This window comes from Xenopus laevis, chromosome 4S (genome assembly GCF_017654675.1).
Source record: "Xenopus laevis strain J_2021 chromosome 4S, Xenopus_laevis_v10.1, whole genome shotgun sequence".
NCBI lineage: Eukaryota > Metazoa > Chordata > Amphibia > Anura > Pipidae > Xenopus > Xenopus laevis.
Genome location: NC_054378.1, coordinates 101884871 through 102007311, shown reverse-complemented (window position 1 = coordinate 102007311; position 122441 = coordinate 101884871). Strand labels below are relative to the sequence as shown.

Here is a 122441-nt window from a genome sequence, read left to right as displayed (position 1 = left end):
CAATTGATGGTAACTTGTGAGGCGACTTCGGAAAACGTAGTGCAGTGTGTGCATTGCCGCAGACGATTTTCATTTTAGCCTACGGAGGGCAGGGGGAATGCAGTTCGGTGAGATTGTCGCCCCGAAGAAGAGGCGATTTGTCGCAGGGTCAACTAATCTCCCCGAATCTGCTCGTGTGGATTGACCCTAAGAAGGCCTATGTTTACCTACTTTTCTTCATCACAGGGATCCAAGCACCTAGACAGCTCATTAATGGTAGTCCGAGGCTGTAGTAATGCTGAAGATAAGCATGAATGGAGTGAAGGTAAGCTTACAAGTTCCTGAGAATGTGCTTGCTCCAACACATTTTGGAAAGTCTTTACTAAGTAGGCTACATTCAGCTACTTCCTTAAACCTGACAGCTGACTAGTGCCATGAATTTGGATCCAGTTTTATTGCAACATCTGCCAAAGGTGGAATGTGAGAAGTTATGACCAGTAGTAAACTTGCCAATATGGCAGTTGCTCAAAAGGCAGCTAGCAGATAATTCTATATAATACTATATAAATCAGTCTGTAATCAACACCAAAAGTTTGAAGCTTTAATCAAGTGAGATTCTACAACTTGTTAATTAGTTGCACAGGGCAATAGTTACAAGAATCTGTTCTGCATGGATGAAATCATGGTCTGAATCAGGGATCCTCATCCTTTTTCTGCCGTGAGCAACATTCAGATGTAAAAAGAGTTGGGAAGCAACACAAGCATGAAAAATGTTCCTTGATGGAGCCAAATAAGGGCTGTGATTTGCTATTGGTAGCCCCTATGTGGACTAGCAGCCTACAGGAGTCTCTATTTGACAGTACACCTGGTTTTTATACAACCAAAACTTGTCTCCAAGCCTGGAATTCAAAAAATGAGCACCTGCTTTGAGGCAACTGAGAGCAATAGCTATGGGTTTGGGGAGCAACATGTTGCTCACGAGCTACTGGTTGGGGATCACTGGTCTAAATGCTCAAAATGGCATTGAGAATAAACTTTTTTTTTTTTATATACACCTGACTGCACATTTTTACATCAGGGTAGAAGGACTTTTGACTTTTATATTCAAGGACAGGGCAGATCTGAACCATTGTCCTAGACATACAGGAGAACACAGAAGGAAGAGTTACTATAATGATTTTCCTCTCCCAGCAGCTGATAAAAAAAAAACACAACCTCAACTGGAACAAAATGTAAATTCTACATAAGCTCTTTTATTTGTTAAAACTGGTCCTTTATGATAATTTATTGTACTTATCTCTTGTATCTGCATGCGCTAGTATGCCTTTAATTCAAATATCCAGCAATTTACCAAAGGAAAAATAAATTTCAGCCATTACATCGGCACACAAAAAAACACCTGCAACATTTTGGAAATTTCCAGTGACTCCTTAATTTCTGTATTCTCTACATGAAGTGCTTTTCTCCTAAAGTATAGTTAACCTAACTGTTCTATAAGCCATTTATTTTACAATTTCTATTCTTGAAGCACGCGTGGATTATAATATCACCCTAAACTTTGGTAAATCTTGTAGGTCAGGGTTTCACAACAAGGGAAGAGAAAATATTTGTATTAATTGATAAGGTGGGTGTTCATATGCTAGTTTGTATGATTTAATTGAATGATCATGAACTGATTACAATGATGAAATGGTCATATGTTGTAGGTTCAGATTAACCTGAGGGTCAGTCATTATGGTTGTTTCTGAATTGTCCTCTTCCCCCACCTCTTGGGACATTAGGACAAAACTGAAATACATGGGTTTTAGGGTTCTTTCATTTCTTAGGGAGGTTTTAGAAGTTATAAAAGCCATTTTCATTTTACTGTTATCATATAATTTGCCACAAATGTGGCCCACTGTCACAGAGTAAAACACTGCTTGTGCAAAGTGCAGACATGTCATTTCCTTCCTGTATGCTGAGGTTAGAGAGTTCCTCGTGGCTCTGTAACCGCAATGTTCTACTCTGCTCATTTTACTCTTTTTACTGAATGCACAATATTTATACATAAAGCTCAGTTATATCATCATGGAAATGAATCCTAGACTAGACTCTATTGCTTTGATTAGAATAAAGCATCATAGGTGCAAGCTCATCTGAACAGGATATAACATGAGTCTTAAAGGACAAGGGAACCCCAGTTCACTGCCAATTTCACTAGTAAATTCAGCCACATGGTGTTTTCCTGGGGAAAAATACAGTGGCACAAAGAAGAATCTGTTGCATTGCAATAGACTGTCATCATATCTAACTAGAGTAGACTTAGACTTACATATGCTTAGTAGAGTTACATTTTTGGATTTTACTCCAAACTCGCAGATTAAGTCTACCATAGCAATGCCTGGGAAAGCCTGGTAAAATGGCAGCACTGCAATAGAAATTCCCCAGGTTTTCGTGTCCTTTAAAAGCCTTGCAACACATTGATCCCTTTCCAGTTCTGCTTTTCCACAAAAATTATATTTTACATCTTTTTAAGAATGCTGGCTGAGTAAGCCCCAAATCCTGTGGTTTTTTTTCCACGAGTTGGGTGCATTTCACCTGTGAGACTTAACCCAAGGCATAGGTCTAGATAATAGGCCAAATTTAAAGTAGGACCCCTCTCTGTTGGCGACATACTTCCACCCCTCTCCTCTGGCGATGTCGCTGCATTAACAATCTACAGTTGTGTTCAGAATAATAGCAGTGTGTTTAAAGAGAACTCAATCCAAGAATTGAAAAAAAAGTCCATACCTAGTAAGCAAGATAGCCACCCCCCTCGCAGAGTTCAATAGGTCTGAAAATGTCCGTAAAATTTTTCCCACCTATCCGTGCAGAGTAAGCGCAACGGAGTATGTGGGCATCATCTTCCCGGATCGCTAGTCTTGATCTGTAAGAGCACCATACTGGCGCATGTGCAGTTGGAGCAGTCTTCCGGAGCGTACCGACTACGCCTGCGACAAAAGTGGTGGAAATTTCCGAAGAGGACCCGAAGAAATCTGCAGAGGAACCAAAAAAAATCCGAAGATTCGGAAGATGGCACCCACAAGCTTCACTGATCTTACTCTGCACTCTTAGGTTGGAAAAAAAAATTAATTTCAGACCTATTGAACTATAATTCTTGCTTTCTCTGTAATAATAAAACCATACCTTGTACTTGATATAATTAATCCTTATTGGAAGCAAAAAATCTTATTGGGTTTATTTAATGTTTACATGATTTTCTAGTAGACTTATTTGAAGGAAGGAAACAACTTCATTTTTAAAATACATTTTTAGTAAAAAAAATAGTAAAATGGTGAAAGAATAGCCATTTCAAAGTTCTCATTATCTGTTTGAGGACTGTTTGAAAGAGGAAAGTTGTCTTGATGGTGAAATGCTCTGCTGAACATTTTCCATATTTGTTCTGAGGTAAAACAAACACAATTCAATAGCATGTCACTGGAATGCTCCAAATAGCAGCCACGGGAAGAAAAGCAAGAAAAAAATAATATAATACAACACAAAAGTGTATATGTGGCACAATCCACCTTTTTTTTTTTTTTTTTTTTAATGATTTTTATTGTTTTTCCAAGTTAAACAAGCAGAAACTTTGACAAAAGATGAAGGCTGAACAGTGAAGCTCATTTAGTTATAAAACCGTAGATGGAGCCATCTTGATTGTTCAAGAGATTAAGACACATGGGTTACACCAATCCTACAACCAAACTACTAAACTACCTAACCTTAAAGTAACACTCAGCAAATTCTAAAATAGTACACTTGTAATAAAATGAATAAAAATAAAGAATACAAAGACATTTTCATTGAACCTTTATGGATTAGCTTAATTTTGTAGCAAGTCCAAAGTATGTGATTTTGAGCTAGGGTCAATTTGATCCCAGAATATTGACCACATTTCAGTAAATGATCGAAATGGCGATGCGTTTTCAATAGTCGCCTGAAGTTGCCTCACTGAGGCAATTTTGGGCGACTATTGAAAACGTATCGCCGCGTGTGCATTAGCGCAGGCGATTTTGCGATGTAGCCTATGGGGAAAACACGCTGAGGCAGTTCGGGGAGATAGTCGCGCAAAAGACGTGGCGATAAGTCGCCAGGCGACAAAATCTCCCCGAATCTCCTCGTCTGGCCTTACCCTTAAGGTGTGGTTGTGCTGATTTTATCCTTATTGCTTCTTGCCAACAATCCACCTTTTATCAGTGAAGACAACATGAATAATTACATACTTTTTTGTATTATTTAAGGAACAAGGGAATTCTTCAGACCACACTGAATGCTATGGATATGACATAAATAATATATTTACATCATTTAAACACCCGTAAGTATATGTATTGCTGCTGTTGGTTACAGTGGGCCACACATCCTACAATGCTTGTATGTCCTCACCATGTTAGTTACTAGTTTCATTTCTAGTTGATGCATGTGTGACATTTATAAACACTAATGAGCTATCACAAGTGGGCTCTGAAACATATATTTAATTCATGCTGCCTTCACTGATAGAAGGTTGAATGTAGCACATATACACTTCAGTGATTGTGTTGGTCAAAGAATGCTGCGCTAGTGGAAGAAAATGCGATTTGAGACTAAGGGGATTATTTATTAAATTCCGTTTTTTTCTGGTCTGACTTTTAAAGGAAAAAAACACAATTTTTTTTCCGAGATTTATGAAAACCTGATGGTGTTAAAAGTCAGAATAAAAAAAGTACTCTAATTCAGACCTGCAAGTTCACGTAGACGTCCATGGCAGATGTCCCGTTGACATTTGGAAGATATTCTGATCTGCTCTGGGTTTCGTATCATAATCTGAAGATTTTGTGGCTTTGGTTATCAAATCCGAAAAAGTTGCAGGTTTTCGGGTTTCAAATCTGAAAAAGTTTTTAGCACAAATGCAAAAATGTATTGATAAATGGCGAGGGGGAGTCAGTGCAGATTTGGTTGAAGTGGTTTTTAGAAAACAGTGAGAACATTTTGGATTTTGATAAATAACCCCCTAAATATTTATTTTTGCATTATTGTTCTATAGAGACACCCCAAGTTTTACACAAGATTTCTTATTTCATAATTTGATAAATCATGAAAATTCACAGCTAAAAAACTACAACTTATTGCATCCATTCAACTTATTGCATCCGTTTTCTCAAATCGCAAAATCAAACCTACATTTTAATAAAATAGCCCCATTGTGTTTTCACTCACAAAAAGTAGTCACCTTCCTGGATACGTCCACATTTGTTGTGTTACAGTCTGAAATTAAAATGGATTTGTACCATTTGATTAACAAACTTTGAACGGTTTCAAAGTTCACGGAGTTCAAAACGTGGTTTTATGTCACAATCCCCCCATTTTTTCATGGGAACCTGTCACCTTGAGAAATTATTCCAAATCCTATGTAATGAAGTTAGTCAAGCAAAATAAACTGCACTTACACTATGTAAAGTAATTCAATCTTAATTCTTATAGTCTTGGAATTTACAATCACATCACACAGGCAGGCGCCATTTTGTGGACACTGTTATTAAGGCAAACTTAGCATCATGGCAAAATCTTGTCTGATACCCATGTCCAAACACTGGCTGCACAATTAGATGGTAGGGAGGGCAGTGACATCTAGGAAGTACTGAATGGAAAGTGAAAGTAATTGCCTAAGGCATAGAGGTGGGGAAAGTATTATTTGATTGACAGCTGAGACTTTTAAACACGTTTATAACAGGCATGGATGTTTTAATAAAAAAAAATATTTGGGCTTCATGTTTAATTTGCAAAGGACTTTTGTTATACAGCTTTTTATGTCTGGGTGAGATGTCCATCTTTGGCAAATTACTACAGTAGATCCTTCTTCCAGACAATCAACCTGGATTAGCATCGTAACCTAATGAGCTTTGTAGGTAATATAGTTTGGCGTAGTAACTTATGTCTTGGGTTCTTTAGTTTGTACTACTTTAATTTCTTTGTAAAGTTGACCTGGATCTCCTCACTGCAGCATTCAACCTGAAAGAGCTTTGAATATAAGTCTCTGGATTGAAAATAATACCTGCTTCCGCTGTTATTCCAGGATGCCTGAATAGGAAATAAACGGTTAAAGAGGAACATTCAGCGTTAGTGGGCAAATTAGAAATTAGATCAATGAGAACAGTCGGTTCCCAAAATGTTTCCAATAAATGTCTAAGATAATATTGCAGTATGTTTCATCACACCCCCCCCCACCCACAAGGACATGCACTGCCCACACATTTACCTGCAAGCTTCCCCCGTAGTTATGCCACTGCACCCAGATCTGTCCAAGACCTACAATAAAGGCCTATTAACAGCCTCTTGCTACTGTAGTGTAGTTCCCTGTGCTTTTAACCCTTCTAGGCAGCTCCTGCTCAATCCAGTATAGGATGTACTTTCTACTGTATCTGATAAAGAGGATTTGCCAAGATCTTCTAAGGATAAGAGAACATAAACATGTTTTTCCTCTGCTGAGATTAGAAATAGTTAAAAGTATAAGTAGAAGAATATCTCTAAAACAAATAAAAATACATTATTATGAGGACCAAGCAATTTCTTCCGCTAGAGTATCGTCTAAGGGGCGACCACAAATAAATTCTGCTTATCTGAAACCTACTGTATGCAGCCAAAACATGAACTCTGTTTCATTTTCAAAACACAAACGGGAACTGTAGATCTCACGCAATAAGTAATCTGCACCTCAGATACCAGAACTGCAAAGGAGGCAACTGTCTCTTTGGACAAGCGAATTATAAAACTCCCAAGGATTTTAAAAAGTCTCTCAAAGTGTGAAAAAGTATCTGCTTAGACAATTTTATCACAACCAAAGACTCATGAGCTGTTGTCTTTTCCTCTTGGCTATCACTGTGATCTAAATGTCTACTGGCTACTCTTGAGTTTCAGGCACAAAACTAGAAAGGGCGACTTCGGGAAAACGTATTGCGCCGAGTGACATCCCGTCGGTGATTTAAATTTTAGCCTGCAGGGGAGGCAGTTCGGGGAGATTAGTACCCCCGAAGAAGAGGAGATTTGTCCCCGGCGACTAATCTCCCTGAATCTGCCGTGTGCCCTGACCCTTAGTGCTACTGGAAGTATCAGGTACCAGTCTGCAAAAACCTTTTAAGGAACCATTTAATTGACATGTAAACCCTATATGCTCTTATATATATATATATATATGTCAGGTGATCCCACTGGTGTCTAATAAAAGGGCAGCCAAGTTTGGGAGTTTTACTTTGAAAGCAGCTAGTAAGTTGCAGGTAAAACTTATTCGTCCCTTTTATGAAATGTATAATGAAACCATAGAATTCTTAATGAATCAGATGAAAATTGAGCATAGGACTGGCCAGATATGGGATGACTTTGACGTAGTTGGCCAGCTTAAATATATTGCAATATATGGACAAACAATCCCTGTTTTGTTTAAAGGGTAAGGCATTTTTCAGTAGCAGTATGCACAAAATGTCTCTGTCTTAAATATATTGATAATGGGTTGAGAGCAGAGGAATCTTGTATTTGTCTATATGTATTTTGTGGTCACACCCTCATTGCACCCCCGCCTAATGGTTTTAAAAACTAGTGGTGAGCACAACTTTCCCTTGTTTTATATATATATATATATATATATATATATATATATATATATATATATATATATATATATATATATATATATATATATATATATATATATATATATATATATAGTAGTGTAGAGGCCAGCACAACTCGTCAATGGGTCATCCTTGCCTGGGTGCAATAAGCTCAAAAGTTTAAGTAGAGTAAGGAAAAGCTCGCACTCACAGGACTTATCACAATCAAAAAAGGTGTTTATTTGGATCAAAAAACAACTAACGTTTCGGCTCACACTCAAGCCTTTCTTTCACTTTGAGAAAGGCTTGAGTGTGAGCCGAAACGTTAGTTGTTTTTTGATCCAAATAAACACCTTTTTTGATTGTGATAAGTCCTGTGAGTGCGAGCTTTTCCTTACTCTCTCTCTCTCTCTCTCTCTCTCTCTCTCTATATATATATATATATCTATATATATATATATATATCTATATATATATATATATATATATATATATATATATATATATATATCTATATCTATATATATATATATATATATCTATATCTATATATATATATATATCTATATCTATATCTATATATATATATATATATCTATATCTATATATATATATATATATCTATATCTATATATATATATATATATCTATATCTATATATATATATATATATATATCTATATATATATATATATATATATATATATATATATATATATATATATATATATATATATAAAATGCAGGGATTGACAGCACTCCAAGGAAATACATCAAGTCAATAATTCAAATGAAAGTGGAGATTTATTGGTGATCCAACGTTTCGGCTCTGCACAGAAGCCTTTGTCAGTTTTCCCTGATGAAGGCTTCTGTAATTTGAATTATTGACTTGATGTATTTCCTTGGAGTGCTTTCAAACCCTGCATTTTGTCTACATACTTCTCAGACTAGCACCCAGGTTTCTGCATACTAATGGTTGTGCATTCCATTCTGTTTGATATACATATATATATATATAGTAACATATTGTAACAAAAAAACCGCACTCACAGGACTTCAAAAGAAAGCCGCAAAGGCTGTGATTTATTGATCCGACGTTTCGGCTACAACTCTAGCCGTCCTCAGGAAGAAACAAAACCTTACAGAAGTGTGGTCATATTTATAGTGAAGGATTGGCGCCAAAAAAGGAGCCTGTGACATCATCAGCAAGCGTCCACCATTACCAAGTGTCATGTGAAGGAGTTTCAAATACATTTAGTGAACCCCATAGTGCCTTGACCAAAATGGGCCAGTATATACACGTGATGCTAGTGGGTGATCCCTCCGAACGTGATAAGAAAAGAAAACATAAAATTAAAACCGCGATCGCCTAATGACAGGCATCGCGCTCAAAATGACTTACCCCCAGCTCGCAGTCACAGCCCCACCGCGCCCTTCAATACCGTTCTATCCCTTCATGCAGCAACCTCCACTGTCATGGAAAGAAAGGGACATCCGCATCTGATCGCTCAGGAAGCGCACCCCAGCACCTGACACACTGTGATACACCAATCCTCCACGCGCTGCCGGAGCTCCTCTGTGGCTCCTCCCCTCTGTCTACCGATTGGAGGAGGCCACCACACCCACACACTCAGTTCCAATCGCGTTAAGAGGCACGGCCTCATTGCGTCCAACACAGCCAACCTATTAGGTGTCAGCTCCTAACTCAATGCCAGGGGTTGCACCTGTCAGAAGTGGCCGGGTTCATCTCTCACGGGCATTTAGGCCCAACTGTCGCTTGGGAACCATAACAAGTGTACAGGGGGTGTGGACTCGGTCAATTCAAACGCGTCTCTCTTACCCTTTTTGATCCAGAGTGCCGGTGCCAGGGTTGCCATTCTACCCTTCATGGGGTGATCCCTTAGACACGTGGGTATCCTGCTCAGGGTTGTCGGGGGCGGAGCTGTTCCTGCCGCTCGGGGGGTATCCTCCATCAAGCTGGAAGAAAAAAACAGAAAAACAAAATTATCTGGGTCACAAAATCAGCATATTCCTATTCCTGTATAATAAACAGTGACCGAGACTCCAAAAGCAAAACAAGGGGGCCACAATGTCCTGCCCCTGTTGACCATGAACCTAGGGAGGTCAGCCGAATCCTCCAGCCATCACCTCTGTTTGGATCTAATAAAATGGGGACATGGGCAAAGTCTCATTTAATCCTTTGGGTGCCAACGTGTCCAACTTGAAGATCCACATCGACTCTTTCTGCACAAGTAAAAGGTCACGATTGCCACCTCTCGGGGGAACCGGGATGTGGTCTATGATCATGTGTCTGAATTGGGGGAGTGAATGTCTACAATTTAGCCAGTGTTTGGCAACTGGTTGTTCCGCCTTCCCAGTAGACAGGGCCATTCTGATTGCGCTCCTATGATTATTCATCCTTTCTCTGTATGTAGTGGATGTCTTGCCAACATAGTGGCGCCCACACGGGCACCAGGCCATATAGACCACATGATCAGTGGTGCATGTCACCCTGTGTCTGATGGCAAACTTAGCCCCTGTCCTAGGATGTTTAAAATCCGTTCCCTGTTGCATGCTGCTGCACGTGAGGCATCCGGCACATTTAAAGCAGCCCTTCTTAAGGGGTCTGTCTAGCCAATTGTCCTTCCTGACTGTATCTGGCACCAGATTCTTGACCACCAAAAGGTCACCCAAATTGCGTCCCCTCCTGTAGGCCACCAATGGTTTTTTCTTACCAAAGAAAGGAGACCCGGGGTCTGATTTGATGATCTCCCACCTGTTTGTCAAAGTCGAAGGGCTCCTCGCTGTCCAGTTAGTGGTAAAGATCGCCTCTGGTTCTTCCCGAGAGGGCACCTCTTTTTGTTGTAGTAGTGTAGTTTGGGAGGTGTGTTTCGCTCTCTCCACTTGTTCCTGTATTAGGCTCTCAGAGTATCCTCTGGCTAAGAACTGTTTTGACAAAGTCAATAATTGAGATTCAGCACTCTCCCGATCCGAGTTGTTCTGAATCACCCTCAGGCACTGGGAATAAAGAACCCCTCGGGACATATGGGTAGGATGGTGTGAGTGGGCCTGTATCAGACTGTTTCTATCTGTGGGTTTTTTTATAGTGTACTACCCACTTTGTCTCCTTGTATCATAAGGGTCAGATCAAGGTAATGCACCTGTTCGCTGTCAAAGGTCAATGTCAGTCTAATCGGTGAGTCAAGCCCATTTAAAGTTAGGTGAAACTCCGTCAATTCTTGTGCTGTCCCTGTCCAAATTAATAACAGGTCATCGATATATCTCCTATAGAAAAAGATCTTAGTGCCACCCAATGGTAACAACCACTTTTCCTCATAATGTTCCATGAAAAGATTCGCAAACGAGGGGGCCACATTAGAACCCATTGCGGTCCCTGCCACCCTGCCACTCCATATATATATATATATATATATATATATATATATATATATAAATTGGATAAATCTCCCCCAGCCAAACCACATAATTTGTATTGTGTATTCCCTTTGTTCGCCAGCACCGTCCTAATACTAATAGTAACTTGCACCTGGTGGCCATTTTGCCCCTAACACATTATAAGGCGTGTTTAGTAGCCTGAGTTGAGAAGAACTGAGCATGCTCAGTATCCAACAGCCAAAGGGAGGTGGCCAAGTGGATTAGAGGAGGAGAAGGTATCCTAATTGATTAAGTGGATGCTGCAACCTTTATATTAAGTGTCCTGCCTTATAGGAAATACATCGTCGTTAGATGTAATGACTTTAACCAAAAAATACTGAGCACAAAAAAAGCTAGAATGGAAAGGATAAACCCTATACAATGTCCATGTTAAAATTCCTTTTGTTTCCATTAAGAAGCATCAGAGAAGAATGGGACTTGAGTAGAGCTGTATATGCCCTTGTACTGGCCAATTGTGCAGAGTCTTAAAGGAGAAATAAACCATATAAATGCATATGGCTAGAAATGTCAAATTTTTTATACTGAATTTATTGACTGCCTATAGGTTCAGCATCTCTATAGTAGTAATCCAAGACTTCATTGTTGTCATAGGAGTTTCCCATGTTGGACTTTGTTAGGTCAGTGACACTCACGTGCTCTGAGCAGCTGTTGACAAGCGAAGCTTAGGGGTTGTTGCAAATTATCAAGCAGATAAAATGGTTCACCTGCCATATAAGCTTGTAATTGTGCTGGTTTTTGAGCTGCCATGAACCAATAATCTGAATTATTTACTAATCAACCTTATACATTTATAAATATACCTTACATTTATATATACATTTACATTCTATGTATTCAGTATAGACGTGTGAGTTGGTCCCTAAGTTCAGTAAGTGACAACAGCACAGAGCATGTGCAGTGAATCAGCAGAAAAGAAGATGGGGAGCTACTGGGGCATCTTTGGAGACACAGATCTTCCCTGCTAAAGGGCTGTGGTTGCTTTGGGCTGGTACAACATTTCTGCCCTACTTCTTTAGTTAAGCTTTAGTTCTCCTTTAAGCAAATATTGAAGTTGTTAAGCAATATCCAATCTCCTTTCCAGGTAGGCTGGATCATCCTTGAAAAAGGTCCCAATAGGGACCAAAACGTTGGGTATTGACTTTGGAGTGTGGATACTCGTGTGGAAGTTATATATATATATATATATATATATATATATATATATATATATATATATATATATATATATATATATATATATATATATATATATATATATATACTATTGGAATGCCGGCACTCACAAAAAAAATGTAAAACGATTGCATGGGTGCAATCCTTGAACTTTTACGTGTATCATCCTCAAGAAGGAGCACTCACAGGTATGTATGTACAACTGATGTTTTGGTCCCCATCCCCATGTTTTAAAAAGGTCCCAACGGGGTCTGAAACGTCAGTTGTATATATATATATATATATATATATATATATATATATATATATAAACAAAAAGAGTCCGCACTCCTAGGTCTTGTGAAGAAAAAAGTGAATTTAATCCAATATATATATATATATATATATATATATATATATATATATATATATATATATATATATATATATATGCTTTGCGAGTTGTTGGAAGTAGAGATCCCTGTGATAGTATATCTATCTATATATATAGATATATATAGATATATAGATAGATAGATAGATAGATAGATAGATAGATATATTTATATATATATGTGTGTATAGATATAGATATAGATATATATGGTGGGGGTTTGCCATTCATAGCTGGATAACTATGTTCTGTGTTTTCCAATTACATGTAGTTGTCAGATCCTCTTTTAAGTAATCTGCAAGGCTCAACATTACAGGAACAGAAAGTGTAACCAAAATGACAATCTCCGTGACAGTGTCAATATAACTGGTGAGCGACCCTGTGCATAGACTGCTACCTATATTGAGCACCTGCAGGAAGTGCAAGAGACTGCCCTCAGGGAAACAGAGACTGCATAATACTAGAGATTATTCTGTATATAACAAGGAAAATATAAAAAGGGGGGGGGATCCACCTAGGTAAAAAGTAACAAAGAGACTGCACATTCCTGAACAGGAGACCGTTCTACCTATATCTTGGAAAAACAGACTGCTTGTTCCTGGACATTAGACAAAAGTACTGCAATAAACTGACGAAAAGTCTAAAGATATAAAAAGTCAATGAGACTGCTTTGCAGTGATGGCACAAAGCTAAGAGACTGCTCTAGACATACACGGTGACAACAAAGCCCGCAGCAGTTGAATGAGAGACTGTTCCAGAGTGCTGCAGAAAATCATTCAAAATATTTAAGTCTGTGAAAGGAAAAAGTAAACAACAGCAAAGTCCCTAAGAGAAATCTGCAGCAGAGACTTTATAAAGCACCTGGGGCAAGTAGAACCTGCACGGGCAGCTTAAGTGTGAGTAACCGCTAAACACAGAAACACCAAAATAAATGCATGTCTAATAAAAGACATTGAGAAAACAGATTTCAAAAGAGACAGAGGAAAAGCAGTCCTTCCGCTGACCTGAGAGGAGGAGGAGGAGACAGCCTCACCCACACGCAGAGAGTCTTCAGAGGAGAGGCAAAGAGCACAGGGAGACCAGCACCTGCAAAATGATTCAGAGACAGCTGCATAAAATGAGACAGCTGGCCAACCATGGCCCTGGCAGGTAAGAATGACACTATATGGGACAACAGTGATACTAAGCAGCAGCCATCTGTTACTTAGCCAACAAGTGGAATGTGACAGCTCTGCTGGACCACTGACTCTCTTGTGTTGAGTGACTGCTTTTAACCAACGTTACCAGCCCTGCTGACTTGTAGTGTCACCACCCAGATTATAAAGGCACAGATACTGTATTATCTCATATTTACTATAGCGTGATCTTTATTTGTTCATCTGTCTGTTGTGTACTAATGGTACTGCCCAACAGAACCCCATTAGAACTATGGGGTTTCTTAGTATATAATAATAATACGATCATACAGTTACTGTAGCAATATTATGCTGTCGTTTTAATATGACATATGTATAAAGTATAAAGTAAGTATATAACAGTCCTACCAATATCATACAGATCACAGCCACATAACATTATTACTAATAAATATTGTAAGCAGCAGCCCACAGCCCATAACTATGTGCCTATAGACAACAAAACGCATAGGGCCATTGGACATGTTTACTTTTTAACTTTTAATGTAAATTGAAATTCAAAGTTTTTTTTAATTTATACTTGTGGCCCAGTGGATCTTCCTGAGTGCCTGGGGCCCTGCTGTTAATAAGCAGAAGGCCCAGCTAGAGGCATAACTATAAGTTTATTTTACTGATGCCCATGCAATAAATACTTGGGTAACAGGATCCTAAAAAGATTTTGCTTTGCGGTTTGTGGTCCATGATTCAGTGGCTGCTGTTAATTGGGATCCCTAACCAAAAACTGATTTTTTTTTTGCATAATGAAAGAGGATATAATTATTAATTTCATTAAAATGTATTATTCATTTACTAAAATATGTAAAATGGCTTTAAAAATATATGTAAATGTCAGATTAAGGGTAAGGACACACCTGGCGATTCGGGGAGATTTAGTCGCCTGGCACCTGCAGCATGGCACACGCGGCGCTTCATATTCCAAAGTCGCCTCACGAGGAAACTTTGGGCAACTTCAGAATACGAAGTGCCACGTGTGTCATGCCGCAGGCAACTTTTCATTATAGCCGGTGCAAGACAGGGGGAAGCTGTTCGGGGAGATAAGTCGCCCCCAAAGCAGAGGTGATTAGGCGCCAGGCGACAAAATCTCCCCGAAATGTGCCCTTACCCTAAGCAGTCCTTTTTTTTGACTCATTAACTAATGTAGCAGAAGCCATATCTTCTCCAGGTCAGTTAATCACCTCTACATTGTTTCAGGAGTCACAAGTCCATCACTAGCAATGACGTGTGCAAATAACTTTAAAACCACCAAACATTTCTAACGAGTGCTTAGAATTCTTCTTTTTGGTCGGAGGGCCCCTTGAATGTGCTTATTTTTCAAGGGGGAAGAATAATACCACTGTATGTAAAATGTAGCTTTAGTTATTAGTTCATCATTTAGCTCAGTAGGGAACTGACTGATTGCACAGCACTGTTAGAAAGGAACGTTGTTGTGAGAATTGCTTGATGGTCAACAGTGGCAGGACCCCATATGATGTTTCTTCTGTGCTTGTCGGTTAGGAAAATAATCATTTTTGGGTGAGCTGTATGTATGTAGCAACTTCTCAGCTGAAGAAAAAGGAAGCACATTGATGTTTTTGGCTTGCAGTACTGATACCTAGAATCTATGCTTATTAATTGGGACATTTCCCAGCACCTATTGACATGCCAGTAGGCCATGAATACTGAAGTTTTGCATCCCAGCTAAAGAGACATCGGCACATACACACTCCTTTTTTTCATGCATGTTCAACAAACCATTTGTGAACAATTGTGCTGAAGGTCAAGGTACAAAGATATCCACATCTATTAGGCTAATGTGCATTCCTGACAAACACACACACGAACACCCTCTTGCTGACATGATTGCACTGACTCGTGCATATACTTTGTGACTTACAAACAGACAAAGGCATTTGTGTAAATGAATACAAACAAGCACGTGTACTTACTGACGCACACATACACTCATTTTGTTTCCATTTCAGTAAAGAAAACCTACAATTCCAGCTGCTGCAACACCTTCTTATAAAGCTGCCGGTGTATAGATTAGTAATACAGTATATTCACTCCTGGGATGATATTCTATCAATTACTTATCAGCATTCTTCATCAGACCATGAGAGATCTTAGATCGTACTAAGTTGTACATTGAGGCATTAGGCTTGGAAGACAATTATCTGCTCCTCATGACACTTTTGCAAGAACATGCAGCATTGCACAACAGGGAGAGACGTGTGCGCTTGCCAAGTATGCATGGGGTGTGTTATGAATGTAATTATGTTTGTTGGTATGGAAGTAAACTTTATTGGCACCTGGCTCTTCCTAGCAAGATTAGTTTCCAACCCAACCACCAAGGCATGCAATAAACATTTAAACAACATTATAAATATTTGAAAATGAAAGTCCTAAACTAATTATGTTACAGCTGCAACCTCTCACATTCGGGGAAATGATTATCTTCTGTTTTATTTGAACTTAATAATTGGGCTCTAACAGGCACATTTTCCTTCTCGACACTCTCTGTTCTTGGTTTATCACAATAAAGTCTATCCTGTAACCCATTTGTTTAAAGGTTACCCAACTATAGGGCTGCCCCCACATTAAGGGGTCTCCGTTCTATGGTGAGCTTTATTGTTGGGTCTCCATGCAACAGACATAGGAGACCAGCCTGAAGGGAGGAATTTAGAGCTGCCCTGTTCCTCCCAGAACTGTAGCGGGCTCATGTGCTTTATGTATATTTCTGTAACCTTGTTATGAGCAGGTGGGACTCATACACCAAATAGGGAACTGAACTCAAAAAATGTGAAAACTCCACTGTGGTTGTTATTGTTGAATTGAAACTAGCATGCGTTGACTGTTGTTAGTAGCAATATTGTTACAGTACTGAAAACTTACAACCAAATAGGTCACTGAAATGAAAAGAAGGTTAGTGGAGTAGGGGGCCCAGATTATAAAGCAACAATTAACGCAATAATGGTGTCTGTGTTTACTATACAATGGTTTATTTTCTTTTCCAAACTACATTAGGTAATATTAGCAAATGAGTCTTCAGGCCCAGTTTGAACGACTTTGAGGAAAGTCTGATAGGGTCAATGAAGAAATTTCATTCCACAGGCAGAGTTACATTTGAGAGCTGAAGGAAACACAGGATTGTTCCCATAATTCTCATTTACATGAAATATCTTAGAATAGATCCTAAAGTCAACCTACTGCTATTCAAAGTACAACCAGGGCAGTATGCTGGTCAGATTCCCAACTGCAGACCTATTTTCCCTTATTGGGGGCTCATAAGTATATGACTTTGTTAAGTTAAGTTAAACTTATACAGGTTAAGGCACTAGAACAGTTGCTTAAAGTTCTTAAGCCAATCAGTTTGGATAGTGATGTGGTTTAAAGAACAGTAGGGGACATAAAAGGGAAATCTCTGACTCTCCAGCAGAAAGGGGAAGTACTACTAGAAATAGATACCTAAAAATGAAAACAGGCAGTTGTAGAATGTGTATCAGGGAAGGATTGTGTTTCTGAAGACAGAGCAGATTAGTCTGAAGACAGAATGCAGAGGGGGTCAAGTAAGAAGTTGTTGGAAAGATGCTTAGCAAGGCATTTGTAGACAATACTCAAGCAGTTTATTGAAAAAGAAGAAAGAACAGAACATGGAAGCAGAAGAAGAATAAAATTAGACTGGGTGGGCTTGCACTAGTGACATGTGTGCATGATTTAACATTGGAAAAAAGTGTAAATTGTATAAAGGTACAGGTATGGGATCCAAAAGTCCGTTATCCAGAAAGCTTCGAAGTAAGAGCAGTTGTTATGCGAAGAATGAGTCTGAAAGGATGATGTAGCAAACAGTGCATTGCTTTCTGGTGTTAGAGCCAAGATCAGTTGATGTCTCTATCCATTTACCCATAGCCAACCAGTATAATAAGGGGAAAAGGCGGATGCCATTTGGATTGGTTGGGGTTTCTGTGTATGGGTAGTGGCAGGAGCAACAAGCTATAGAGGTTGGTTGTCAAATGACTAAAGGTAATGTGAGGGTGCAGTCCAGAGCATTTGGTGATTTTGTATAACCACCTTTTGTGGCAATATCAGCATTAGTCTTTGGAGTAAGCATGTCCCATATACTTACATGTATTTGTATTAATCATCTTGGCCACTGTAACGTTCCTGCAGCTTTTTGGATAGAGATTTGATTTCTAAACCTTTTCCTTGAACCTTCAGCTGCATTTGCCTGGGGGTCCTGCACTACTTGCCCCTCCCACTGGCTGCAGGAAGCTGACTCTGGTTGGCTACTGCCCACAATTAAGAATCCAGTCCATTCTAACAGGACTGTCTCTCTGTACCAATAGATTAACCTCCATAGGAGTCCCTCTCTTTGCCACTGGATTAAAACCTGCATAAGCCTATACATTTAACCCACCATAGCAGACACTCACACCCACATTTTATTGCAGTCACCTGGACTTATGTACAGTTTACGAAGGTAGGAATCTCGAGTTACACTAGTGATTTGTGGTGCTAATAATGCTTAATAATTCATTTATGACATTTACAGTATAATGCTGTGACAAATGTGAAAGCAGAGAAACAGAGAGAACAAAGATAAAGAAGAACAGAGGAAACAGTGAAGTAAAGTATCGATAAAACAGGGAGAATGGAGCAAAAGCGTAAAGTGAAGTAGGAGAAAAGGATGAGGAGAACGGGGGGGGGTGAATGTATCAATTAAGAACAGTTAAAGGAAAGAAAATGGCCACAGACATTGTTTGAATTGACAAGGGACCTACCTAGCAATCCCCAAGTGTCCTGGACAGAACACATGAGCCTTTCAGACATTGTTCTGAATAGAGTGCCATTGGATTAACTGTCATTTGTAATTCACTGGGTATTTGCTGCCATCATGCAGCATCTTCTAATACTTTCATTGTGAGACAAGCTTGGAGCTCTAGGTGGTTTCCTTTTCTCATTACCTGTCTCCTACTCTAAGACCTGCTCCCCCCTCCCCATTCTTTCCCCTAACTGACCTTGGCTCTTTCATTATTTATCACTTCTCCGTTTCCGCGTTGATCTTACTTTACTTTCTCCCCTTCCCAGTCGTTTGTTCACTTGCTGTGTTTTCACATTCTGTTCCTGCCTCTGGGTTTTGTCATATACCTCCTTTATTTCACTTTTTATTTATTCAACACATTCTCAGAAAATCTCTGCCTCATTCCCCACATTCTCTTTCTTGTATAATGTTCTGTTATTCATACAGGCACTGTTATTTATATCATATCATTCATACCTAACTCACCCATTTCCAGCTGTGGCTAAACTACATCTCCCCACATGGTTTGAGTGCTTGCTTAGCAATAGCTGGACTGATGTGGGTTGTAATTCTCAGAATCTCTCCTCTCTTATTGATAGTTTCACTCTTTATCTTTTTAAATTTTTTCCCGTATACCACTCATGCTCTGGATGCTTTTTAAAGTAGTACATAGTGTACCCCTGTTATCCAGAATGCTTGAGATCTTGTAATTTGAGTCTCCCTACATTAAGAGGCCCATTTATCAAAGTCCGAATTTATCTCAATATTTTTTGAAAAAAACTCCAACCAAATCTGCACAGGTTTTTTCACTGTATTTATTACAGTTTTCTGAAAATTTTGTTTACGGGAAAAAACCCGAAACAATCTTGAAAAATACGGATCGTACAAATATATATATATATATATATATACAGTATATATATATATATATATATATATATATATATATATATATATATATATATATATATATATATATATATATATATATATATATGCAACCTCGGCAGGTCTGAGATTCCAGATTTTTGGAATCTGACTTTTTCCATCCTTGGGGTATAATAAATTCCGAAAAATTTGTGGGGGTTTTTGACTAAAAATTCAGCTTTTATTCTAAAAAAGACAAATTTTTCGGAAATTCCGAGTTCAGTAAATAACCCACTAAGTCTAATAAAAATATATTAAAACATTAAACCCAAAAAGATTTCTTTGCCTACACTAAAGATTAATTTTATCTTAGTTTGGATTAAAGGAATTGTTCAGGGTAAAAATAAAAACTGGGTAAATAGGCTGGAGTGACTTAATGTCTAACATAATAGCCAGAACACTACTTCCTGCTCTGAAGCTCTCTTGGTTTCCACTGATTGGTTACCAGTCAGTAACCAATCAGTGACTTGAGGGGGGCCCACATGGGTCATAACTGATGCTTTTGAATCTGAGCTGAATGCTGAGGATCAATTGCAAATTTACTGAACTGTTATGTCCCATGTGGCCCCCCTTCAAGTCGCTGACTAACTCAGAGTTAGAGAGCTGAAAAGCAGGAAGTAGTGTTCTGGCTATTATGTTAGACATCCAATCTCTCCAGCCTTTATACATTACATTTTTGGCTAACTAACATTTTTTTTTTTGCACATACAACCTATTTACCCAGTTTTTATTTGTACACTGAACTGTTCCTTTAAGTACAAAGTACGTGTTTATTATTACAGAGAAAAATGAAATCATTTCTAAAATGTTTAATTATTTGATTAAAATGGAGGCAGTGGTAGATGACCTTCCCATAATCTGGAGATATCTGGATAATGGGTATCCAGATAACAGATCTCATACCTGTACTGTAAAACATAGAATAAAATTCCCACCATACGCTATGAGGTCTTTACTCCCCGGGTCAGCGGTTGCGGGTAAGCTCAATGGAAAAAAGTGAAAGAAATATGACAAAGCAAAATATAATGTTCTTACAAACATGGCTTAAATGAAAAGTAAGGGTCCCACATGTTTATCTTGTTCTTTATTGTATAACAAAATATAATGATGTGCTCACAATGGCTCGTTGAAGGTTATTTTATTTTTCCCTTTACATTACCTTAGAAGTTCTTCTTTTTCTCCCACACTCCAGATCTCAGGATGTTACAGACATACTAACAGAGGATTTGCTGCTGGTGAGATTTTTCTGTTTCTTAACTTTCATGGATCAGTAAGAGAAACGCCTGCTTTTGTATGTATTGCCACTGAAGGCATTGCACTGAAATGGATGCGTTTGTTAATCTCATACTTTTCTTTGCATCTGTACTAGTTTTGTGCAGGTCATAAAAAACTCAACCTGCACCCGACCCCAACCTGTGAACCTTTAACCTGCACCCTATGCTAACCTGTAAAGTGTTGCCACTGTAAGATTCCAGATTATGATGTTCCTTAAAAACCCAGTTCAGAACCTGCTGCATGGTTTTGGGTCATTGCTAAAGAAATAATATAATTTTCAATGTAGCAGAACCCATTTATTACAACCCAGTTTCCTAAAATGAGTGGAAACCAATACATCTGCTGGGATTTCTCACAATACAGTGGTTATTTGGAAAATGAGAAAATGTCAAGTTTTAGCCAGTGGATCAAGTGTTTAAAGTAATTTGTTCAAGCGCATTTCCATGTAATATTACTTTTAATAATCAAGAAAATGTACCAGCTCCATTGCATTGGTTAGCACTATGGCAGGTCATTCAGAATATTTGGTTAATATCTAACTATTATGGGCTCACTGAAAACTGCAGTCGTCTGGACTTGAATGACTTTCAAAATGTAATGGCACAGATTCTGTACTCAGATACAAAGCAATCTGGCACAATGTAATTATTCAGTTGTAAAATACAAGGAGGTTGGGACACTGCAGTCACTGCCAAGGTACAGTTAAATATTCTTTATGGCCTCTGATAAATCATAACATCATGGAAATGGAAGAATACTTTATTTTAAAGGAGAAGGAAAGGCTAAAACTAAGTAAGCTTTATCAGAAAGGTCTATATAAATACTAGGGATGCACCAAATCCAGGATTCGGTTCGGGATTCGGCCACGATTCGGCCGAAACCTTCTGTCTGGCCGAAACTAATCCAAATCCTAATTTGCATATGTAAATTAGGGGTGGGCAGGGAAATCACGTGAGTTTTTGTCACAAAACAAGGAAGTAAAAAATGTTTTCCGAACCCTAATTTGCATATGCACATTAGGGTTCGGTTCGGTATTTGGCCGAATTTTTCGCAAGGGATTCGGGGGTTCGGCCGAATCCAAAAAAGTGGATTCGGTGCATCCCTAATAAATACACCAGTAAATACTCAAAGTAATAGCTCTGAGTCCTCTGCCAAAAGAAACACAGCATTTCTTAACTTTTATTGTGTACACATGGGCTTCTGTATCAGACTTCCTGCTGTCAGCTTAAACCTCCAGGGCTAGGGCTTGAGCATGCTCAGTTTGCTCCTCTCTCCATCTCCAACTTCCTTTACCCCTCCCTCCCCTCCCTGCTGTGATCTGAGCCCAGAGCTATGAGTGAACAGGGAGAGACTCAGGCAGGAAGTGATGTCTCAGCAAGCTAATATGGCAGCTGCTATCCTAAACAAATAGAGAGAGCTTCTAGACAGTGTCGGACTGGCCCACCGGGATACAAGGAAAACTCCCGGGGGGCCCAGGTGTCAGTGGGCCTCATGCTGCTAAACTTTTGTCCTATTTCATGGTCATTTCCTATTTATATTAGAACAAAGAGCCCAAATAGATAGAATAATAGATTATAGTATGTAAAGAAAAGAGACTAGGAGAATAGAGGTTGAGTGAGGAGAGGACGAATAATAGTACTGAGAGTGGGCCCCTAGTCTAAGGTTTTTTGGTGGGCCCCTAATCTAAGGCTTTTGGATGGGCCCCCGGTTTCCCAGTCCAACACTGCTTCTAGAGCTGTTTATGGTAAAGCATTTTGCAGAATAAATATAGTGTTATAGCTTGCACTATTATGGCAAATCTATTGGCAATAAACTGCTTCGGTAGCTTTCCTTCTCCTTTAAGTCTGATGTGGATTTTTAAAACACGTCTTAGGCATGTGTAACCTTATTTTGTAAGGGACACCATCAAAAGGTATATTATTTAAAAATCCTTGATGTTATGTTATGTTTCTAGTTGATCCAGAGAGACGGACAGCATAACCATAGCTTATTACTAGTTGTGGAACTGCATTAAGCAAAAGATGTTAGTGCAGAATGGGCCCTTTATATAGAGCCTTGAATGTAAAAGCAAATGTAAAACAATATTTAATGCATTGTCATATAGTAGCACTGGGGTGGTGTAGATATAGCTAAATACATAGATACAGGTATGGAATCTGTTATCCGGAAACCCGTTATCCAGAATACTCTGAATTACAGAAAGGTTGTCTCCCATAGACTGCATTTTATTCAAAAAACCCAAATTTTTAATAATAATCCTTTTTCTCTGTAATAATAAAACAGTACCTTTTACTTGAACCCACTAAGATATAATTGATCCTTATTGGAAGCAAAACCAGCCTATTGGGTTTATTTAATGTTTATATGATTTTCTAGTAGACTTAAGACATGAAGATCCAAATTACAGAAAGATCCATTATCCGGAAAGCCTCATGTCCCAAGCATTCTGGATAACAGGTCCCATACCTGTACTAGTAGATACAGCATAACACTGGGGCAGTTGTACGTCCACGTCATTATTGTCCACATCATATACAATCAAGGATGTATATGGGAGAGTGCATTGCGTCTGTATGATGTCTGCTTTGTGCACCCTAATAACTTCGGAAAATCTGAAACATCCAATATCTGCATACAAATAAGTTATTTCCCTTTGTCTCCTTTAGGCAGATCAGCAGGTGGAACCAGTAAAGAAGTTGGCTCACCTAGTTGGAAAACGCCTGGTCAGTTGTTTGCAGGCCCCACCAGGCTCTGATAGGGAAAAGAAATTGGTGAGTCTGGAACTTAAACCATTCTTTATTAAACCTATTCCATTTTATTGTATTAGAGGACCTATAAATAAGGAGTCCTCCAGTTCCACTTTTATAGGTCTCACCCTAGTACCTATATATTAGGCGGGTTACTCTATCCTGCTCTACAGGACTGATATAGATATACATCTTTGCAGAAAAAGCTGGCTCTTTCATCTCTTTCATGGACTATGGCAGAATGTCTCAAGGAAATTGATACTGAATCAAGGATGAGGTGAGTATGTCAAAAACTGGAAAAGATAAATGAAAATGTTGTACCATTTAGGATGAAACAATGCATAATGCCAGGTAGGATAATAGTTTTCTACCCAAAACTAACTCCCCAGCCAAGTAACCCAGAACCTATGCCATTAGACCCTCCGTATGAATCTCATGGAACGTTCATGAAAATATTAGCAAGCATCCATTGAAAAGGATATTTCTCTAAAATGCTAAGCATTGCTGGTATAGAAATAGACACTCATTTACTTGCAGAAAGCATGTCTAGACCTGTGCATTCTCTGGTTTCTGAGTAGCATACTTTTCAGAAATCTCTGCTTTATACGTTGAAAGGATTCTAGGTGAAAATTGTCTTTGGTGAGTGTATGCTGATCATGGAAAAACCTAAACACTGTGCCGTTTCTTTGCCTTTCAGGAGGACCTTGGAGATGGGCTGCTGTGTAGAGGGAATTCTGTCTCAAGACCTGGCAGATTTTGAAATAAGCCTGGAGAAAGACGTGTTACAGCCACTCACCAAACTGAGTGAGGTAAGTCAGTTCTATTGTTCCATTCCCCATATGAACCATAACGCCATCCTATCTCAGTGCGATCATCTCTCCTTCATTAATATGGGTCTCACCCATCTTGTCTTCACTATTTCCATATTTTTCCTGCTATCATTCCTTTCCAAAATGTTAATGGTACCAGCAGTGTTGCTTTATTTAATGTGTTTCTTGGTCTTTACATTTTGCTATGACCACTGCTGGGTTTCCTGCTATGGCATCTTGTTCTTTGCACTGGATCTGCAGCATTGTTAGCTCATTCTTCAGACAAATTCCTCCGCAGTGTAAATTACTATATATATCCCCACAGGAAGATTTGCCAACAATCCTGAAGCACAGAAAACAGCTCCAGAAACTGATCACAGACTGGAACAGTGCCAAGAGCAGGTGAGATGGGCCTCTGTTGGATGTTTTTGTAATAGATTTGCCACACACTTAATCAATTTAACTTTCCCCCTTTCTACTCTTTCTATCTTAAAATGGTTCTTTCTCTCTAAAATATTATAACCATGTAGCCTGCTGGTAAAAAAATGAGTTTTTTAATGAAAATCTTATATTACTTACTGTTCTCACAGTGAAGATCCCTTATGTTAATGAGTGTGAATGTCACTTTACTAAGGGTACCCTCTTGTTCTTGTACATTGGCTGGAATAAATGAAAGTAATGAGTGTACAAGGAAGTGCAATTATAAGCAAACACAGGGTCAAACTTGGCCGGCGGGAGACCGGGCCCCCTGCTGACCCAGGTCCATTTCTTCAACTGGAAACTACAGCCTACGGACGACAAAAGCAGTGCTCCCCCTGAGGGCATGATCACATTGAGTATAGTGTAAAGCAGGGGTCAGAAAAGACAATTTACTCATGTACAGAGTGCTGACCAAATCATGTCAAGGGATGCCTTGTGTAATATCAGTGCGGCTTTATTTCAGCATACAGTGCGTTACATGCAGTGGGTGTGTAGACAAATCCTACGCGTTTTGTGCCTCTATACCAGGCACTGTAAGGCAGGAGTCCCCAACCTTTTTCACCCGTGAGCAACATTCAGATGTAAAAAGAGTTAGGGAGCAACACAAGCATGAAAAATGTTCCTCGGTGGTACCAAATAAGGACTGTGATTGGCTATTGGGGGCCCCTATATGGACTGGCAGCCTACATGAGACTCTGGTTTTTATGCAACCAAATCTTGCCTCTGAAAAATAAGCACCTGCTTTGAGGCCACTGAGAGCAACATCCAAGGGGTTGGAGAGCAACAAGTTTCTTACGAGCTACTGGTTGGGGGTCACTGGTGTAAGGTATATGTGTGTGTGTGCATGGGGGGGTGTTGTTTTAACTTCATTTAGGAGGGGGTTGGTGGCACTCGTGATTGTGGTGGGGGGCCCCAAGGTGGCAGCCCAAGTGGGCTCTGGACACCCCAGTCCGACAATGAGCAAACATATTGCAGCCAGGGGTGTTTCAGACTCCTTGCCCCCCTGAGGCAGCCTTTCTGATGCCAAACCCACCCCACCCTGCGCATACCATTTCCAGCACCAGAGCGGGGCAAATCGTTCGGAGAGTGCAATTGCATTCTCTGCACTAGCAGACCCGAAATTCTGATTTAAAAATCAGAATTTCAGCTCCTAAAGTTACCAGGAGCAGCTATTTTGCTGTCCCTGCTAACTTGCAGGCTGCTGTCACCCGAGGCAAGTTTCTCTACTCGCCTCATGGCAGCGGCTCCCCCGATTGCAACCTTGACTTGTGTAATAGAGACAAAGCAGAAAATTCAACACTGTGTCATGGAGCAGGAAAACAAAGACCCTAGGTGGATTAGTGAATAGTTACAAGACGTTGCATGGACAGACAGGTGTATCATCCTTATGCTTCCTGCTACTGGCTAGTAGATCTTCTCTGTCTGTGATCCAGATAATAAAAAAAAACTGTGATCCAGATAACGTGTAATACTGTTTATTTTGGCTAATAAACCTAGAAGTCATATACTCGTGCATTCCTTATTAGGACATGACATTATAGAACACAGGACGCCATAAAAAAAAAGCCTTAATGAGTTTCAGAGAGCTAAATGGTCCTGCTTCCTCACTTACCTGGTTCACAGTACCACAAATCATTTGGATGATATGCCTTTTAGTCTTCTGCACGGCCTCTTCATCCACATAGGGTGTTTGTTTTCCTGCTCCTTGACACAGTGTTGATTTTTCTATCACGTTGCTGTCGTCTCTGTAGGTATCCTATTCTGCAAGCACAGGCTGTTTCATTATTGTTGCACTTCCTTAAAGACTTGATAGCCTTGGCACTGGATTGGATCACCAAGGATGTTTGTAGGAATTGCAGCAACCAGGTTATGTGATTGTACCAGCCATGATGGTTCTTTCATTGGTGGGGATAAATATGTCCTCAGATATGCAAAATGGGCCACAATGTCCCCAATAAAATGTTTCACATAGTTATCAGTGACACCATTTTAGTTGTTCCAATCAAATCCAGCCAGCATGTTGTTGTCCATTAACCTTTTCAACTTCAGCAACAGAAAATGCCCTGGAATCTCTCCATGAGCCAAACAGTGTATGTACACCGCTATAGAACACTGGGTACACCCATGAGAACACTGTCTGACAGATGTACCAGAGCATACCTGCAGGCTGTAGAGTAGTGTGTTGCTGGTGTATACTGGTTTAATGGTTCAAAACATATTCTCAATACACTTCCTACCTTGTGTGTTTGGGTGTAAACATGCACATTACTGAACTGATTTGTTCATTTGATGTATATACATAGACTTCTTCTTCTGTATACATGTAAATAGTGTCATTTTGACAGCGTCACTTTAATAAATGATATAAATGTATACACAGCTCCCCCCCTGTTAATACTATCCTCTCTCCTATCACCCAATACAATTCTATTTAATTCTATTTTCAATGTGTCTTAGATTATATATTTTTTATTATATTTGTATGTAGAGAGATATTTGTTCAAAACATCAGCCTTGTACAATACACAAGATCAGCACTGGTTTTAGATACAGAGTTTGACTAACAACAAGGAGTAGATTGCTTTATTTATACCAACCACCTTGTGAAGCGTTGGGTGCAAGCTGCAAGCTCCTCTGGCAGGGGTACAATATATGTCGAAGAAATTATGCTGCAGCACTCCTAAAATAGTGAAGAAATTGTGTTTTTATTTGTGCCTTATCTTTGGCACGAACAAAAACACCATTTATTCTCTATTTTTGGAGTGCTGCAGCATAATTTTCTTTGAGATATCAACTTTGACTGATATTCAGGGTCGGACTGGGCTGGCAGGACACCGGGAAAAAAACCAATGGGCCCCGGCCCTCTTGGGCTCCCACTGGCCCAGATCTGCTCTCCCAGCTGCCCCAGAAACGCCAGCTCCTGTGCCGCCCCAGTGTCTGTGCATGCGCACCAGCGGGGTGAGAATTTGGAGGTCAGGAGAGGGAAGTATACACAGGGAAGACAAATCACATAATACATGTACACAGAGTTCATATTAGGACAAAGAGCTTAAGTGCTATGTGGTAAGAGATACAGTGGGAAGAAGGTCCCTGCCCCATAGAGCTTGCAGTCTAAGTGGATTGGAGGCTAACATACAGGCACAAATTGGAGATGAAAAAGTGAAGAAAAGGTAAAGCATAGTCCAGTAGTTATAGGACCAGGTTAATGTTCTAGTGCTTCAACAGGTAGACTCTCAGAGGCTGCTCCCATGGGGCTACTGTGCAGTCAAAATAGTGAAGATTCTCTTTATTACAAGCAAGGTATGGGCCTAAATAAATGTATATAATATATATTGTTTATATAATGGCTTAAGTGAGTTTTACCCATTGGTATACTGTACAATGTACTCACTGGTATCCATGCTATGTAGGACATGGTGTGGACTGTGGATACATAAGTAATGTTGGCATAAAGAAACAGCATTCATTTTCATTCATTCAGCATTATGGATTCAGTGCTTGTCCTGACTGATATATTCAATGCACACTATAGGAACTAGGCTTATACCTCAATACATATCTCTGTTCCACCAAAGGCTGTCTCAGACCCAGAAGAATATGAATGCAGGGCAAGGAGGGGGCAGCACAGGAACAGCAGCAAAACTGGAGAGTCTCAAGGATGAGGAGGATGAACTAAGGAGAAAACTAGAACATAGCAAGGTATGTGCATGTGCCTATAACATAAAATGTTTCCCACTGAATTTGAATATTTCTGTCATATCACCGCTCTTACTTCTTACTTATGCCGCTACTCTCCCTGCTTACTTAGCAGGTCTTTAAGTCTTTCTTGTCTTTACTTAACCATGAACCGCCTAAATTACCTTTCTCAGTAGTCTTATTTTTGCTAATATCCTTCTGTAGTCTGGGCCTCCAAAACTAAATGCAATATGGAAAGTGAGGTCTCAGTGATGGATAATCTACTGTGTGGTTTTTTTTTTTAAATTATAATTCTGAGATCACTTTTTATTGTTATTAATTACCATGCAGGCTGTGGCCATAATTAGGATTCTGTGCCCTCATTGCATTGCTTTGAATTCTGTCTCTTTAGACTCGAGTAATGACACAAGGGGTGTTTTGTCACCACATTTTGCCATATGCCTATTGGTGCACATACTTTACTACTTGTAAGTGACATAACCCTTAAATATAACACCCCCATAGGACTATTCCTGTAATTTCCATTAATAACCAGTTCTACTTTGACTTAACTCTCCTGGAGCTGATATTTGTGTCATCTGTGAAACAAACACACATTATACCTTATACATCACTTGTGATATCACTTCTCTAAAGGGTAAAACCAAACACCTCAAGGTACAGCTTTTCTTTTACATCATTAACTCATCTGTAACATCATCAACACTCCTGTACTAGGGCAGGAGAAATATTTTGAAGGGTCCCATTTGCAACAATTGGGCGCACAACAATTGCCCTTACATACAGGCACAGAAGGACCTCTAATAATTCTGCATCCTGGTGCACCCAAACATTGTAGTTGAGATCTGAAAAAAGACGTCACAATAAACACAAAATAAAAACCTTCCAGGCTCCAAGTCGGCGAAGAGCATTGAAGGCCTTGTTGCAATCTAGTACCACCAACTGCTCCAACTTTGTTCAACATTATTGCTATCAGGCAACAAATCAGTAACTGTAAAGCACACCTTGTCCTAGTAATTACATTAACCCATACATTTATTTTGTTCAAATGATAATAGGCAAGAATTGATTTTACCAACAGAACAAGAAACAAGCTGATGTGATGTAAAGGGTTCTTTTGGGTTCTGTAAAATGATTGAAACTGACCACACATACGTCTAGATAAAATACCTAAGTGATTTATTGATACTTAGCACAAAAACTGAGGGACTCCCCCACAACGGCTAAGCAGTGATACCAACATAACAGGCACTTTCATGTCCAGGAAGAAATCATCTGGCCAACCTCCAGGAAGAGCTTTGTATATGATTAGCATAACATGATACATACGCCAACCTGCATATAATAAAATCAAGCATTATGTGGTTTCACATCTTCAAACTAACAAAAGCCTTTAAGGTGTTGTTCTATTCTTCATCAACAATTCACTAATTTTGCCAACCGCGATGCACTTTAATTCCCCTATTAGCTATAACCCCATCTTCTTGTGTAGGTTCTGGATACTGGATCTCATTTTCAGGCAGGCCATGCAGTAACCTACAATGTCATCTCCATATGCCTAAATACATTTCAAGGGCAATGGCACATGGGGAATTATGTAGAAATACACTGGCACTCAAGGCAATTAAAGTGCAGGGTTACCCCTTGCTGTTTATTTCGTGCGAACGTGCTGGGAACATGGGGAATTATCCCACAGGCAACAAAACCATAAAACTACCTTGTGAATTGAAAAGCCTTGTAATTGTGCATAATTGCAGCTGCTTCCAAAGTGCAATTGCAAGTTTCTTTTTTTAATGCAAAGGAAATTGTTAAACTCTGTTGAGTTCCTCATGGTTTCATATTTTGTTTTTAAAGGAAAACTCTACCCCCAAAATGAACATTTAAGCAACAGATAGTTTACATCATATTAAGTGGCATATTAAAGAATCTTACCAAACTGGAATATATATTTAAGTAAATCTTGCCCTTTTACATCTCTTGCCTTGAACCGACATTTCGTGATGGTCTCTGTGCTGCCTCAGAGATCACCTGACCAGAAATACTTCAACTCTAACTGTAACAGGAAGAAGTGTTGAAGCAAAAGACACAACTCTGTCTATTAATTGGCTCATGTGACCTAAGAAGTATAGTTTGTTGGTATGTTTGTGTGCACAGTGAATCATACAATCCCAGGGGGCGGCCCTTATTTTTTAAAATGCCAATTTTCTATTTATGATTACCCAATGGAACATACTACTAGAAAAGTATATTATTATGAAAATGGTTTATTTACATGAAACAGGATTTTACATATGAGCTGTTTTACGCAATAACTTTTTATAGAGACCTACATTGTTTGAGGGGTATAGTTTTCCTTTAATATCATTTGATAGCTTACATTTATTATTATTATTATTATTATTATCGTTAACTTTTTTTTTTTATATTGTGGCCACATATTAAGAAATAAGAAGTCAGTAAACACTCAACTCACAGAAAAAGAACTAAGGTGTATTTTTTCATTGTTGGCATTGATAGATGCATTACCCCTTTATATTAGATCACATGGAATTCATGGTTAGTTCGTGTTTTATTTCCCCCTGTGTGTTTAAAAATTCACTTTATTTTAGCAGACGTCATGGCCTATCCCTTTATAATTACAGGTATATCCCATGTATTTAACTACACATCATAAGGGCAGAACTGCAAATCTGTACTTTCTTATACACTGGTATATTCTGTATAATTTTTTTATACTGGTGCTTAATCCTTAGTGAAGCCCTATATAAAATGCTATGGTGCAGCATATTTTTGTTTGCTTTGCATGTGCAGCACAACCAGGCGCACAGTTGTAGCATACCACAATTTTCTGCATCATGCCTTAGCTATTGCATTGATCATTAGAAAACCGTCTGGCCATTAAATTGTTGTAGAAAAGTAAAAAATAAATAAATAAATAAAAATGCAGGTATAACTCCTCTCTTATCTTCATGTAGGATGAATACATTGCTGATCTCTATAACTACACCACCAAGGAGAAAGAGTGTGAGAGATATTTTCTTCAGGTAAATTCTATACATCTACGGACATCTATTAATGTGCAATAATGGGCACTCATATATGCACAGAACCCTCTTACAGCACTCCCACAGTGGCCACAATTACACACACATACAGTATTTAAAAGGATTCTGTCCTGATTTTATGGTGTAGTTTTTATTTCTTAATTAATAAATACTAAATAATTCACTCAACCATTTAAAATTTTATTCCTGGACCAAGTGTATTTTTTTTAGCTGTAATATTAGTTTGTAGGCAGCCATCTCAGTGCAGTGTGCCTGATCCTGTGCTTCACAATGGAACTGCTTTCAGATAAGCTATTGTTTAAATAATGGAGGTGCAGTGGGACCTTGAGGGCTGTTCCCTTCCCACCGTTCTGTTGAGAGATGTCTTGGGGAAAGGGAGAGGGTGCTATAACTTGTAGCACAGCAGTAAAAAGTGACTGAAGTGTATCAGAGCACAAGTCACATGACTAAGGGCACTTGGGAAAGTAATGCAAGACGGAATCACAGCACCATGCAAATCATGTATAATCTTAAAAAGCCTTTATTGGATTTTTCTGGCTTGGATCTCAAACGAACAACGTTTCAGGCCTCCATGGCCTTTTGACAAAAGGCCATGGAGGCCTGAAACGTTGTTCGTTTGAGATCCAAGCCAGAAAAATCCAATAAAGGCTTTTTAAGATTATACATGATTTGCATGGTGCTGTGATTCCGTCTTGCATTGCTTTTCCGGTTGGAGTGGACAACCTCGCACGTGCACCTGCTTGATAAATTTGTGGTTTGGGTGAGTGCTGACCAATTGTTCCAGCACTTGGGAAAGTAACAACATGTCTATCCCTGTGTCAGATTTCAAAATTAAATATTTGTTTGCAATTTTGAAAAATGGATTTCAGTGCAGAATTCTACTGGGAAAAACACATTTTACCATTACAGAATACCTTTTATGTTGTAATAGTTTGACTCAAAATTCTACACACAAATCTTCATTTATATACATAATGTGGCACATACAAATAATAAGGCACCTTTTCTCAAGTTTTTACCTGTATTGCAGCTACTGGAACTGCAGGCTGAATATCATAGGAAGTCATTGAGCCACCTGACAGAAGCCCTGGAGGAACTAAAAGACCTACAGAAAGAGACAGGTTAGAGCAATCAGAACAGAAAGAACATCTGAATATATATATCAGACTATAACGATCATACTTTTCTTTTTTCTCTGTAGTCCAGGATTCAATAGAGCAGCCATTTGCAGAGGTGTATGGAGTCCCCCTGGAGACCCATCTGGCCAGGTTTGAGTGTGAGATTGCTGTGCCCATATCTGCCTGTGTAAGGATGCTACTTACCCAAGGAATGCAGGAAGAGGTTAGCTTATGAAATGAAAACATCTCAGGCTTTTGCTTGTATGTTGGATTTGTCTTCATGTGAAGTTCTTGTCCTACCTGACCTTAAAACCACTTTGTAATGTATCAGAGAGGAGGTTCTTTTTACAGAAGTGTTTGTGGTTTTTTTGTTCTTCTAAGTGGGGTCACCCTAGGTGTGCTGCCTCATTTATTTGCCACATACCATAAACCCCACCTAACACATCAGCCTCAGCATCTTTCAACTCAACAACATTTAATAATCAACCATCTCTGAGTTGCATTACAGTTAAATAGTTTAACATAGTTAAATAGTTAAATCGGGTTGAAATAAGACAACGTCCACCAAGTTCAACCCCTCCAAATAAAAAACCAGCATCCATACACACACCCCTCCCCTCCATACCCACATAAATTATATATATATGGCAAAGAGTTATATTAGCCTGTGCATCTCTCTGCCCCTGTTCATCAGCATATTTTATCTAATGACTCAGTAATAATGCACAAGTTCTTTGCACCCCCATATAAAACCAAAAGGAAATGTGTATTGTATCACAATAATTTTCTGTTACTCCTTTCACAAAAGGTACATGCCAGTAAACCTGTACTCTATAGGGTCTCTTCCGACTGACTGCTGGGGCCTCAATACAGAAGAAGCTTAAGGCCTGTTTGGGAGCTGGAGCCAGTGACCTGAGCAACTTTATGTCTGAGCCACATGCAGTAGCAGGTGAATTCTTCTCATTGCTTCTATAATACTGAAAAACTCAGCAATTTATTGCTTCTATAATACTGAAAAACTCAGCAATTATTTATTTAATCTGCATGCTTTTCCAAATGTATTCCCCAGCATTTCTATTTTCCAAGTTAAAAAAATATACAAAGACTGTCCTATACTTACCTACTGGTCAGGGCAACTGTTAGATACAAAACTCTTTTCCTGACCCATTCCGCCATATTGCTTGTACACTGATATGCCATCTACTGGTTCAGAAAGAAAACATTTAAGTGTTGAACTCCACGGCGCAACGTCTTCAGATCCGACGTGCAGAGAGGAAGAGCATGCGACAAGACGGATGCACCGAATATAATGTAAGTAATAGAAATATCGCACCTACAAACTGCATGCATCCAACACAACTGTCGGATGCAAACGCCGCATGTTGTGTCTTCATCTGACAGTCGTGTTGTGTCGGATGCATGCAATTTGTAGGTGCAATATTTCTATTACTTACATTATATTCGGTGCATCCGTCTTGTCGCATGTGCTTCTTCTAATCGCATCGGATCTAAAGACGTTGCACCGTGGAGTTCAGCCCTTAGATTCTATCGTCTCTGTTGAAAAAACAATAATTCTCATACTTTGGCCCTGCTTCTTACATCTGTTTGGTATGCTCCATTCAGTGGCATAACTAGATATTACTGGGCCGCATAGCAAATTATTCTTTTTTAGTTCTTCCTTTAGTTTCTATGTATCCTGCATTGGAGAGATCAATCAGAGAATTTCCATTCTTACTTTCTTAATACATTGTATTATTATTTTCTAATAGGGATGCACCAAATCCAGGCTTCAGTGGAGGAATTGGATAAATCTGAGCCTTTTTTTAGTAGGATTTAGATTTGGCCGAATCCAAGAGCTTGGCTAAACCAAATCCAAAATTAGGGTTTGGTGCATCCATATGTTCTATTTCTCATGGTTGAGTCTATAACAAACAATATTCAGTATATGAAACATTACTATGCTCTTCATTTAATTATTCAGTAGTAGTGATGGGCGAATTTTTCCCATTTCGTTTCGCCACGAATGAAACTGGCAAACGATTTGCGAAACGGCGATTTTGACAATTCGTAACCGCCGCCTGCGTCTAAAAAACTTTGACACCGGCGTCAGAACTTTTCAGAAATTCTCCGCAAATTCACTCCTGGCGAATAAATTTGCCCATCACTATTCAGTAATGCCTAATTAATCATCCACATTATATACCATCATGTTCTTTACTTTTAAGGTTAGTTCTTCTTTAGCACCTATTGTACTGAACCGTACTATCTATAATTTAGTTATTGTCACAACAGCTGTTTTCGTTTTTAGGATCATTCTGCTATACCTTACCATATACTAAAGTTACACTCTGCAAAATGTTGACCTGTTCATTTTTCTCTTCTGCTGAAGGTGCTTCTGAAACAAAGCATATACTTGTACTTCCTTCCCAGATAATGTTTTGCCATTGTTATTGTTCAGTTCTTGTTTTCACTATTTGTTTTCCACCTGCCATATGTTTCCCAAGGTGTTGACCAGTTTAGTTCCATCTCATCATCCAACAGCTTGAGCACAGGCCTGTCCTACCAGTCTTATAGTAATACAATTATTCCCAGGCTACAAGGGTTTCTTGCAGAGTTTATAAGACATTATTACTTTACTGTCTCCCTCCAGCCTTTGCTTAAACTGCCTGGGTTTTGTAAAACTAAAAACAGAGATGGACATTCCAACAACATAGTGAGGGAAGGAAATTGAATATTGTATTGTTTGTCTCCAGAATATCCAAACCCATGTTGTTCAGAGCAAATCTATGGGATACCTTACATATCAGAAGAAGAGTTTGACATCAATCCTGTGAGAGGAGGCACCTTAATTCTGTGTCTGTGCTTCCAATCATCTAGTAGAGTAACCAGGATGTCCACTCTGCCTTAGGTGATTTCATGGATTGGAAATCTTTGTACTACAAAGTGATCAGGTGGAGTAAACCTTGTGTATTCCACCTGATATTGCTTTGTTTGCCCGTGTAAAATTTAATGGAATTTATCCAGCCAGGAAAGATGTGTTAGGAGTTTACAATAAATATAAATATATATATATATATATATAGATAGAGATATATATATATATATTTATATATATATATATATATATATATATATATATATATATTGGATCATGGCTTCTGAGGAGGTAGGACTTGGAAAGCGGTAAATAGAGGAGACCATAGAAACCATTATTGTTAGGGTGAGAAGGGCTAAATGGAGCTACATAGACTTTTTTATTGCAAGACATGTAGTGTAAATCAGTAGGTAATCACATGTATCATGTGTTACAACCATAACATTATACATAACAAGTTCATAGCACTCTCCTATCTATTAAGCTTGGTCTTGGAAACTATAATGGTTCAGTTTGCTTGCTTACTAGCCATGGTGCCATGCTTTCATTTTAGGTGCTCTGAAATCATATCTTAGAGAACTGCCTGAACCCCTTATGACCTATGAATTGTTTGATGACTGGATGACTGCTGGCAGGTAAGAGAGCCAGACACATTTGAGATTATATCCACTTCTTATCCCAGTACTTTAACTCCTCTCCCTATCCCTTTGCATAAAGTACCAAAGACCCAGAGAAACGTCTGGAGTGTTATCGAAACGTGTGCAAAAAACTTCCACCAGCCAACTACAACAACCTCAGGTATGGATATTTAATAATGTCTTCACTGTTGTGTCCTGCTTTGGCCATTAAAGAAGCTGGTAACAGGGACAAATTACCAATAATCTATGTGATTAAAATCATTGAAATTGTAACTATACTTTCCCTTTATTCTAAAGCTGACAAACTGTAATTTGCCACAGCCTTACCCAGTAGCAATGGGTAAGGCTAAAGCAGAATAGATATCATTGAGATAACAAAAGTTCAAGATGGTAATGGAATAATCCAGATATACTACAGAGTGGGAGCAGCAACAACCCTCTAAATTTTCAGATAACCATTAAAACTACTATAAGGCTATTCCAGTGTAGTGCTGCTGTTCTACAACGAGTTCTAAAAATTTTTATAACTATTTGCACATATTACATTATTTAGCTCAGTAAACCATGAATCTATTCTGACATGATCCTTAAAAAGGGATCCTTAAGGGATCCTTAAAAGCCTAAGGCTGACATCACTAAATCCGGGATTATTGCTTCATTGCACTAAGGCAGGGATCCCCAACCTTTACAACCCATGAGCAACATTCAGAAGTAAAAGGATTTGGGGAGCAACACTAGCATGAAAACTGTTCCTGGGGTGCCAAATAAGTGCTGTGATTGTCCATTTGGTAGCCCCTATGTGAATTGTCTGCCTACATTGAGGCTTGATTAGGCACTACATCTGGTTTTTATCCAACCGAAACTTGCCTCCAAGCCTGGAATTCAAAAATAAGCACCTGCTTTGAGGCCACTGGGAGCAACATCCAAGGGGTTGGAGAGCAACATGTTGCTCGCGAGCTACTGGTTGGGGATCACTTACAATAAGGGTATTTAAAACTATTGACAACATGTATCAGTGTAATGTTTGCTAAAACTGTTACTATAATCTGTCATCTTCTGCCTTGCAGGTACCTCATTAAGTTTATGGCAAAGCTGGCAGAGCACCAAGAGGTAAACAAGATGACTCCCAGCAACATTGCCATTGTGCTTGGTCCCAATCTTCTGTGGGCTAAAAGTGACGGGTATGTAATCATTTGCCCTGAGAGAGAAAAGTGCACCTCTGGGAAAGTGTATATACAGTAACATGCTAAGAATTGAGGGCAGGTCTTATTGATTATAGGAAGTGTTTGTGTATAGAAAATTAGTAAAAGTGTGCCAGTGAGGTTAAAGGCGGGTTAAAGCCAGCTTCAGATTTAAGCACAAAGTCAAAGGAACAGGTGTTCATTCCTGTTGTTTCTATATAGTCCCTGGCATTGCTTTTTAGGCAGCACACTGTGCTGTTTTCTGCACTGGTTATGTGGCTCAATGGATATGGCCTCCCAGTAGGGTAGTAAAAATGATAGTTGATCCCAATGTTATTAACAGGCAAAAAGATAAATATATAGGAAGGCCAGTCTTTTTTACCTACCATTCAAAGTCCCTATACTACCAAACATTGCATTTGGTTAAATTTTGACCTCTGAAATACCTGCATTTTTAAACACAAGGAAAGGCAGGGGAGTGAGTAATGTTCAGATGCTTGGATCCCACTCATGGGTAGTGAAAAAACTATCCACAACAATTCTCTTGTTTTACTGAATAATAAAATCCTGCACCAATAGTTCCTCCTTTGATATGTTTATTACAAGGTACAGATACTCTTATGTGATATTGTTTTATGTCAGATAAAAAAACAAAACTTGCAGAATTATTACCATTTTTGTAGAGGGTTATTTTTACAATTGGGGCTTTTGGGGTAAGAATATATCAAATATACATGCTTCTAGGCATATTTGCCATGCAACTAATCTGAAATAATCAACTTCAAAAGAATGCACCAAAATGACTCCAAAATAGTGTTCAAAATGAATGTGTACTTACCCCCAAGTGACTTAAAGCACTTACTGCTGCATACATTGATGCTATAACAGTAATAAAGTTTGGGGACTGAATAATTATACATGTATGGGACCTTTTATCCAGAATGCTTGGCAATGGATCATTTCCGGATAAGAGCTCTTGGGTCAGTAAGTTGGATCTGCATACTTTAAGGGGCCGATTCACTAAGGGTCGAATATCGAGGGTTAATTAACCCTCGATATTCGACTAGGAATTAAAATCCTTAGACTTTGAATATCGAAGTCGAAGGATTTAGCGCAGATAGTTCGATCGAACGATCGAAGGATAATTCCTTCGATCGAACGATCGAAGGATAATTCCTTCGATCGAACGATAAAATCCTTAGAATCGAACGGTTCGAAGGATTTTAATCCAACGATCGAAGGAATATCCTTCGATCATAAAAAGTTAGCCAAGCCTATGGGGACCTTCCCCATAGGCTAACATTGACTTCGGTAGCTTTTAGATGGCGAACTAGGAGGTCGAAGTTTTTTTTAAAGAGACAGTACTTCGACTATCGAATGGTCGAATAGTCGAACGATTTTTACTTCGAATAGTTCGATTCGAAGTTGTAGTCGAAGGTCGAAGTAGCCCATTCGATGGTCGAAGTAGCCCAAAAAAAACTTCGAAATTCGAAGCTTTTTACCTTCGAATCCTTCACTCGAAGTTAGTGAATCGGCCCCCTAAGTCTACTAAAAAAAATCACTTTAACCTTAAATAAACCGTAGTATTGTTTTGCCATCAATATGGATTAACTATATCTTAGTTTAAATCAAGTACAAGCTACAGTTGTATTATTACAGAGAAAATAGAAATCATTTTAAAAAATTGGAATTATTTGCTTACAATGGAGTCTATGGGAAATGGCCTTCCCATAATGCAAAGTTCTGGATAAAGGATCCTGGGTTTCTGGATAAAGGATGCTATGCCTGTACAGCCAGCATTCTGTAGCTGTTTTTTTATTAAGTTTTTTTCCTAATGTAAAACTGTCACATTAAAACATTTTGGAGAGTGCATGTCTCTGCCAATGATGCCTTATGGGAGAATCAAAACTCTTATTTTGGTATCTAGGCAGTGCTGTATGTATGGCATGAGACAAGTAAATACCTTCTGATTTCAGAAGGCTTCACGTTGCATGTAAATTGCTAGTGAAGGGCTATTTGGCTCCTTTTAGCCCTTCTCACCCTAACCAGGTTCGGTTTCCCATTAATATACTTTCTGACATGCTTCATTTATTTTATTAAGGATAAGTAAACATTTTTAAAAAAATACTGCTGGTCAGTTCATGAGAGAGAGGTAACATTCAGATGGAAAACAAAGAACTGCTCTGGTGTTTTTCTGCTCAGGAAAGAGATCAGAAACCTCAAAAGAACTTTCCCATCTCTTTCCTTAGCAGAACAACATCAGAACAGTTCTGGTTTCCTTCTAAACGTATCTCTCTCCAAAAGTACAGGAACTGACAAGCAGGTGGTGCTGTTGTTACAAAATCCATTATTTTGGCAGTTAATAAAAAGTAAAAAGCTCTGAAACTAAACAAAATAGATAATGCAAATTTAAAAAATTTACAGTTTTACATTTATTATTTAAGATTTACATTTCCTTTAATATAGATTTCCCTGCCATTAATTTTCTTTTGGTGAGCTCTCAGTGTTGGCCTTGGAATTCTGAGTTTCTGCTAGAGTGTCTGATGCTAGTGAAGTCATATTAAATCAATTGATTCTAATTTGATTCTAATTTCTCCTTTCAGAGAGACATCCTTGTTGGACATGGCCTCAGCTTCCCCTATAATGGTAGTGAGTGTGGTTGAAGGATTGCTAAACTGTGCTGCAAACATCTTTCCAGAAGGTGAGATTATATATATATATATATATATATATATATATATATAGATATATATATATATATATATAGATAGCACAGTCAAGTTATTGTAGTACATGCAGAAGGAAGATCAGCACACTCTGTTGATTGTGAATGTATGCTTTTTTATTTCACTTAATGATATATCCAACGTTCGGTCACACTTGGGGACCTTTTTCAAGGATCCTTGAGAAAGGTCACCAAGTGGGCCAAAACATCGGATATGTTTAGGAACAAAAATATTAGAATTTATTTATTACACCTCAGCATAACCAGAGGTCACATTTATTTTGCAGATGTCGATTTTGGGGTTTCTGGTTCATACCCCGAAACATCCACTGTCTTGTCAGAGCAAGACTCAGGAATTAAGAACCAGGATTGGCCAAAAGCAGAAGAGACAGCACTTCTACCATCCAAGGTGTCTGAAAACACAGAAAGGTTAGAAGCTATAACATGCACATACATCTTTAGAGATGAGCAACCTCTACTGAAGAGAAATTATACCTTCGTTTTTGGTATGAGCTCATTCAGCTGAGCTTAAGTAGAAAATGGCTTTGTGCCCTGCTTTGCACATAGATGAATTGCTGCAGCCCTCTGCATGTCATGCAATGAATAATCAGTAACTGCATTCAATGGCACTGTATTCATTAAAGGGGGCAAGGGTGGCATATAAACTCTGCCCCAACCCTACACCTAACTAGTTTGTCATTAAGATTCTGGCAGACACCCTCTGCAACGTGGCCCTGTCTTTACCATCTGCCCTTTAGAAGGTGGTAAGAATAGGACCACACTGTGCCCACTATTGCTGACCTCTGCATCTCTTCCCACATTTTCCATTTAGTGCAAGGTGCAGAGCTCAGCCAGACCCTGGATGCAAGTACTGTTTAAATGAACACTAAGAGGCATGCTTGTGTACTCCTTATTGCTCTTTTGCTTATGTCTTTGGGGACCCTCCTATAGACTCATGCTGTTCTAGCACATCCATGTACGTGTACATTTGCTTGTTTTTCAGTGTCTCTGAAAGTTTAATAGAATGGGAAGAGCCGATAAAGCTGGACAATCAAAAGGTTCTTCCTCCTATAGACGAGAATTATTTCACAACCACAAAAGGGGAAGGAAGCCCCACCACTGTGCGTAAAGGTAAGGCAACATTAAAGGTATATTGTCACAATCTTGGCTAGATATCCACTGGTAGCAACCATACCTTGTGTAGACTCTTGCTAAGCACAGGCAAGGAGTTACTGTGGTCTGGAAACATCCCAGGATGATAAATGTCTGTAGAGGAAAAATGAACACATAAGTTAATTAACTTAAGCTCCATAGCTATGAGCATGGCCCTGCACTTGCATGAAAGGAATACCTCCATTGATGTTTCTGCCATGGAGAAAACTGAGGAATGTGCTTCAGGTGGCAGTTTACCAGGGCTGGCAAAAAGCTGGCCCTGTTAGTTAAAGAACCAAAGGTTGCTTTACTTTTTGTAGTCACCTGTGAATATTCCTGGCACCGAACAAAGGCATCTTGCCATGGCCATTAGCATTCTGTCCCTGCAGTTTGAATTGCTTTAGCAAGGCAGTCTGGTTTGCTTTAATGCATGGAGAAAGTATTTACTGGTACAGGTGTGGGACCCTTTAGTTAGCATCCTATGAATCCAGAATGCATTTAGAGCCAATAATCTGCACAAAATATGGAGAAACCTGCCCAAATGACCAGTTATTTTTCTTTGGAAGAAACCTGGTCTGCAGGATTTTGGTTGGGTGGATTTTAGTTTTTGCCACAGTGCTCAGAATGTTAAGAGATCCAGCAAGCTTCAAAAGACCACAAGGATTCTGGATTAGGGACTCCTGTACACACCTGTACTCACTTCAAAGCTAACATTGAAAATCACGACATAATGTACGCTTTTTGCTGTTTCAGTAAAGAGACCGGCACCTCAACGTCCCAGTATTCCTCCTCCAATTCAACCTCAGACTAATCCAAGCACAGAAACAGCAGAGAGTCACAACAGCCCAAAACCAACCCCCCGGAGAAGTATGAGTGGTAGTCTCAAGGTCCCTAATAAGCCTCCACCACAGCCACCTCAAATAAGCAAAAGCGCAGTGGAAGGGGACATTGAACCACTAACAAAGAGTCCGCCTCCAAGACCTCTTCCAAGGAATCGAATTCAGTCGGCAGAACACTGAAGCCTTTTTCTTACAGATCTAGAAACTGCAAAGTCTAATTTCACTTGATGCCCATTTAATGTATGTGCAACGATGATGATACTGATGTCTTTTGTGAATGTAAATGAAGTTATATGTTATTTAACAGAGCTCTGAGGCCTTCATTTTGGATTTAGTTAAATATAGACTCCATCCATAAATGAATAAGTAATCAGTCTCTCAACCCCTATTTGCATATTCAGATTGGAGCCCAATCAGCAGAACTGCATTCTCTGTGAACCAAAGTTTAACAGCATCAGTTTTTAGTGTAGTGTTTCTTAAAAAAATGTACCAATGCCACCCATATTTTTTTTTGTTAATAAAGCTTTGTATCTCCTGTATCAACCTAAATATACATCGGCAGTATACCCCCTTGTTCAACAAGATTGCAATGAATCGGGCTCATGCTGAACATACTATTGTTTAAATTCTTTTAAAAAATCTATGTTTTTTGTTATTTCCTGAGCTGAACAAGGTCAAGAAGTAACAAAATCATATATTCATTTGAGCTCCTTTATAGAACAAGTAAGCCTTTTCTTTTAAAATCCTGAAATTTACTCTAAACGGCCCCCAGAATATCATACCTTTCTCCCTCCATTTAGTTTTATCCTGTTTCTCTATCACAAGCAGTTCAACTGCAGAACCTTTAGCTACTTCCTTATCTAGCAAGAAGCTCCATCCCTTTTCTTTTCTGAGTTCTCCCTCCCTTTCTGTCTGTGGAGACAAAAATAGGTAACTACTACACGTGCGCACTGCCTCTGCTACAATGGAAATCTGTAGACACCTCTTTCAGAGAGGGAAGAAGAGCTCAAATAAGAGAGAGGATCTTCAAGCCAGACAAGGAAGTAGCTAAAAGAGCTTCAGCTGAACTGTTTGTGATAGAGAAATGAAACAAGACTAAAAGGAGGGAGAAAGTTGTGTTATTCTGCGAGCTCTTTAGTAATTTTGGAGAGAGAAAATTTACTCATTATTTAAAGGAACAGTAACCAAAAAATGAAAGTTTTTTTCTTTAAAGTAATAAAAATATAATGTAATTTTGCCCTGCACTGGTACAACTGGGGTGTTTGCTTCAGAAACTCTATTATAGTTTATATAAACAAGCTGCTGTGTAGCCATGGGGGCAGCCATTCAAAGCTGAAAAGGGAAAAATGGCACATGATATACAGCAGATAACAGATAAACTCTGTTGAAAAGTGTTGTTCCTGCGATGTCAGGTCCTAAAAGTGCCACTGCTGCTTTATATTAAGAAGCTACAAACCGGTGCCAGTAATACTTTGGTCAGATCTAGATTACAGCATCAGACTGGGTCTCCTAGGTTCCACCAGAGAACCTCACAGTGTGGGCTTTATAATTTGGAAATATCTAGATATACAGTAGATAGTGCTAAATTATAAGGACCTAAAGTGGAAATAAGAATGGGCTGATGAGAGTTATATCTTATGTTTGGGCCCAATGGAAGATGCTCTGGTACTCTGATAAGCCAGTCTGTTGAATACTGGGGATTTAGTCAAACAGTACCTGGATTTGCTGTATTCTTAAAACATAATATTATCTAATGCAAGAGGACCCATAACTGCCATAGTAATGAAATGCAGACTGTTTTTTAACAATATTGCTTGTTAAATCCCACGGCCGTGCTTTAGTACATATTCCAGGGGTCATATTTTCTTCCAATAGATGGAAATGTTATCATTTCATGGTTGATCCCTCCAGTATCTTACTGCTTGAGTGTGATGAGTCTTTGCTTGGCACTACTGTAAGGTGTAAGGTAATGCTGGGCAGCCATCTTGTCTATGGGCAGCCATCTTGTCTATGGGCAGCCATCTTGTCTAGGAGCAGCCATCTTGTCTAGGAGCAGCTGTGACATTGTCCCGGAAAAACGTTTGTATTATTTGCTTTTGTAAAACTGTTTTTAAATGTACTTAATCTGTAAGCAAGCATGGGACTGGTGCCTGTGTCAATACAAAGGCTTACATGCTCTCTTGTGAACTTGACTAAGTAGCTTCCATTATGACACCAACCAGCACACTTTGATTCTCACAGAATGGCTTTTGTAAACTATATATCACTCAACTAACTGTATAGCAGGCAGAATACATATAAGTGTCTAGAGTCTTTTCCATTGACTAGGAGATAGACGTTTTGATTGGAGATACTAACCTTTAATAAGATAGTGATGGACTGTGCCATGGAATATTTAATGGGACACAGTTGTACAGTACAATCAGGGGGAACAAACATTGCTATAAATATATAACAATAAATAGCATTTACTTTACAAATACTGACTGTGGAAATATCCCCACTTAGTAGTGCACATTCAGAAGTTACATTGGGTTTTATGTTGTTAATGTTCCCATATTAATTGTCCAGCAATAATTAAATCTGTGTAATCTAGAATATTTTTCTTTGTAGGCCTAATGAGCTCATTCTCTGCTCCCTGCAGGTCTGTTGAGCAGTGAAAGGGCAAGACAAAGGTGTGCAAAGTCTTGTTTGTATCCTTTTTGATATTGTTATAAGCAATAAAACTAATTTGGATACAGAAATAACTGTTGTCCGCTTCTTCTGTAATTATATGAAAGAGTTAGTAATTACAAAAAAAAGGCACATTTATAAGTTGGCAAAAGCAACCAATCACATATTTGCATTCAAACAGGCGATAAATGCTGATTGGCTGAGATTGCCGTTTCGCTCTCTGCGCTAGCGATGCGCCCCCCTCCGACCCCTGACAGCGATATTAAGGTAAGCACGCCGCGCGCGGGGGGCGGCATTTAGAACGCCGCCTCAGGCGGCATTAAGGTCTGATACGCGCCTGGAGTACATTAACCCCAGACATGTGTGAGAACAGCGCCTCATATGAGCCAGCAGGTTTTCATTATGGAATTATCTACTGACACGTAATATTAAATACATTTTCATGAAGATCCTTTTTTTTATATATGAAATCATTATTTAAATATGGGCTGCTTTCTGTTATGTGTATTTTGGGCTTCTGTATCAGCCAATGGCAACCACACCCCTTTAGCAGGGAAGATCTGTGTCTCTGTAGATGTCCCTGTAGCTCCCCATCTTCTTTTCTGCTGATTTACATGCTCTGGCTATCAGTTACCGTAGCTAAGAAACCATCTCATTAAATAACGTCTATATAGAATATAAAAGTCACAATGCAAGACTGTTTATATATATTCTTACTACATGGGCAGTGCATTCTGCATCAGAATATAATCAGCCTTGTAGTATTTGGTTCTATGACAGGTGAACCTCATTTTAGGGAACCACTAAGCATAGCTTCTTAAAAACTGTCCAGAGCACACTGAGCATGTGCAGTGTCACTGACACTCCTAACAAAATCTAAGATGGGAAGCTCCTGTGCACAATTCTGAAAGCCTGTTTCATTACTATTATATGCTGATGCTGAACTTCTAGGCTGGTGCAATAGGTTCAGTATACAACATTTGGTATTTCTAGTCATATTTATTATTATTATTATTATTATTATTATGGTTTAGCGCTCCTTTCATTTGTATTCTGAATATCTCGTTAAATTGAAATTACAATGTGATAACAAGTATAACTGGTCCCTCCTATTCCCAGTTCTGTTACCCTTTGCCGTATTATATTCATGTCTTAAAATTTAGGAAACGGCATTGCAAGGGAAACAAAATGGATTGAAGTGGGCAGTCTCTGAAGACTTTATCTTATGTATTTGCTTAAAATCCACGAGCTTCACCTTGTTTTCTGAACCTGCCTTGAATGGGTCTGCTTGTTGCATGACTTCATGATCTCAGGCACCGTTTACCATTGAGCTGATAATTATAGTGTATTTTCCCAAATTTTCTTGAAAACGAGGATTGAGGTGAAGAAGGATGTTTTGTTATCTTTTCCTAAATCAACAGTGAAACTTAACTAAATAAATAAATAAGTAAGGGTATGCAGCTCGTTCTTTTGTTGCATGTGTTATTGGGGCTGCCCTAGAAGGCACATTATCTGTTCATTTTCATAAATGTAAAATTGTTATTTACATGTTACATATTTCTCTAAAACAGAGTTTTATTTGAAAGAGTTTGTTCATTTTTTTTTTTTTTTTGCTTTTCAAATTAACTAAGTAATGTTGCAAAGACAAACTGCACAAAACTGACACAATAAACAAAATGGGACTCATTTATCAACACCAATTTGCACCTAGGCAGGAACCCAGAGCAATCAATCATTGATTGGGTTTTTTTCAGCCAGCAACAGGTAGAACAATGACTGCCCAAGGACAAATACTAATCTGACTTGTTCAGAAATGTTACAGAATCTTTAATAAATTATATTGAAAATTGAACAGCAGGCCAAGACTGGCTAGCTGTCAGTTAGGACAAATGGGCCGCTCCCTATGAAATGTAAATGGGTTGCTGGAGCTGCTGCCATTCACGCTCCTAAAGGCAGAGATACACGGTCAGATTCTGGGAGATTAGTCGTCCGGCTACTAATCTCCTCTTCTTCGAGGCGACTAATCTCCCCGTACTGCCTTGCCCTGCCTTCCCGCCGGCTAGAATGAATATCGCCAGTGGGATGGCACTCGGAGCACTTTGTTTTCTGAAGTTGCCTCACGAGGAAACTTTGGACGACTTAGGAAAACAAAGTGATCCAAGTGCCATCCTGCCGCCAATTTAGATTCTAGCCGGCAGGAAGGCTTTTCGGGAGATTAGTCACCTGAAGAAGAGCCGATTAGTCGCCGGGCGACTAAATCTCCCGAAATGCTTCATGTGTCTCTGCCCTTAATTAAAAAAAACCCTTACCCCCCCATCCTACATTTGCCCATGGGCAGTAACCCATAGCACCAGTCAGTGACTGGCCTTTTTTTCTGTCAGCTTCAGGTTGAACAACAATGAAATCAGGTGCAGATTTGCCATGTCATTCCGTAAAATGTTTGGGGGCCTAATTCCGGAATGAACTCCAGGTTATGTTATTACAATGGAACCTGTAGGTGTCCATAGATCTTTCCATCATCTCTGCGTGGGCGTGAGTGTATTCTAACAGTCCCTGCCAGAAGTACAGTAGGAGGGATAGCCAATCACAACCCTGCTCATTGGTTCCTATCCTACAGTACAGTAACATAGTAACATAGTAACATAGTAAGTAACGTTGAAAAAAGACACATGTCCATCGCGTTCAACCTTTTTTTTTTTATTAACTACCTATCTGCCAGTTGATCCAGAGGAAAGCAAAAAACCCATCTGAAGCCTCTCCAATTTGCCTTAGAGGGGGAAAAATTCCTTCCTGACTCCAAAATGGCAATTGGACCAGTCCCTGGATCAACTTGGACTATGAGCTATTTCCCATAACCCTGTATTCCCTCACTTGCTAAAAAGCCATCCAACCCCTTCTTAAAGCTATCTAATGTATCAGCCTATACAACTGATTCAGGGAGAGAATTCCACATCTTCACAGCTCTCACTGTAAAAAACCCCTTCCGAATATTTAGGCGGAACCTCTTTTCTTCTAATCGGAATGGGTGACCTCGTGTCAGCTGGAAAGACCTACTGGTAAATAGTGTGCTGAGTGTCACCTGCAGCCTGGGAAAGGAGGCAGCAGGGAGTAGAACAAATGGGCGGGACTAGTAGGGTTTTTGGAGAAATACATGTTTTTTTAAGATGTTTTTAATACATTCCTATATTTGGAGCAGTGTAATGCACTAGCACATTTTTTTATACAATGGAGCAGATTTATTGTCAGGATTCACTTTGTAAAAATTGTTTTTGACCACACCCACTTTATGACCACACCCCCAATATACCATGTCCATGCTGCATAATTTGGCAGGTTATGAAGGTGTGAACACATTTCTGGGAATTTAAGTGCAATGTTTGATGTGTTATAACAGTTTTGTTAATGAAACTGAAATTACCCTTTAAGCTGTGAGTCACATTTTCCCCAAGAGACTTGCTTATCTTAAATAGTTACAATTGTATCTTTGCTTATCTTAAATTATTACAAATGTATCTAAGAGCAGGTGCTGAGTGTTCTGAGCTCTTTACCTAAAAGCCTCTTATGTTAATTAAGTTTCAGAAACATTGTATCTTTCTCTGGAGTCAGTGCAGGAGATCAAAGAGAGACTTGGGACAATTCAGTAAGAAATCCAGAACTGTGGGCTAAACTGTCAAAATTGGGACTGTCCTGCAGAAAACGGGACAGTTGGGAGGTATGCTGGCCCTTTTCCACTGTTGTCTTGGGTGAAAAAAGATATTGTTTTGGCACTGACTGTTATCCATTGTGGAAATCTACAAACCAGCTCACAGATAATAGACTTAGGGTTGTTTTCTAGAATAACCCACCCTTGGATGTGACTAAAATAGATAACTCCAGCAAAATCAGTGACACCTGTTATTTCTCCCACACTGAACTCAGTAAGGTTATGGTTGTTTAAACAATAAGAACACCATCAAGTGTAAAGTGCACCATAAAGAAAATGAACACTGTAATATTGTATTAACTCCTTAGCCCCTGTCAACAGTCCCAAATGATTTGTGCACGTTCATTTTCTCTAGTAGCGCTGCCATTTAATTAGCAGTGTAAAGTTGGCAGCTTAGTAAGATGTATTCATTTAAGACAGACATTATCCTTCCCGGTGAGGAATAGCTTAGCAAAGTGTATAGTTCAGCAAAAGCAGGATGGATTCATGGGTACACAGTCCCCCAAAAGAGCAGAACACTGGTACATTACTTACAGTCAGCGTGTCTAAATCACTGGATCACTTTGAGTCATAGATCTGGGCTGAGATGATTATTCAGCCCTGTCCTCCAGCAGCTGTAATCGCTTAGCCTTAGGCCTCTGTTCTATTCTCCAACCTGGGGCCTTCCTGCCAGACATCTTCCCCATGCTCCCTATTTAGCTACCACTGATATCAGCTCTTTTACAGGTGCAAGTTGAAAACTGGGATAGCAGGGTCAGCTTCTCTTCCATCTCTCTCTGTCTCTCTCCACCTTTTTTAATGATTGGTGGTATCAAAGCCAAAGAAAGGTTCTTTAAAACTTTAAAATAAGTAAATGTAAAAATGATGAGGGGGCTATTTGAAGGAGTTTTGCAATGCACATTAATTATTTATTTTGTTTTCATTCCAAGATATTAAGGGACGGTCAGAAAATAACCAGCAGGTGGTGATATTGTAACAAAGTTCATTCATATTAACAGTACATGTATCCCTTAATATCTTGGAATAAAAACAAAATAAATAATAAATGTATATTGCAAATTTTCTTAGAATAGCACCCTCATCAATTTTACATTCACTTATTTTTTAAGGTTTACTTGTCCTTTAAAACAAAAAGCTTAATGTAGGCAGCTGCTTGCTAAACCTCCTCAAAAACAAAGAGTTCACCTTGTCTCATGGCTAAAATGCCATCTAAATCATGAAGTCAAATAAACAAACATCAGATGCATCACATGATTGTCAGCCAGCAGGGTTCCTTTATTTGCACAAAAACTTCTCTTCAGAATGCCAAGCTGTATCTCACTGTCTGGAGGGCAATTTATGTGGTGTCTCTGGGAAAAGCAAACAGATGCCAGAGATGTACAGTATACTAAGTGATTACGATGATCAGGCTTTATATCCCCTGCACTAAGGGCAGAGACACACGGTCAGATTCAGAGAGATTAGTCACCCAGTGATAAATCTCCCCAAACTGCCTTCCCCTGCCTGCTAGAATGTAAATCACCGGTGGGATGGCACTCGGAGCGTTTAGTTTTTCGAAGTCGTACGAAGTGTCCTCGAAAAAGAAGAGCTCCAAGTGCCATCCCGCCAGCGATTTTCATTCTAGACAATGGGAAGGCAGTTCAGGGAGATTAGTTGCCCCGAAGAAGACGAGATTTGTCGCCAGACGACTAATCTTCCCAAATCTGACAGTGTCAGCAAGAAGATAGTGAAAGGATGCCATAGACTGCAGAGCTCTGCTGCGTTAGTGCTTTATTGTACACACGACATGTTTCGAGTCACATGGACCCTTTCTCAAGTGTAACAATCACATGATCAAACCACATCTTATAGCCTTAATTGCCAAACAGTGCTCCTCCTCCCACCAATTAACTCATTAGTCCAGAGTAAAAGTGTAAAATAGGTAGAAAACATAGAACGTATAAAACGTTTAAAAGTCCCAGTGATCTCCAGTGTACAAAATGAGATGGTTAAAAGCAAATGGGTCACACGAGACTATACAGTTTACGGTTGAAATGTCCGATAAGGAGTTACACTTCCTAGATGTTCAACTCACTATTCGTAATGGGGCGATTAGCACTAACTTGTATAGAAAAGGAACAGATAGAAATAACTTACTCCATGCCCAGAGTTTTCATAACCCAAGTACCGTTAAAGCAATCCCTAAGGGTCAGTTTTTAAGGGCCAAAAGGATTGCCTCTACAGATGATGATTATAGAAGGGCTGGCCAGTCCTTAAGTGAGCGGTTTGTACAAAGGGGATATGAGTCTAAGCATGTCAAAATAGTAATGGAGGAAGTAAAGTCTATACCAAGGAAAGAACTGTTACAAAAAAGTCGGCAGGTGAGACAGAAGGATAACCGGAGTATGTTTGTGTCCAAATTCGTTAGACATAGCAAAAATATAGAAAAGGTTATAAAGAAATATTGGCCTGTTCTCCAACGAGATAAGACTTTTGGGAAGTTATTTAAGGATCCCCCACGGTTCTGCTACAGGAAGGGCATGAGTATTAGGGACATGCTATGCCCTTCAGAGTTACCTATAGAAAAGAAACAGATGTTCCTGGGAATACAGAAGAAAGGTACCTTTCCGTGCTTGAATTGTGTCTGTTGCGCCTCGATAATAAAAGGGTCAAGCATTAATCATCCCACTAAAGGCAATAAACTAAATTTGAATGACTATGCCACATGTGAATCGAAAGGGGTCATATACATGTTGAAGTGCCCATGTGGCCTAGTCTATGTGGGGCAAACAATTAGAAATGTAAAAACCAGGATTAAAGAGCATAAAGGGGACATAAGGAATTATAAACCAGGATCTCAGACAGATACGACTGTAGCCCGACATTTTAATGAGGCAAAACATAGCCACGGGCAATTGAAATGGGTGGTCCTCGAAGTAGTACAACCATTAAGTCGAGGTGGTAACTTTAAGCAAAAGATGCTACAACGTGAAGCCAAATGGATTTCTAAATTGAATTCACTAGCCCCAGTTGGGCTTAATGATGCCTGGAGTTTGAAATGCTTTTTATAAGAATTGTAATATTTACTCTTATTTATTTCAGATATTAAGTGATGCCTATCCTCTCAGCTGGGGGTAAGGTAAGGGAGAAGCGATTGCTTTAAATCGTATTGTTTAATATAATAGTCTAATATGAATGTATCTCTAGAATAATTGTGGAAAGGCACAGTTATGCATGTATTCTTGGATTGTCAGGACAGGTAGATCCAAAAAAGGATAGTACCACCTTTCTTATGTGAATATCTATTTTAAATGTTTTTAAATTAAATAGCGGTTGTCCATTTTTTGGACTAAGGTGATGTGGGGTTCTTCGGATTTTGTCTTTTATTATAGAGTGTATCTGAAGATATGGAACCTTGGCACTTGGACACTACATGTACACTGGAGATCACTGGGACTTTTAAACGTTTTATACGTTCTATGTTTTCTACCTATTTTACACTTTTACTCTGGACTAATGAGTTAATTGGTGGGAGGAGGAGCACTGTTTGGCAATTTAGGCTAGGGCCACACGGCGCGATTTTGCCGCGATTCTGCGCTGGGCGAGTTGCGAGTTGCGAGTCGCTGCGGTTTTTAAGCCGAAATAGCTTTGTTAACTTTGGCGCTGGCGTCAATGCAAATCGCGGCGAAATCGCTGCGCTAATTCACACGCGGCGATTCGTTTTCTATTGTCGCCCGAAGTTGCCTCGCTGGGCGTTTCCGGGCGACAGTAGAAAAAGAATCGCCGCGTGTGAATTAGCGCAGCGATTTCGCCGCGATTTGCATTGACGCCAGCGCCAAAGTTAACAAAGCTATTTCGGCTTAAAAACCGCAGCGACTCGTAACTCGCAACTCGCCCAGCGCAGAATCGCGGCAAAATCGCGCCGTGTGGCCCTAGCCTAAGGCTATAAGATGTGGTTTGATCATGTGATTGTTACACTTGAGAAAGGGTCCATGTGACTCGAAACATGTCGTGTGTACAATAAAGCACTAACGCAGCAGAGCTCTGCAGTCTATGGCATCCTTTCACTATCTTCTTGCTGATGCTAATTGAGGTCTATACGGTGTGACCTTTGAAAGGAGTGCCTGCTATTGCAAAGATTGGGGATAAGCTGGTAATTCGTTTGTTGGAAATCTGACAGTGTGTCTCTGCCCTTATAGGGGTTGTTTATTTTGATATTAACATTGTGTGTTGTAGATGGATATATTCTTAACAGCTATTCAGTTGTTCCTCATTATGTATTTTGTTTTGGTTTTTATTTGTATACATTGTGGGTTCTTCTTAATGTTATCTGGTTACCTTCCCATTGTTCTAAAGCATAGAGAAAAGAAGTAACCCCCCGCCCACCTTCCACACCCCCAAACCAATTCAGAATTAAATAAGTGCTTAGTGCAATAAATAATTTGGTAGAATAATATAGTACTAGCAATTGCTTTGTTATAAACGGTGTTATCTACGTGCTTAGTTCATTCATTTAATGCTAATAAAAACAAGTGTTATGTGCTAATTCATTCTATAAGCAATTCTTAAATTACAATAGGTAAAGCACTGATCGACCACCATCAAGTTAATACTGTAAAAGTGCTAGTGCCAAAATCAAATTGCAATCTCAGATTGCCATTGTGCCGTGAAAAATCAAATCGGTTTTTATCAAGGACAGTCAGTGCTGTCTCATATAGGAAGTGAATTAATAAACCAAAACCAGCATTTGAGAAATAAAAGTAGGAAATTGAAAATAGAGAAGAGGTGGAGAAGTCCCAAGAAACTGCTGCCTGGTTGTTTTTCTAGGCCCTGGGACCCCACACGGGGAGAAAGTAGGTCACTGGGGACTGTGGTCTCAGGTTTACCTTGCTATCTTAACAGGAGAGCTGAACTTCCCTATAAAACCACAAATCCGCCAGAGCCGTGTAATAAAAGAGATTGAAGAGGTACAAATGCGGTAAAATTAGGTTAAAATCTTTAAAGTTAAAAAAGTTATAAAAGCAGTATTAGGGTCAAACCTCTAGCACTTTAATATTTGGATTGGATTCCTAATACTGTTTTTATAACTTTTTTAACTTTGAAAATTGATGGTTTGGGGTGTGGAAGGTAGGGGGGGTTTACTTCTTTTCTCTATGCTTGATTTGCCTAAGTAATACATACCTCCCTCCATCCAGAAAGTGAATTGTTTTAATTAGTAAGTTTCCTACAAACCAACCTTTTCTAATTAATACCTTCCCATTGTTGTTAGGCTACAGAGGGGAAAGGGAGGTGGGTGGTATCACTCCAACTTACAGTGCAGCAGTAAAGAGTGATTGAAGTTTATCAGATCGCCAAGTGCACCTGGGAAACTAACAACATGTTTAGCCCTATGTCTGATTTCAAAATTAAATATTAAAAAATCTGTTTACTCTTTTGAAAAACAGATTACAGTGCAGAATTCTGCAGGAGCAACACTATTGAATGATGTGTTTGAAAAAAGATATGTTTTCCCAGAATCTTTTTAATTGTTATTCTTTTCATGTTTACCGGACTCATAGCAGCAGGTAGGTTTTCTTCTAGATGCATTGCTATCAAAGTTTTTACCACAAAATAGAATAGGAAAAAGAAATCATTATAAAGTTCAGAAAGTTCATCAGACACTACAGACCAGCATAGTTATTCAAATTATCAAATCTGGTTAATCTAATCTTTTTTGTGGGTCTCAAAGAACAGTTATGTGTGCAAACAGCAAATAGATTTTCTATTACCGCACACCTCCTTCCACTTTTCTGCGTGGTGGTGCTGGTCCTCCGTTGACCTGGCCAGGTCTCCTTACTGCTTTGTAGTTTTGAAAAACGGTCCGCACACACCAATATTGCAGTCGGGGATTGTGCCCCTTTTATTAATGCCACCAACAATCAACGTTTCGGGGGGAACACAGCCTGAAGAAGGGAGGCTGTGTTCCCCCCGAAACGTTGATTGTTGGTGGCATTAATAAAAGGGGCACAATCCCCGACTGCAATATTGGTGTGTGCGGACCGTTTTTCAAAACTACAAAGCTGCAAACAGCAAATACCCATGATGCAGCAAATCTGGTCAAGGGTCTGGAGGAAGGAAGACTCAGGCATATTATTACAACTCAAGGTAATTTTAAGAGGCTACAGCTTAGAACTAAAACAAATTTTTTTAAAAAACGTTACTGTAGTCATCCAAACTGAAGTAACAGTTTTAGTTTCAACAAATACTTAAAGGGATATTGTCATGGGAAAATGTTTCTATTAATGCAACAGTTAATATTACTTTTCCAGCAGAATCCTACATTGAAATGTGTTCTCCAAAAGAGAATTTATTTAATTTTTAAATCTGACATGTTGTTAGTTTCCCAGGTGTATTTTACCATGTGGCCTGTGCTCTGATAAACTTCAGTTACTCTTTACTGCTGCATTGCAAGTTGGAGTGATGTCATCCGATCTTTTCCCTCCAATCAGCAGCCTATCAACAACGGGAAGGTAACAAAGGTGTTAGTTACGCTCATAACAGTCAAGAAATGTATCCAAATGTATACAAATTATACAGAATATCTTAATCACAGCAGACAGATAGAGATAAAAAATACAGGTTCTAGTTCATCAAGCAAATGTTGTTCTGTTTTGTCTTTAGAAGATAAACTTCAACGAAACTCATCTGTCACTGACTCAATGTGGGTCATTTATAAACTTTGCGCAGGGCAGATTGGTTCGCAAAGTGAATATATTTGCCCTGCGCATGGTTATATTTATAAAGCTGAATAAGAGGGTGCAAACAGAATTGCAAATTTTTTTTTTCACAATGCGAATGTCTATAGGACCTTTTTAAATATGTCCCAATTCACAAATTGCGAATCTTTATGCACACACTCTGCGACTCAATTACGCCACAACTTTGGTGGCGGATAAAATATTCGCAAAATAGTTTTGCAAAATGCGAATTTAAGTTACTGTCAATGCTATTTTCACGCACAGCAACTTTACACATTGGGTGCGCTCACACAAACTCCCGTCTCATTTGCGAAAATTTATTCACACTGCGAATTCACTAAAACCGGAAAGAAGGGCAGAGCCGTGGAATATATTAGCGTTCAGGAAAAAAACATGCGCAAAACAACCATTTGCGGAAAATATGTGCTTTGCGAACTTTATAAATGACCCCCAATGCCGTTTATATCTAGGAGTGATATATACTGTTTTAATTCCTACCAGAGAAAAGAAAAGAACAGACAGTCAGTGGCAGTTCTCAGACATAAGAAATTTGTTCTGCCGACGAGTTCCTTGGTTTCATTGGAAAATAAACTGTTGCTTTCAGTGCAGTAGAGTAGATGATTTGAATTGATGAGAGTTACCTAAAGTTTTTTATTGTGGGGGGAAGGGGAGGCTAATCATAGTTATGTAAGAATTTGAAGACAAGCATAGCGTCTCACTAAAAACATTTATTTTTGGAAATCACCAATAACAATATAACTCACATTGAATCATTGAAAAAACTTTTCTCCATATCACACCACAAGGCTGTTTCCCCCGGTCTGCCCCCCTCCTATCAACCACTCCCTCCTGACTCGTTTTTGGGCGCTTCATCAGAGGAGAGTAGTTACACCACTAACTAATAAAATCCAATGGCATTTCTAGCTGTTTTAACTTGATAAGCTTGATTTTTACTTTTATTTTTTTGGGGTTTTGGTTATATACAGTTATAATCGTGTAAAGTATGCAATGCATGTTGGTACAATTCTGATATTTAACATATTGGGCTAAAGGTGAGGGTGAGTAGGACACATTTCCAAACAGGTCAAAACAGAGTTTCTTGAACAGATCTTAGGTGTATTGACCAATATGAGGTTTTCTAGATAATAATTTGCTTTTGTACACTTCCAGCGTATTAAGGATTGCCGCAAGTTAATAGAAAATAAATCATTAGAGCTGGGTAACCTACAATAACATTGAGTTGCAGGTAAATGTAAAACACAGAAATATAAAACGAAGGTTTGACTGATTGTACACACAAACATCACATGACTAACCTCTCCTCCATGCTATGTTTGGTTGGGTGGAGCTTAGGTGAGCATATTTCTTACTATACTTTTATATAACTGGTGATGGTATTTTTCAGCTTCAGGATATAAAGCCTGAACCCAGTACTATAAACAACAACGAGGCAGGAATATTCAGCGTGCAAAGATGGACATGCAGCCAGTAAGTAGGGGAAGCAATGATGTAGTTGTAATGGTGACAGAACATGCTATGGACATGGAAGAGGAGAACTGGATGTAATGAAATGCATCACTCACAAGCTGATAGCTCTATTCAAATTATGAAGCGTGAAGCCTGTTTATATAGAAGAGTAAGAGCATAGGCTCCGCTGCTCTCTGTATTTTTCGAAGGCTGAAAGAAGCAGAACGGCTCCGTGCCCCATCTTCATTTAAGTGATTCAACTCTTGTTTCCATGTAGCCAGCAGCGTGGATGTCAGCATGAAGATGCTTCCTTTCACATATTTGAGCTGACCTCAACTCCGGCACCTCAGTGTGTGTCTGCGGACAGGCGGATCTAATTCAAATCAATTAAGATGAGGTATGGTCCAGAGTGGATCTACTGCTTTCAGCCTGCAAAAAATATGCAGCTTGTGATCAGAGGAGAAAACGTTCCATGTGTCCATGTCCTTTATGTGTTTTTTCTCATATAATTCCTGATTGTGATGCTGCTCATCTAGTTTTAGTCACTTCTCATTTCTTTCTGTTGTATCCCACTTGCACTTCACAATGCAAGACATGCAGTGTAAAAAGCCTTCTGAAAGCAGAAGTTATTCACATGTTGCTTGTAGCCTGTCTCACCCCTGCAAAGTTGTTTTCTCTGTTGTAATAGCTGTTCGGCAGTTGAGGCACGGATCCTTTTGGAAATTGCAGCTTGTTCAGTATCAGAGGCCGACTAAGAGAATGACTCAAGACAATGTCTTTCCTACTCTCTTTTTATCCCTTTTTTCATGCCTTATCTAATAATGATACTCTCTCTTAGCAGATGTGTCCTTCTTTCATATTCTTTATATTCTTCTTCACATTTTCATTCTACTTATTGCATTTCTGTATTCCTTCAATATTCTTACTCTTCCAAAACTATTTGGTATTACCCTTCTGCATGCTAGCTCCTCTTACTTTTTTATATAATTAATGTTGTGTCTTCCAAATCCTTTTTTTTGTTCTATGCTTTTGTCTCTTATTACCTCTCCTTACTCTGTTACCCCTTTGCTCTTATCTCTTTTTATTCTTCTTTGCTCTAAAAAGGTGCTGATATGTAGGGGGTTATTTATAAAGCTCCGAATTTATCTCTAGATAAAAATCCAAGCCACTCCAAATTCCCAAATGGACCTTATTTATCATTCAAAAAATAGGTTCAAGCAAAGTTCGGACTACAAATTTTTCTAAGATTTCGGCCTTTTTGGCCCAAAATCCCCGAAATCATCAGATATCGGTACTGACAGCAGCGCAGACACTGGGACCTTCCCCGTTGACCCCGAGAGCTAAGGGATGCCGGGTTTTTGAATTCAGAGTTTTCATACCATCGGACTTTAATAAATCCCAAAAAATTCAAATTTTTTTTTAAGGTCCGAAAAATCTGAATTTTTTGGGTTTCGGGTATTCAGAACTTAATAAATAACCCCCATAATGTTGGTGACATATCAGAGGTACAAAAAGAAAGAAATACTGTAAAATGAGCAGATTTACATTTACCATCCATCTGAATTGTTCTTAAATAAGGGTATTTAAGTTATTATAACTTATGTATTCCAAGACAAAAACTGTTGAGCTATTTCTAACACAGGATGTTAAGATAACCAACCTCAACCTGCATAAAGGACACCGTGTGGAAGTTAGAGGACATATTTCAAAAGACTCTAGCAGGTATGTTTCACCACATCAGTAATATCCAGATCCATGATATATGAACTATTTGGAGGATCTGAGTACCACAGAAGTGGATGGGGATATGATTTATGGTAGGGAGGACCAGAATATATATAAACATAATATATTATATATAGGTATGGGATCCATTATCCAGAAACCTGTAATTCAGAAAGCTCTGAATTATCCAAATAATACAAATGTTTTAAAATTGATTTCCTTTTTTCTATAATAATAAAACAGTAGCTTGTACATGATCCTAATTAAAATATAACTGATTATTTTTGAAAGTAGAACCAGTCTATTGGGTTTATTTAATGTTTACATGATTTTCTAGTAGACTTAAGGTATGAAGATCCAAATTACAGAAAGATCTGTTATCCGGAAAGCCCTAGGTCCTGAGCATTACAGTACCTGTATGTGTGTGTGTGTGTATATATAGAATATATAGATATGTTCTTTTTCCCTGATGAAGGTTCTAATACAGAACTGAAACGTTGGATTAATTGAGTAGGGTTGTTTATTGGGTACTGCAGGTTTATGTATTTGGTCTACATTTATTCAAATTGGTAATTAATGACCCAATGACCAACGCCAATAAGCAGCAAAAAAGGCCAGCATGCTATTGTCTTAAAAGATGTATATACTCACAGGATACATAGTAACATAGTAACATAGTAACATAGTAAGTAAGGTTGAAAAAAGACACATGTCCATCGAGTTCAACCTTTTTTTTGTTTTTTTGTTTGATAGAGTCAGTCTTTCCCTTTACAAAGCAATGCTAAGGCTCCATCTAGAACAGGGGTCCTCAACCTTTTTTACCCATTAACCACAGTCAAATATAAAAAGAGTTGGGAAGTAACACAAGCATGAAAAAAGTTCATGGAGCTGCCAAATATGGGCTGTGATTGGCTATTGGTAGCCCCTATGTGGACCAGCAGCCTACAGAAAGCCCTGCTTGGCATCACTCCTGGTTTTTGAGCAACCAAAAATGTGCCTCTAAGCCAGGAATCCAAGAATATGCACCTGGTTTAAGGGCAATGAGAGTAACATCCAAGGATTGGTGAGCAAAATTTTACTCACAAGCTATTGGTTGGGAAACTCTGATCTAGAATATGCTGTGGAGTTTTTGTCTCCAGGGCTGAACAGGATATTAATTAAACGAAAGAAGAGTGACTAAGTTGATAAAGGGTATGGCAGGTCCCAAGCTGAGAATGTTTATGCTGGAGAAGAGGTGCTTAAAGAATAAGTAAACCTTTAAAATAAGTGAATGTAAACTTGACGAGAGTGCTATTCTTAGAAATTTTGCAATATACATTTATTATTTATTTTGTTTTTATTCCAAGATATTAAGGGATACATATACTGTTAATATGAATTAATGTTGTTACAACAGCGTCACCTGCTGGTCATTTTCCCACCATTCTGACCACCAAGTAGTCAAGGAAGTTGTCAGGAGAAAGAAAGAGGCTGCTCTGATGTTCTTCTGCTTAGGAAGATTTGAGAAAGGTTTCTAATTTTATTCCTAAACAGAAGAACATCCAAATAGCCACTTTCTTTCTCCTGACAACTTCCTTGACTACTTGGTGGGAAAAAGACCAGCAGGTGGCGCTGTTGTAACAAAATTCATTCATATTAACAGTACATTTATCTCTTAATATCTTGGAATAAAAACAAAATGAATAATCAATGTAAATTAAAAAAAGTGCTTAGAATAGCCCCATCATCAGTTTTACATTCACTTATTTCAACGTTTCTCTTATCCTTTAAGGGTAGCTATGACAACTATGCTTTAAATACATACGGGGACCATATGATAAACTCTCAGATAATTTATTAACCATTAGGTCTTTCCAGCAGACACTTGAGAAGATCAGAAGGAGGCTTTATATTAAATGGGGAAAAAATTTTTTTCAAAATGAATCAGTTAATAGTACTGCTCCACCAGAATTCTGCACTGAAATCCATTTCTCAAAAGAACAAACAGATTTTTTAATATTCAATTTTGAAATCTGACATGGGGCTAGACATATTGTCAATTTCCCAGCTGCCCCAAGTCATGTGACTTGTGCTCTGATAAACTTCAATCACTCTTTACTGCTGTACTGCAAGTTGGAGTGATATCGCCCCCCTCCCTTTTCCCCCCAGCAGCCAAACAGCAGAACAATGGGAAGGTAACCAGATAGCAGCTCCCTAACACAAGATAACAGCTGCCTGGTAGATCTAAGAACAACACTCAATAGTAAAAACCCATATCCCAGTGAGACACATTCAGTTACATTGAGAAGGAAAAACAGCAGCCTGCCAGAAAGCATTTCTCTCCTAAATTGCAGGCACAAGTCACATGACTTGGGGCAGCTGGGAAATTGACGAAATGTCTAGCCCCATGTCAGATTTCAAAATTGAATATAAAAAAAATCTGTTTGCTCTTTTGAGAAATGGATTTCAGTGCAGAATTCTGCTGGAGCAGCACTATTAACTGATTCATTTTGAAAAAAATTTTTCCCCATGACAGTATCCCTTTAAGGTGCAAATAGTGTTTTGTACAGTGGGAGCTGTGAAGTTCTCACCTAATCAGTTGTTTTTGTAGATTTACCTATACTAGATATGCCATGACCTGGATGAATGAAAATCTTCAATCTTCAAGTAGTTGTACTGGCAGATACATTAGAAAGCAAAGGATTGAATCTCTTCTTTAAAAATGGGAGGGAAAAAGTTTCTGAAACTCTTAGCGCAGAGTTAATCCAGAAAGATTAGATTAGATTGATTGCATAGTTGAATTTAGGAAGAATATTTCCCCATCTGTGAGACTTCAGGTGGCCTTTTTTCATCTTTCTCTGGATTGCCAAATTCCACCTTTTCTTGACCCAAACATACAGACGGCTTTAATTGCACAGTTTATTTAACAGTCTCAACAAAACCTTAGTTCTGTTCTACATGTCTTCCTCACAATTGCTCTTGTATGGACAATTGTGATCTCTGTACAAGCGATACACCCCCCTCCTTGCCCTGCCGATGTTGGAACGTTTAATGCAGAGAAGTAAGGGAGAGGGGTAAGAACAGTGGCGTAACTAGATATTACTGGGCCCCACAGCAAATTATTTTTCAGGCCCCCAAAATGTTAAGAGGTTGACTTGTTTCTGCAATATTTATTGAAATTGTATATGAATTAGGGCCTCATGGGGCCCCTAAACCTCCTGGGCCCCCCTTCAGCCGCAGGGTCTGCTTCCTCTATAGTTACGCCCCTGGGTAAGAACGACCTGTCCTAACATTCTTTTCAATTGTTTTATTAAGATTTGCTGTTGATTTGGGAACAGATTGCAATAATTTGATCTGTCACTGCAACCCTCGATTCGAATTTTCTGTGGATAAAAACACCATCATTTTTAACTCAAAGGAAAACGATGTCTGGGGGACTGAACAGAAAGAAGTGGCGTTCCCATTCAAGGCGGGTTCACAAACCATGGTGAGTGGATTTTCCAGATAAATTAGCAATATGGGATAAAGTATTAGATAACTGCCCAGTGCCCACTAATGCAGTCGTTTTGTAGAAGTGACAATGCGATTATTGTTTTTTTTATTAACAAATACATATCTATATATATATTTAATTTCAAACATAAACACAACAATGCAGTGCATTGAAATCACATTCTATCTATCATCATATTCACTGTTAGCCAAATCTTGAAAAAGCCTCAAAAAATGGGAATCAGCTCAAATAGCTTGAATTTTGCTAATAAAACTGGCATTGACTTCTACATTACGAGGCATATTTACTAAGCTCGAGTGAAGGAATAGAAGAAAAAATACTTCGAATTTTGAATGTTTTTTTTGGCTACGACCATCAAATTGGCTACTTCGACTATGACTTCGAATTGAATCGTTCGACTATTCGACCATTCAATAGTCGAATAACTGTCTCTTAAAAAAAACTTTGTCCAACTACTTCGCCACCTAAAATCTACCAAGCATCAATGTCCCCATAGGCTTTATAACAAATTTCTGATCCAAGGAAAATCGTTTGATCGATGGATTAAAATCCTTCGAATCGTTCGATTCGAAGGATTTAATCGTTCGATCGAACGATTTTTCCTTTGATCGTTCGATCTTAGGAAATGCGGTAAATCCTTCGACTTCGATATTCGAAGTTGAAGGATTTTACTTAGACGGTTGAATATCGAGGGTTAATTAACTCTCGATATTCGACCATTAGTAAATGTGACCCTACGAGTTTTTATTTGAGTTTTTTGTGCCTAAAAAATAATGAACATTTGAGTTTCAAACTAGAATCCAAATCTGCTATTTTTGCCATAGCATAGTTTACTACTGACATACAAGTTAAAAAATATTGCAATAGCAACTTATTCCCTTAATGGTACCATAATTTGGGGACAACTGGATGAAGAAGGACCTGGGAGTACTTGTGGATTATACCAGTAACGATGGAGTGGCAGGCCCAGATGCAGACCATGCACACCTCTCCCCCCCCACAAAGCATTTTTTTTAAGCAAGCGTGAACTACCAATGGCCCCTGGTGCAATTGCACCCCCTGCTCCCCCGGTAATTCTGCCACTGGATTATACACTTCTGCTTGGCTTCACTGGATACAGGACAGGACATGAGCAGCATATACTGCAGTCATCCCCTGTCCCCTGTACTGCAACTCAGACCTGCCAAGTTCATGTAGAAGTCAATGGCAGATATCTCGTTTACAGATATCCCGATGTGCACTGGGTTTTGTTCAATAAAAGATTTCCTGGTTTTCAGGCGATAATCCGAAAAAGTCACAGGTTTTGGGTGTCAGACCTAAAAAATTCACCGTTTTCGGCAACAAATCCAAAAAATATTTGTGTGATTCCGATAAATTGGGGGGAAAGTCAGTGTGGACTTGTTATGAGTGAGAAATGTTTGATAAATAACCCCCTACATGTTTAAAGCATATAGGGTGAGAGATTCTGGTTCATAAATGTTATTTTGCCCTGTTTCTGGTGGGGACTTCTCCAGCTTGGAGCCTTGGGTGACTGCCTCAGTCTCCTTGTCCTGCTGAATGCACTATAAGTTCTTTTTAGCCCTTCTGCATATTCAGCTAGCCCTTGATAAATATGGTTGTCCTATATTGAAAGTTCCCTTTATACTACATGCCAATATCTTCTGGGCCTTGGGAGGGTAATTCATTAAATTTATAAAGTCTCTGTAAGCCCCACCTACAATATGCACTAACTAAAATATGAAATAAATCTCTTGTACATTATTCATCAGCAGATTTTCATACATGACGCAAGGACAGATATGAAGAAAGGAGGTTTCATACTGTGGAATTCTATCAATAAAAAGGGCGGGGTGGCACTGGATACATTTTTACAAGTCAGAAAATTATATATATATATTAATACTTATTACATCGTGATTGCAGGGTCTGACCTGATTACACTTTTGCAATTAGCAAGGAAGTTTTCTTCCTCTAAGGCAACATTGCCAGATGTTTTTTCTCCTTCCTATGAAGCAGCTAGAAAGCAGAATTTACTTAACATTATATTTGATGTGCATGCATCATTGATCAACCTGAGCTACAATGTATCTTTACTCCAGTTCTAATGTGTTGGTTGTCTGGTCAAACCTATCAGTGTCTCCTCTCTTACAGCTGATTTTTGAATTTGGAGACTGCATAAATGTGCATTTACCCGATGGCACAGATATCCCGTTTGCCTGTCGGTTCCCCATACAAGTGATTAATTACCTGGCGCTCTATAACCTCCAGCTCATTTCCATCTCTGTTCATTAACTGATCTGCATGGATAAAGTCTCAAAAATGCGACTGTGTACTATATGTTCTTATTAGCATTGGATTCTCTGCTAGCTGAATATTCACCAGCACTGACAATAAAATCTTATTACATCTCTTTTGTCTCCTGTGGTCAGCAGTCCTGTAGCACAGTGGCACCACACCTTATCTATAGAGATTATTATTTATTCATTGAGAATTCAGCCAATTTAACAGATATATTTGTGTGTCTTCATTTATTCAGACCTACCGGCATATGCTGATCTGTCCTGACTTTCTCTTTAATCACTTGCACTGAACAGACAGAAAAAGATACTAGGATTCGAAAACCTAATTGGCTTTTGGCAGAGAACCCAGAATACATGGCAGGTGCACTTAGATACTTTTGTAAAAATTGAAGATAAGCAGATCTCTTGGGGAAACAAACTTGCAGTTTAAAGGGTAATTCACCTTCATTAGCAAAATTGTAATAATACATAAAAAAAAACAAGTTCAAACTTTCATAACCTGCCAAATTTTGTAAAATGAACATGGTAATTAGGGGTGTGTCATACAAAAATGGGCGTGGTCAAATATATATGCAGTTCATAGACTTCTAATATCTTCATATTTTACAATAGGAGGGTTCATTATTTATTATGATACACAAGTTCCAGTGGGTCACATGACAGAAATGACCTCGCTAAGCACCAATCCTAACTGATCACATCACCATTATAAGGCACTGTAAGGATATAATTTACAGGGATTCCTGACTCTTGTGTTGTATAAATATAATACACAAGGGGCATGAAAATCCTGTAAGGCTCAAACAAAACAGCTTTGAATGGAGCCATCACCAATATCAAACTCTATTAATGAACTGGTTTCTCATGATCTGATATAAAGGCCAAGGACTAAAGGAATACACTTACATATACAGGAACGGGGCCTGTTATCCAGAACAATCCGGACATGAGGTTTTATGGATAATGGATATTTCTGTAATTTGGATCTTCATACCTTAAGTCTACTAGAAAATCATGTAAACATTAATTAAAACCAATAGGCTGGTTTTGCGTCTAATAAGGATTAATTATATCTTAGTTTGGATCAAGTACAAGGTACTGTTTTATTATTACAGAGAAAAAGGAAATCATTTTTAAAATGGTGTAGAATTTTGTGTTCATTTGGAAGGGGTGTGGCAGTACGTGTTTGGGGTGCGTGTTTTGGGATTTGCAACAATATGAAGGCCTCTATTGCTGGTTGTGTGACCTTTAGGTGGAAATCCTAGTGGGTAGAGTCCTGCAGTGGGTTACCCGCAAAAACCTGCGGTACCCTGCGGGTTGCAGGTAGAAGTTTTGGGAGCAGGTAAAGACGTGGGTCGGCGGATCTCCGGGTTTGTAAGTCACGGTTCGTGTCGCGGTCTTCTCAATAACAAGTTTTACTTTTTTTCTGATCACGCCTACTTCCATTGATGTCACTTCCGGTTTAAAATGACATTACTTCCTGTTTTACTCCTTTTTTTCTGATCACATAGACTTCCAATGATTTCACTTCCGGTTTACAATGGCAGCACTTCCTTTTTCTTGATGGTCAGCGGGTCGCAGATCGGGTTGCGGATAAGGTACTTGGGGGTTCGGGTTGGGTAGCGGGTCCAATCGAGTAAGTATGCGGGTTGCGGGTCCAGGTTGCGGATCGTGGGTCGGGTTCTGGTTTAACACATTGGTTCCGTGCAGGACTCTACCAGTGGGCCCTGCACACCTCTGATACTGGAAATGGAAACAATGACAAAAGGGTCTATGGATGGCTTTAAGTCTCATAGGGCAAGTTTTCACATAAGTCAAGTTCTCTAGTTACAATCAATAGCTTGGACACTCCTCTGAGTCACACCCCCCCCCCCATCAGGCTCATTTATCCTTTTTAAGAAATTACCACCAGAGCACAAGGTAGAACAAGCCGACATGCGGGCATAGGGATGGCAACAAACTTAAGGGAAACCCCATAAGAAGAGACAAGAGAACACAATTTTTTACCTTGGAGGACCCTCCAAGAAAGGGCAAGAAAACATCATTTTTAACCTTTCCTCAACCAAACTTACCCCAACGAAAATGACAAGGGGGTTGTCCACACTCACCCATTCACCATTCAGATTCCTTTGAGAGTCTGCAGGATATGCACAAACTTGCCTGTTTGCTTAAACCAAGGGACTGATTTTATATTCTCCACTGAAATTTCACCCTCTTTGTTTAGACCTACAAGCAGTTTTATTCCCCCACAACACTGAATATTCAATTGCTACTTTCTCAAGAATGATTATGTTGGAAGCTAGAGCAGTCATTTCCAGTGGGCTCTGAATTTAAATAAAATATGACAGGGAAGACCAATATAACTCTATTAAGGGCTTTATTATGTCATGATAAGTTAAGTCCAGCCTAAACAGTACAGTATGCGTTACACTAACGTACCTTCCAAGGAAGGGAAGGTGTAGTTGATCTACAACTCACATAGGCTACTGTTCATAAAAAAAAAATAAGGGTGCCAAAGGTTCTTGTAGCGAACAAAAAGAACCACGTTTATTGTTCAAGATAATAGATCCACTGGGTTATACTCACAAATCCACAGAGGCAATTGCAGCTCAAGATGTTAAAGTGTCAGGACAGTCAAGCAGAGACAGCACACTCAAAGGCCAAGGGCAGCAAGACTTTAGGGACGGCATGCCGCCCAGCATTAATTTAAGGCGATGCTCAGTTCTTTAACGCGGGCTCTGGTGGGTAGTGGCTCATGCACACATGTGGGAGGGTAGGTTGCGAGGGTGGGCAGGCATTTACTAGGACCCAAATTAGAAAGCCAGGCCTGGTGGAGACTAGTGATAAGCAAAAATTCACCATTTGCTGCAAAAGTTTCAGAACCAACAAACATTTTCAGGAAACGTTCTAAATAATGCACCATGTGGCCTGTTTAGCTTTGCACCAAAACAACAAGACTCACGACTAACACATACATCATTTTATTCTTCACCTCTTCTTCCACATCAGCTGAAGGCATCTGAGCTGTCCCACTGTCAGGACATATACATAAATACATGGTTCATACATTTTAATGTAGGATACAAAGCACCCAGATATTATCTGTTGGTGGTTAGATGTATGTATTATTATCTGTGCCTTTGTTTGTAAGCTAGTAGAAATATATAAACTATAGATGGTGCTTTTTGATTAAACAGCAACAGTTACTAAGTGTAGTAGTAGATATCATTACTCGAACAGATGTAATTTCAAGAGTCACTTTTTTGTTTCTCTTGAAAAGCAGTTGTAGCCTAGTGGATAGGAGGTCCTCTAACAATGTAGTGCATGTGTGTAGCAGTGAAAATGCATGTGAATTTACCCTCCCAACTTTTATTGATAGCAACATTGGTGGACTCTAATAGAGTCTAATGTAGTTTGCTGCAGAACTGAATCGTGACAATTTTTCGTTAATTTTTCATCAAAGCGTAACGGGACATATTTGCTCATCGCTAATGGAGACAATAGGAGAAGTTTAAGGTACACCTCTAGGATGTAAATGCCCTGTCATTGTCCAGATTCCAATACAGTGAAATGGATCATGGAGAAGACTATGCCTAAATCCCTTTTTAAACTGCGGCCCCTTCACTTTAGGGAAATCAGAGCCTAGGGGAGAGCTACTATCAATCTTTTGTTGGAGCACAGGCTGCTTCTTCTATCTAATCTCACTATCTCACTTTCCTAGAAAGTGCTATAAAATGGTATAACTTGCTCCCTGACTTGAGGTACAGGTCCCTCTAGGGCAGAACAGTCTTGTTGATCCTTGTTGATCACATGCTCCCTGGAACAGATGCAGTTGGGTCAGCAACTGAAGGCCAAAGAAAGAGATCCCCCGCTAACTCAAACGTCTGTCCATAGTTCTACTCCTGCTAAAATGACCAATGTTCCTCCTCTCCCTTCTGCTTACATAAGCTCACAAAACAACTTACTTGAATGTTTGTGGATAATAAACGTAACTGTCAGTCAGTAGCACAAATGACAGAGTGACATTGAGGCTCAATGCTAAAGGGACAGAAAGCTGCATTGTGCAAAGTTCAAAAGACACATATAAGCCACAGTATGTTTTGCCCACAATAAACCCTGTCCCCACATGGGAAACCCTCTGTGCTCCATTCTAAGAGTTTCAGCTCTCTAAATGTAGTACTGCATGAGCTTGGCTTGGAGATGAGCAGCATATGGACATCCCCAGTCATAGAGACTTGTGTAGATCCATCAGCCATCTTTTTTTTAAGTTTAAGGGTACATTTAGTCATGACAGCCATCAGCATATACAAGGGGTAGAACAACAGAACCCGTGTACTGCTCAGTAGGGTATAGGGGTCCTCATATGTTATACCTTATGTACAGGGTCTCAGTAAAAAGGTTTCTCATGGAAGCTCTGCAGAGATGATGAAAAGGGCAGATTTGCGGGCCACAAAAGTAAGGCTGCTATGGCTTACTCCACCTTCTTTATCCATACTTTACCCACTGGGATGACCACCTCCTTGTACATCTTTCCCCTGTAAATCAGCTATATGTGAGTCTGTATTCCTTACTGAATATGTGACCCTATCACTATGTGAAAGCTGCAGAGACACCATCAGAAATAATGGGACTCCATATTGTAGTTTTCAGGGTTCTCCCACCACAAGGCCACAGTTATTAACCCACTGCTCACCTGACCCCATTGGGTGGTAGACCCTGCCAACTAAATACAATGGGACCCCAATTTGTTAATAACATGTTCAACTAGGTTGCATGCCTGGCCACACTCCATTATTCCTATGACACACTGGCAATGGAATAAATAAGAAATATTTATACGGTGGCAATATTCGGTCTTCAAGCATATGGGGGCAGGTTTTCAGAACATGGAAGCCCCACCTACAATATGCAATGAAATGTTGGAGAAAGGGCTTTTAAGGAACAATATGATTATTGTATAAATATATAAGGGGACCATAGATTAAATTCTCCTATGCCTTATTCACCAGTACATTTTCACATAGGACACCATCCAATCAGATTAGATGAGATGAGGTTTCATGCTTAAAACCTTTTACTGTGAAACTGTAAAATTCTATCCCTAGCGGTTGCACTGGCAGATGCATTAAATAGTTTTAATGGCAAAGGAAAGTTCCAAACCAAGGAGTTCCAAATGTTATTGCACCCCCCCCCCAAGGATTGTAATGACTTACCTGATAGCCCCGGGCAGTGTTACTGTTAGCAGTGATCTTTCCTTCTTCATTCTTCAGAATCCAGCGGCCAACACATGCACAGTACAATGAAAAAAGTGTATAATGTCTTGTGCAAAAAAACAAATATATGCTGGGGCAACAAAAACCATGAATTTCAGAAAACTCATTTTAGTACCTTGAGGGCTGCCCTACAGAGCATTGATTGGGGCATTACGTTTTCAGCTAAAAACACAACAGAAATGGTTGTCATTTAAAATTATATTAAATCATTACTGTGCTCAATTTATTCCCTGAAGGAGTAAATGAAGAAGCTCTAAGAATGTAGATTAATAGTAAAGTAAAGTTAATAGGAAAAGAAGAGAAAGGCATTTAAAAACTACAAGTCAGTTGGGACAGAAGCTGCATTTAATGAATATAAACACTGTAATAAATGTTATAAATCAGCAACCTGGAAGGCAAAGAAAGGAAATGAAGAGTGCATTGCAGAGGAGGCTAAGACTAACCCTAAAATGTTTTTTAAATACATTAATAGTAAAAAGATGCAGGTTGAGAGTGTTGCTCCATTAAATAATGGTACCAGTATGGTTGTAACAGATACAGAAAAGGCAAATGTGCTAAATCAGTTCTTTTCTTCAGTGTATACAATAGAGGAGTCTGAGTTCCCAGGCTCACTTCATAGCTGCACTGATGGCTCAGCTCAATCTAGTCAGTGGCTGACTCAGGATATGATTTATAAAGCTTTAATAAAAATTAATGTAAACAAGGCTCCAGGGCCTGATGGCATACACCCCAGGGTTCTAAGAGAGCTTAGTTCAATTTTAGACCAGCCCCTATTTATGATTTTCTCTGATTCGCTTTCATCTGGTATGGTGCCTATAGGTTGGAGAAAACCTGATGTCATTCCAATATTTAAAAAGGGATTATGATCTCAGCCTGGCAATTATAGGCCAGTTAATTTGACATCTATGGTGGGCAAATTATTTAAAGGCTTGTTAAGGGATCACATTCAAAATTTTGTCCTAATGAATGGCATTATGAGCAGCAATCAGCTTGGCTTTATGAAGGATAGGTCATGTCAGACAAATTTGATTGCTTTTTATGATGAGGTAAGTAAGAGGCTGGACAGTGGGGGGGCAGTAGATGTGATTGATCTATTTGGATTTTGCCAAAGCGTTTGATACTCTGCCCCACAAACAACTGCTTTCTAAACTAAGGTCTGTTGGGCTTAATGAAGTCGTTTGCACGTGGATAGGGGGACTGCACTAGGCAAATCCATTCTGGAAAAGGACCTTGGAGTCCTTGTAGATGATAAACTTGGCTGTAGCAAGAAATGCCAGTCAGCAGCATCAAGGGCAAATAAGGTCTTGAGCTGTATTAAAAGGGGCATAGATTCACGGGATGAGAGGGTCATTCTTCCACAGTATAGAGCACTTGTAAGGCCCCATCTAGAATATGCTGTGAAGATGTGGAATTCTCTCCCTGAACCAGTTGTACTGGCTGATACATTAGATAGCTTTAAGAAGGGGTTGGATGGCTTTTTAGCAAGTGAGGGAATACAGGGTTATGGGAGATAGCTCATAGTACAAGTTGATCCAGGGACTAGTCCGATTGCCATTTTGGAGTCAGGAAGGAATTTTTCCCCCACTGAGGCAAATTGGAGAGGCTTCAGATGGGTTGTAGCTTTCCTCTGGATCAACTGGCATCTGTCATTTTACCCTCAGCGTTATTATGAGATTGTCAGTAGCTTTACTCCAATGTTAATGTGTTGGTCGCCTGCCCAAACCTGGCAGTGACTTATCTTCTCTCTTACAGTTGATCTTTGATTTTGAAGACAGCATAAATGTGCATTTACCCGATGGCAACGAAATCTCGTTCCCCCGTCGCTTCGTTAGATGTGATTAATTACCTGGCACTCCAAACTTTCAGCTCATTTCCATCTCAGTTCAATAACTGATCTACAAGGATAAAGCAAAAACCAGATGTTGGCCAATAACACAGATACGTAATGATCCTGTTATTGATCAACATTAAAGAAGTAGTCTCCAGCTCTTCATCTGCAGTTAAGCTATTGGCTGCTGCAAAGTGTATCACTTCATGATTCTATCCATTGTTCAGCCTCTAAAAAACGAATGTTACTTAATATTTTAGAATGTATACACTGTCACAGTTACTAAGGCATCACAATCCTATAACTGAGCATTCCATATATATGTATATTATATGATTTTATTAGCATTGGATCCTTTGCTAGCTGAATACTCACCTGCACTCACAATAAAGCGTTATTGTGACTCCTGTAGTCAGTAGTAAGGTAGCACACGAGCACCAATAATAGTGCTATTCTAATAGGTGCATATAGGAGGGTAATTCATGCTGCAAGATGTTTGGGGCATTGGTTATAAGTCCCAGGACAGGACCAGATACTGTGTTGTTGCTTGGAAAGGTGAGGTGAGTAGTAGAGTTGGTGTTTTTTCAGAGGAACAGGTGATATGACCAGGAGCATAAGGAGACACAACTGTATAAATGTCATAAGGTGCGGCTCATGCTAGGGTGCTTGGGCTCAAGGGTTATCCAAGTATATGTCCACCCCCTACACCTGAACCCCCTATTACATGGCAGATGCAACTTGCACCCAAACATAAGCTAAGGCACAGGTTCTTTTTATTGAACATAAAGATGTGCACTAGATTGCAGCAGCCACTGGATTGTCAATGAGAATGATGGTATCTGACTGTCACACCTCTGTGAGTTTCACTCAACACCAACCTAAACCTACCAGACAGTTGAACTGAAGGAGCTGCTCGGAATGGCGAAGAATACACAAAGTCCAGTTGCTTTAGACTTTTTTCCACCAAACACTGGAATTACACTGGAATTCCTGGAAAGAATGGGGTATTGCGGGTAAAGCAAAACAGTGATTTTTGTTTTGTTTTTATCTGCTTCTTTAGTTGATATTAATGATGCCATATGTTATCTTATTCCTAAAGTGTCCCTATCATCAATATAAGCATTATGGCAATAGGAACTTTTTTTTAAAAAAATCCCCATTTATAGCACAATTAGAAGGTATTCTGGGATGAAGGGATCACTGACATAGTGTCACGGCCGGCACCCAATACCAGAACAGGTGCTAAGTACCCTGGTCTCGGCTCGGCTTCACCAGTAGTGTGACCACTGTTGGGCTTCGGGAGGTGCCCTCAGCTTACTTGGGTGCCACCTGGACTTAACGAGGGGTACAAAGCGAGATGTTCTGGCTAGCAGAGGGGCACGGAAGGTAGAGAGTCTTTTGGGCCGAAGGTCACGGTACAAATGGAGCAGGCAAGAGAATCGTCAGACAAGCAGAGTCGAGGCAGGCGGATATCAGAATCGTCAGGCAGGCAAGGGTCAAACCGGGTTGTCAATCAAGGGGTTAAGCAGGAAGAGTTATCGTAGGCAGGCAAGGGTCAGGATACAGATTTTAGAAAAGTCAGGATACAGGCAAGGTCAAACACGGATAATCAGACAGACGAGATTCAGATCAGATGCACAAGGCTCAAGAAACCACTAGAAACAAGTTCTATCACGGGCACTGGCTGGGAGTATGAATGGGCCTTAAATACTTTCGAATTTCGCGCCAAAACGTGCGCCAATGCGCGCTGGCGTAATCACGCCAGCGCACCTGTACCTTTAAGAGGCGCGCGCCCTAGGAGACCAAGATGGCGCCGGCGCTGGAGACAGGAGAAGGAGCGTGGCGGCGTGGCGGCCGTCCACGCCTCCGCACCACTAGACCACCAGGTAATTTTATTACACATAGCCAATATGATACATTAATGCAGCTACAGGATAAATACTTTGCAAATATAAATGCAGATCATGTAAGTCCATTATACATACGGACACTGCATCCAAGAACACTGTAGGGTCATTGACCCCATCTAAAAATGTATTGTTTTTTCAAGGCTACAAATGTATTGTTATTCCTACTTTTTAATACCCATCTTTCTATTCAGGCCTCTCCTATTCATATTCCAGTCTCTTATTCAAAGCAATGCATGGTTGCAAGGGTAATTTGTACCCTAGAAACCAGATTGCTGAAACTACCTACTGGAGAGCTGCTGAATAAATATCTAAATTACTCAAAAGACACAAATGATAAAAAATGAAAACCTGTTGCATATTGTCTTAAAATATCACTCTCTATATCCTCTTTCTATGTGTCTATGACTTACTCCTTTCTCTCCCATGCTCACAGTATTTAGTTGGACAGCCTCTCTGTCGCCCCTGATGCATACCAGATATGAGCACAGATTTCCTTCTACTCTGGATCCAAAACCACAATAACCATACTTTTTTGTACGGCTGCCATTTTTATCCTTTCCAGGAGAATGTCCTTGCAATTCAACAGATGATAAGGCTTCTTTCTTCTTCTTTCTTTGTAGCCTTTGTTTCCTACTTATTTATACCACACTTTTGTGTTCCTTTATCACTCATCCCTCTATTTATTGTATTATTCTTTATCTATGTTTTTCTCATTGTGTTTGCTTCTCCTCTTTTTCCTATTGTTACCAAGTCTCTACACTGTCTCTCCTTTGACTGGTATCCTTATGTAACCTACATGCTGTTTTGTTTAATCAGCTCCATCTTCATTTCCTTTCTTCATTTCTAAGTTGTTCTCCTTCTCTAACCGCCTCCCTTCTTTTAACTCATTTTCCTCTGACTCACCATCATCTGTCTCCTCTTGCCACCCACTCTTTTCTGCTGGCCCCTACCCCATAATCTTATGACACAGACGATATCAAGTGCCAGTAATGAACACAAGTTTCCACACCACTTTGGCACAAAAACCACAAGAAGAATTTCCTTTTTTTTTATACCAAAATCTTGCAAATTGTTTTATATTTGAAATAAGAAAGATGTAAGCTAGTGTTCTGTTTAAAAAATATAGCAATCTGTATTTTTATACTTGAAAGCTTTCATACGAAAAACTCTAAAATAGCTGATTTAGGTTTATCCTTCAACTCTGGATAGACGAGGTTGTGCTGTAAGATGTGACTGTATTTGAACAACTGAAGGGTTGCAGATTAGATGTCCCTGATTTATGTAAAGTTTTCCTCTCATATTGGAAACCCCAATCTCCCTGCATCCCCTAGGGCCCTCTCTTGTCTTCTTTCTGGCTTTAAGAAGGATGCCTGCCTTCTTAAAGAGGTAGTATACCCCTTGTTCAACATGAGTGCAATGATTAGGGCTTGTGTTGAACATACTCTTTGCCTATTATTTTAATCAGGAAAAATCTAACCCCCATATGTAATAAAAGGCACTAACTTTGCCCAGAGGCAGTAACCCATAGCAACCAATAAGATGCTTGCTTTTTAACAGGTGGCCTCTAAGTTCTACATTCTGATTGGTTGCTATGGGTTGCTGTTCCTGGGCAAACTTAGTGACTTTTATTACATAACCCCCTAAGGGTTTTGTAATTTTTTGAACTAAACAGGGAAAACAGAGGAAACAGGGCAAATTAAGCTACTTCATTTCTGGTCCTTACAAGTTACATAATTACAATATTAGTACTCTGATAATATCCCTCCATAATGATCTCCAGCTAACAAAACAGTCACAACAAGGAGTAAAGAGAAGGGAGTCTAGTAATCTAATTATCACCAAACATGGGGTAGCTTCAGTTTCCCTGTGTAGCTCAAGAAGTAACAAAAGTTGTAGATTTTTCGGTAAAAAGTAAAAAATGTGCAGCACAAGGCTTATACATTAAACCCACATTGAACAAAAGGGAGTGTTCCCCCTTTAAGGGAAAACTAAACCCCCCCCAGTGACAACAGCCCCCCTTAACTACCTTACATCGCTCCTCTCAAAAATACAGAGCAGTGCAGAGGAGTCACCAGCACCATCTTCTGCCCATTCACATTCTCTTCCAGTCTCTTCCGACACTAATCCTGGAGCATGCACAGTTGGGCCTAGTCAGCAATTGGCTTCGACTGCGCATGCTCCCACAGGATTCGTGGTGGCGAACAGATCTGAAAGAATGCGAATGACCAGACAATGGTGCCGGGGAACTCCATTGTGCTGCTCAGGGTTTTTTTAGGGTCACTTTTCTGTCTTATACACATAGGGTTGGCATCTGTCCAGTTTTGACTTGGACAGCCTGGTTTTTTTTGGGTCAAAACTGCCTGGGTCAAAATTCCCTATGATTGACACGGCGATCGGCCAATCTGATGCGCCCGATGTCACAACCCGCCCCTGCAGTGTCAAAACACTGCCTCCATTGTGCCATGGCCCCGCCCCCTGCCCAGATTCAACTGGGTCAAAAGGTGATAACCCTTAAAACACAGTGCAGGGAGGACAGGATGAGGGGGGCAATGAAAGGAGGTTGAGTGGGGCTGTTGTTACCAGGGGGGGGTTAGTTGTTCTTTAAACAATGAAATACAGTTAGATAGTCACAGCATTAATAATTCTGACAAAATGAAAGATCCAGCACAATTTTTCACCCATAACACTATTGGGCGTTCAATTATTTATAAGTTATATAGAATGGGTCCAATGAAGCCAGAGGATCAACCCCACCTCAAGGTCAGGGCAACAGCCAGCCATTTATGGTGAGCCAAATCTAAGCAACATGTAAAAATATACCATCCAGATAGAAAGAATGTATTGTGTTATTCACTAATTAGAGAGAGAACGGGCAAGACGTGTGCACTTTGCATACTGTGGTTTAGGAGTGGCTGCATGTATCTGTGTTTTGTTTCAGAGCTCAGAAACCAAGATCCAGGGGTCATTGCTCTGAACTATGTTCAAATTGCTGCAGGTACATAGATTAAAGAGGCCATACACTGGCTGACTCATCAAGGTATCCGACCTACAGGTCAGACAGGTCTAGATCGCACCACTGTTTCATTGTTCCATTTGTGCAGGGATGACAGCCCAAATGATTTGCAGAGACTCGTCTTAACATCCTTGTCTGCTGAGCTATCAGGTACCCACCAAGTTGGACTGATTATCTGAAAATGTTGGGTAGCAGAGTAGCCTATCAAAATGAAACCCTAAGCTGATGTTGATGCCCAAGATGATTGAGCAGTATGGTTGAAAAACAGTCCAATCAGATTTAATTCTTTTAGAGCTGTTTCCCTTCAAATAGCTTTCTCTTTATGGATTCCTTTCATATGTATCCTACCAATATTAATCTTTATCCAATTTAAATGAACAGGCTACTAATTTTATGGAGATTTTCAAGCGTATGTATATTTTTCCTAGTTCTCTTGTGTTGCCTCTGTGTAGTTTAGTTGTAGAAAAATTAGGTTCCATGTGCTTTTTTTTTTATTCTCATTTTTTGTACTTTTATAAGTCTAAAAGCAGCAAATGGAAAGTATGTCATGCAAACTCTCTCCCTCTAGCCCCTTCCTTTCATTTGGGCAGGGCTGATGTTGCCACTCCCCATAGTACTGACTTTTGTACTTGGGTTAGGGTGGGGTCTATGCCAAACATATAAAGCCAAAGAACCAGGCTAGAGGTATTGAACCAAAAGCATTGGACGTGGAAAAATGTCAGCTGTAAGTATTTCAGTGATGGCTGCGTGTCGGTAGGGTGGGCACTGGGTGTTGGCTTTTTATGGTTAAGAAAGATCTTCTTCACTTAAGAAAAGCTTTTATTTGTGTTGTTTTTTTATTTGTATTGGCTATATATGTCCTTTATTTCCATCCCAGCTTAACTTCACAATTCTGCACTCATCTCTGATTTTCCTTTCTTCTCTTTTCTACTTTTGTTTTGTTTGAATTTTTTTCTTCATGTTCCGTTCTTCCCCTCCAACCCCTCCCTCTTCTTTCTGGCGTCCCTAAAGTAACATGCTGCAGTTCTATTTGGTGCAGCTCCTTTATTGTAGGAAATCGTAAAAGCACCGCATTTGGAGAAATTCAAACTCTGGGGCTGCCACACCCAGTTCACAAGGAGAGGCTCAGTGATACAAAACTGCCCATCCAAGTCCAGAGCATCATTATCTGTAACATCTGCTCTGCAAACTGGAAATGTCTGTAGCCTATAGGGACTCTGGTACCCAGAGGAAACCCATGCACACATAGAGGCTCATCGGATAGAACAGCTTCCTTGCAGCAATGGGGTCCTGAGCCTGATTAAGAATTTCTATGTTCTGTTGGTTTGGGCTTCCTCCAATTAAATTAACTAAATACAAAACAGATGCTCTGATGTAATTAAATGTAAAATGCAATTAGTAGAGCTGCTCTTGATGCATTTGTTTTAATATGTGATTTTTTATATTCTATTAAAGGGAAAATATATCCCCTCCCCTTTCTGAGAAGAGATCCCTCGCTCACTCACTTGGGTTTATATAGTCTTATTTGTCTTTACACAGACATACCTAATTCCACAGATTAAAAGGAACCTTATAGTTTTTTACTCATATAAATCATACAAAAACAAATCATTCCACAACCTTCCTTACTCTCTGTCATACAACCCTGCCCTTACCTATTTCCAATATGCACCACACCCTCTATGGAAGTCAGAGGGGTGGCAAGTGACTTCCATGACTTCACAATGTAAATGTCTATGAGACTTAGGGGGTGGGAGGATGGATTATACAAGACAAGGATATACTATCATGGCTTCCTTTCAATCTGTGGAATCATGGATGCCTGTTAAAAATACAGGTACAAACATACAATATTTATAACTATTTTTGGAAGTTCAGATAATGTTTATGCAACTTTTCTACATAAGTCCAACCAAATGAATGCAGAAATGTCAGAAGAGGGGTATATGTTGCCTTTAAAGTTGTAACTCAGTCTACATGTTTCTGTATTTTAACTACTTGTTCTTATTTGTTCCTCATTCCATGGTGGGTTTAGACACAGTAGGACCAATTGATAATCCAGTTTAAACTAAATCCCACTGCAGAAGCCCTGCTAAATACAAGGTTCTCATGGCAAGCCACTTTATAATGTCAGGTTTAATTTAGCACATGGAGGCTTTATTTATTGTGAACAAAGTACACAGGCTGCATGTATTAAAATGCTTTTTGTGTATGTATTTGCATGTACTAGTTGAATGGTGCTCTAGGCACAAAGCTTAGCATGCAGAGACACAAGGCAGCCCTTTATGTTACACCCGCCATTGAGCATGGACAGTGTTCACTTTAGGCATTAAGCCTTTATGCATAGGATTTTTGCAACTATAAAATTGGGTGCAGTTGAGGGGCATGCAAATATATGCCCAAGTTCTGCTGAAAGTCACAACTGATAGTGATTTACTGTAAGTAAAAAATGTTTCACCCACATTGCAATGGTTTTCACCTGGTGTACCTACAATTATGTGGAAAATGCTGCATGTTTGGGGACAAAACATATTTTCTACTTTGCCCATAATAGTAAATAAGAACACTACTCTTATCAGATCAGTTTAGAATCATGAGCGTCTGTTTAACATGGTTGGGAGTTTCTGACTTCTCTGCTACCTGAGAGGACAACCCCAGTGCCACCCGCGCACTCCCCAATTCTGCACTCAGAGCAGACAAGGGGGTAATGAAATGTAACTCTTATAGTTACCAGTGGCTGCAAAGTTCTATTTGTGGTTAGGTTCTCTGGTTGCCTAATGGTCATGTGGCCTCCACTCCAGATGCCACCTAAACCTCTATTCCCCACCTCTTCTTTCATTTATACCTCCTGCATTTATGATATTCAGGTGAGGACTGAGGCAAACTCAGGGGTGCTTCGCCAATGAGGCAAGTTGAGGCTGTCGCCTCAGGCGGCAGCGCCCCACTAGGTACCAGGGGCAGCAAAAATGCTGCTCCTGGTACTTTAAGAGTGAATATCCAGGGAGGGGGGGCAGCAGCAACTGCTGCTGCCTCAGGCGGTGGAGGGGCCCGGATCGCCCCTGGGCAAATTTAGCACTTCAAAATGGAAATGTCACTGTTATGGTTTTGACTCAGGGGCCTGAAACATGCAGGCACTGGGTACAGATCATGCTGAGGGAAACCCCCCTCCCTTGTATTTAATATTCACCCAGTGTTTATCAATTTAAGCTGCCATTTATTTTGTAGCAAGTAATTAGCAAGTTTTTAGGATTGACATTGACGATTTCATTTTTCTGGGGCAAAACAAGTACTTTAGTACATTAGAGGACATTATAGACAAATAGCAGGGGACCTTTTTACCCATAAAGTGGATCACCGTACCAGAGGCCACCCCTTTAGACTAGAAGAAAAGAACTTTCATTTGAAGCAACGTAGAGGGTTCTTCACAGTCAGGACAGTGAGGTTGTGGAATGCACTGCTGGGTGACGTTGTGATGGCTGATTCAGTTAATGCCTTTAAGAATGGCTTGGATGATTTCTTGGACAGACATAATATCAAAGGCTATTGTGATACTAAATTCTATAGTTAGTATAGGTATGGGTATATAGAATTTATGTGAAAGTAGAGAGGGGTGTGTGTATGGATGCTGGGTTTTCATTTGGAGGGGTTGAACTTGATGGACTTTGTCTCTTTTTTAACCCAATTTAACTATGTAACTATGTAGCTTAAAACTGATGTTGTTTTTGGCGTTTCTATGCCTCTGGGATAAACCAATCCCCTTTTAAATGCTATTCACTTTTGGTCTAATTAATACCTTGGTTTTCTCCTTGGACAGGGAATGGTCATGAGCAACTTTAGCCTGAAGCAGGGCCACTGCTTGGAACTGAAAGGTTTAATTCCCAAAGATGCTAAAAGGTATGAATTATGTAATCATTTGTTGAATAATTTACAGCTTTTGCATGTGTAAAATAGACTTTGTATTGTTTAGCCATCATATTACACTTATTTTCTATAGCTTCCATAAAAGCATTGTTTCAGTTTTCCAAAAGCCAGCTTGTTTAAATACTTTTTATAGCAAACAACATTGTTTGTGGGATTTGATGATATTTCTCCACAAAAGCTTTAGTGATGCTGGGTCATCAGGCTTGGCTTGCAGTCATAATTGCAATTCATTCCACATTCTTCATTTGGGTTGATGCTGAGGCTCTTTACAGGGCAGTCACTATCTTCCATCCCAGCAAATCAATCTTGCACAGGTTTAATTTTGTGCATAGAGATAATATCATGCTGAGACTGTTGCCACATGAAGTACAAAGCCCTAAGATGGCAATACAATAGCTGTATGCAAAACATTAATGCTTGATTTTAAAGGTCCTGTGCCCTAGACCAAGCTTAGCCAGACCCCTATTCCTCCTCCTCCAAAATATTAATTTATCAGTGAGTGTACCAACTAGGCATATGAAATTTTAATACAGGTGTCTGGATTATTTTGGTTAAGAATGTACAGGTATGGGATTCGTTATCTGGAAATCCGTTATCCAGAAAGCTCCAAATTATGGGAAGTCTATCTCCTATAATCCACATTTTTAATAATGATTTCCTTTTTCTAGGTAATTATAAAACAGTACCTTGTAGTTGATCCAAACTAAGATATAATTAATCCTTATTGGAAGCAAAACCAGCTAATTGGATTTATTTAATGTTTAAATGATTTCCTAGTAGACTTAAGGTATGAAGATCCAAATTACAGAAAGATCTGTTATCTGGAAAATCCCAGGTCCTAAATATTTTGGATAACAGGTCCCATACATGTATATGTATTCTATTGACCATATAATGTTCCTTCCAATGCAAAAAGTATAGCCGCTGTCAAATAGGAATAACTGCATACTGTATATAAAGATGTCCTGTGTTCAGTCAACAGAATAAGATATGGTTTCCTACATTCCTTTCTAAAGGAAAATAAACACTAAGGGGCACATTTACTATGAGTCGAATATCGAGGGTTAATTAAAGAAAAAAAAAGTAAAATCTTTTGACTTCGAATATCGAAGTCGAAGGATTTACTGCATTTACTTCGATCGAACGATTAAATCCTTCGAATCAAACGATTCAAAGGATTTTAATCCATCAATCGAATGATTTTCCTTCTATCAGAAATTGCATAGAAAGCTAACATTGGTGCTCGGTAGGTTTTAGGTGGCGAAGTAGGTAGTCAAAGTTTTTTTTAAAGAGACAGTACTTTGACTATCGAATAGTCGAACGATTTTTAGTTCAAATCGTTCGATTCGAAGTCGAAGTAGTAGTCGAAGGTCGAAGTAGCCATTTCGATGGTCGAAGTAGCCAATTCGATGGTCGAAGTAGCCAATTCGATGGTCGAAGTAGCCAAAAAAAACCTTCAAAATTCAAAGTTTTTTTCATTCTAATCCTTCACTCGAGCTTAGTAAATGTGCCCCTAAAATTACATCTATACCAATTTCTTAGTGAGTCTTGTTGTTCTGTACTTAAGACAAATAGCGACACAAGTAAAGAAGCTTGATTTCAGTGTACAGTTAATGAGAAAACACATCCTTGTGCTGTCTGTGTGCTATTACTAAATTAGATAATTAGATAAATGATGATTAAATTATGTTTAATATTGTACTGCTGGTTAGTATATAAAACACCTATTTGTCGATACATTTTTGCAGGTGTAAGGCTATAGTAAAATGAGCGGCACTGTTACTCTGCCTAATAGCGTTACCTCAATATTTGCTCAGGATGAGACTTATATCATGACATTTATATTCTATATGTACTGTATATTGTGAGTGGGTCACTAAGCTCAGTAAGTGACAGCAGCACAGAGCATGTGCAGTGAATCAGCAGAAAACAAGATGCTGAGCTACTGGGGCATCTTTGAAGGTACAGATCTTCTTTGCTAAAGGGCTGTGGTTGCCTTGGGCTGGTACAGAAGCCCAAACATAAAGTACAACATTTTTAGCTACTTCTTTCGTTAAGCTTTAGTTCTCCTTTAATACACCTGCACTTGCGCTTAGCCCTTCATATATAATCCTGATAGTATGGGATACTACTACCAAATACCACAATATGGTATGGATAATCTTACATGAGCTCCTGCTGGACCTTGTAGAGGTGCCTAATTACTATGCTTGTACTATATTTGTTTTCCAGACAGATACTAAAACTCCATGTCGCTTTAGAAAACAAAAATCATTAGTGATGGTTGAATCTGACCCGTTTTCCTTCCGAAAATTTGCGAAACAGCAAAAATTTGCCTAAATGCATTTTAGTCTATGGGCGACAACATTTTGCCAGAGTACATGGGCATCAATTTTCATCAAAACTTGAGAAATATTTCGCTCATCACTAAAAATCATTACAAATGTGAAGTTTTCAGCACTACTAGAGAATAGAAGCAAATCTATTACACACAAGCAACAACACAACGCAGTATTAATGATACCAAATGGTTTCTGTTTAACAGCCACAACTTCATTGCACATTCTTTTCAGTTTAGTACTCCCAGGTGCGCAGTCGTTTTTTAAATTGTATTTTCTTTCCTTTTTTCAAGCTTTGCAATAAACCTGGGCAAAGACAGTTCCAACTATGTCATTCACTTTAATCCTCGATTTGACCACCACGGAGACACAAATAAGATCATCTGCAACTCAAAAGAAGAAAACCACTGGGGGAAAGAGCAGAGAGAAAACGCTTTCCCATTCCAGCAGGGAGCGGAGACAACGGTAAATATTAATAGTGGCCCTTAGTAATAAAGGGATGAGGCAACTGCCATTTTAGAAAAAGCATTCTACACTACAGGTTTGAAAACCCCACTATGAAGCATACATGGGAGAGTTCTAGTTTTTTCTTTTTCTTGTATTCCCCCATAGAGGAAGATGGATGTGTACAGAATTAAAGATCAGTGAGTGGATAAGTAGCTAACAGTCAAGCCAAGGGAACACTAAGCAGATTGTCCTCTTTCCTCCGCAGGAGGCAGAGGAAAGCGGATCTGCTCTTATGTTTACACCCCCATTGTTGACAGACCTGGACTGTGTGGAGCTACACGTAGCTGATATTGGTGCAAAACACAAACATATGTATTTTCATCCCAATATCCATTCTGTGCAGCTCCACACTGGCCAACGGTGAGCCTGTCAATGGAGTAACAGGCAGGGTCGAACAGGGTGCCCGGGGTCCACCAGGGCTGCTGTCTCAGGGCCTGCTCCAGCCCCCACCCCTGCTGCAACCCACCTTCAGAATCCACTGCCCTCGCCCTCTGCCACCACATGCAATCGCATGCACATCTGTATTTTTGCTGCTACTGGTGTGGAGAGGGAGGTCAGCAGCAGGAGCAGTGGACTTGTATAGGAAGCAGGTCTAGGCCGGCACTTCCCACAAGAGTCAGGACCCACAGGGTTTATTCCCAGTGTCCAGCCAGCCCACTCTGACCCTGGTAATGTGGGTAGCTGATCCGCTTTCCTCCGCCACAGAGGAAATGGGACATTCCACTTAGTAAGATGAAGGAGAATGCCTGCTGCCTACTCCTCATTTAGGATAAAGACCTAATTTATGTTCTAGATATATTTGTAGCTATGGCAATTTTTCATGTATATTCGCAAGCTTGTTGTGAGCTAAGGAGGGCCTATCTACAGTAAATGTTGGGGTCATAAAACCAAAAAGTCTGCAAACCACAGGGAGATCCCTGGGAACAGCTACAGTATCTTCTGCCAGAGTAGTGTAGAGCCTGAGCATCTAGAACATCCCAGAATCCTTTTAAACAGCAGATGGGATCAGTATAAAGATGAGTATGATAATATTCATCAGTGGGTTTTTAGCCAGACAGGTTTTCCCTCACCCTCTTTCTGAACTTGATCAGCATATTTATTATTTTTACAGTATTTAAGTGACTTACAGCAGTCTTATTGCTCTCTCTCTTAAACAGATTTGTTTTGAGTATCAAGCAGACCATTTAAAGGTGAAGTTATCTGATGGAAAAGAATTCAACTTCCCCATCCGAATGCCCTTGGATACCATTACATTTCTCACTATGGATGGAATAGAGCTCAAATCTTTCTCGCTTCATTAACAACTCTGTGGCCTCTACAGCCAAGAGAAGTCTCTAGTCCTACTGTCACATATATCACATGACATATAAAAAATGTTCTCCCACCCATAATGCACTCCAGGGGCAAGCTTTGGTGAGAACTATATAGTTCCTAGTTAAAAATGCAACTTTCATAAAAGCTACTAAAGCGTTATGCTATTTTTTGCAATATGTATTTAGCAGATCCCCCTGTACTTAATAAAAACCTGGTGGCAAGTAATAAATCTGTCTCATTTATTGTCTGTCATAAAATTAATACATAGTGGGCTACAGCTTACCAGTGTATTCTACACTCTTCAGCTCTTTATGCTAAGGTTACCAGAAAATGTGAAATATCAGGGACACTTCTAGTTATTCCAGCGCTCACTGAGAACCTGGGGACATAGATATTTATGCTCCAGAATGGAATTCAAGGACCTGGATAAATACATCATTGCCTATTATGTGCAGTTTTCAGGCTCAAAAATAATTCTCTCTAATACTGGAAAGAAGAAATGACCAGCAGAAGGAGATAAAACGCCTTTTTTTCTTGTTCTGATGATGACTGCCAAGTGCTTCTAGACATTAACCCTATCCCATAGTTACACAAGTTCAAAAATCAGTTATTTATGTATCACACAGTTTCTTTCCTTTACAAATCCTTACATATTCTTTCCCCAAACATCCCTAAAATATTGCAACATGGCTTCTCCCCGGGACCATTACATACATTACTTCTTAGGACCATATAAGCATTACTGCCCATTCATCCATGTTGAGCCTGTGCCAGCTGGACCTATATGCAAAACTAAACAAACAAAATGCAACTTGCAGCTTCTCTCTCATGTTCAGCATTTCACTGTGGTCCTATCAGTACAGGCCCCATAGGAAAGAACAGGCTATGGTTAGGGACAGATTTACATAGCGGGCACCCCTAGGCCCACTGTCATTCGTCACCCCCATGCCCTTCTTTTTATTCGCTCAAATTTTCATCATTGGGACCGGAGCACTGGGGATTGGTGCATGGGAGATTTAAAAAATGATTATATCTCCTGCTAATCCCCAGTGTTAATCAATGTGGGTTTGTTGGGCAGCATGTCACCCCCTAAAATCCTGCTGTCCTAGGCCTGGGCCTTGGTGGCCTCTCCACAAATCTGGGCCTGGCTAAGGTAACTCATGAATTCCTGTGCGGTAGAACACAGAAATAAGCCACTGTTTAACCACTGCTTACTAAACATCCAATACTAAATGTCCTTGGTGTTATATAGACCTGTACTAGTGATGTGCGAGTCAACAAAAAGTCAATCCGACCCAGACCCAACTGTTTGTTAACCACATCTAACCCTAACCTGGTGATCCTCCCTATTTATAGAGCCACACCTGACCAACCCCACTCACACTGACATCACAGAAGGGACAGGGCAAGCAGGCAGGAGTCTATAAAAAGGAAAGACTGGAGGCGAAAGTGGAGTTTAGTAATGTCACATGCGGATTGGGTGCATGGAAAAACACAGCCTGTACCCACCTGAACCCACCCAACCCGTAGGCTGAAACTGCACATCACTAGCCTGTACAAATAAAAAAGAACAGTACTGGGTTTGCCAGAACAAATCTGTAAATGCTCCCTCCAGATCAGTGATCCCTCACCTGTGGCTAGTTCAACGGACAGGTGGCGGCCCCCCTCCATGAATTCTCCCTGCCCTGCCTTCTGCCAAAAGACTTTAACGGTGGATGCTAAGGAGGTACAATCAGACCCACAGTAGATGCGCCACTGAATCACAATCCTGAATGTGATTGGGGCAATGACAGAACAGGCTGATTCTGCCACTTGTGACTGTAAACAATCTCAATCCTTGTAAAGCTGCCGCATGGGCTGGGTGAGAGTGCACGACATTGACAAAAATACATATTTTCAATGACAGTTTAGGGCCAACGCTATATTAGAGTACAAGCACAGAAGCCAGTATTCATTGTAGGGAATCAGTAAAATACTGGGTAAACTGGTAGTGCTGGATGGTCTGGATTTCCCAATGGCACTGATATTGACAGTACAGCTAAATGGGGTAGGATTTGGCAAAAGGCTATGATTTTGGACAGAGCAGGGTGTGTTTGTGTATAACTAGGTATGGATGGGGGGTCTGTTGGGGGCATGGCCTAAAGTGTCTGGTTATCATTATAGAAATGTTGATAGATATGTATAACAACCAACCAAGCCTTGATGAGTCTAATGCAGTTAAATTATTTGCTGATGTGGTAATTGACCCCTGATGTGGTACTTCCCCATACACCCCCACAATTGGTGCATGTGCCAATCATTTATCCCCCCCCCCTCCCATGAGCTTTGCCACAAGTGTCTGGCAGGGGGCTAGGGGGTTAAATGCAGATTTTTTTTTTATATTTTATATGGGCACCCAATTACCATTCTCCTGAAATTGCAGTGGTGCTGACCTCATGGAAGAGACAGTACTGTCCATTTGAATGATAAAAAAGGTCTCTGATTTGGTTTCCACTAATTTTATTTTCAGTATAGAAATGCTTTCTAATATCTCATTGTATTCATACAAATTAAATTGAAAGCTGGAAAGGGATAGAAGAAGAAGGCAAAAAAACTCAAAAACTATAAAAAGAAAAAATGAAGGCCAATTGAAAAGTTGCTTGGAGTTGGCCATTCTATATCATACTAAAAATTATTGTAAAGGCGAACCACCTCTTTAACTACTAAAATCTCAGAAGCCCAAATAAAAGAATGACAAAAATGCTCAATGAACCACTCAAAGCAATTTGGTGGGGGTGGGGTTAGGAAGTCAGCTCATGTATGGCCAACTTCAGCCTCCCCAAACAAAAAAATCACCCTCTGCTTATGTGTTGCGCCCTGCAGCCTATTTGGACAACATTGTAGTTTATAGAAAAACCTGGGAAGGTCATCTGAAGCACTTAAGGGCTGCCTTGCACTCCCTAAGACTAGCTGGCTTGACAGCAAATCCCAAGAAGTGTGCATTGGGTAAAACTGTGACAAAGTATGTAGGATATCTAGTGGGAAATGGGCAGATCAGACCTGTAGCCAGGGCCGGAACTAGGGGTAGGCAGAGTAGGCACGTGCCTAGGGTGCAAAGCTGGCGGGATGCCAGGTACCTACCTGATCTGTCGCCTACCCCATGTCCGGTCCCGTCTCTCCCCAGAAGCCAATTGAATCTTTGTGTGTAAATGCGCTTCTGCGCATGCGCGCACAATTGCAGTCTTGCGCATGCCCGCTTGAGCATAGTTTCACACATGCACAAACAAACTCAATATCAGCCTTGCCCGGCCAGGTTGCCTCGGCCCAGCTCTGCCTGTAGTGGATAAGGTAGCAGCTACTACCGACGCATTATTCCCCACTGCTCTACATCTCCACTCACAGACTTGACAAAGAAAATGCCCCTACAGGGGTTTTATGGTCACAGGAGTGTCAGAGGGCTTTTGCTCATATAAAAATCTGTCTATCAAGTTTCAAAATATTTTATTCTGCAGATGCCTCAAAAGTGGGTCTAGGGGCAGTGTTATTGCAAAATTTTGATGGGTTGAGCATCCCATTCTTTTCTGGTCACTAAATGAGCCATTGAGGCACTTCGGTACTACCTGGCAGGGGTGCAGTTTGTGTTGGTGACTGATCACGCACTGTTAAAATGGCTTCATACCATGAAAGATGCAAACGCTAGGTTGATGTGGTGGTACATGGACCTCAAACCCTTTGCCTTTAAGGTACAACACAGGCCTGCAAGGGAAAATTAAAATGCAGATTTCCTTTTTAGTGTTGGAGAGTCACGTAAACAGGAGGTTTGTAGCAGAATGAGGGGCTACAAGCTGACCAGCTGGGATTGATTAGCCTCAGGTGGCCAATCAGTAGTCCTTAAACCCAGGTTGGTCAGCTCAGTGTAAAAATAAAAACTGGGTAAATAGATAAGCTGTGCAAAATAAAAATAATCTAATATAGTTAGTTAGCCAAAAATGTAATGTATAAAGGCTGGAGTGACTGGGTGTCTAACATAACAGCACAGAACACTACTTCCTGCTTTTCAGCTCTCTTGGTTTCCACTAATTGGTTACCAGGCAGTCAATCAGTGGATTGAGGGGGAGCACATGGGTCATAACTATTACTTTTGAATCTGAGCTGCATGCTGAGGATCAATTGCAAATTCACTGAACCGTTATGTCCCATGTGGCCCCCCTCCAAGTCGCTGACTAACTCAGAGTTAGAGAGCTGAAAAGCAGGAAGTAGTGTTCTGTGCTGTTATGTTAGACATCCAGTCACTCCAGCCTTTATACATTACATTTTTGGCTAACTAACTATATTAGAAACATTTTTTATTGTGCACATACAATATATATACCTAGTTTTTATTTGTACTTTGAACTGTCTCTTTAAGATATATTTGGGTTGAAGCTGTCAACCTCATAGAATCACACTAGTTTAATTTGACCAACTGCCAAGCCCAAAAAGGCATAAAGCCAGCCCAATATGCTAAAATGACGATGAAAATGCAGAAACCTACACATTGGTTCAGTTTACCTGGACTGTTGAACTTCTTGGCCAGACACCCAGTAAGCACTGGCAAGATGTACATAGGGATATATATGAATTAGTCAAGGTCCAGAAGGACTATCCTGGAGCTGCATCATGCACATCATGGGTAAGGTAAGAAGCAAGGATGCAAACCAAATGGTCACACTGGTGAATTTCTGATGACTCTGGGAAACTCTAGATGAGAATGCACCACGGCTTGGTACCGCTCCACGCTCATGGCAGTGAGGTGGTAAATGCTAGCATGCAAGTCTAGACTTAAGAGAACTCTGCATCCAACATCACCAAAATACCAGTCTTGAGCAAGATATATACTCACCACAAGGGAATGGTTGAGAGATCCAGTAAATCTGCCAAAGCTAGGCCCATAGATGTTACCTGCCATGCCAAAGAGAAACATAACTGCTAGGACAACGCTCAGGGTAGAGGTGACCAAGATTTGTTCTTCCTCCCTGGAACCAGGGAATTCATACAGATCACCAGAACTGCTGTCTTCTTCATACTCTTCCATTTTTTTTCAAAACAACATCTGTATGTAATAAATATGTAATAAATATGTACTAAAGCTGAAGATAAACGTGGCGGTGCAGTAGGAGTTGCTTTCATTTATCAGAGCTCACATCACAGCATCTCTCCTGGTGCCATGTTAACCCAACCTATCTCAGTTAATGCCCAGAATTGAGTGATGAAGGCATGTATAAACACTAATGCTCAACATGTTGGTATGAATTGCCACAGGGGCTTCAGATTACTGAAAGGCAGGGAATAAGAAGAAACAATTTTCCTGCTTTTATTCAGCATTAATATGACTTTGGTGGCTTATCACCAACTCTGCAGGGCTGATTCTCTTCTATCGCCTTCCTCGCTTTTCATCTCTCCTCCTGACACTCCTCCAACACATAATTTACAGTGTGTCAATAAAACCGAAACATAAGGGAGCTCTTTTTGGTTTGCTCGGCAATTGTGCTTTTTATGTTCCTTTGCTCCTTGCACTCCTATTCCTTCTCATTACAGTTTACTATTAAACTACCAGCGAGCAGAGCAATCACACAGCTTGAATCATAAATGTATGAAGACACTTCATTAAAAGACAGACTGCACTTAAACTATAGAAGTATAGGAAATTCAAACAATATGTATCTATATTACAAACAGTTATACTTTTATTAAAATCAATCATTAAAGGTTTTGCTTATAAGAAACCAAAAATAAGACAGAGACAATGAGAAATGTAGCCAAACCTCCATAGAAGAGATTTGCAGAACTTGCAAATAAATGCCCTCCCCTATAGAAAATGTGGTTAAGGGGTAACAGGAAGGCATTTTGGTGTTCAGACCAGTGGCACAAGCAAATGTTTTTTTAGTCAACCTCTGCTGCATGTGCTCAGAAGAGCAACTCATGCGTCATGTGAGTATTACCTGTTATCCAGGTCTTCTCTGCCTTTAATTGTGCCACTGGCTCAGATAGTGACCCCCATTGCTGCATATTTGCCCTAAACATGAAACCTATTCAGCACTAACTTGTGTTAATGCTCTGTGCTAAGGATAACAAGAGTAAAGTTTGCTTCAGAGCAACTAATTAGAAAGTTCAACTTTTTTTTGTTTTTTTTTCTTATGGGAGACAAAAAAAAAAAATCTTCATTGATTACTCAGCAAGTCCAGTTGTTTTTAGATTTACCTATACTAGATATACCATGACCTGGATGAATGAAAACCTTCATAGTCATAATTAGAAAGGTATTATTTACTCGACTGCTCTTGAAAGTAAACATGTGATTGGTTGCTGTGCTTACTGTGCCTTTAGCACTGGGCAAATTCATACCTGGGCAGTAACCCATAATAACCAATCACTGATAAGCTTTTAAAAAATTGCACATAAATGAACTTTTTGCTATTGTTATTGCTATAAAATGTATTTATGGGAATTCTTTTCACTGCGGAAAGGACTAGCAATCAATTGAGACGCATGCAGTGCTCCAGAAATGAAATAAACAGATAGGACAAACAGGATAATGTGCATGTTTATGAAAATGATCACTGTGGGCATCACAATCATAAAGTCTTGGCAGAGTGAACATAATCATGCAGGAATCGTGTTAGGACCTTTTTCTAAAATTTGCTTCAACTGAAAAGAGAGAGGGTGCCAATTGGTTATATTATAATAGTTATATATTATTATATCACTTATTTATAATATATACAAACACAAGGAGAGAAATGGAAAGAACAACATGAGAAAACAAACCGAGATGGATTAGTGAACACAAAAGGAGTAATTTCCTTTCCCCAAGGCACAAGTGGGTCTAGGGGCAGTGTTATCTCAAAATTTTGATGGGGTAGAGCATCCAATTCTTTTCCTCAGTGGGAAACTTTTCTCCAGAGAGAGAAACTATTCTGTCTGGTCTCTAAATGGGCCATTGAGGCACTTCGGTACTACCTGGCAGGGGTGCAGTTTGTGTTGGTGACTGATCACGCACTGTTAAAATGGCTTCATGCCATGAAAGACACAAACGCCAGGTTGGTGCAGTGGTACATGGACCTCCAACCCTTTGCCTTTAAGGTACAACACAGGCCTGGAAGGGAAAATCAAAATGCAGATTTCCTTACTAGAAGTGTTGGAGAGTCAGGCTTCAGCCATGGAAGTCAGGGCCTCCTGCAAACAGGAGAGGTATGTAGCAGAATGAGGGGCTACAGGCTGACCAGCTGGGTTTGATTAAACTTAAGGTGGCTAATCAGCACTCCTTAAAACCCAGGTTGGTCAGTCTCTTAAGGATCCCTAACTTGAAGAGACACACAGAGAGGATCTGGGATCCTGACCTTAAGGATCCTAGGTGCCCGTACACACGGTCACCCACAGGAAGGTCTGTAATTCTGTCCTTCCCGGCCTGTGTTGTACCTTAAAGGCAAAGGTTTGGAGGGCCATGTACCACCGCATCAGCCTGGCGTCAGCAAGGTGTACTAACACAACTGCATAGGTTAAGCATGTGACGCCAAAGTAAAAAGAATTGTTCAATGTAAAAATAAAAAACTGGGTAAATAGATAGGCTGTGCACAATTAAAAAATGTTTCTAATATAGTTAGTTATCCAAAAATGTAATGTATAAAGGCTGGAGTGACTGGATGTGTAACATAATAGCCAGAACACTACTTCCTGCTTTGCAGATCACTTGGTTTCCACTAATTGGTTACCAGGCAGTAACAAATCAGTGACTTCAGGGGGGGCCACATGGGTCATAACTGTTTTGAACCTGACCTGCATGCTGAGGATCAATTCAAAACTCGCTGAACAGTTATGTCCCATGTGGCCCCCTCCTTCAAATCGCTGACTAACTCAGAGTTAGAGAGCTGAAAAGCAGAAAGACGTCTTCTGTTATGTTAGACATCCAGTCACTCCAGCCTTTATACATTACATTTTTGGCTAAATAACTATATTAGAAACATTTTTTGTTTTGCACATACTATCTATTTACCCAGTTTTTATTTGTACACTGAACTGTCGATTTAAGATATATCTGAGTTGCAGCTGTCAACCTCATAGAATCACACTGGTACAATTTGACCAACTGCCAAACCCAAAAAGGCATAAAGCAAGCCCAGTATGCTAAAATGATAATGAAGATGCGGAAACCAACACATTGGTTCAGTTTACCTGGACTGTTGAACTTCTTGGCCAGACACCCAGTAAGCCCTAGCAAGATGTACATAGAGATATATAAGAATTAGTCCGGGTGCTGTCTTCTTCATACTCTTCCATTTTGTTTCAAAACATCTGTATCTAATAAATATGGACTAAAGCCATCTGCGTCGGTGCAGTAGTAGTTGATTTAATTGATCATAGCTCACAGCATCTCTCCTGGTGCCATGTTAACCCAACCTGTCTCAGTTAATGCCCAGAATTGAGTAATGAAGGCATGTATGAACACTAATGCTCAACATATTGGTATGAATTGCCACAGGGGCTTCAGATTACTGAAAGGTAGGGAATAAGAAGAAACTATTTTCCTGATTTTTTTATTGGTGGCTTATCACCAACTCTGCAGGGCTGACTTTCTTCTATCTCCTCCAACACATAATTTACAGTGTGTCAATAAAACTGAAACATAAGGGAGCTCTTGTTGGTTTGCTAGGCAATTGTGCTTTTTATGTTCCTTTGCTCCTTGCACTCCTATTCCTTCTCATAACAGTTTATCATTAAACTACCAGCGAGCAGAGCAATCACACATATTGAAACATAAATGTATGAGGACACTTCATTAAAAGACAGACTGTACTTGAACCATAGAAGTATAGGAAATTCAAACAATATGTATCATTAATACCAATATGTATATTACAAACAGTTATACTCTTATTAAAATCAATCAATAAATGTTTTGTTTATAAGAAACCAAAAATAAGACAGAGACAAGGAGAAATGTAGCCAAACCTCCATAGAAGAGATTTGCAGAACTTGCAAATAAATGCCCTCCCCTATAGAAAATGGTTTAGGGGTAACAGGAAGGCTAGTCAATCTCTGCTGCATGTGCTCAGAAGTGGAACTTATGCGTCATGTGAGTATTACCTGTAATCCAGTCACAGGGTCTTCTCTGCCTTTAATTATGCCACTGGCTCAGATAGTGACCCCCATTGCAGCGTATTTGCCCTAAACATGAAACTTATTCAGCACTAACTTGTGCTAACGCTCTGTGCTGAGGATATCAGGTGTAAATCTTGCTTCATTGCAACTAATCAGAAAGGTATTATTTACTCGACTGCTCTTGAAAGTAAACATCTGATTGGTTGCTGTGCTTACTGTGCCTTTAGCACTGGGCAAATTCATACCTGGGCAGTAACCCATAATAACCAATCACTAATAAGGCTTTTACAAATTGCACATAAATGAACTTTTTGCTTCTTGTTATTGCTATAAAAATTTATTTTTTTGGAATTCTTTTCACTGCGGAAAGGACTAGCAATCAATTGAGACTCATGCAGTGATAATAATAAACAGATAGGACAAACAGGATAATGTGCATGTTTATGAAAATGATCACTTTGGGCATCACAAGCATAATGTCTTGGAAGAGTGAACATGATCATGCTTGAATAGTGTTAGGACCTTTTCTTAAACTGTGCTTCAACTGAAAAGAGAGAGGGTGCCAATTGGTTATATTATATTAGTTATATTATTATATTCGTTATTTACATTATATACAAACACAAGGAGAGAAATGGAAATAACGCACATGAGAAAACAAACAGAGATGGATTAGTCAACACAAAAGGAGTCATTTCTTACCCCAAGGCACAAGTGTAAGAGCATGCCCCTCAGTGTTCATCTAACAAACATGTGCTCCCCTGGGGAAAGCTGCATTTTTATTAGCTCCACATTGAAAGTAAAGGTGGCCATACACGGATAGATCCGCTCGTTTGGCGATGTCGCCAAACGAGCGGATCTCCCTTCGATATGCCCACCTTGAGGTGGGCAATATCGGGCTGATCCGATCGTGGGCCCTAGGGCCCAACGATCGGATCCTAGCGTTCGCCAAACGGGCGGTCGGATCGCGGGACCGCATCAACGAACAGATGCGGCCGCGATCCGACGGGATTTTTAACCCCATCCGATCGAGATCTGGCCGACTTTCGGCCAGATCTCGATCGGGGAAGCCCGTCGGGGGCCCCCATACACGGGCCAATAAGCTGCCGACTCGGTCTGTCGGCAGCTTTTATCGGCCCGTGTATGGCCACCTTTAGGGGACGAGTAGGGGACTGGAGTGGGGGTGCTTACTTGCACAGAAAGGATTATTAAGTATTATTATTATTATTAAAGCTGTTACATAGAACAAATTGTCCTTGAGTAGTTATACCTTATAAGGATATCAGTGACTTATGTGTTTCTTTTTTGTAGGTGTTAGAACTCGGGCATTTTAGAGTGAGAATGTGGTAGATGCCTAATCCTAAAGTTAAAAGATACAAATAGTTAAAGGGGTTGTTCAACTTTAAATTAACTTTTAGTATGATGTAGAAGGTGTTATTCAGAGACAATTTGTAATTGTTTTTTTTTTATCATAAGTGGTTTTTGAGTTATTTAGCTTTTTATTCAGCAGCTCTCCAGTTTGCAATTTCAGCAAGCAGGTTGCTAGGGGTCAAATTACCCTAGCAACCATGCATTAATTTGAATAAGAGACTGGAATATGAATAGGAGAGGCCTGAATAGAGAGAGGAGTAATAAAAAGTAGCAATAACAATAAATGTGTAGCCTTTGAAAGCTGGAAAGAGTCAGAGGAAAAAGTCAAAAACTATAAAAATAAATAAATAATGAAGACCAACTGAAATGTTTCTTAGAATTGGCCATTCTATTACATGCTTAAAGTGATCCACTCCTTTAACCTAAGAAAAGAGAGCCTCAAAAGTGTATCCTAACATGAAATGCGCTTCAGCAAATAAAAGAGGGGTGGAGAAAGTAATAGAGAAATGAATATGGTAAGGGTTATGTCATCTGAAGCACAGATGGTGATAGGGCCCTGCAGAGCAGGGAGGTAAAAGAGTTTTTTGAAGTGAAGTAAAGCAGTAAGTGGAGCATGGAGAAAGACAACATGAAAGAATTAAATGGAATAGGAGGGAAGATAAATAAAGTAAATGTGATTTAAAACTGATTGAAAGTCTAACCTGAGAATTCTCTAACAGTCATGGGTTGACTGATCACCTTCTTGAACACAGTGAGCCAGTTCTCCCACTCGCTCTCACTCTCACAGATAAGAATGTAGGTGCGCCCTGGGGTAGTGACTGAGATGCCATAATTCCTGAGATGCCATAATTCCAGCTCCTATATGTGTGGAGGGCAATATCACATGTTTCACTTCATAACCATTTTCACTGCTTCCCAAAAACAACTCCCCTTTGGCAAAAGCATCCTGATTGAGAGAAACACCCATTCAATTACATTCACCCAAAAGCCACTGCCACCTTACCAGAAAATCACTCACCAAAGGGTCCTTGAAATACATCAGTCTTCGGTGGTCAAGAGTGAACCATCTTTTTTTTAAAGCCATCAGTTTGCTGCAGAGAAAGGAAATGGGAACAAAAAAAAACATATTTGAATCTAAAGATGCACTTCTATAATGAATTCACCATGTGAATAGATCCATCACATTATTATTGGTAATGTATTTATATAATATATATGTATATATATATATATATATATATATATATATATATATATAGATGAATGAAGAAGCTCGCACTCTCAGGACTTATCACATCAAAAAAAGTGTTTATTTCAAAAACAAAAACGACTTAACGTTTTGGCTTGCACTCAAGCCTTTGAGAAAGGCTGATTGAAAGTCTAACCTGAGAATTCTCTAACAGTCATGGGTTGACTGATCACCTTCTTGAACACAGTGAGCCAGTTCTCCCACTCGCTCTCACTCTCACAGATAAGAATGTAGGTGCGCCCTGGGGTAGTGACTGAGATGCCATAATTCCTGAGATGCCATAATTCCAGCTCCTATATGTGTGGAGGGCAATATCACATGTTTCACTTCATAACCATTTTCACTGCTTCCCAAAAACAACTCCCCTTTGGCAAAAGCATCCTGATTGAGAGAAACACCCATTCAATTACATTCACCCAAAAGCCACTGCCACCTTACCAGAAAATCACTCATCAAAGGGTCCTTGAAATACATCAGTCTTCGGTGGTCAAGAGTGAACCATCTTTTTTTTAAAGCCATCAGTTTGCTGCAGAGAAAGGAAATGGGAACAAAAAAAACATATTTGAATCTAAAGATGCACTTCTATAATGAATTCACCATGTGAATAGATCCATCACATTATTATTGGTAATGTATTTATATAATATATATGTATATATATATATATATATATATATATATATATATATATATATATATATATAGATGAATGAAGAAGCTCGCACTCTCAGGACTTATCACATCAAAAAAAGTGTTTATTTCAAAAACAAAAACGACTTAACGTTTTGGCTTGCACTCAAGCCTTTGAGAAAGGCTTGAGTGCAAGCCGAAACGTTAGTCGTTTTTGTTTTTGAAATAAACACTTTTTTTGATGTGATAAGTCCTGAGAGTGCGAGCTTCTTCATTCATCTATTTAATTTTTGGGCCTTTTGCACCCAGGCAACGATGACCGTTTGACGTGTTGTGCCGGCTTTTGGACTACTTTATATATATATATATATATATATATATATATATATATATATATATATATATATATATATATATATATATATATATATATATTTGTGCAGGATGGACCAGCACACCAATTTCATCAATCAATAGTGTTTTATTGTATCATCACTGTGCATCCAACGTTTTGGCCCACATTGGGGTCTTTATCGAGGCCCCGGAGGTTCCTGAATTTTCATAATATAATAAACAATATATGCTTTGTATCTTCTCATTTTTCAGGAATATATACTTAGTATCTATCTGAATGTGATGTGAATAATTCTCAACTCTGTAAGTAACATTGTTTTGTTGTTTCTTTATTGTTTATTTTTTGTGAAAACAAAGTTACTTTTTTTTGGAAATCATTACACATACTTTCAAGGAGCATTTTTATAAAGAACACAACACTGACACCAAGTGGTAGAAAAGAAAAGGTCACTCTCTGTGTGCTGATCCTTCATCTACATATAGATGCCCCAGTGGAGTTTACAATCTAATTTCCCTACCATACTTGGCCACACCCAATAGAGAAGGAAGACTTTCAAGATACCCCGATACGCTTTTACCTCTGCTCTCATCTTCTCTTTCTCTTCACTTTTATTATCTGCTACCCCCCGCCATTTTCTTCTTACGTTCCCCTACATTTCTCTCTTCCCCAATTGTTCTTATATATTTCCCTATATTTTTTTCCCCTCACTCCCTGCTCTCTTTCTTTGATAATTTTTCTTTCTCCTAAGCCAGTCCTGTTCTGCCCCTCTCCTATTTGCTGTGCTAGTGCTGATGCTGTATGTAACTATGGCACAGACCACAGTGCAAAGTACACAGTACACTGTCACTTGAAAGAAAATACTTTAGAATAAAAATTCAGAATATTAATTTCTGAATCCCAATATATACCTATGCAAATGCACAGACACAAGGCCTGGAAGCATGGGAAGCACACACAGAGTTTCTGTCCTGTAAGTGTAACGCCCGTCTGAACCAAAAGGGACCTCACAGAATTATTTCCCCTCTTTGGCCAAGACTGAACAGTCTGCCCAGTCACAGAGCTATATTTATTAATAACTGTCAATCTTATACCTGCTACTATCAGCAAGCCATGTAAACTAGTTGTGAGTGAACAAAACTCACAGGCATTTCCAGGTGACAAGGCAACTGCAGCCCTTTGGCAGTAAAGATCTGTACCCATGAAGATGCCCCAGTAGGTCCCCATGTTCTTCTGCTGATTGACTACACATGCTATGTGCTGCTGTCACTTATAAGGCTGATTAGTAAATAATTCAGATTATTGGAACATTGCAGCTTAGAAAACAGCACAATTAGCATCAGAATATAATAATCAGCCCTGTAGCATCAGCTTATATGACAGACAACCCTCATTTTCTGCTTGATAATTTGTGACGACCCCTAAACTTAGCTTCTCAACAGCTGCTCAAAGCCCACTGAGCATGTGAGTGTCACAGACACTCCTAACAAATATGGAAAACTTCTGCGACAACTTTGAAGGCTTGGATCATTACTAATACAGAGATGCTGAACCTTTAGCCTGGTTCAATAAGTTTAGTATATAAAATAAGGCATTCTAGCCATATTCATTTCATTTTTGAGGGGGTGCCTGACCAAAGCCTGAAATTGCGAGATTGTTTTGAACTGATTTAAAGGACAGAGTGATCAATCCTGAGGTGTTTATCTAGAAAAGTTACTGAAAATGATCTGCCATTTGTGCACACAGAGCCAGCTACCCAAGTAATTAGTCAAGTAAATTTCTTTAATGCTGCTAGGAGAAAATTTGGTCCATGTGCAGAAAACGTGTTTTACACTTCTGTCATATGAACAATCATTTGTATTTATATTTATTATAAATATAATAATATACCCACATTTACATATAATAATAATAAAACCCAATAAGACAAATTTAAACAAAGAAAGTAATGAGTATGTAATGACAGTGTGCAATTTCTTATCTCCTTACATTTCCTTTTGTATCTTTTAACCAGTTACCTCTTTGTCAGATGCTTTTGGAAAGGCAATTTGCATGTAGCTGAACTAGGCCAATCGGATGGAATTAAATCAGATGACAATCTCCTACAATAAATAAATGAGGAAGTCAATATCTTTGTTTTGTTAGCAAAAGCACTGTTTTATTCCAGCACCCTTAGTCACAAGTCTACCTACACCGATGGACAGTTCACCTGTCCATCGCTGTGATATACAAATATATTTCTTGTCTTGTTGTCCTTGACATATGTAATCTGTAAGCCATTATCATTTTTCATCTTCTCTGGCTGGAAACTGGCATTAATAGTGTCGATGTTGGTCCAAAAGTGACTTGATTCCTTAGAAAATATATCCCTTAATCGGCTAATACTATATTTCTTATTCACAGTTTATGAATGCAGCCACAGTAGCAGTCATGTAAAATGGACATAAATAAATATATTGATGTTATTCATTAAAGGTACTTGTGTCTAAGCTGCATCATCAACAAGCCGAACAATCCCCACTGATTGCAGACAATTCATCAAGACATGCACCTACAATGGCGGTTGTTTTGATGCATTTGGGTGCAACTCATTTGCACTTTGAAAATTGCATTTGCATTTGTAAGTGAGCCCTTATGTTTATGTCTAACCTGCTATTCATGAACTAAACTCCCACTGTCTTTTATAAAATGGAGGCTGTTAGAGACAGATGCAGTCTGCAGGTTGGGTGTTGCTGAGGATTTACTTAAAGGAAAACTATATCCCCAAAATTAATACTTAAGCAACAGATAGTTTATATCAAATTGAATGACATATTAAAGAATCTTACCAAACTGGAATATATATTTACATAAATATTGCCCTTTTACATCTCTTGCCTTGAACCACCATTTCGTGACTCTATCTGTGCTGCCTCAGAGATCACCTGACCAGAAATACTACAACACTAACTGTAACAGGAAGAAGTGAGGAAGCAAAAGGCAGAACTCTGTCTGTTAATTGGCTCATGTGACCTTACATGTGGTTTGTATGTGTGCACAGTGAATCGTATTATCTCAGGGGGCGGCCCTTATTTTTTAAAATGGCAATTTTCTATTTATGATTACCCCACTACTAGAAAAGTATTTTATTATGATAATGGTTCATTTACATGAAGCAGGGTTTTACACATGAGCTGTTTTACTCAGTATCTTTTAATAGAGACCTACATTGTTTGGGGGGTATAGTTTTCCTTTAATACAGAACTGTTATTACTTGATATAGGCTTTCCTATGTGCATTCATCAAAATTTGCTTCCAAGGGGCCCCTGTGATGCTGGGAACTCTGAGCAGAATCCCCATTCTGCTCTACCAAAACACCAGCACTGTCTTCTGTTTTTTTAAAGGTTACATACTGTACACACACACCTCTAAAAAAAGAAGAATGTGACTGTGCTTTAATATATTGTTCCCAAATTCACTGAAAATGTCTCCCCAAAAATGTGTACTCTAGGATAACAGCCAATTAGCAGCTGGATGGACCTGATGGAACTAAATATTTATTTTTCCTAGTGTATAAGCAAAACTGTAATTTACTACCCACATTCTACTTGTACTTATGGAGGATGAGCTACTGACATGGTAATTTTAAAGAATAAATAAACTCTAAGCTCAGTTAAGTGACAGCAGCACAGAGCATGTGCAGTGAATCAGCAGTTATGATTTGGATTACCACGTGGCCAGCATTGTACCACCCTGGCCGGTAACAATTATGCTTGATGCCCTAATGTTATTAATAGGGGAAAAATGTAAAAGTATAAATATAGGCCGGTATTTTTTTTTCTAGATAATGTGGCAACCCTAGATATGATGCAGGCAGCATCTTTTAATAAAACCTCTACAAAAATTTAGGCTAAATCAGATCCGAAAACTAACCATGCATATTTAAAATGAATCAAAATCCCTAAACATTTGATTATGTGGAAAATTCTTGTTGTCTTCAGCTGTCCAGTGTTCTATATTCTTAATGGTGGAGAACAGATGTCCTGGCCTGGAGTTCTAGTGATCAAAGTTATGGGGGGACTCCCCATTGAATTTGGCTTTCATTGCCAAATTTAATGCAAACCTCAAGCCTCTGAGTAGTTCCCTTGTCCATAAAATGTCATTGCAAAATGTAAAAAATGTTTTTTACTTTGTGTGGTAAATACGAACCAATTTAATATAAATGAAGGATTTTCACCTTTTGGCCAAGGTCCTCCAGCTCCAGCCCTACCCATAATCTACTCTTCTTAAAGCCTTACCATTAGAAATGTTTCCTTTGGGTTTAGTAAATTCTTTTCTCTCATATTTGGCTCGAATCTACTGCTCTTCTGCACAATATCCCACGTGCCATCGTCCTTGGGGCTCTTGCAGACAAGCGTTTTTTTTAGCTGCACTCCCCTGTGCTCCGGTTTCATGCGTTCAGCTGCAAGGGAGCGAAGGAGTAGACGCACTGAATTCTTTTCAATGGGGCTGTACTCACACAGACGCATGTAAGCGCTGAACGCAGGTTGGGACGCAGCATGTTGCATTTTTCCTGCGTTTGGCGCTTACCTGCGTCTGTGTGAGTACAGCCCCATTGAAAAGAATTCAGTGCGTCTACTCCTGCGCTCCCCTGCGGCTGAACGCATGAAACCAGAATGCAGGGGAGCGCAGCTAAAAAACTCTCGTCTGTAAGAGACTTTACAGATTTATCCGGTGCATACCAGCTCTCCAGTTGCTGCTGATCTCAAGCTCCCATGATTCTCAGCAGATCATCTAGATGACAAACAAAGGTATTTGATGAAATACTCTGCCTTACATCTCACTGAATAAATGGTGCACAGTGCAGAGCACAGCACTGACAGGCTATAGGGAGCCTGTACATAATGGTTCATAATGCCTGCCATAAGCAGTGGGAATGGTCAGTGCTCCCTAGCATTTCATATTCCTGTCTCGTTGTTTATACGCAGGCCAAGAAATGGCCCTTTTGACCAAAGCCTAACAGAATAGCATTCTTGCATAATGTAGGCAAGCACAATTGAAACTGAAGCGACCAAACCCTGGTTTGAATGTCAAGAAACTCTGGTTTCAGGGTATAAAATTTCTGTTTAATTATATTAGCTATTACAATTCCATTGGGATAATTGGCTTGTCAGGGCTGACAAATCAGCAATTCAGTTTTAAAACATGTTATAGAATATTCATGTTTTAGTGCAGCCATGCAGTAGTCATCTAAATTCCTTTCTAATTAGCCAATTAAGATACTCTTTAAATCTTAAGATTAAAGGGGTAAGATGCACCCAGTGTAGATTGTAGATTCAAATATTGTGAGGTTCAGTGTCGGACTGGCCCACAGGGATACCAGGAGATGTCCCGGTGGGCCCAGGTGTCAGTGGGCTCTCATGATGGCCTATTTCATGGCCATTCCCTATTTCTATGAGAACAAAGTGTCTAAATAGATGGAATAATAGAGGGGTTAATGATAATTAGAGCTGTAGTCCACACAAAAACTATTTGCCTTTTTATCTTATCTTTTTTTACAATTCTATTTTGCTTTTAATGGAGCTATAGCTGATTATTTCAGTTCCTGTCCTTTCTATATCCAAGGTCCTGGGAGTTTACTTTGTATATGCCAGTTAATTGTTTCAGTTGAATTAGATCCAGGAAGGTAATATTTATAATATTTACAACAGCAGCTTTTGGGTTCTTATTTCCCTCTTGCTGGGTAACCATTTAGAACACATAGGACAATTTTCAGGTAGTCTAGCAGACTTAGGGAACTTTACCCTTTTATTGATTTCCTACTTAAATAATCTTTTAATCTAAGAATGGTGGAATCAGCTGTATTTCCCACAGCTGACTGCCTTGGGAGATACAGAAGAACCGGAACTAGGGAGGTACATGCCCCCTCCAAGTGTTGTGCCATAGGCATGTGTCTCTTCTGCCTACCCCTAATTCCAGCCCTGCTTTTGGGTTACTAATTTACTAAAAGAGGGTTGTCTTTTAGTCTACACAGACACTGGGACTTATATTTGCACTACCCAAAGCGCAGTTATCCTTCTCACGGAAAACTCTAATAGTAATACACATTGTTATTTAGTTACTGTAGACGCATATTATTTTCCTTTCCTCAACCAGTTAGGGATGGAATAGTTTGGGAGGTATGACTAAAGGGGGTATTGATGTGGATATAAGAAGAGTCAAACAGTTTAATTAAATAAGTGGTTAATTACCTGAACTTGGGCATCGTCCCAGTTGTCCATAGTCAAAGACTTCACTTTACTGATTTCTGGGAGATTGTGGTGAATCCCTGAGCAATCCAAGCAAACAAAGATGCCCAATGTGTGGGAAGTCCACTGAGGATCTAACAGAGACAAACAGACAACCTATGGTAAATGACCCATTTGCTGTTCATACATCTGCCTAAACTTCATATGCTTGGACTACTCTAGTCTTGCTTCAAGGCATGTTAAGTCAGATAGGATTCCACCCTGTTTAGAGAAGCCTCAATGAACCATTATTCTTTTATTTCATAGGGTAGCCACCTGGGCTGGTTGGTAAAAATAACTCTTTGTGCCAATTATATTAATATATGTTTAACTATATAATTTGTGCTTTACACTTTTATCTATGTTTTTCCACCAAAGGGTCCCTCTAATGTGCTTTAAAACCTGATGATATACCTACAGAAATAATTCCCCTACTGCTTTCCTCACTCTTGCCCTTCCTCTTAAAGAAGAAGGAAAGGTACTAAAGCAGTTTATTGTCAATAGATTAACCACAATAGTGCAAGCTATAACACTATATTTATTCTGCAGAATGTTTTACCATATCTGAGAAAACAGCTCTAGAAGCTCTCTGTTTGTTTAGGATAGCAGCTACCATATTAACTTGGTGTGACATCACATCCGGCCTGAGTTTCCCTGCTCAGTCATAGCTCTGGGCTCAGATTACAGCAGGGAGGGGAGGAGAAAAGGGGCGAGGAGCAAACTGAGCATGCTCAAGCCCTAGCCCTGGAGGTTTAAGCTGAAAACAGGAAGAAATATTAAATCCTTAGTGTAAGTGCTAAGTGTAAGAAGTACTAATTGGCCACAAATAGCTAGGTCTTTTGCCCACAATGCAGAAATATTTTCCAGAATTTCACCAGGAAACCTACTAAGTAGCAACTGAAACTTTCACATATTGACTGATACAAGGGCAAATTAGCTCCAGAATCATACAATAAATGCCATGAACACCTTGGCACATGGTTAGGATGGTTTCATTCTGACATGCCAATGTGTGTGGTGTTGGTTATTAGTATCTAATTAGACTGATGGTAATTTCCATTTTCGCAATTAAGTAATTCCTCAGCGCAGGATGAATAGTCGCATTGGCCATTGCAACAAGTGTATAGAAGCAGGTATGGGCGCAAGTACCTTTGTAGTTGGTGTAAATGCTAACTCAATACATTCCAGTGTTTTTGTGATGTCCTGTAATTTGTGTAAGGGAGTTGCTAAAGATTAATATGTTAATATGTAGATTTGGCGGAAGAGGGAGGTCTTGTAGTCATGTATGTGAGGGGGTTATTAGGTAGGAGTTAATTGGAGGAACAAAGCAGTTGATTCGGAGAGTACCTGGAGAAAGGTTTGAAATGTAAGGTGGGGCATTGGTAAAGAGAGCTTTGTAAGTTAAGGTCAGGAGTTTAAATATGATGTGTTTAGGAATCCAGTGTAGAGATGTGCAGAGAGATGTAGCGGAGATATTTGGCAGGTGATGTTAGCGAGTCTGGTGAAGAGAATTGATTTACTTGCTACATTTCCCAGGTTATGCTTGTGTTTTAATTTATTCTAAGCAGTATATATTTTTTTTTTTTACAAGATGAAAACAATATTAAATTTTTTAGGTGTACAGTGCTTTGCCCTCAAGGAGCGCTATACAAATAAAAATATACATACATATACACATCCCCTGTCCCTCCCCAACATCACCACCCCCACCCTGACCCAACCATGATGTAATCTGCTCTGCCTCCTGCCCATTTTCCAGGAATAGAAAAGGTAGCAACCCTATTGCCACCTTTGCTGATGGCTAAACCCGAACGGGGGCGGGGCAGATAGCATTGGGGGTCCCCGAAAAACCCGGCACTTCATCAGCGTGACAACCATATCTCTACCTGTATTTTGCTTGATAAGTAAGCCCAAACCTTTAATTTAGGGATGCACCGGATACACTATTTTGGATTCGGCCGAACCCCCGAATCCTTAGTGAAAGATTCAGCATATGCTAATTAGGGATGGAAAGGGGAAAACATTTTTTACTTACTTGTTTTGTTACAAAAAGTCATGCAATTTCCCTCCATGCCCTTAATTTGCATATGCCAATTAGTATTCGGCCGAATCCCAATCCTGCTGAAAAAGGTTGAATCCCGAACCGAATCCCGGATTCGGTGCATACCTAGTTTAATTACAGGTAAGAGTTATGTTATAGTATACAGAACTCAGTTATCCAGAAAGCTCTGAAATACAGAAATGCTAATTTAGAAAAAAAAAATCTTATTTTTGATTGATTTGCTTTTTTTTTGGATCTGTAATAATAAGAACGTTGGGGTGAGTATCTTAGTATTTAAATGTTTTTCATGTATTGGTCAGATTATTGTTTGGGTTTCATAAGGCTGAGGGTAGGACTCCACGAACGATTTAGTCGCGATCGGACGCACTGCGACAAAAATAATGTAAGAGATAGAATTGTCGCATGGTGTAGCAGCGTTGAACTGACGCGATGCGACTGTCGGATGCAGACTGTACATGCGCCTGCATCCGACAGTCAACGCTGCTACACCATGCGACAATTCTATCTCTCACCTTATTTTTGTCGCATTCGTTTGGTCGCAGCGCGTCGGATCGCGACAAAATCGCTCGTGGAGTCCTACACTTAAATGAAACAGAAAGTTGAGTCCTGAACAGGCTTTACAAAAACAGAACTGTTCGGCTCAAAACCAAACAGGGGGCAACCCTAGGTGTGGCGAAAAATTACGACTCACTTTTTGGCCCCCTTTTGGGACGTTTGTGAGGCGTATTTGGGACTACAAAAAGCAGCCACAACTTGCCCAGACGACTGTGAGTTACTAACAAATTACAGCATGCTCCTGTGCTGTCTAGTGTTTACATTGTACTGCCCTAATCTTCTCTCCACTAGGCGGCTACGTATCGCGTCACTGCGTTTATAGGCGCTGTACGATCAAGTCACAGTCTCATCTCGCGAGACTATGGCAAAACGTAGCGCTGGCTGACCGGCTGGATCGCTGGAGTTGTGTGTTTAATCGGAATTGCGGGACGATAAAGCAGTGACCCGCGGCTGTGGGATATTGTGTGAATAGCGGTACGTTGTAGTGTGTACGTTTCTAATAGAATGCGCTGCAAAACCTGACAACTTATATAAACGAGTGAAAGCTGATGCACATGCTTTGCCTTGGGCCACATGTGGGACCATCCGAAATTCTGCTTGATAATAAATGGCTGGGTCAGTTAACTTTTTTACATGTTATAGAATGGCTAATTCGAAGCAACTTTTAAGTTGGCCTTCGTTTGAGTCTTATTCTGTCCAGCTTTCAAATGGGGGTCACTGACCCCCCATCTAAAAAACAAATGCTCTGTAAGGCTACACATTTATTGTTATTGATCATTTTTTTTTTTTTTTTAACACATCTTTCTATGTTGGCCCTCTCCTATTCATATTTCAGAGTCTTATTCATATCAATGCATGGTTGCTATAGTAATTGAGACCCTAGCAACCAGCTTGCTGAAATTGGGAATTGCATTGCGGCTGAATAAAAAGCCAAAACACTCCAATAAAAAAAACTTCAAATAAAAAAAAATTAAAACAAATTGCCAATTATCTCAGAATATCACTCCCTATAAAAACAGGGTATGTAAAACTCGTGTTTCACAGTAGATAGATAGCCGTGTCCATTGTGGTTGCGATTATCAGAATATTAAACTTGTCTTTTTCAAAGACTCTATTTAATATTTGGAGGCTGTATGGTTTAGGTGACTTGCAGGTTATTCCTCCTACTTTTATATAGTATGTGTGTTTATAGACCGTGGTCAACATAATATTTCATTGTGGTGTTTTATTTTAGCAATAACAACATTTGAAGGATTTGCACTTGAAAACCAGGGGGCTGCTTCAGACTGTAAGAGGAGGATGGGGAAAAAAAAGCAGAAAAAAGGCCAGGGCAGCCGCCTAGAAGTGATATTTGATGAGGAGAAGAGAAGGTGAGTGATGGTAATACTAAAGACACTGAAACCAAAGTGATTGAGAGCCTATACAGTCATAAATATACTTCTTTGAGATTTATTATTAATTTATAATCTGGACATTCCAGTCATACATATTTCTGTTACCAAGGTCATAAGCTTAGCTGGTGCTTCCAGGGGGCTGTATGCTGCTGCGCTATATAAAGTGTGGCAGGAAAGGGCCCCAAGTTCGATATAAGACAAATTCTCATAGTTTATTGTCCTTGTAGAATGCAAGGTAAATAACATTAGAAGACATGCATTTCAAGTTAAACTGGATTCCACCAAATTTCCATTTTAAACCCTATTTCACTAATTCACCAAGGGGTGCCACAATGTTAGGATCCCCCCAGTGAAATAGATTGCTACATTTTTCCTCGGGCCAGTGATTCTTTCCAGAAAAAAATGCATGTGGAAAAACTGTCTTAAAGGAGAACTAACCCCCCTACCACTGTGCTTTAGTGTTAAAAAAATTTTTTATAAAAATTCTGACCCTTAAATGCAGAAAAGCGGAGCTCCTGGACGCCATCTTCCGGATCTTTGTGTAGTCTTCAGGTCTCTTCGGCATCACGAAGCATGCACAGTTTGGCCAAGTCAGGAATCTGCTTCTACTGAGCATGCGCAAATCAGCGTTGAGACCAGAACACTACACAAAGATCTGCAAGATTGCGACCGGGAGCTCTGCTGCATTTAAGGGTGAGAATTTTTATAAATGCTTTTTTTTACGCTAAAGCACATCGGAGGGGAGAAGGGCAATGCCTGGAAGCTTCGGGGGACTTACGGTAGGGAGGGGGTTTAGTTCTCCTTTAAGTGCTGTGCCGGCATTTACTTTACCTTGCAGTTACCAGTGCTTGAACTTTGCGTATGGGGCAGACACTGAAATGTAAAACTGCTAAGGAAGGGAGACGGGAGCATGCCGTGCACGTTTGCATCTTATAATAATAATTTTGGACATAAGTGGTTTAATCCCCAGCTTTGGTGTGCTTGCCTCTAGTTTATTCTGTTGTACAGGTGAGGTTAATAGCACACAGCAGAAATTGCAGCCAATGGGTGTGGAAGTTTCCTGGTAAGAACTTACTAATATCCAGCTCCCATCTCTGCTCCCAGGGAATACCTGACTGGTTTTCACAAGCGTAAGATGCAGAGGAGAAAAACTGCCGTGGAGGAAATCAAGCGCAAGATTAAAGAAGAACAGAAAAAGATGAAAGAGGAGGTTAGTAAGCATTGGATGCTAAACTAAAACAGTACTGATGTATTGTTTTATGGAAAAATTGAGCCTAGGTGAGTTATATTTTACAGTCCCATGTCATGTATCAAAGGAGAAGGAAAGTAAAAACATGTTTTTATGGTAACCCCAATAATTGAAATTCAGTGGCATAACTAGATATTACTGGGCCCCAAAGCAAATAATTTTTCAGGGCCCCAAAATGTTTAGAGGTTGACTTGTTTCTCCAATATTTATTGAAATTGTATATGAATAAGGGCCTCATGGGGCCTCTATACCTCCTGGGCCCCCCTGCAGCCGCAGGGTCTGCTTCCTCTAGTTACGCCCCAGTTGAAATTGCTTAGATTTAAAAGACAAAATGTTTTTCTTGCTCCCAGGTGTCCTTTGTGCCTCCTTGGGCTGAGTGCTATATCGAGAGCCTTGAAAATTTACTGTACTGCCTGTGCACTGCCTAAATCTGCACAAGGGATGCCGCTCTTCTGGGGGAAAACATGGCAGTTCTGCAGAAAGTACCTACAGGTGCTGGTCTTTTTAATGAAGCGGTCATTCCACAGTTGTCTTTAGCTTTCATCCTCTTTTAAAGCACAGTAAGGATACTGTGCATCTGCCATGTTTACCATTATATCTTATAGTCAAAGTACTATACTAAGTAGGGTAATTTTCCCTTGACATGCATTTTGTTTTCTTTTTCCACATGTGATTGGTTCCTCTTTTTAGAGGCATAAAGAATACATGAAAATGTTAAAGGAGAGAGAGGAAGCGCTGTGTGAGTTGGGTGAGTACCGCCTTACTCTGTGCTCTACTTAACTCTGTTGTTAACTGCAACAATCACTGTAGCTTTATCTGCAGAAATGTCAACCCTGTTTGTAAAACTGTTTAAGTGTTTTTAATTTTATAATTATAGAGAAAGGCAGTGAATCTACCGCAGTCCCTATCCGATCATTTCCCCCCTCCAACTGACACTACAGTGGCTCCCTCGACCCCCAGACAAGATGCGGCATCTAAGCCCTCTCTGGCTTAGAAAACCAGACATAGCTGACCCACACAAAAAAACTTACCAAGAATATTGGGAACTAAACTCCGGGTCTACATCACAAGGTATGGTGTGGGAAGCCTCTAAGGCCACCACCCGGGGCTCTCTAATCACACTTATTGCCCAAACTAGGAAAGCTGCCAAAGAAGTAGTTGAGAAAGCAGAGAAAAGGCTGTTGGGGCATTAAAGTGAAGTTGTTTAATCTCCATCTACAGACATGTACAAATAAGTGCACCAAGCTGAAGCAACCCTAAGAAAACACCACTATCACAAGAAAGCCCAATTCCATTATTCATAGCGAATTTTTGATCAAGGAGACAAAAATAGCAGAATACTTGCTATACTGGCCAAACAACAACAGGTCTCCATAGCCATACCAAGAATCAGGACTATTGCACTATGGTATACAAACCACACCTGATAGCTGACACACTTACCAAATACTACAAATCTCTCTATAGCTCTTCCAGCTCTTGCACCACACCTGACTCAATTCTTAGATTCCATAGCCATTCCCAAACTATCTCCTGCTCTACGCACCTGGCTTGACGCGCCCATCACTATCGAGGAAGTGAGGTCAACAATACAAGCTTTACCCTCAAACAAAACCCCAGGATTAGACCGGCTCCATCCAGATTGGTACAAGTCCCTAGACTAATTGGTTTCCCCCCAACCTCCTCCAAACTTTCCAGGCACCCTGGGACTGTGGGTCTCTGCCACCATCATTCCTAGAAGCCCTTATAATAGTCATCCCCAAAGCAGGGCGGGACCACACCCTATATAGTTCATATCAACCAATTTCTTTAATTACCACTGATGCAAAAAATAAAAGCCACGCGGGTCACCCAGGCTGTCACAGATATGATACACACAGACCAATCTGGATTCATGCCAGGGAGGGCAACTGATTTCAATCTCTGACGCCTCTTTACAAATCTACAAATATCCCATACTAACAGCAACACTAGAGTAGTAGCCTTCCTTGATTCAGAAAAGGCCTTTGATTCGGTAGAGATTTGGTCTTGAGAACAGATTTATACATTGGGTGAAACTGCTCTATAAGTCGCCAACAGCCAAAGTCAGAATGAAAAATGTTACCTCTGAATCCTTCCAACTAGACGGGGATGCCCCCTCTCCCCCTGTCCTCTTCGCTCTGGCAATCGAACCCCTAGCCATCCTGATCCGTGACTGTCCAACTATACAAGGGTTCCAATATGCTGACATTACGGAAAAGGTATCCCTCTTTGCAGACGATATCCTAATATACCTAGGAGACCCGGGAGACTCTCTCTACCCTCCTGACCACAGTCCAGAACTTTGGAAAGTATTCAGGACTGAGAAGTAACTGGGAAAAGTCACAACTTTGTAGCATTGACTCTAATCCCCCCACATATGGCATAGTTTCTATATCAAGGTGAAGGGATGTGGCAGCTAAATGTACATAGTCCATCCTCAGAGGTCCCAGCGTGTTCCTTTTGTTGCCCAACTCATATCCCCAGTACCTTCATTACTACAAAAGCCCACCGTAGCAGACTTGGTTTTTGGTGGTAGTCTGAATATCTGTGTAGGAGGTGGAAGGGGAAGCTGGCTACTCACAGAACCTTAGCTTTATCCGGATTCCACAGAGCTGCCACATTCGCCTTTGCATCCATTCAAATGCTGAAATCACTTTTGCATCCGCCACACACCGTAATTTCCAGAAGTCCTTGACAGACTGCACTCTATCAGGACAACAATTGCATTCCATTCTGGCATTACTATTGCAGGTCACAGATCAACATCATTATCCCTAGGCTGACATACGTTTCACTCCTTGCTCAGAGCTTTCTCAAGGCCATTAAAACTCTGTGTGGAAGTCTCACTGGTGCATGGGCTAATGTTTCAACCTTTCCATGCATTGATCCACCAGTTCTGATTTACATTTACCTTAAAAATGTGTATGGTTGGTTAAGGCATGTATAGCATTATATGCCTCTGTCCTGTTAGTAATAGGCAGGTAGATAGACAGAGGTTTGTGTGAAAACTTAGTTGGTAGGACCAGCCCATATACACAGCTCTTAAAGGAGAAGGAAAGGTTAAAACTAAGTAAGCCTTATCAGAAAGGTCCATCTAAATATACCAGTAAACCCCCAAAGTAATGTTGCTCTGAGTCCCCTGTCAAAAGAAACACTGCATTTCTTTCCTTCTATTGTGTACACATGGGCTTCTGTATCAGACTTCCTGCCTTCAGCTTAAACCTCATTGCCCTGGGCAAAAGCATGCTCAGTTTGCTCCTCTTCCCCCGCCCCCCTCCCTTCTCTACTGTAATTTGAGCCCAGAGCAGGGAAAGACTCAGGCAGGAAGTGATGTCACACCATGTTAATACTGCAGCTCCTATCCTAAACAAACAGAGTTTCTAGAGCTTTTTACACAGGTATAGTAAAACATTCTACAGAATAAATATAGCATTCTAGCTTGCACTATTGCAGCTAATCTATTGGCAATAAAATGTTTCCGTAGCTTTCCTTCTCCTTTAATACAATGGATTATTTTTGTGCACATGGACAGAAATGATAAGGAAATGTTGCTTATAATGTTAAAAGCCCCTTCAGAAAAGTATTAAAACGGGAACTCCACACAAACATAACTTAAGCTTTTTGAAAAGTAAACATAATTTCAAGCAACTTTGCAATATACATCAATTAAAATATGCAGACTTTTCATAATTTTAATGGTTTGGAACATTTCTCTAAGCCTAGCCTCCAGCTGATCTGTCTGACTACTTTGCTGATCTGTCTGACTACTTTGCTGAGCTGGCTGTATATTGTTACTTTGTATCAGCAGCCATCTGTCCTCGGCCTGCATCCATTTTATTTATTGACATATAGGGAAGGTTGGCTCTCTGGGTTATTGTGAATGTTTGTCAAGCAGTCTTCCAGATGCAGCCAAACGGGCATTATATTCTGAAAGTGTATTCCAGCAAACATGTTCAGAGTCCTTGTGGACTGTGGCTGATATGCACCCTGACACCAGAGAGGTTGCCCTAAAAAAATTAAAAAAAGATATTGTCACCCTGGGTATTAGAGTAACTCCCTGCTCTGAATCAAAGCTATGCAAAGCTTTTTTACCCTTTCCCAGAATGCCAGGGAAAATAACAACAAAACACACACAGGTATTAAGTTTATTTTCTTGTTTGATTGTTTGCATCTCAGCTATCTAAGTTTACACGTAAAGGCTAGTCAATGCAACTGTTCTACTATACTACACTCTGTATGCCTTGTACTTGATACATAATGTTTGAATGATGGCTGAACAGATGCTGATTGTATTGTTAGTTTAAGCTGTTGTAAGCAAAATGGAAAATCTGAACAAAAAAACACTTTGGAAAAAAAAAACTTGTTAGGGTAAATATCATCAATTAAAACATTTAGTAGTATTAGCGTTTCCCTTTGAGGAACAAAAACTGTTGTCAAAGTGGTGTAACATTCCAGTTTATAGGTCTGTCGGTAGATGTAAGCCATGACTCGAGCAATAATATAAAAAAAATAGTTGTAGCCCAGCTGGTGAGGGTCATTCTAAGTGAGCATAGGATAAAATAGGCTGGTCACCAACAGTAATACTAAAGGCATTCTTCTTATATGTATACTAATGTCTGATTCTTCTGCAGAGGAAAATGATGAGCTTGAAGAGATGGTGACGTCTAAGACTGAATCCGTTCGGTATGATCACCCAAACCACACTGTAACAGTGACGACTATCAGTGACCTGGACCTTTCTGGCATTCGGGTGCCGCCTTTGGGTAATGCAGAGGTATGGTTCATTCATTACATTCAATGTAATGTAACACATTGCTCACTCCAGTGGCACTACCCTCTTTCTCTTGGTTGTCTGCGCTAGAGGAGCTATTAGAGGCATTGGGTTGCTTGCATATGGAAGTGTCCTAGCAGCCGCAAGTATGAACATAGCGGTTAAATTGGTGAAGCCAAACACTTTTTTTCAAGAGGATTACACTAGTAAATTCATATAATCGTTATTTTTAACAAGATGCACTGCTCTACTGTTCTATGTATGCATCTAAGTCTTCCCTAGGGATGTCTGGAAAAGGTAAATGGTTTCTGAAATAATAAACTTTATATTCACTATTCCTCTCTCATCTGTTTCTTTTCATTCTGTCTTCATGCAGCAGTTGGGTTTCAGATGAATGATCCAATTTATATTATAGGGGACTCCCTTTCCTAGCAGATGTATTAGAGCACACTCAAATAACTGATTGCAGTACAAACAAAATCTAACAAAATAACTGCCTTTTGCACAAATTCTGAGCTCTAATACATCTTCTAGGCAAAAGGAGCCACCCAATGACACATACTACTGTACTAAAAAAGTATATTATTATGAAAATGGTTTATTTACATGAAGCAGGGTTTTACATATGAGCTGTTTTATGCAATATGTTTTTATAGAGACTTACATTGTTTGAGGGGTATATTTTTCCTTTAATAGAAATTCCTATGACCTTTGTAGAAGGAATGTACACATGGATATGAAGTTTGGCTCTAGCAAGCAGAAGGCAGCTTTGTTGAAGCTTCACAGCTATTAATGTGCATTATGCTGTTTTCTTTACAAGACTGTCTGTAATTTTTAAAAGTAATTTTTAACTTAAAGGACCTGGTCAGTGTAAAAATAAAACTGGATAAAAAAATAAAAATGCTTTTCATATAGTTAGCCAAAAATAAAATCTATAAAGAAAGGAATGGCCACATTCTTTTTATTGAATAAATATTACTGAAGGCATTTGTTAATTATCAGTGGAGCTAGTGATACAAAATATTGAGAATTTTCACCCTGTAAAGTACATAGAGCTGCCCCTGGCACTCTGTAGTTTTGAAGCCGCTGAGGGCTGTTATTTGTTGACCACTAAGCTGGAGTGAAAGCTTTGCCTTCTACATTATGTGGTCCATTTAGGAAAAGTAGTGCCATAATCCATTTATTTCTTTTGAACAGCAGAAGCAGGAAGAAGAGAAGGTGGAGGAAGAAAATGAAAAGGGGGCAGATGAGGAAAAGCCCAAAACTTCAGTATCCCTTCCCAAAAAGTCTGGAGATCCATTTCTATCCAAAAAGTAGGTGATGATCTAAAATAGTATCTCAAAGAATTCCTGTAACTCAATGTTGTAAAATTGTTTACGATTTATTCAAAAATATATATTAACATATCTGCAAACCTACATACTGATACCTTACGTGTTTTCGTATCCTCTGGTACTCTCATAAGTGATTCAATCTACAAAGTGACATGCTACAGGGATTTGTCTCACTTTTCTATTAATGTCTGATTTGTGTTCACCTATTCTTTTTTTGCCTGTCTAGTAGTTTGTCCTACATACATAAGGCCACATGGACATTTTATGGCATAAACTACATATGTAGACAAACAAGTATAATAAACCTTTATACTATTGCGGTGCCCTTGTGTGGATGATATACTCCTTTTATACAGCTATTGCAATGTCTACAAGACAAACAAGGAAAGGTACCATTTTTCGGATCACGTAATGTACCTTGACGTGACAATTTTCCTGTCCCAAAGTTTGCTCTCACCAGTCTGTCCTTCAATGATTGTGCCCTCTTAAAGGAGAAGGAACGTCTTCTTCCACTTGGGGGTGCCAAATGTTTGGCATCCCCAAGTGATTGTATTTACTTACCTGATTAGTCGCTAGTTTTCCCTCCTTGTATACCCACACATCATGAAAATTAATTTTACATAGGTCAACATGTGACGTAAATTTAAGGGAAGTTAGATATTCATTTAATTCAGTAAAAAATATATCTAAGTTCAAATGTGGCCCCTCCCATAACATGAACATATTGTCAATATAACAAAACCAGAACTTACAGTATCGTTTAAACTTCAGAGGCTGTAACATGTGAATGTTTACTTTTGTCAGCTTGATAAAGGATTATTATTATCGCTTGGGAGTGCTGCAATTTTCTATGGATTCTGTGTTAATTGTAAGGACGTCTAAAATACATCAGTAGACACTGTGCAACGGAACTGTCATATTATTTTCTGTCGTCAGCCTTTAATTTGTTACTGGATTTATTTTAGCCCCTTCTTTTCTTAGAACAGGGAAAGAGACTTCTCTAAAGTGCATAATAGTAAAGCCCAAAAACCCAGTTACAGTTGGGTGGGGCTTGGGAATAATACAGAGACACTGGCAGTCCTCAGTTACCTTGTTCCTCTCCTGCATGAAATATGGTGTCTGTGCTGCTCCTTTAAAATATATTTTTATTTTGAATTGACAAAGTTTTAACCATCTTCCCTTTCTGAGGAAATAAGGGTATTCAGAAATTAATGCCTGAGCTGAAATGCTGGTTTCTCATGTAACTCATTACAGTTTGGCTGCCAAAAGGCTTTCCATGAACTCTATGGGTTATATTTAATTGGTTCCTCTGATTTGGAGCAATGCTGATATTTATTTATAATGCAAATATGCAGATAAATAACCTGCTTAAAGCTGGCCATAGACGTTAAGATTTTTCTCTCCCGAATGACCAATTCTTGTATGATCTGACAAATGCGTCAAATTATCGTGAGGTTAGTGGGAATCGAACGATCGTGCATCTAATGATTTTTCGTCCGACATCGGTCAGAAAATTGATCAACCAGGTTAGAAAATTTATCGGTCACAGTGAAATTTATCTGTTGTCGAATTGTTTGCAGGGCCAAGCAGGCAGCTAACCTCAGTTTTCCTAGATTCAACTAGACAACATTGCTTGAAACTTTTTTTTTTTTTTTTTTTATTTGATGGACAAATCGTACAGTTAAATAATCGTTTAAAGATGGTGTACCGATGACAAAAAGATCTTTTAAAAATCCTAACGTCTATGGTTTTACTAGCTCTCCTTGCTCTAAAGAGTCCCCTAGATAACCTACCTTAGCCCCAGCTGTGGTTTCTGCATAATCAGCTCATTTCACTTACTTCCTGGTCTAACATGAAGCCCCACCCCTTCCCTTCTGAGATCTCTCCTTATCTCTTCAACTATGAGAGTAGCGAGAGGAACAGCTGCACCTGCAGTGACAGAGAAGCAGGAGCCAGTGGCACAATGATACAATTTGCTGTATTTATTGGCCAATTAATTAATTGTTTCAACTGTGGTGTTGAACTATACATCTCTGCACTAGTTTGTTTTTTTTTGTTTATTTTTTTAAGAACAATTTGATATTTATATTGAATATACCATACCATTTTGTTTACAGAGGAGAGCTTTTCCTCTCATAGTCTAAGAGATAAGGAGAGATCTCAGAAGGAAAGGGGCAGGGCTTCATGCTAGACCAGGAAGTAAGCGAAATGAGCTGGAGATTTCTATTTAATATGCAGAAACCACAACAGGCAGAAAGCTGGGACTAAGGTAGGGTATTCTAGGGGATGATTTAGAGCAATATGAAAGATGGTGGAAAAAAAAAAGTTTACTTCTTCTTTAAGGCCTGGGTTGCGGAAGAGCATTAATGTCTTTGTTGGTAATAAGTCTAAATATGTTCTTCCTGCAGGATTTGCTCCCTCACTGCAAGCTTACATGCTCGTAGTCAGCGCAAGTCTGGAAAACGTCCCTCACGGACTAATGAGAACAAGAAACAAACAACGAGTAAAATGTCAGGACGTACCAGCAAGACTCAGAGGAGAAAACAAACTGGGAAAACCAGAAGACGCCGAAACTAAAGTTCTTTATTGTGCATACTTATGTGTTTTTATGGTTTGTTGCTATGGAAGAAGCACCCCAACCTACACTCTTACTTGAGATTTGTTGTGTGCCAAACACCTAACAACCTAACCTTAGGGAGGACTTTAATCCCAAGGCAGCTATATTTTGACTGCAAAGTCTCATCCAAAGAACATTTTGATACATATTTTTATGGCATATTTTTATTTTTAATCAACATTTTGACACTGATAAAGTACGTATTTGTTCTGTTGGAATCCCGAGGTAAGACTGGAATTGCACTCAATCGGTGCCATTTGTATTGGGAGAGGTTATTTATTGGCAACCAATGGCCTCTCTTGTATACAAATCCCATTGTACTGCAGCATGCACTCAGCACCGGGGAGGTGTGGCTTCTGCTTTAAAAGGTTCCCAGCAGCTTTCATTGAAAAGAGAAGCTGACCCCAGTATGATGATGCAGGTAAGACAGAGAGCAGTGAGGTGTGTGTCCTACCGGTATTACATATTGCCATAGAAAGTCATTTAAGGCAACGTCTAGTTATAGTGTCATCTTTTAAAGGTATATACAGGCAAAGCTATATCGCATGCACCTCACTCACCATACACCTTATTCATTCAAACGGGTCCCACGCAACTGGGTTTAACCTAAGGGAAGGTTTGTGGCATTTAAAAAAATAACTTATTTCTTGCTCAGTCGTTGTATCTTAAATTGTAGAACAGTGCTTCAGGTGCTCCATGGATGAGGGCTCCTATTGTATATGGCACAGGCTGCTGTGTACTGTCTCCAGACTTTTAAAGGAATTGTTCAGTGTAGAAATTAAAAACTGGGCAAAATAAAAAATGTTTCTAATATAGTTAGTTAGGCAAAAATGTAATGTATAAAGGCTGGAGTGATTTGATGTATAACATGTCAGTCAGAACACTACTTCCTGCTTTTCAGCTCTCTTGGTTTACACTGACTGGTTACCAGGCAGTAACCAATCAGTGACATGAGGGGGGCCACATGGGTCATACCTGTTTCATTTGAATCTGAGCTGAATGCTGAGGATCAATTACAAACTCACTGAACAGAAATGTACCATGTGGCCCCCCTTCAAGTCGCTGACTAACTCAGAGTTATAGAGCTGAAAAGCAGGAAGTTGGATTCTGGCTGTTTTATTAGACATCTGTTCACTCCAGCCTTTATATATTACATGTTTGGCTAACTAACTATATTAGAAACATTTTTTATTTTGCACAGCCTATCTATTTACCTATTTTATTTTCACACTGAACTATTCATTTAAAACAAAATGTTGCAGAGGATGTAGCAAAGTGAAAGCTTTCATTGTGTTTTGCTTTTTTGTAGATTCCAATATTTTGCATTCTAATACCAATTGCATTTTACAACTGCAAACCATGCTGCCTGCAGCAGAGCTGAAAGGGTTAGATACAGATGCCTCTTACCGCCGAAATATATTTTGTAAGATCTTGCACCTTTGTTATGCAAACAACAAATGCGGTAGAACTATTTGCAGCATAAAAAAGATCTCTAGTGGAATAATTGCTGAAGACACTGATTATTTGCCCTTCCAACACATTTTTTCAGTTCTTGGTTCTCCAGAAATAAAGACTTTGTTTCAATTACTTTCTATTTGTGACTGTTTTCTAATACTGAAGCTTTGTTTAATTTTCACCTTGTCTTTCTGAAGCAGCTAAAGGGGGGGGGGGGGGTCGCTGACTCTGTAACTGTTGTAAACTGATACATTTCATTAATACATTTATCTTTGTCCATGAGTTTCATTAAAGAAACAGTAACACCAAAAAATGTAAGTGTTTTAAAGTAATAAAAATATCACGTGTTGCCCTGCACTGGTAAAACTGATGTGTTTGCTTCAGAAACACTACTATAGTTCATATAAACAAGGTGCTGTGTAGCAATGGTGGAAATTGAAAAAAGTCTATATGGCACAAGCTAAATAGTGGATAAACAGATAACACCATTATGTTCTACAGAGCTTATCTGCTGTGTAACCTGAGCCTTTTCTCCTTTGAATGGTTTCCCCCTTGAATGGTTTCCCCCATTGCTACACAGCAGTTTATTTATATAAATAAAAGTAGTGTTCGTGAAGCAAACACAGCAGTTTTACCAGTGCAGGGCAACACTGCATTACGAATGTAGCAACATTTTAACCGTTTTAAGAGACTTAAAGGAGTTATTCGCCTTTCAAATGCGTTTTTTTTTTTTTTTTGTTTTTTCAGTTCAGTTGTTTTCAGAATCTTTGCCAGAAACAGACATTTTTTTCAATTGATTTCCATTTATTGCTGTTTTTCCAAAATTGGCAGCTCAGTGAACCAGGAGCAGGTTCTGAACTGTTACAATTTGCTGCATTAGTTGATACATTTCTCAGCGGTATCTGTGGAACATTAGCCACTATTGTATCAATTTTAAAGGACCAGTAACATCAGGGGCCGGCTGCAGGAGTGTGCGACAAGACCAATGGGCCCTCTGTCAACTCCATCCGTCCCATCCTACGGAATAAGATTGGAAACTTGTCCCAGCAGAACCAGTATGAGAACCACAAGCATCACCCGACTGTCCCCTCTGGACTTCCCTATAATCACCTGTACTCGCCTTACCCCAACCCCATAGCCAAGCGCCCCACTCCTTCTCTAGGAGCAAATAGAAGTAGAAGAGGCACCGCTAACTGACTGTAGCGAAGGATGCATAATGTACTGTACTGGTAAATTATTTCTTAATAAAGGCTTTGCTATTTTAAAATTTAATTTGTCTTGGTGTTTTTTTTTTTTTGTATTCGAATGAATTTTTGTTAAAACATATTTGATGTTACTGGTCCTTTAACAGCTGCCTTTAATGAAATTCAGAGGAGCTCATTTATAAACACTGGGCAAATTTGCATTTGGCCAGTAACCCATAGCAACCAATCAGTGATTAGCTTTTTTTCAGTCAGCTGCAGGTTCAACAGTGAATGCGCCTCAGAGATTCTGCTCAGCAGGAGCAAGGATAACCAATATATCAACTAAATGTATGGATTTAAAACCATTAAAGTCAGTAACTGCTTAAATTCTGTGAAGCAGGTGTGCCCAAAAGGTAGATAGGGATCTACCAGTAGACTTGTATCTGGTGATCAGTAGGACTCTCAAGACACTGTGAACAAACAGCTTGTCTAAATCACCCTCCTATTTAATGATTTTCATTGATATCTATTACCGTTTATTTATTAAAGTTACATAAATAGTTGTTAAAGGAGAAGGAAAGCTACCGAAGCAGTTTATTGCCAATAGATTATCCATAATAGTGCAAGCTATAACACTATATTTATTCTGCAGAATGCTTTACCATACTGAAGTAAACCGCTCTAGAAGCTCTTTGTTTGTTTAGGGTAGCGGCTGCCATATCACCTCCTGCCTGAGTCTCTCCCTGCTCACTCATAGATCTGGGCTCAGATTACAGAAGGGAGGGGGAAAAGGTAGGTGGAGAGAGGAGCAAACTGAGCATGCTCAAGCCCATGCCCTAGCCCTGGAGGTTTATGCTGACAGCAGGAAGTCTGATACAGAAGCCCATGTGTACACAATAAAAGGAAAGAAATGCAGTGTTTCTTTTGGCAGAGGACTCAGAGCAACAATACTCTAGTATTTACTAGTGTATTCATATAGACATTTCTGATAAAGCTTACTTAGTTTTAGCCTTTCCTTCTCCTTTAAACATAGCAATATTCATTTGCTCATAAATCAATATAATATTTAAGTAATGTTTCCCATAGAACAGAATACTAACAATGCTTTTATGGATGCAGATCATAATGGGACAACATCACTAAAAGTAGACCCCACATTAGTAAAGTATGCTACATAATTTTTTTTAAAAACTGACATCATTGTAAATTGTCAGAATATAACTGTCTATCTTACTAAAAGTGAATTGATTTGGGTGCCATTCTGAGGATAGCCCATGCAAGAAATTATACATTGCAGATCTTACTTAGAGGAGGCGCTAGGCCAGAGCCAGAACATCTCGGGGGGAATAGGCCTTCTTCCCAACTGGTCTGGAAACCCATGAACATCTTCTTTGTGGCCACGACCAGGACAAACAGGAAGAAGCTGATAAGATCAACATCACCCCAGAATGTTAAGTTGCGAATCCAGGGCATTTTTTATCACTTCCAGTCCATTTGTAAACCATCCATGCAACAGATGTGCAGTGTGTGTATGCTATTATGCCAGGGAACATCCTTTAACTAGGAGAGTTAATGCACGTTACAGTATATATAGTGAATAAAGTACCCCCTCTTGTAAAATATAAGGATATTATAAGTTACCAAGTAGTTTCATGACCGTGTTTTTATACAGGTTACACAAAAGCTATGAATATCTTGTAAATTATATCCTTATAAACGGTGAGTTCTGATGTCATTTCTGTCACATGACTAACTGAAATTTGTGTATTATAGTAAATAAATTACCCCCAATTGTACTGGGCCTTCGGCCTTGTGGTTTTATATGGTCACAAAAAATGGAGCGCTCACCTCCCAAACAAACACCGTTGATGTGCCAGGTGCTGAACTAGCAGACCCAATCCTGTCCTCGGGTCGTATCAATACATGGAAAAAATCAGCAGCACACTGTTAAATTTGCAAAAGTGCTCAAATGCAGGATTTATTTAGCCCATAGTATACAAAAGGCAACGTTTCGAGCCAACCATATGGTCATGAAACTCCTCGGTAACTTATAATATCCTTATATTTTACAAGAGGGGGTACTTTATTCACTGTATATATATATATATATATATATATATATATATATATATATATATATATATATATATATATATATGTATATATAAAATCCAAGGGCAACCAGCACTCTCAACAAAATCAATTTGTATGCCTGGGTGCAGAAACATCAATATTTATGTCACACTTCACGAAGAATCCGCACTCTCAGGACTTATAAAATAAAATAATAATTTAAGTTCTGTTAATAAATGATTATTTTATAAGTCCTGAGAGTGCAGAGTCTTCGTGAAGTATGACATATATATATATATATATATATATATATATATATATATATATATATATATATATATATTATATAGATATATATAGATATATATATATCATTCAAAAACCGCACTCCAAGGACTTGATCAGTGAAAAATAAAGGTAATTTATTTTCAACATGCTGTCTTCAGGAAGGTGAACCCTACAAGGGTTATACAT

At 39.4% G+C, this 122441-nt stretch overlaps 5 protein-coding genes and 1 pseudogene across 8 annotated transcripts; 4 read left to right on the top strand and 2 right to left on the bottom strand.

The window, feature by feature from the left end:
• Positions 1–13091: 13091 nt before the first annotated feature.
• Positions 13092–44829, top strand: sh3bp1.S (SH3-domain binding protein 1 S homeolog). The gene is made up of 18 exons (XM_041561659.1): positions 13092–13734; positions 20678–20720; positions 23427–23531; positions 23708–23784; positions 24205–24316; positions 24642–24718; positions 28372–28495; positions 31468–31536; positions 32588–32678; positions 32759–32898; positions 33513–33624; positions 36104–36185; positions 36268–36348; positions 37256–37369; positions 39973–40070; positions 40382–40523; positions 41098–41225; positions 42000–44829. The coding sequence occupies exons 1-18, from the start codon at positions 13679–13681 to the stop codon at positions 42263–42265; spliced, it is 1917 nt and encodes a 638-aa protein (XP_041417593.1). The 5' UTR covers positions 13092–13678; the 3' UTR covers positions 42266–44829.
• Positions 44830–56605: 11776 nt separating this feature from the next.
• lgals1.3.S (lectin, galactoside-binding, soluble, 1, gene 3 S homeolog) lies at positions 56606–64272 on the top strand. The gene is given in 4 exon segments (NM_001085573.1): positions 56606–56665; positions 58287–58366; positions 61664–61835; positions 64014–64272. Coding segments are annotated over 4 exon segments (408 nt in total). The 5' UTR covers positions 56606–56650; the 3' UTR covers positions 64155–64272.
• Positions 64273–76888: 12616 nt separating this feature from the next.
• On the top strand, positions 76889–84492 carry lgals1.1.S (lectin, galactoside-binding, soluble, 1, gene 1 S homeolog). The gene is given in 4 exon segments (NM_001085570.1): positions 76889–76910; positions 80001–80080; positions 82740–82911; positions 84111–84492. Coding segments are annotated over 4 exon segments (405 nt in total). The 5' UTR covers positions 76889–76901; the 3' UTR covers positions 84255–84492.
• A 3427-nt stretch (positions 84493–87919) lies between these two features.
• LOC121403699 lies at positions 87920–95763 on the bottom strand (annotated as a pseudogene).
• LOC121393349 (arf-GAP with dual PH domain-containing protein 1-like) lies at positions 95032–106166 on the bottom strand. Of its 3 annotated transcripts, none has more exons than XM_041561657.1 (6): positions 105827–106166; positions 103217–103347; positions 99005–99088; positions 96443–96530; positions 96141–96297; positions 95032–95456 (listed from the first exon to the last, which is right to left on the bottom strand). In XM_041561657.1, the coding sequence occupies exons 2-6, from the start codon at positions 103228–103230 to the stop codon at positions 95452–95454; spliced, it is 348 nt and encodes a 115-aa protein (XP_041417591.1). In that variant the 5' UTR covers positions 103231–103347; positions 105827–106166; the 3' UTR covers positions 95032–95451. The 3 variants fall into 3 exon arrangements, 2 of the variants coding, with proteins under 2 accessions (XP_041417591.1, XP_041417592.1); XM_041561658.1 differs by having other exon boundaries at positions 106006–106162; XR_005961002.1 differs by lacking the exons at positions 95032–95456; positions 96141–96297; positions 96443–96530; positions 99005–99088 and adding an exon at positions 101592–101759 and having other exon boundaries at positions 105827–106159.
• A 24-nt stretch (positions 106167–106190) lies between these two features.
• Positions 106191–118842, top strand: nol12.S (nucleolar protein 12 S homeolog). 2 transcript variants are annotated; one of them, XM_018259786.2, is made up of 7 exons: positions 106191–106343; positions 107104–107239; positions 108368–108473; positions 109203–109260; positions 113165–113307; positions 114505–114617; positions 117047–118208. In XM_018259786.2, exons 2-7 carry the CDS (start codon positions 107169–107171, stop codon positions 117213–117215), a joined length of 660 nt encoding a protein of 219 aa, XP_018115275.1. In that variant the 5' UTR covers positions 106191–106343; positions 107104–107168; the 3' UTR covers positions 117216–118208.
• The last annotated feature ends 3599 nt before the right edge of the window (positions 118843–122441 follow it).

Coding starts and splice junctions, on each gene's coding strand:
- nol12.S (XM_018259786.2), top strand. CDS start 107,169: ATGGGGAAAAAAAAGCAGAAAAAAGGCCAGGGCAGCCGCCTAGAAGTG. Junction 107,240..108,367: donor TTTGATGAGGAGAAGAGAAG/GTGAGTGATGGT, acceptor CTCTGCTCCCAG/GGAATACCTGACTGGTTTTC. Junction 109,261..113,164: donor GGAAGCGCTGTGTGAGTTGG/GTGAGTACCGCC, acceptor ATTCTTCTGCAG/AGGAAAATGATGAGCTTGAA.
- LOC121393349 (XM_041561657.1), bottom strand. Junction 96,531..99,004: donor CAAAAGCATCTGACAAAGAG/GTAACTGGTTAA, acceptor CTTTCTCTGCAG/CAAACTGATGGCTTTAAAAA. Junction 96,298..96,442: donor CTTTGATGAGTGATTTTCTG/GTAAGGTGGCAG, acceptor CCACACATATAG/GAGCTGGAATTATGGCATCT.
- sh3bp1.S (XM_041561659.1), top strand. CDS start 13,679: ATGATTCAGAGACAGCTGCATAAAATGAGACAGCTGGCCAACCATGGC. Junction 13,735..20,677: donor GCCAACCATGGCCCTGGCAG/GTAAGAATGACA, acceptor CCCACACTCCAG/ATCTCAGGATGTTACAGACA. Junction 36,349..37,255: donor GCCAACTACAACAACCTCAG/GTATGGATATTT, acceptor TCTGCCTTGCAG/GTACCTCATTAAGTTTATGG.